The sequence below is a fragment of the Neodiprion lecontei genome, chromosome 2 (assembly GCF_021901455.1).
Source record: "Neodiprion lecontei isolate iyNeoLeco1 chromosome 2, iyNeoLeco1.1, whole genome shotgun sequence".
Lineage (NCBI taxonomy): Eukaryota > Metazoa > Arthropoda > Insecta > Hymenoptera > Diprionidae > Neodiprion > Neodiprion lecontei.
The window spans coordinates 37,215,463-37,328,191 of NC_060261.1; the positions used below are offsets into that span (position 1 = coordinate 37,215,463).

A 112,729-nucleotide genomic window follows, 5' to 3' on the forward strand; every position below is an offset into this window, starting at 1 on the left:
AAAGTGCTGGAATCAATTCTTTCAGGTACTACTCCAACGTAATTTTGCGAGAAAAAGCGATTGGGTGCAGTCCCAATACGCTGCGATCGACGCATCAAAAGTTACAGCCAAAAAACGAGAACCAGTGTTTTCGACATTTTTCAGCAGGTGCTTTTTCCTTCGCGATTACTGTCCTGTTGATCCTACGCTCTTTTCGCTGCGTTTTCTGAGCTCCTGGGGGCCCAATTAGTCAGGAAAGGGTCATTCAAATCGAATCTGAGACCAAAAATTTTCGGCTCCAAAAATGAAGAAAAAAGTACGGCTAACCCCTGTTACGTGCAGTCGGTGATCTGAAGGATCTCGTTCCACGTGACTTCAAAAGAATATATATATATTCTTTTCCCGAGCGGTTAGAAATAGATTACCTAGGGCTTCGTTTGTATAAAGTGTCAACACACCTGCTGTGATGAAATTCTAGTATTCTGGGTGACAGGATCTCGGTGGTATGGACAGGACGAATAGGTGGGAAACGTATTGTCCACAATGGTTTGTATTTTGTATTCTCAATTATATTAAGTACAGTATTGCAAATGACAAAGAGAGATTAAGAACGAGTAGTGTAATCAATTAAACTATTAAAATGTGAAAGAGCGAATGACTAGTATGACTAAGTACTACGTTACGGTTGAGAAAAAGGTGAGTCAAGGAGCGGGCCACCTTGGTTAGCGCGAGGGTGACTCTTAGGACGCACCACCGATTTACCGAGTTGTTCCGTCAGGAATTCCTGAGTCTCCACGTTGCCTTTTCTGGATGATGGAAGGTCCTTTCCAATGGCCGGTCCGATCGATGGGGTGCACCACTCACTCATCTCCAGGCTGAGATCTCAATGATCTCACACTCCTCAATTACGACTGACTTGATGGTGTCGATGGATTTACCGATTACAGCTCGATTTCGTCGGTGGTGGGGCGTTATTCTGCAGAGTAGCCATCGCGCCACCTTCCGGTGTCGGTGCACTTCCTGACTCATCTGGTTGTGTGCAGGGCAGCGATTCTCGAAGGAATGCGCTGAGCAAGCAGCTTGACGCCTAGCGCGTGTCGCGAAAGTCAAAAGGGCCTTTCGTAACACCCCTTTCTATTCAACCTTCCGATTGGCTCCAGACAACTGCAAATAGCGGTTTTCCCATTTCAAACCTGCGGGTTCCTGGGAACATTAATAAATATCGAATATTAATAAATATTTTCAGTATGAGAACACATCAAAATCTTTGTGTGAGGATTAATATAATATTTTCATCGACACATTGTAGCAAGAAGCTTCTGAGAAAATTATAATAAATTATTGGAATTTTATTAGCGCATTGATAGCCACTGAAATTGGGGCTCCGCGAAAAATGAATAGAAATAATTTAGAGAAAAAAGTTTAGTCGAAAATTCCGGTCAGGTAAAGAGAAATTTTAATTGTTGGGAAAACGCAACATGTTTAACGTTTTCGACGTTTCGGCCGGGCCCTGCCGACCATCCTCAAGAAATTTTGACGACCTGTTCCTGCTTAGATGTTCTTAGTTCAGCATTTTGGACAGAAGTGACCGTTGTGTTTTCCCAACAATTAAAATTTCTCTTTACCTGGACGGAATTTTCGACTAAACTTTTTTCTTCAATCAACCTCCTGGTCATGAATACTTCACAAAGGAAATAATTTATTGTAATCGTGACAAGTTAGAAAAATTGAAGATAAGATATAAGAACAATTGCCATTAAATATTATAAAAATGTTAGACTCACCGTGCACAAGTCCTCGGTCTCCTCGTCCACCTCCTCGTCGACCTCGATCACCTGCAACCACCCGTAACCACAGCCAACCACCTCCAACCACCGCCAACTACCTCCAACGACCACCGCTAACCACCTCGGGTTATACCCCGAATCCTAATAAATATTTCCAGTAAAAATTAGAACACACCAACAAAATTGTGTAAGGATTAATTTAATTTTTTTATTGACACATTTTACCAAGAAGATTATGAAAAAATTATAAAGAATTATAGAAATTTTATCAGCGCATTGATAGCTGCTGAATTGGGGCTTCCGCGAAAAATGAATTGATATAATTTATTGTAAACATGATAAGCTTCAAAGATTTTAGGTAAAATATGATTGCAATTGCCATTAAATATTATAAAAATGTTGTACTCACTGTGTACAAATCCTCGGTCTCCTCGGCCTCCTCCTCGTCCACCTCGATCACCCGCAACCACCCCTAACCGCCTCCAACCACCGCCAACGATCTCCAACGACCACCGCTAACCACCTCGGATTATACCTCGAATACTAATAAATATTTTTAGTATTAGAACACATCAAGAATATTGTGTAAGGATTAATATAATATTTTATTGACACGTTTTACCAAGCGGATAACGAGAAAATACGAGAAGTCAAGTTTTACCAGGTAGTGAACCTTCAGTGCATAAACTACGGAGCGCTTGTCCTGGAAGTTGAGTTTCAGCACGTAGCTGACCTGGAGCATATAAACTACGGAGCGCTTGTCCTGGAACTCGAGTTGGACCATGAAGCGGACCCGGAGTGCGGGACCCACGGAAGTAGAGAACTCGGTACTCGAAATCTGCGGAGCGCGATTCTCATTCGTCTTCTCTACTGCGCGGTTGTTCCCAGACTGAGGAATTCGGCGAGCTGATTTTCGTGTACATAGATCGATGACGTCAGGAGAAAAAAAATTTTGGGTGACGTCACTTATTGAACATTCGAAGATCCGCACATCGAAACTTTGGTTTCGAACTTTAATACTATGTATGATGTATGATGATGTATGATGATATGATATGATGTATAATGAGTTTAGTTTTTCAGTCAAGAGATACCTACGCACTTTATCTTTTCTGCCGAATCCAGACTCAAGCGACTAGGCCCTTCGATGGTCAGCCGTTGACTAAAGATATATTCTTCATTTCGGGTCAGCTAATAACGCTGCCGTTCTGCGACAGTTAGATGATAAAAATCTTTGGTCCTACCTTTCAAATGTGTGTTGAAATACATTCGAAGTTTTAAGAAGCTTCGTTGCATCTCTCCCCATAAAAAAAAAAAAAAATCGCCGACAATCACCCTTTTAGGTCTTTAAATCACGACATTGCGTTAAATACTGTCTCATATACGGAGCATCCCATTCCATCTCAATCAAACTTAGCGCATCCGTGATGTATTACAGTTACTTCGAATTTTTTTCCATTTGAACACCTTTCGAAAAATAATTCTGCCTCTCTACTCAACGTAGATACTTCACTTGCGACTAGCTAAAACAGCGTTTCGATTCCATGCCTACGAAAATTCAAGATCGAGAGAGCAAATGAAAAGTTGTTGGAATAATTATGAATAATAATGTTATAGAATACATGGTAGAGCAGGGGGACGAAGATGACGAAGGTGTTCGGAGGTGGTCGGAGGTGGTTGAAGGTGTTCGGAAATGGTAGGAGGTGGTAGGCTCTGGTAGGAGGCGGTAGGGGGTCGTAGAAGGTGGTCGGAGGTGGTCGGAGATGGTAGAAGGGTGTAGGAAGTGTTTGGAGGCGTTTGGAAGATATTGGCGGTGGTTAAGGAGGACGAGGACGACTCGGACTTCGAGGGGTGCGGGGGAGGAGGAGGTTGACGGCGGTTGGCGGTGCTCGGAGGTTGTTGCGGCAGTTGGCGGTGGACGTGGTTAGGCGTCTTCTCACGGGGATGATCGAGCTGATCGACATTTCTAACTGAGTCGCAGTTGACAAGTAGTCTTACGTACTCACTTTGTACCGACTCAATCTCAAGCTTCCATATCGACACTACTTAGGCTACGAATGTCGGTGCGAGCCCGTTAGGTGGAGTCGATTGAGCAGAAACCTCCTACGCCCCCAGGCCCACCTGGGCCCGCTTGTCCGCCGAAACCTGGTCACAAAAATTGACCCAGGGGTATCCATCTTTATGTTCTTCAGTCAACGCCTTAAACGAATCGTTGAATTAACTCCAATTTTCCAGTCGACGCTCAAATCTACAAAGATAAAATATGATAGGCCACGAAAATTCTTCACATGTTGGGCACGTCTTGTTTACTATTAACCGAATATTATTATGTTTCAGAACGCATAGTTCCGTGATATTTTTACTTTTTGTATCACTGAAGTTGTAACTAGATACTTCTGCAGCGTTAGGCTGGTAGTCTTGCGAGATTGGTTGGGAGGGGCGACCATTTAGATTTCAGCCAATTACAAGAGCTGGAAAAAGTTTTCAAACAAGTGGCGTCCGTAGCCGTTGAAATTCTTCGAGATCTGCTGGCCGTATGTATGGTTCATATAAAGAGAGCATTCGTAGTATCGCTATCCGTCAAAAGATAGTTTTGATCGTTGTGATTGGAAACTTCACATCATTCAAGCTTTGATCATCAGAGAAACAGGCAAAATATTGAGACAGAAGAAGTGAGTATCGCTAATTTAGGTATTTCCATTTATAATGTACTCGATGTGTGAACCTTTTCCACTTATTCTGGCACTGGTGTAATGATCGGGGTTCGTGTTTCGAGGTCTTTAAAATTCTATTTATAAACGTATAACTTTATCATTGAGGTCAAAATCATGATGAAGAACACTTTGTAGTATTTTAAATACCGAATCAGATTTTGTAACCAGCTACGTTTCATCTCATCGCGATAATCATGCTATTTACATAAACACGATTTGACTTCTCTGACTCTTCGCATTGTGTTACAATTTAATTGGGACACGACTAGAATTTATTGAGCATAGTTTTTTGCCAAGTCTCTAATTTAGTTCACTTTGACAAATGCCATTCAGTAAATATGATTAAGTTTAGCCATCTTCCAGATAAAATTTATCCTCCAAATAAACTACTTATTTGCTAATAAAATACCGAATGAAACACTTAACCGAAGGGGAAATTTTACTTCGAGGCAGAACAATCAACCCTGAGTACAAAAGCCAGATATTCATAAAGATTTCATGGAAATTGTGTTATAAACGCGTTTAATTACAAAATTGAAAAGGAGTAAAAAATTATTTTGGTTTTAGGAATCATCAATCTCTGTGGAAGATTTATTTCAAAGATTGCTTTGAAGAGAAGCATTCTATGGACGGCGTGTGGCATCTAAATGCTCCGCAGTGGACGGACTTTGCATCCAGTCCACAACCACTGGACGATGGTTATTTTGACCTGGAGCATGAGGAGCTAGAGCCTCAGCCAGTGGTAAAACAGTTCTCATGCACAGCTCCTAGTGCTGAACTGGAAGAGACAAAAGGAGATACAAAAGCTATAAAACGTATGTTGAAGGTTCCAGAATCAAATGACTCTTTGATACAAGACATAGAAGTAGCAAAGTTGACTCCTGTTAAAGTTGTACCCAAGTTGAGAAGTAAAAAAAATGCAACAATCAAAGAAACTACATATGATAATGTATTGACTGAAGCTATGGCCAGCCTTCAACTTTCGGCTAGAAAGAATGCAAGAAGGTCTCATACTATTAGAAGTACACCATCAAAATTGACATCAACACCAATGACCACAGAATTGAAACCTCTGATCAAGTATAAAGCTATTCGTTCGACTCCAAGCAATCCGATTCCTGCGTGGATTAGAAGAGTACAACCATCCGAGAAGTTGAGAAAATGTGAGAAAAATATTGCAGTACCAACCATTGAACCATGTCCAACAATCGAGCATGTAAAAACACTGGATAATCTATCCGTGCAGGATTCACAGCAGACAGAAAATGCCATAATTGATAACAATGTTTTCGTTGTGCAATCTGAAAAAAAGCCAGCTGATATAGATGATCCCTTAAATATGAAACATATTCCTGCGGACAGCAAGCCGAAAGCTACTGAAGAGGTGCCAAATACTGCTGAAGAGCCAAAAGATGTTGCAGATTTTCCTATAAATGATAAAGTAAAAGTAATCAAAGATCCTGCTATTGGTGACAAGAAAAATGCTATTAAATTACTTCCTACTGAATTTGAGTCTCAAGCTGCCAACAACTTGCTGGTCAATGATGCCACTCTTGAAAATGCTCTGCCTGTTCCAGGTTGTAGTAAACGTGCTTCTAATATCTCGCAGCAATCTTGTTTCTCAAACAAGGGGCATCCGGCAAGATTTTCTACATGTCAACTTCGTAGGCAAAGTTTGATAAAATACAGAAGGAGGTCTAATAAATATGTGAGCATGGCTGAGGCAATATCCAAATTTCAAACTGGGACACCAAAAAGATTCAGATCAATAAGTTCAAAGAATGCAAAACTTGGACCCGTGCAGAAGGTACGACAGGTTAGTGTGTCTGCAACAGTACCAATTTCACCTGCTCTACGATGTAAATCAAGAACAAGACCTACAACCATCTTGAGTCACGAGGAACGTGAGCAGCAGGAGTTACAAGAGCTGCGAAAATATTCTGCTCGTGGAAATATGGCTAGAGCTAATTCTCTAAAAAGTCTGGCACAAAATCCTGCACCTAGAACTGTTATTAGGAATAGATCAGTGAGTTCTGCTCACCCTCCTGCTTCAACATCAACAAAAATATGTAAGTCAAACATGGAGGATAAAGTAAATCGAGAGGCAGTAAGAATAAAAGTAACTGTACCTACAGTTGTTTCTACCAAGGAAGGAGTAGCAGTTCAAGATGCTGAGATCTCGAACTTTGGAGTGCCAGATATAACAAGTGCTAAATCAACTACAACCAAGGTGATGCCATTCAGTTTTGAAATGCGAAACAAAGAGCTCCAAAAGAAAAAAGAAAAAAAGATTAAAGAACTGATGAATGAGGAACAGAATAAAACAAAAGGAACCTTTCATGCGCGGCCTGTTCCCATTTTCAAGAAGCCTATGCTCGCTGTTCCTAAAGAAACGAATACTGCTAAGCATAGTACTAAACCTTGTCCCTTCAGTTTTGAAAACAGAGATAAGAACTTGCTGAAAAAAAAGGAAAACTACATAAAGACTATTTTGGAAGAAGACAAGAAAGCTAGAATCTTTCAGGCCAAGCCAATTCCAGAATTTAAACCTGTTTTGGTGCGTGGAATATCAAAAGAGAATATAAGTTCAGGGAATAAAGCTTCAAACTCTGCTCCTTCACTTCCTCAAAAAACTCGCATTTCCACACTACCAATCTCAAAAACTGGTTCAAGAAATTGTTTGCTTACTAAGAACAATTGTTCCAATCAAGAAAATCAAAATCCATCTGTGAATTCTAATGCCCAATCTTCACAGAACTATAAATCGAAGGAAGATAAAAGCAAATATGAGCCAAAGCCTATAAAAGTATTATCTGATCATGAGTTTCAATTAAACACCGACAAAAGGGCAAAAGAGCGGAAAGAGTTTGATGAAAGGATCAAGCAAAAAGAACAGGAAATAGAAAAGCTAAAGAAAGAAGCGGAAGCGGAAAAACTAAAACGAACTGAGAGTGAAATAGCAGAACTCAGAAAAATGGCTGAGATTCAAGCAAGACCAATGCCAATTTACAAACCTCCAGTTGTCATTCGTTCCGAGAAACCACTCACCGAACCTCAAAGCCCTGGCTGGGCTTCAAAACCAAAGCGTTAACAGAGATGACTAATTTCGATTATTACGAATGATGGTATGAATAAACTAGTTTCGAAACGTGATTGCTGTATTAAATATTATTAATTTCCAAACTATTGTATCATTTGACATTATTGATGATTGTTATCTTTCAAGATTAGAATAAGCATATTATTGGATGATGCAAACTAACAAGTGATATCGATTCTGAGCATAAAAATATATTCAAAGGAATGATAAAAATGCTGTCTTAAAAACCACATAAATAATTATTTTCTTCTTAAAACTCAACTTTACCTTTATGAAATTGCACTTTCCACAGTACTGTGAACTATGTCTCATAGACTTCCGAAAATACGTAGAGAGCATGTTAGGGTGTAAGTAAGTCGGCTTGTACATCTTGTGTTGCCTTACGTTACCTGGATTCTTGTCTTTAAAATACCCTCAAGACAACATAGAATGTTTTTCTTTGTCATGATCGATGTGAGGATGTTTAAACATAGCGCGAAATTTAGATATATCTGGAAATAGATTTGCATAGAGTTAAAAATGAGTGAAAATCAGTAATCTGTGAAATAAGACACCTCAAAATTTGTCTAAATATTAATATTGGATTTATGTATATCCAAATAGCACTCTTTTAGTTGAGATATAGAATCACATGACATCCTGCGGATAACTTCAATTTGTGAATAGATATAAAAAATATTGCAAACAAAAATATATTATCAAACTGTATTATAGCAATAATTTCGCTTACTTTTTGTTTCAATTCGGACGTTATCAACGGAGCAGCTTATTGTAACTAATGCCTATTAAAACACATCAAGATTAACTTTCTTCCGGTACAATAACATTGATTTTTGATAATAGATTTTTATAATGTAAGTATACGATAACCCTGAAGATTCACGAGTATTCACACACTATACTTCCTATCTTTTTGCATTATGTTGTAAAACTATCACCTAGAAAAGATTTTTTGCAGTTAAAGCATAATAGCAATCTTGTCAAGATAGCCTGATATCGTATTGTTCATCCTGTGCTAGTTTTGCTTAGTTGTGCAGTACTCGCTTTGTGTAATAAGTTTTAATATAGGATTTCTTGTAGCACGACCTTACAATCATTTCAAATAAAACTTCATCAGTGAAAACAATCTGACATTGATAAATATTTTCTTTGACTTGAATTCATTTTTAAACCAACAATTAGAGACAAGTTTCTGTAATATATACGTGAATAATTTTCATAATTATAAGTTGCCGTATAAATGCGAATAATTTTGTTACCGACTTATAGTTTAATACTTTCGGCAAGAAAAACTACGATCGCTATTTTTAACAACTTGCATATTCTATTTTATTACCCAGACTCTTGCACAAAACCTTAATTTATGGGGGTTGTATATCTTGGAAGTATATTTTCTGTGAGATTTTCAAAATTTTATGCAGTTAATTCTAAGAGTGGATTTTCAATTGACGGAAAAGAATGATGGGTGAAGCTGGCATTACATGTAACAAACACTGTAATATAGATTAATCACTGTTGAATAAATAGTTTGATACTTCATTCTGAATTTGCCCCATATTTAAGACATAAAGCCATCTACATTTGTTTTTCGATGTAATACCACCTTGAGAAAGAGGTAGTTAAAAAAACAAAACCACTAATAATCGTTAAAATACGATGTCTTATATAAGTTAATAATTACAAAATATTAAATTAAACAATTCTTGTGTTTATATTAGCAGGAGCGTAGTATGACATTCGCAAGGTTGGTGCAGATAACAAGAACCAAACAGCCAACCTTTGTTAGGGGAAAATAAAGCGTGATACTTTCATGAACCAGACCTGAATATTAATCAAATATGGCCATTGATTAAGATAAATTAGAGACAGATTCCAATGACTAATAGCCTTGGTAGTATTTCTTCTAAGTAGAATCGTCTTGTAATCATATTGCTTTAAAGCATTTAAAAATTGATTCTTTTTTCCCTTTTTCCAATCAAAGTCGAATCGTTCTGTAATCATATTGCTTTGGAGCATTTAAAAATTGATTCTTTTTTCCCTTTCTCCGATCAATCTGTTAAATATTTAGGCAATGTTAATTTTTATTATGACTCAGAAGACATCTTTTTTCATGTCTGAGAATTCAACGACATATGTTCTATGGAGAATAGATATATAATAATTGAACCCAAACTAACGGTAACATTAACGTGCGGGTCCAAGCAGATTTTCTTATCAAAGTTCTTTCAGAAGTGCAGATTTGGCGTTCTTAAGTTTATCTAGCCTACGTTGTAAATGAGAATTTGCGGTTTCAAGCTCCTCTACTCGGCCCTGTGATTCTCGTACCTAGAACAAATATTGTATAGACATTATTCACTCCTCGTAATTAATTTTCCAGTCCATCAATGTAATTGGCCCGATAGAATTCATTATAATTCAACATGAAGAGGAAAAGGTGTTGGAATCCGAGGTAACATTATATTCAAATTAGGTGCCATTATTCGCTTCAAAATTAGTGGTTCGAAATCGAACTTCAGGTTTGGCTTTCAACTTTCACGTAAAAAACAAGTTGAAAAAAAAATTAAAGTAGTAGGTTATAAGGAATGGTGATGAAATAAAAGGGAACAGCTGGGACGCGCTCACCCATTTCTTTACTGGCAGTGACATTCGTCAAAATAATCAGATATCATCTGTAAAATGAAATGGCGTGTTTCAAAGCATTGCAGGAAGAAGTTAAAACATTCTACTGACAGCTGGATATTTTAGTAATATTGTATCACTTGATTACCTCTCGTTGTAGCTTTCGCTTTTCAACCTTTAATTCATCTTCTGCCTTTTCGGAAGCTTCTGCTGCAGATTTATATCGAATAACTTGACTCTCTAGCCTGGCGACTGTCGCTTGCAGTGTGGACATATCCTGTTCGGCTTTTTGCAGTTTGAATTTGTAATCTGATAAGTGCTTGTTTGCCTCTCGTTGAATGTCTTCAGAGTCTGATAAGTTTCCTAATTAACGGAACCAGGGCAAAATTAATTCATTGAATATTTCTCGAAATATGTTTTATCTGGCGTACCACTACACAATCGAATTTGTTTCAAGATTAATAATTCATGGAATCTTACCCAACATCGAACCTGGTAACCTCTCTGATCGAACACGATTCTTTGCATCTTCCAATTCCAGCCTTAAATGTCGAATTTCATCTTGCAATTCTTTCTTCTCAGATGCAAATCTTCTCAGTCGGACATCTGGTAAATTGAGAAAAGCATTGCAAATTGAATTTCAGCGAGTCCAACATGATAGATATTTATTACACCAACACAAACAAAAAAGTTGTATGTATCACTATTTCATACCCAGTGATCCTTCTCCAGCATTTTGCAACAAATCCGCACTCTCTGTACTGACTAGTACTCTTTTTCTTGGATGTGGACCATTTTCTGGTATGTCAGCATCACTCTCCTCCCCCTCGTCTTCTACTATAACAAGACCATTTTCCTAGAACATGAAACATCCTATAAATTCTGTTCGGTTTTTTTTCTTTTTGATGAGACAAGAATTTGGTTTGATTATGAGATTGTCAAAATAATAGGATCCGTACCTGGATAAGTGTGTCTCGTTCCAGTAGTTGCACCCTGCAAACATCCAAATCTTCTTTCAGGCGTTGACTTACACGCTTCAATTGTTCAGCTTCTCGATTTTTTTCTCTTAGCTCTCGGCGCAATTGAGCAGTTGTCTCCTCTAATTCTTCAAGTTTGTCTTTCAATAAATCTACTTGATACGAATAAGTTGACTTCTCATTATCCAATTGTGCATTAGTTATCATAGCTTTGCGGAATTTTTCCTCGAATTCCTTAAGTTCTAACTGAAATAAGTTTAAGGATTTAAGTACTTTGCAAATCTCAGCAGTTTTGTTTCAAAGCATATCTTGACCTTGGAAGGCATTTAAGAAATTCAGCAACCATTGTAAACCGACTAAAGTTTTAATGATATAATGCGTTTTTGAAGACTCGATTCATAACATATAAATGGCTGAAAAATTTATAATACTATTCCAACTGCCGTGTAAAGAATATTACGCATAGATGGGAATTATTCATAATTATCAATGCCACATAATAATAAGTTAACTTTCCTATCATTAAAAAAAATTTCTACTGAATATTCAGTGGTTAACCGATGAATACCTTTCTGTTCGGATTCTTATATGAAAATTCGTAAAATTGTTTGAAATATGTCAAAATCGTATAATTACCCTAAGATCTCTACTAAGGCCGGCATCTTCCAAGGAATCTTCGGACGACCTTCGACTTGACTGAAAGTTATTGGAATTTGTGAGAAGGCGAGATGTTCTCACAGGATCTGGTGTCACCCTCATCGTTCGGTTAGCATCAGCTGAAATTAGGTCTTTAAAAACTACCTGTACTTTTTTCTTTCGACAAATTAAGTTTATTCATTAAAAATGCGTATGTTTATTATTATTCACAGTATGAAATTTTCTTTGGTAATCAAGAATGTAAAATATGGCACTTGCTTACCAGTACACATATCGTAGACTCTATCTGCGTTCTCCTCAGCTTCTTTTTGCTGTCTCTCCAATTCTCGCATTCGGATCTCTCTAGCCTCTGCTCTAGCTTGTCTCCGAGCTGCTAATCGAGCTTCTGCCTAAAAGATTGTGTGAAATATATTCATGATATTAAAATATTTAATCGGATACAACTGTGTTACTATTCAGATTTAACAGCTTTCACTGAAAAAGATATAATGTAAATATTGTGTGCAGCGATTGGATGGTATTTGAAGTTATTTTGCTAATGATTTCCCTGCATAAATCAACATACTTCGTCAGCATCCTTGACTAGGTCTTCGATATCATACACATCATCAGAATCCTCAATCTCTTGTTGATGTTTAAAAAAAATGTTGACATCATTTTCAGTTCTTTTATCAAGTTCAGCAGGATCCATTTTTATTATAACACTACTTAGCACTCTTAAGATAATTAGCGTGAAATCTATGAGATAACAGTTCTCCGTAGGATTATGAGTCTTAATCTGTGATGCATTCCTCACAAATGTACAGCTAAAGTTTTTTAAACGTTTAGTTGGAGCAGTAAAATGCTGCTTCTTGTTACACAAATACCAAACATCTCTCTACTGTACTGTACTGTACTGTGAACACAGTTTATTCTGTTAATAATTGTGTATATTATAGAACCACATCTACAGCCTTCAATTTTCAAGGTTAAATAGATTATTGAATTTTACGATTTTAGGTAAGTACTCATAACACTTCAACATACAAATGTGGTACTAATATTCGATTACACCTGATTAAATATTTGAATTTTGTTTTTCGGCAGTTGAAACACCGCCTACACATGCTGAACGTTCAATCCTATAGTGCCAGAGCCTAACTCACAATCAGCTGAAGACCAATTGTTTTCTCTAACTGCTTGACATTTATCTGGGTCTGTATATTCATAAAATTTTTGTTATGAAAAGGTTAGTGTTTCAGTTTTTGCAGTTAAATGACTGAATTTTATAATTAAAATTGATCAACACTAAAAAAAATCTATTTCCCAAGATAGAAAATTTACCACTATCGGGTTAAACTTAGTTTGTAAAATTTCATAACTTTACAGAAAACAAAACATATAACTATTTTTAGATGCAACTAAATGGAATGTTAAATAAGCTCAGTACGTAAAGAAAAACGGTAAATGATTGTGTTTTATGCAAAGCACACCACTAACTGGACATTCTTGCCGAGCACTCAAGTTCCTCCCCACCAATACTATATTACATACTGAGTATCACTCTTATCTGAGTTACACACAACTCTGTTTCCCCTTCCGTAAACTTAAATTTGCACAACCACCTTGTATGATTCACTTTGTCAAGATAAAATTTTTCCTTTATGTAAACGAACAATATTACTACTTACTACTCAATGCATACATATATTTTTTGTATAACAGACAGCTTCTAATTCATTAATCAATAACATTGGGCATTGACAATTTAGTTATTGAATAAGTAATTGATTTCACGTTTTCAAACTTATGATGAAAAATAATTAATAAACAGCGAGTTGAGAATAAAATTTTCCAACTCTTTATCTTTGAATATGAAATTAATTTCAAGGTTTTTCGAGATATGGTAAAGGTAAATCTATCGCCAGTAATTCATGTAAGAATTTTTTCCGCCTTTTTCCTAATGGTGTTGATGTAGTTATTTATTCTTCATGGTGAATAATCTAAGAATACTGATACGTGTATGGTTTTGGAATTAGCTTATCCAGACGCAGATCTTGTTCCACTTGAAATTCTAGCCAGATTTGAATTTATTGCGAACCATCGATGAATACCAAGCAATTGCAAATTTATCAAGGTGACGTAGTTTCGTATTTGAAAAACAATTTCTTTGTAAAAGAAGGGATCCAAAAAACTGATAAACAAGCTTAGCATGAATGAGCATGAAAAATGATGCCGTACCTCTTTTGCAATTTGATCAAGAGCTTGATCCTCGGCCGAATGCCTCGTGGTAGTTCGTCTCCGTCCTGCCACCAGTGGCTCCATTCTTTAGTATCAATGTAGTTTATTTTTGTTTTGGTTTACAGCCGATGATAAACGTATACACTTTTCTTTTATACAGGTAGACACGTTCCGTCACCTCACAAGGGTACTCCACTACGCTAGGAACATACACAAAACACAATCTAAGCCTGGGAAACTTATCCAGCATCAGCAAAACATTTATTATTACACGTATAATAATTAATATATTATTTGTATTTTTCAGGTTTAACTCCATTAAACTGCTCAATGAGAACTAAAAGAGAAAACAAGAATTACGTGTCTTAATCCTTTCTGAAATCACGTCAATAACAACATGAAAGGATAAAAAAAAAAAAGTATCGGAAAAAAAAATTTAAAGAACTGTTATAAGCGAGTCTCGCGACTTGTTAAAGTGAGTACGTATGTACGTATTTGCAAATTCATGACGTAGAAATTGAGGATTGGTGGGTGTAAGGAGGAAATATTTAGAAGCTGAAATTGAGACATGATGGTTGAAAAGGTGGGGTTTGTAATAACGTGGATTATTTGACAGTAATACGGAATTTTCGTTTAAATTTATAAAAGAAAAATATATACAGGAATAAGGTCTAAAACGATTAATAGGTTGCATTCCTTAGAGTCTCCCCACCCACACAGAACGGACAGGTATGCGTAACACGTCCACAAGCACTGTACATATAAAACAGTTTCAACGGATATAAATGGATTTCTATATAGTCCAATCAACTTACGAATGAGATATTATCCGTTCATCCGGCAGGCGGATGCATCGTTTTTTGTTTTTGTTTTGTTTATTTTTTTTTTGTACCAAAAACTCTTGACGTAAAAATAAATCTGGAAACTATAAATACAATCAATGGAAGTTGGATGACTTCTTCTCGATGACCATCTGTAGCTTCCGAACGATATTCCAATTTCGTTTAGCGATATTAAACCAATTTTCAAACACCGGGGTACAACAAGGTACCGCAATATTCACTATCTATCATCTAGGTCCCTCGGTTGATGATATAACTATGCGTTAATCGGGGCGAAAATTTCAGATCAAAATACATTTTCCGAGTACGTACATTGCTGAGTACCCGCACACAGTACCGAAAAACACACCTCACCTACGCGACCGCCTCTCCCTCGGCCATCCTGCTGCTGACATCTGGACGATCTATCGCGCAACACAATTCGCCGATCCATTCCTTGACTCGAACCGTGAAAGATGTAAGATTTAAAATTCTCACTGCTGCCGTTCATTTTTCTAAGATACGTTTTGAACGTAAAATTAAATTTCAACGAATAGAATATTTTTCAAACATAATTTATAGGGTATTGAATCAGGTGACCGTTTTACACGTAAATATAAAATTTTCGAAATTTTATTGTTCTCTATCAACTCTGTATACTCTTAGCATTATTACCAATGGTAAAACTGTCACAAATGTGAAGCTATTTTCTTACAGCTAAACTTAACATTGAATTAATTGCAGAATATATTCCAATGAAATTTATCGGGCTACAGTAACAAACTCAAGATTTATCAAGATATTTTACAGAGAAAACTTCATGTGTTCGGTACATTGCAGTCGAGATTTGTTACACGGTGCTTGAAATAAATATAATTTAAAACATGTAGTTCTCAGAGAGTCTGTGGTAATCGAAGCTGCTACTACTACTCTGCTTTCGATTTGACGTCTTCCTTGTAATGCAGGAAAACAAAGGAGAATAAAAATACGCCTCCCATCATAGAGAATGCGCTTACATAATAGGGGAATGCACTAGGTATGAATCGCTCATACTGCGTATGTTGTAGGGGGCGGACAGAGACCTGTGTTGTACTGTACAGGTGAGTAATCCCAATGCGGTTATAATCGACTTTGAACTGATAGACTCCATAGACGTCTGGAATCTTGAATCTCGCTTCGTAACGGCCATTATCCAGTTTCTGCAATTTTGTACGAACGAAAGGATCTATCCTGACAAATTCCAACTGTAAATCATCAGCTTCATACGGAATCCATTTGTCCCCAGCTAGTTGTTCTATTGTAATGGCATACACGACGTCGTCCATCACAGTGTAAGCTGCAGGTGGTTCTTTCTCACCTGACTTCTTATGACTTACAGAAGAGGCACGAATCACACCGCTGTCTTTAAACACCCATTTAGACATAGCTTTAGCAACTGCTTCATTTCCAGATTTCTCGTACTTCTGACCTCCTGAACAGAATAATGAACTTATAGAATCGTAATTAAAGCCATTAATACTTTATTAAATGTAGCAACTGTTTGGAATTATTCGATATTTGTTTATTGTATAATAACATTAAATATTCTTGAGTCTCTCATCAAATGAAACAAATGCATAAGTCATATGAAAAACTCAACCATATAACGGTAAAATTCAAGACAACGCATGTTTCTATTGCCAATTAAAATATCGAGCAGAATGAAGCAATATTACACTGGCTGCCACTAGAACATGTAATATAACCTACCTTGAGCTTTTTGAACAGAGCTAGTGAAGGCTTCGTCACTAAAGAAGAAAAGTGATCCAGAGAATAACACTCTAGCATTATTTCGTGCCTGGAGAGCAGCAATTAAGAGAGTATTTTTTCCAACAGCATGAGGATATTCTTTGACCGGTTGATCTGGGTTGTACGAATAAGCGGAACTAGACGCAGTCAGCAACTGGAGGACTAGCGGGTTTTCAGTATCAGCAACAAGTCCGGTTCCTTGGTAAAGTAGGGGAGGAATGTTTTTGTCTCCGATGATCACTGGAGCATTAATTAGGTTTTCTGTTTCCGCTACAATAGTTGTGTGCTGACCCAAATCAGATACATCATAGTTCATGTGGTCTATGACAGCAGCCCCCTCCTCATCTACTTCAAATCCGCATTCCGAGGCTAATTCGCGGAGTACATCTCCTGACTGAGAAGAACCAGCGACTAGGACATTTCCTCCTCCATCAATGAACTCGGTCACAGCGTCAACACTGAGAGCTCCACCAAATTCTTCGACCGATGGTGCAAATATTATCAAATGCGAGTATAAATATTCACCATATTTTGATAAAACGAGGTTCGCATCATCGGCTAACTTGAATGTCAGTGTATAACCTCGTTCTGCAAAATAGAAAAATTTTATTACTTTAGTTTATTACGAACGGACATAATTTTTGAAAGATGTATTGAGTGATTAAAGTTGGTGTGTTAATTTTAAATAGGGTTATTGATTGGGCGAAATGAGCTGTATGGTGATTAGAGTGAGTGTGCAAGTAAAGGTTTATTACAGACCTTGCAGGGATTTGAAGAACATTGAATGTGTCTCTCGGATGGCTAGATTATCCAGCAAGACTAATGTCTCGCCACCGGCATTCGCCGATGCCAAAAAGCAGAGAAAACCCAAAAACACACTGGTCAAAGACATTTTCAACATTTCGACCGCTGACTTTGTTGCCACGAAGCTCGACTGCTGTGAAACGGAAATGAGCTGTAGTGAATATACAGCCAACAACACAGTCAAAAATAACTATAGCATCGCAAAAAAGTTGAACTTGTAATGACTCGCTTTTTATTTGTCCGTTTAATTTTCAATGATGTTGATGAAATTGTTGACTAAATGCAGAGCTTTCGTTATTATACAGACACGGTAAATTATCAAGACGTTACATGCAATTCGTAAGTGAAGTTTTATTGGACACCCTGTAGAACACGGTTGTCGATTAGCGAAATAACGACTAGCAGAAGACAGTCAAGTCGCGCTAAAGAAAGCTGGGGAAGTAAAGTCCCAAGATCCGTAAGATTCACAATTCGCGAAGAGGGTTGGAAATTGTTATTAGCCACCAACTTGCGGCGAGATGTGGGCCCGTGCCCGTGTCATAATTTACGCGTTATATTTCTTAGTTATTCAGGTGAAGTTGATAAATTCTCGCACATCCTGGCGACTGAACGCGGATAAGGTTGTTAAGGCAGTGTCGGAAATTTCATCTCATGAAGATGAAGACCCAATTTTTTATATCTTGGCGAGTACCATTAACCTGGGCAATGGTCAAGGGTGGAGCAAAACAGACTCCAAAAATGAAAACCAAAAGTTGGATTTATTTTGCAACGACTGCAAAAACTTTATTAGCGGGAGCTATGACCGGTAATTTATTAAAAATTCATTTATTATTACAACTTAGCGTAGCCAAGGATGCAACCCGAACAACCTTCTGCAATATTATGCTGTTGCTCTCAAACGTCTATGCAGCGCTGTGCTTTAGCAAATCAATATGATTGTTTATAAATTTATTACTTCACTAAATTTCCGATGAAACAATGGTAATTTCAATATCACTCACTCTGTACAGCAAAACAAAGTCACACTTGTTTCCGCATTTTTTTTACAGCTATATCCCAAGGCACGTTAATATATATTGTTTATTTTCAATTTTTTACTTTGACCTTCTATTCTATGAATCCTCATTTTATGATTTATTTTTGGATATTCCGAGCATGTCCAACAATGTTATTGTCATTAAAATAAAAAGTATGAATTAGTATATAAAACAATCGATGTATGTACGTACATACTATGTAAGTTGATGCATTTTCAATGTGAATATTTCGTTAGTTTAGTATTGCTATTTTATTATTCTTTGTAAGTTTTCTTGACATTATTTCCCTATAACATATATTTTTGTCGACTTATTCCCGATGATCGTAATTTGATATGCATTAACTATTTTTGGCTAATAAGCTGCGATGTAATACCCAATGTAGTGTTTTGTTTCACCCGTAGTTAGTGTTTGCGTGTGGGTTGACGTTCTTTCAGCTCTAAGAAAGCCTTAAATTTGGTCCCCTTGGCAGACGGCTATCGTCATTTGCTTTGATGGACACACCGAACGTGACGGAAACTTTTCCCTCTTCATCTCAAACGTCAACAGAAAAATTTAATTGCAATTTGGTCCAGCGATGCGAAGAGGGAATTCTTGACTGTGGAAAGCCAGTTAATTTTACATATTACGACAACTTAGTTGGGGTCATTAATAGAAATAAACATCCCCTTGTACCAGAACCTAATGTCGCACTTATGTTTAAAAAAAGAGGTGCTAAAGTCACGGACATCGACATTGATTTGTTGGAAAAACGTTTGAAGAAGGCAAAAAGAGAGGTATGACTGGTCTTGATTCGGTTCATGTAAATACTAGAATGATAAGTAGTGTCATGTGCTTTTTATTTCTTCTTTCTAATTTATTTTCTTATTTTAGAAACCAAAGTCCGTTCAACTGTATAATCAAATTGGTAATTTTTGGCGCATAAAAGGAAATGCACAGCGTTCCATAGAATGCTTTAGAAGAGCATTGGCTGTTTCCCCGCACAATGCAGAGGTATTGTTAAATTTAGCAAGAGTTTTACTGGCTCTACAATATTTGGATGATGCCACTTACTTGGCTAGGCGGTCGTTGGAGCTGCAGCCACCAGATCGCAATGCGTGGGAACAGTATCTCACTTTAGGACAAATATTTAAGGTAAAAATTGAAATTTTAAAATGAAAAAGATGTGATTACATCTGAAAAATTGTGTCTAGGCTTACGGTCACTTCCAAGAGGCAGCTGTACATTTGCGACATGCTTTAGAGCTGAAACCAGATCTTATGGATGCAGCTGACGCTCTAAAAGAGGTCGAATCACTTCCAGCCGCGAGTGTGCATGCCTACACGCTATTGATTATTGTGTGCCTGGTGAGTGAACAATATTAATTATGAATTTGAAACGCATAATTGATAATATTCAGCTTCTTCGCTATCGTTTTTTCGGGTTCAAACAGTGATAAGATTGATTAACTTTCAGGTTTTAGGAGTTCTTTTGGTAGTTCTGAGCAGCGTGGAATGTGACGAGGATTCCAGTCTAGCATCAGAGCAACCCCAGAGGTCGGCGCGTCATTTTAATCGTGCACTAGCTATGCGGAGCTTGCGACTTGGTGTATCTAGAAATAAACGTTGCGGATAAGTTTCAAAGTGTTGTGACTATTATGGTAGAATACATGTTGCCAACCATAATAAGTGATGTAATTTAACTCCCTATTGAGTGGTATTTTAACACTATTTGTATCAATCACTGCAATATCGTACTAACTATGCATTTTATTATATCGACAGACATAAATATATATTATGTAATAGAATATAACAATATACGATTCTGCTATCAGTGCTTCACGCCGTAAATTGGACCCCAACACATAACTTGTCGGTACACATAAGTATAACAATAGACCATCTTGCGACGCACAGACTGTATAGTTGACATTTTTTTTCTCTTTTGAAGTAAATATATTGTATACTATGGAATGGAACTTATCAATTTTTCTTCTTATTTCTGTTTCATATAACATGGCCCTATATGCTATATTCCAAGATATTATAATTATCTTTATTTTTTAAGAATATTTATGTATTACACGCGCATGTTGTACGAAAAAAGAGATTACCTAACTGATAATATATTCATGCATATTGTGTCACAGGACAAACGTATTGCATGCTCGTTAATATCGCCCAAAGAAAAGTAATCGAATCGCTTTTGCCAATTTAAAATTCGTCTTCTTTTCGGGTGTTTGACAATTTCTATTTTTTTTCTGAAATAATTGGTTCCACTTATATATTAATGGAAAATGGATAATCGTTACATATTATGTACAGAAATTGCTTACATGCAATTCAGTTCACGAATAATCGAGTTTTAACACATTGGATATAATTTTTTTTAGAGGGTATGAAAAACTGGTGGTAGCTGTGTAATGTATTTCGATGAATATGTTAAGTTTCAATGCATTGCTTGTACAACTTGCTACTAATTTCATAAGTATAAACCTAAATATTTTGAATGCTAAACAGTTTAGTTTTTTTTTCTTCAAGTTTTCGTTTTCAAGTCTGTTACTTAATTGAGAATGATAACGAACTATATAACTCTATAGTTATTCAATCACAAACTTAACTTATAGTTTTCAGTAACACCTAATCTTTGTAAGTCAAAAAATGTATAACTTAAAATTTATACTTGTCTTATTTCAAGCATGCCGCTGCTATCAATTGCAACTTCATATAATGTTTCAATCATCCGGTATTTTACCCCTTTAAATACTATAGCAACACAATTAAGTTATCTTGTTGTATATACGCATACCTACACACACACCTCATATGAATACACATATGTATACCTTTTCTATTCATTGTGATTTATGTAGGTATGGGTATTGCACACATTCATCTATGTTAACAGGATTTTTTCAACTGTTTTAGTATATACAAACATCAAAAGCTAGCAACAATTCAGGCCTTGTTTGTAACAGGATAAATTCGCAAAATGCGTTTAAAAATCCTTCCTACCGAGTGATTCCGAATTTGTGCATCGAGATGTTTTGCCAGTCGTTTGCCGTGAGGATCACGCGATTTTCTACTCTTTTGAAAAAACTCACAGCTACATATTAGACACAGAGACATCCTTCACCTGATGATTATAAAATATAAGTCACAAACAATACTTAGATAATAGATACAAAAAAATATATGATTCTAGGCTACATTAAAGACCAAATCACTATCGAGAACACATACTAGAAATCACCCTAAATACTGATATCAATTGGGTGGCACAAACCATCTATAGCGCAAAGTCAATAAATTTCTTTACTTTTTCAATGATTAATGCGTTACTTTTTAATTCGAGTCCTTATATAATTCCAACAGTAGTCAAATTAGAAACTGAAATCAATCATGGAATCGATACCTGATGGACACAGAATTTCATACATAGAAATATGATAAAAGCAAAACCGAATACTGTGTATTGTCTGAAATCGAACTCATTGCCATGTAAAAACCAGTAACTATAGAAATATGCGTTAGATATCTCCGAATATGTTACATTGTAAACATTTCATTATTGAACTAGGCAATGTGATAAACAATAAGTATAGATATCCTAATCTATATCATATCTGAACCTCAAACTCTTACATCTTGATTAGAATTGTACCCAGCTGGCATTCGTTGCGGTTGCAACGGACCCAGAAGCCGGTGGTTGTTGAGTTGCACTTGCAAATTCTCCCCATTCAGAACCAGTCTGAGCAGGTTGATTTGGCTGCGTTTGGAACGATCTGTGAGCTGGTGAAGAGGTTGGGGTTCTCGCTGGAGGTGGCGCTATTTTTACGCCACCAGGGGGTGGAGGTAAACCAAGCGCTGCGTTTCCACGAGACTTGGATTTTGAGGAAACCTCGCTGCCATCTTTTTTCTTCAAGAGAAAGTGAAATTTTTTGTAAGGTGAAAACTTAGTGAATTAATAAAATAATAACAATAACATACAGTAATTTTCATGTTGATTTTTATCGTCTCTCCCTCTTTGAACCTAAGATCCAACTCCTGCTTTGGAACATCTTTTTCCTTTTCAATCTGATCTCGGTTCTTCAGCCACTTGAAGTGATCTTGAAGAGCAACATTTAGATCAAAACTGTCCGATCTGTCTAGGAATCCAACTCCAATGAACGCGGATCTTCCGTTGTCGTCTTGTATTCTTAGTACAAAATATCTCGAAGAATCTGTAACTGGTTCAACCGCAATACCAGGATACGTATCGATTGGACATTTAGCAAACAGCTCTCCAGAAACTTTGTCTTCGAGTTTAATGGTAACGGCATCACCTTGCGATACCAGTCGCATTCGTCCTGTCCACGACGGCTCCTCAAGATTCCAATCAGCTGCTCTATTTGTAAATAATAAGGATTGTAATCAGAATGTTGTAAAATAAACTTTGATTTAGATGCGAATGAATAAATAAATATACTTTATATTTAGCAAATTTGCGAATTTTTATTAAATTTTGACGTATTAATAGAGATTGTGTTAGGCTGAACTTTCTTCCTACAAATAAGGGAAATGACAGACAGTAAAAAATTATTGCGTCAAATAGGTCAATTGCAATAGAAATTGGGTGTTAAAAATTTTGTCAATAAAAGCTGGTCTTACCGATAACCCCTATTCGTTGACCTTGGTGGAATTTTAAAGACGAATACTTCAGATTTAACAAGCAAAATACTCTCGTACGTTTCCATCACGAGCGAAATGTTTCAATAGTCAGGTTTCACCTAAATTTCAATCCAGACTTGACACGAGTACGTTTTGACAACTCGGTTACACACTGACAAATCTCCGGCGTGATGCGATTAACTTTATCTCGAGTCACGCCTCCTCCGCCCACGCACCTTCCGTTGTGTGTTTGGCTCGTTTGGTTATAGCTGTAGCGTTCCGTTATAATTCCGTTGGACAACATAGACAGGAGATTGAAGATAATCAATGAGGCGTATGAGCTGTTTTCTGCTGTTTCGAAATTATACGTATATCGGAAAGAAAATGATTTTTATCCATTATTAGTATGAAATTGTCGAGAAACCGTAAATTTCGATACACTAAAAGTAAAAGGATCAATAAGCCTTCTATATTTAGATAATTTTTGTTTCACTTGAGGTCGCAACATAAATCTCGCTCACTGGGTAAATTCCAAAAATTCTTTTATATCTACTTATTACTAGTGCTAAATAACAAAGGTGACATACGTACGAATATAATAATATAATACTAAAGTCTGATTGTTTACATCATTTACATATAATATGGTTAGTGCCAGTAGCTTGGTGCGGCAAACTTTTCAGCTAAACTCACATGATATCATTCTAGGAACTTTTGTCTGACCATGCGCAGGAAGTTTAGTTACCTGGAATCAGAGTCAAATTGTGGTTAAATTCAATTTAACTATCCTCGACAAATAGCATGGCCCAAGTAAGGTTAAGTTTTAACGAACAAATAACAGTGTGAGCCAACAGAATGGAAGGCACGGAAATGGTATGTGATACTAGTGTGGAGAAGATTGAATCGGCGGCTGATTTGAGCACCGAAATATCGAATTCTGATAAAGTTGACGCCGACGACAAAGTCGCGCTAAATTTATTGAGCAAGAGTCAATTGAAAAAGATTAAAAAGAAGGAGAAATGGCTTGAAAGAAAAGTTGAAAAAAGGTGCAGTAATTTGTGGAACATCGGTGACATCAGTACTAAATACTATATTAATTGCCAACTTACACTTTCTCTACATATTCAGGCAGAATGAACGAGCCAAGGCGAAGAAGAGGCGTGCGATTGCACGGGCCAATAATATAGATTTGGGCCCATCGCGTAAAGCATTGAAGAAGTCTACGATGGCTGACAGCAGTTGCAAACTTACAGTGACTATAGACTTGTCATTTGATGAATTAATGATAGACAAAGATATTGCCAAACTTATTAAACAAATATTAAGGTGCTATACACTAAACAGGCGAGCGTCAGCTCCGATGCAATTTTCATTGACTAGTTTCAATGGGAAATCAAAACAAGAAATGGCCAAACATAATGGATACGAACATTGGGATGTGAGCGAGATGAGATATTTCCTTAATAAAAATAATATTCACACTAACATTAACCAATTGTCTTCAACTATTGCAGGTTCAATTTTACTCCGAGTCATATTTGAACAAGTATCCAAAAGACAAGATAATTTACCTCACTAGTGAATCAGAAAATGTTATTGAATGCTTGGACTTTGACTGCATCTATGTTATTGGTGGCCTTGTAGACCATAACTCTCAAAAGGTGCTGTTCAGATCTTCAAATTTGACATATCAAATTGACATAACAATTTAGGGAATAAATTTATTTTGGATATGAGGATTAATTAATACAGAGCACCGAATAAAAGTATTAACTCTTTTGTTGCGATAAATATGTGGTAAATCTTGTGTCACTTTTGTTGCTTTTCTGAGAGTCATAGAGATATTACAAACTTTGCAATTGATAATTTTTTTTCTTATTATGACTTTACCACATATTTCAAATACTCCATGCAGGGATATTGTTACAACCTTGCTGTAAAAAAGGGAATAAGACACGGGCAGCTGCCATTAGCAAAATTCTTACAAATGAAAGCTAGAAAAGTTTTAACTGTTGATCATGGTAAGTGTGATGGATGATTATTTAAGTCAAATTATTAGGTTTCTATTTGGCCAGTGCGCATTACTAACAAATGATTATTATTTTCAGTTTTTGAAATACTGCTCAGAGTCACTGAAGGTAAAACTTGGCAGGAAGCGTTTTTGCAAGTATTACCGGAGCGAAAAAATGCCCAACCTGTATCAAAGGGTTCAAGTGATGCTTTAGAAATTATGAAAGATATCATTAAAAGTGACTTAGAAGAGAGCAGTGATCGCTATACAAGTGAACAACTCAAAGATTCTGCGTGACAAACGTTCATCGAAAGCTAAATGAAAACTTAAATCTGAGAGATGCAATACTTATGAAATATCACTGAGTTTAAAAATAAAACACCGTTGGAAATACTGCATATGATACAAATTAAATGCATCATGATGACTCTAGTCCGAGGATGACAGCAAGAAAACAAATAAATTATTCAAGGTATGCAATTTAAGATTCTTTACTTGAAATGTGATTGAGGCAGTTAGTTTGTAGATGAATTTTTCCTGATTATCACATATGGCAAGTAACGGTTTTGGAATATAATACTATTAAGATATGTATTTATTATTTCAAAATTACGAGAATCATACATAAAGCAAATTCGTTTTGTTTAGTGTAGTTATGATTCACTGCTTATCATAATAAGTACATATGTGGGTAAATAAATAAATTTCGGCTATTTATGTACTAATTGTACAGACTCAACCGAACAAAATTGTTCAATAAGATCATTACTTGTTTTGTTCAGCCTGTACTATTGTAAACATTCTTTTCTCGCGTTTATTGATTTTTTTTTCATGAAGTCATAAGATGATAAAACCACTTATGATATCACGATTCTCAATACCATCCATTTACGAAAACCTAATAGGTTTTGTCAGAGAAAACTTAGTTCAACTGTAATATTTGAGTGTGGATAATTTATGCACGCTACAGAGGTTCTCAAAAATATGATACGTAAGTATGTATGGCTCTTGTACACAAGTTTTTCTTCTCGAATTAATTACTATTTAAACCGGTCACTATTACAATAGACGCCGTCTGTGAATTGATATCAATAACCTGTTTCAGTTTTGAAATATATTTCTATTCGGTCACAGTTGTCGAAAAATTTAGTTGAGTCTCATTAAGATGTCTGCAGTTGACCTGCTGTACTCCAAAATTTCAGAAATAGTCTATCTTTCCTTGTTTTTGATCCACTTCTATTCTCACAATTTTGTTCAAGTTGAGTGGTTGACATAAATTATTAGATAAAATAATTGCGATTTCTTGCATCACAAAACCCATGTCCACATCTATACTTTAAGAATAAAATTGCCATTGATGTACATTATAATCAAGATCTGAAAATATCTGTAATATCATATAATAATTAAGGAATCCAATTCATTGCTAAATTTTATTGCAAATTTTCGAAACAAGCATGACACATATCTGAGTCTTGCCTGTTATATTTGTAATAATAATTATATCAAAATTATTATATCCACCTGTTAAAATCTACCTTCTTGTGTCTAAGAATAATCACACCACTTTGATATTACCAAGAACCAGTTAACCGTATCCCAACCAATATCTGTAATCACGTCTTTTACATTGAACAAAGTAATTCAAGAATTATATACCCGTATATTTGGTTATAATATTCATTATTTTGAATTCAAAATTAATCTTTTTTTACGTACTGTGTATTATAAATTGAAGTAAAATCCAGCATTCATCATTTTTACTTACTGTGTATCGTATATTCAAGTAAAAGCCAACATTCATCATTTTCACAGCCAAATCAGGTAAATGGTGTGATTGATTCAGATGCGAGATATTATCAATTGTTATATATTACACAAAATTTATGTCAAACCTCTAAACGTTCTTGACATTTACAACTTCACGAGTGTCAATTATTTCAAATTCGCTGTCGCTGTCGTCGCTATGTTGAGAAATTTTCTGTGGCTGAAGTTCGGCTTCTTCCTCAGATGATGATCCTCTTTCAAAATGACCACTTTGGAACTTAATGCCATCAACTTCAACATCGTCGGTACTTAATTCCAATTCGGACAGTTCCAAACCGTCCGTGCTACCGTCTTCATGGGAAGGCATTCTTAGACCAACCAATTCTTTGTCATTAAGAGGATCTGTGAGTGAAATTACTATATAAGATACTAGAAAACTATCTCGGAGTTAAAGTATCAGTAATGTGAAAAAATGACTTCAACCCTCAGCAGTGTTGCTATTGTTACAAATCAAAGTGTGAAAACTGTACCAATTTGATTTTCCACTGACAAACTAGTCGGTGTAAGACTTTGATCCCCACTTTCTCCTGCTCGCTTTAACACTTGTAAGTTATCTTCTGTAACCGCAGGTAGAAACTCTTCTATTTCGCTATCCCATTCTGTAAGAATAATTCTTCAGATTAATGCTTGGTAAATACAGAGTTAGTTCTTCAAAAATTTTAACACTCTATCCAAAACAGCTGCAATTTATCTTGATCAAGTCTCACTTGTCATTCACCTTTAGACGTCATAACTTTGCACGGTATATGCAAAAGAATCCCAGGTCCTACTAAGATACTCATTAAAATTGTGTAAGCTAAAAGTGTCCCAGAAATTGCTCGTCCTGTCAGCCAGAGACCCAACGAAACTGCACAAGTAGAAGCGCAGAACTGAAGGGAAAAGGAAAGGCCATAATAGAAAATACTTATTTTTATATCATTCAACAGCTATAGATAAGATTAAAATAAATTTGGCACATGAATTGAAGGAACGCGATTAAACTCAAATAAGTAAAAATAATGATGTAATATTTATTAAATGAAAACATCCTACCACTCCTGGCTGTTGTTTGCGCAATTGCTTGAGGTTGTCAACACCAGACTTTAGCTGACGAACTATTTTGTTCAGCTGCTCTGACTTGACATGTGGGCTGTAAACACATGATTTGTTATCTGGGTTATTTATCATTATCGAATAACCAAAAATTTTACATTGAAGAAAATCTCTTACCGATGAATCCATGCAAATGTGAAATGTCAAAAGCAATAACTTACGTCGCTACAGTTGGTGATTTATTATCCTTTTGGGCCTGTGTCTCAAGGGTGCTGTAGCAGAGGACCACGACTAGCGCAGCACTGCTGGCTGCCGCAAAACCGCGAACCTCCAATACGACAATTCCCCTGAAAAAATTGAGATAAATAAATGTATAACTGTTCGTAGTTATGCTAAAATATCGAAGATCATAGTTTTTTGATTGTTATGTTCGGTAACAGGTAAAAATTTGTAATTAGACTTATAATGAGTCAAAGGTTCAATAAAATGTTCTATCAATTGAAAAAAACAAGTTTGTGTATCACCACTACAGATAAGATCTGATTTATCTTCCAGCGTCACTTCCTGAATACTGGTCGCACAGAATTGAGTACGATCATGTGTTCATATCAGTAAAAAAAAAACAGATTATACATATTCAAGGCTGAATAATACATTGCAATAGTATCTCATTAAAGTTTATATACAAATTCACACTGTCTTCCGATAGCTTGTTGTGAATATCTACGCTGTGAACAGCTGATAATTAATACATTACATTCTACGGAGTTAGACTGTATAGGTAAAGTTCATTTGCTCATATGTACACATACGACGTTGAAACAAATTTACGGCAATAGCTATGTTTCACCATCAAATTTCAATACCTCTACTTTACCATGTTACAAAATCAATTTTTAGTTAAGAAGAAAGACGCCAGCAGACCGAGAGTTATAATTTATTTTCATATGAGAAAAATAAATTTTTTACTCTTACAATATTCGATTCATTAACTTGTATGATTTTATATGATTCTGCAAATTTTAAATTCTCATTGTTATCGCTAGAAACATTTTTAGAGGTATAAACAGAAAATGTTGAAAAAGGTGGCACGACGTGTTAGCTTCTTTTGTGATCATATAAATTGCAAATCAATTTTTATGAGAGTATGGTAAATTTAGTATGCGATAAAAAGAAAAAGAGAAAAAATATTCAGCCAACGGGTAATATCGTGCAACTTACCAGAACAATAAATTGAAGACAATGACGACAGAGATACTATTCACTGAATTCTCCCAGAGCAAAATGCTTTCCAGAATTGTTAAAAATCTGTTGGACGTATTAAAGTTGTACTTAACGTCTCCGGGACGATTATTTTCGGACGTACTTTCGTCGTATTTTTCGGGGACATTTTCCTTCTCCCGAAGCCTCCAACGAAAATAATACGCGATGTTAGTTAATTTCTCCATGACTTGATGAAAAAAAAACCTCCTAAATGATTTATCAGTTATTGTTTTTAACCAGCATGGCACTGTTAAAAACTCGTCTCCGTATTATTTTTAGCGCGTGACAACGAAATTTTGCGACAGTCAGGCACACACCCCCACTTTGTTGTGTTCTACCTTTGATCTATTCGGTAGAAATTTTCTCCGTCTTTTATTCTATTTTATTCCTAACACACGAGAGTTTGTCCCCGTCGACAACCGCAACAGTAAGATCTCCGATAATCGCTGCGCAATAGAAGCTCACATCAAGCCCTAAACGCGTAATAGTATCTTCGCAATCCTTAGGACTGCGTAGGTCTCAACTACGTTTTCGCACTAATGGTTCGTGAAAATTGCGATGTTTGCCTACAGCGAAGCTGATGTTGGGAACCATGTGGTTCACCCCCACCACCTCGCAACGTTCAACCGTCCTTCTCCGACCTGGATATTCCCCATGCTGTTCTCTCCGTCCGGTGCATTCGCGTACCTTCCTTTCTCTGCTGGAGCGCTTTAAATATATCTATCCTTTTTAAATTACGTAAACCGTATTTATCACATTTCTTCTCTTTGTTCCCAACTATGTACATTTACATCCAAATCTCAACCCGATCCAGGCCAAATAACGGAGCTTCTATACCGTACGAATCAATACGGTACATCGATTATAAATTTTAATTTTATTCACAGTTTTCAATTGACGTTTTACCAAAATTTGTTAAGTCATTAGCGTTATTCTGCACATTTGTGCGTACCTATACGTACATATTGGGAACGTAAGTTGCCTGTCCCTTCCGCTCATGCGTCCCGCGCGCATTAACCCATGATTCTTTTATCAATACGATACCTCGACATTCCATCGACTATCGACCTAAAACTAGGCATCTGAACTATCGATATCTAGCTGCGTGTGAGAGCGTTATGTTCGGTTTTGTAACGAAGCGGCATAACCTCCAAAACTGAACGAGACACATAACCTGTGATTTTCTATGTTGTTCGGTAAAAATGGTTAGCGAAATATTTAAAAACGTCTTTGTATATTATCTACAGTTGAGGGGTTGTAATATTGGTCTTATTTCTTCTCTTTTACAGTTATTCTACTCGTTTTTCAAATCTTTGGTCGGGAAGGACGTCGTAGTGGAGTTGAAAAATGACCTGAGGTAACGTAAATATGCAACAATAAATCGTAAACATTCTCCGCATAATCTGCCGTGGTTAAATATACTTCCATTCAGTATTCGAGATTCGGAAGATACGGAGAAATTCAACAACGTCAATGGTCCACATACATGTACTTGAATAAATATGAATACAAATTCCGGGTTTGCAGATAGTCAGTGTTCTCAGTTTGTTGTCACTCGGTTTTCAAACTTGTCATTTGAGCTTTATTCGTTTTATTTGAGTTGTGAGAGTTATTTCTATTGTTGTTATCATACGATATGTTTGAAAGCTCCAATTACAATTTTCAAATGTTACAAGTTTTTTTTCTGTATCCATTCTAAGTTAACAAGCAATCCTGTTCACTTTTCTGACCGATTGTAACTCAGTCCATTTTTTCATTTCTGTCTGCAATCTAAATATTGATCAAACTTGCATTATGTATTATTCTTAGTCAGCTTTTGCAAATACCAATTACTCACCGTTGTTATTATTATATTTTCAGTATTTGTGGTACCTTACACTCTGTGGACCAGTATCTGAACATCAAGCTCACAGACATCAGTGTGACGGATCCAGATAAATATCCTCACATGGTTTGTAAAGTTACCACATGTTGATCAGTAATGCATGTTATAAGAAACTATAATCCGGCGAAGCCAGTACACAATAACACGTATTAAACATTTACTTGAATTATTCTATGTCTGGAGATATCCTACTTTCCTTAATTTTGTGATTCGGCAGTACAGAATTACTTGATCCAATTTTTGGTCGTCTGTTACAGTTGTCAGTGAAAAACTGTTTCATTCGTGGTTCTGTAGTGAGGTACGTTCAACTTCCTGGAGACGAGGTTGATACACAGCTTTTGCAAGATGCTGCACGGAAAGAGGCAGCTGTACAAACCCGATAACAAATCAGTACCAGTAATGCTTACATGTATGTTACGATTTACAATAAGACGTATTATAGACAGTTATGTTCAGTACGGTTTGATTGATAAAGTTTAATTTATTTAAATTTAATTTACGAAACGGGTGTTTATTCACGTTTGTAACAAATCACTGAATCTGTTGTCAACGGTTTGGCGAAAGTTCAAAGCAACATGATTGTAAGAAACTACAAATAAAACCTATTTTGTACAAATAGCAGATGGCAATTTTTTTGCGAATTTTTGGGTCTTGAATAACATGAGAAATTGAACGATTATTTTGTGTAATTATTTATCCCATACGTGCTTGAGGTACAGTGTTATGTCATTTTATTCGGGATTTGTTGCCAAGAGAATTTTTGAATTTACGTATCTATTGCTAATCAGGTCGGGTTGAAAATAATTATTTTTTATATCATTACTTCTGTCCAAAACCAAATAGAATCCTCCCATATTACAGTTTTTCGGTAACGATATTTGGTTTAGCAACTTTTTATTATTATAATATATTAAAGTACACTTATTATTAAACGTAAATACAAATATTCTTCTACATCTCTTTTATTTGGTATCAATCTTCATATTTAAAACTGAAAATCGATGTTTCAACGAAGTATATATATACGGTAAAACTAAAGCAACGGATTATTCTTTGGATTTAGCTATATACGATGAAATAAATATACGTAACTGGGTGATTAATTTTTTTTTTTTCAATAAATTAAAATATATATAAGTAATCATAGTATTGGTTGATCAAAATAATCGGTATCTGAGAAGGAAGTAAGTTTAAAAATCAACAACTCGAACGACAGCAATAATAGTTTACCAATTCTACGGGTCATCGAAGAAAACCTGACTAGAACAATATTACACAGCAGGTCGTTGAATCTCTACTCGTAAAAGGTACATCTACATACATGCGCGTACTTTGTTCGTTTCGTTTGAAAAATAATCTTCGAGTGAAATTCATTACGCGTAAGTTTCAGTTTAAGCTTGATCAAGCCCCAGGCTCCAAGGCTCAAACCCCTACGCATGTTCGCCGCTAAAATAACTGCTTTGCATCATGAAGAGTTTGTCTATCGGATTATGCATCGCGGCGTGTAGGCTCTGGGAAAGTGTCGGCGCTTCGTGCGGGGGAGGTCCGTGATGGGAATGAGGCCCACCAGGATGACTCCCATCCGGGCCCCCGTTATCCCCATCCCCGATATCGAACCCGGCCTCGGTACCGTCCAGAGAAAGGTCACTGCTGCAGAAACTCTCGCCGGAATGTCCCGCGTATGTGTCTGAAACGCAGATGAGGAAAATATGCAAAATCGAAAACATCAGAGTATCTTGGTTGGTATTTAAAATCAGTCAACTGTAAGACAAGGTTCGATTTATTCTTAGGTACTTCGCAGTGCGCTCATCCTCAGTGAATTAACCCACAAAAAATAAACTGAGCCAACGATGCAAAGTGTATATCGAATAAAATAGTCTTCTCGAAGAAGGAAATGGGGAAGGAATTGAGAGCGAAGTTCGAGGATCGCGAGCTTCTGCACTAACGATGAGTGACATTTCCAGTCGTGTTTACTGCACGGTGCAATTTTTTATCGTTATCAGAAAAAATATATTTCAGAGTCAAAGATAAAAATGAGTTTTATAGCTGTAATCTGTAAATCTAGTATGGTATATACATATATGCATGTGTTAATATTCTCTTTGATCATGGTCCTTGTAACTATTGCGATAAATTGATGTTGTTGCAACAATAAATTGTTGTCAAGGCCTTGTTTAGCTGAAAAATGAAGGGAAATAAACAAACAGATTCAATGTTGGAATAGTCAGAAAATGTAGTACTGGCAATTACAATCCGCGCTCTCAATAGTAATACCAGTACTAACAACAGTAATTTCCGCAGTATCGAAACTGTTTCTGTGACGATATGTTTCCTGGTAGAATTTTCCATTGACTGCAAAAAATGAAGTTATTCTCGGCGCATGGACATTTCACACGTGAACGAAAGCTCGTGTCGGATCTGGTTGGGCAAAATTTGGGAAACGAAGGCGGCGGCGACGGTGAAGCGTCAACAACTTACCGTCGGGTGAGTAAGGGTTGTTGGGGTTGAGCGGCTGCGTGGCCGAAGGGAAGCTGGAAGAATCCCCGTCGCGCATGCTCAGCGCGTTCAAGTAATGACCTGTGAACGAGACGGCATAGAAGAAAGGTGACAAACCCACACTGCGGAAGAGAGAGAGAGTGAGAGAGAGAGAGAGAGAGAGAGAGAGATAGAGAGAGACTCGGTGCCACGGAGCCCCTCCTTATATTCTTTAACTTATAAAACTGACGGGGTAAAAGACCTCCCTTATGCCTCTGGGCGACACAAGACTTCGCGGGGTCGTCTTCCCAGGAATTTAACGCCCGTCACCCGGTGACACATGCCTCGCAATATCCGTTCCGCAGTTAGGCGGGGGCTCTGCTCTTTAAGATTTACGTTTTCGCATGTCGACTGACAGACTGAGAAACATGAAAGGAAGAAAGAAAGTGGAGAGGAGCAAATAACGCGAGCATTTATTCTCGATCGCTGTTGGCGAAGTTTGCGACGTAGGTTCACATAAGTAGTCAATCGTGATCGGAGAGGGGATCGTGAGGCTCGGTATTAATTACAGAGAGTTCCGCGCAAAGTTTAAAACTCACTGTGATCGCTGTGAGGACTTTCCCCGGCGCGTTCCTCCTTCGGTTCCTTTTCGGCGCCAGGTTCCGCCTTCGCTTTTCTCTGAAGTTTCTTCATCTTCGCCCTCTGATTTTGGAACCAGACTTGCACGACCCGAACACTGAGACCAGTGTCTTTGGCGAGAGCCTCGCGCACTTTTCTGCAAGGCTTAGGCGACACTTCGAAGGACGCTTTGAACTGGCGTCTCTGAGCGGAAGTCAGAATAGTGCGGGGCCTTTTGGGGCCGCGACGCCCGTCCGGAGGTCGACTTTCGTCCAGGAGGTCGTCGTCTGGAAACATTCGACGCCAAGTAGTACTTTTAGTTGCATCGTTATGCTCACGCGCTCATGATTGCAGGGGTAAAATATTTCCAAACGCATACCTTGAGGACTGTGAACGTAACGCTCGTGCTCGAAGTCTCTTCTACATATGGGTTGCCCCTGTCTCAGGATGAAATGAGCCCCTCGAGGAAGGCTCTGTCCGCACATGCAGCAGGCGAAACATTCGACGTGAAAGAAGAGGCCGGCCACCCGCATCACGAGATCCGAACATCGAATCTTTTCCATGCATCGGCTGCACTTCACCGCGAATATGCGCTCGTAGTCCACCCTGCAGTAGAGCTTGTGATCCCGGGTGAAACAGGTGTGAACCAAGGGAGACGCGCATGCAGCGCAAGAGAGGCAATCCTCGTGGTAACTTTTCTCTCCTACTCGCATTACGTATCTGTCCGCAATGCCTCGACCGCAAGCTGCGCAAATCGCCTCTAGGAGTCCCGCCTCCGTCTTCACCGACACCGTTGGCTCTTTAACAATAACAATTGTACAATGAGCAGGGTTGTTGTGATGCTGAAAAACTGGAACAAGTCCCGGTGTTTGGTTAAAAATATAAATATCGGAATTAGTTATTGACATTCGAAGAAAAATAATTGTCCAACTATTGCGTTATATGATTAAAATTAGCAGATCATTATTAAACTCGATGTGATAACAATCACCGGAAAGTTCGGAAAATTACTTATAAACCAATTCAAATTTGTAGGGAAAAAGTAACGTATACTTATTCCACGACATCTGGAAAATTCGGAGATATTAGAAAATAAACGAATACTACGTTAGATATATACTATCACTGTGGTTCCATAATAATCAACCTTGACTCTGTTTACATCTATACAATTTAAGATCAAACTATTTTCCCTGTATTGTTTGCGAACGTTGCGTACAAACAAATGACCAGTTTCACTGATCATCATTAAACGGTATATTTTGCTGAGTAAATAATATCGGTTGACCTGTAGTTCGTCGTTGGTTATAGTGATTCTCATGTGATTTTATTAAAATTCTTTTGATTATTTTTACGTCAGCGAGAGCACCGGACGATTTAAAAATTAAAAGCTCATCGGATGGCTCGGCGGGAGTCTGGTGCAGCTACTGCGAGAGCTGATCGACATCTGTTGCAGCGCCCGGAGTTGAACCACGGGGAGGAATTCAAGTATTTGACGAGAGATACGTCATTCAAACGCCACTTCGAGTGCCAATAAAGGCACTCTGCACATACGCGTAGCTTTGTGCAAATACATACCCGCGTATTATATTCTATATCCACGTCCTAAGCACGTATAGTACAAGCTATGACCTGCGGTGTTATTGCGTTTGCTCCGCGCTTTCGTGCTTCTTCTGGATCCGCGCGGAACACATCGATATAATATCACGGACGGATTAGTCAGGAACGTAAATTGGCTGTCGCATTAGCCGAGAAGTCAGTCTGAACGCATCGAATTTAGGAAAGTGCAATTCGTTCGATACTGTAACGAAACGCGACCGGATCATTTCTCGCGTGTTTAAACCAACTCGATCGCTGAACACTGATATTTACACTTCACTCGAAGCTTTTTAGACTGTGCAAACGAGTGATTGCAGGTGGTATAACGCAACACGGGATGGGTCGATTCGTGTAATGGATCAGACTTTTTTTTAACGTTCTCACCAGAGTTATTGTTGTTCATTCCTGGAGGGAAAGACATTGTTGGTGTCGGTAGCAATGGTTGGCCCGGTTCTCCAGGGTGGTTGTTTGGCCCTGGGGCCGACGGGTAGAATTCCAGCATGTTCGTAAGCCTTAAGGATATCGTGGCTGAAGAATTTCGTCGCAACACTCGCAACCAGTCCCAGCCGCGGCTGACCAAGACGAGAATCTACTACTCGAACGGCGCAGATACCGCGGTCAGGATTGATCCTCAATTGGGTGCAGTGAGATTATTACAGCGGCGTATAAAAATCTCGATAAGAAAAGAAAGACACGTCCACACACATAACATTCACTGTAATAAAATTCAGTCCTTCGATGCCTCGCGTGCACAAATCTTTCATCCACTTGTCTGTAATATACATAAACTTGTGCACTTTCACAGTCCGTGATTAATTGTAAGTAGATTTGTTATTCTTCCTCAGAATCGCAACTTCTTGAGCTTCTCGCGAAGTTTTTTTTTTTGTTTCGATCTCTTCGCACGTGGCTCTAGACACCAGCGTGAAGTTTCGAGTCCCGTGTCTCGATAACTCTTAGAGAAAAATTCGTGCAGTTGTGAAAGGGTTTTCATCCGATGTTGCCAATCGATCCTCCGATGCCAAGGACACGTTGATCCGCAAACAGTGACCGTCGTCGTCGTCGTCGACGTCGTCGTTGTCCAGCTGGTGTCTTCCTCGTCGTGCACCGTCGGCGTGGCGACTTCGCTGCGCGATGACAATTTTTTGACAGACGGGAGCATGTGCGTCCTGCGTCTGCCGGACAGGAAAATCATCCCCAACCCCCGAGCGGCGCCAAGCTGGGCGTAGCCTGAGCAAAAGCTCAAAGGCTTTACGCCGATTGGTCGTAGCCAGGGACTGCCTCCTCGTTTGCTCAGGCGGGGGTGGACGCCGGTGGTTCTCAAACCGGCACTTTCACCTCGGATCAATATATTCAACGGGCCACGAGTACGAGGCATAATGAATACGATTCGCGAATGGTTTAGTGCCTGCAAACTCGGTATTGGAACTCTCCAAGGCTCGTATAGATTACTGTCACGTACGTCAACGAATTTCTCTCTTGAAGCGAGCTTTTCCCTTTGTCAGTTCGGAAAATGCAATTTCTATTTAGTCGCAAAGGAGAGGAAAAAAATAAAAATAAAAACAAATTGTTCGTTTAATGTGACGAGTAGAAATTATATATAAATTATACTTGTCGAAGGGATTGCGATACTTTGTCATAAGATTGCAGAGCTCGTAATTTACTCAGGATCGAAGTGTACTCTAAATAATTCCGTAAGTGTGCTTTCCGTATGATCTTTGAAAATTATGCGAATATTTTTTGCAGAGTAAAATAATTTGAGTGTCCGTCTATCTCGTTGCTTCTTGATCATAGAAATCACATGAAACACATTCGAAGTTCCGTTTATGAAAAAACTGATCCTGTAGTTTTTTCCTCTGTCCAATCGTAAGTCGGATGTTTTTGAAATGTATGATATAATGTGTGGGTTTTACGGGTCAAGCTTGCGATTTTTGAATGGAATATTCTCAAAATTACCACTTACTGTATCATTATCCCACGATTCAGCGATCAGATTTTTTCAAGTTTTATTTATCCAAACGGCGTACAGAAAAAAAGTCACCATTTATCAAGACAGGGTCGAAGATTTCAGAGACACATGATGCTGAAACTTGAACGCAATCTCGCACTTAGTATTCAGTAAAAGTTCTTTTATCATTGAGGTCAATTTCAATGTGATAAAAAATGATATCACGTGTTATACAACTCTTTGGGTTTCTTGATCGTTGATTAATACACGTTGGGTGAGATTCGCCCTAAATATGCCCGAGGGATCGCATCGAATTAACGAGCTAGACTAAGCAGGCGTAGCATGTCAGTCCTGCATAGTTGGAGCCCCTCTGCCGTCGGTGCATAGAGACAAGCACGTGTTCCCCCTGAATACCTTACTTGCGCAAGAAAGAGAGAGCGGGGGCTGCAACCCCCTGCGAGCCAAACCCTGCTGTAGGTCATTGCCAAAGTTTCATGCCCAACTAGCCGTGTCATTGAGGGAACGAGCCGAGGGCGAATATGGTTTTGTTTGGTAAACAACGGAGACGAAGGATTCGCACAATAAGGGCATAACCGATTTTGCATTCTATGATTTTCAAAGTTACGTATACCAAAGCTCATCTCGTGTCTGCTATATATGTCGTATTCGGTGAATTATTCAGCTTGAAATGGAAAGCTTGCAGTTTGTTTCATTCTTTATTTTTACCCCCTGAAATCGTGTGCTTCAACCTATGGTAGCTGAAAAAAAGCAAAGCCTTCATCATTTTTCAACTTGCAATTTAATTAGACTGAATTTGAATAGTTGTATGAAATTTTCAAGATTAGTCAGCTCGTTCAATTTTTCATCTTAGATTAAATTCCGTAGAAGAGATGAAAAAATCGACATTATCCGTAATTATTTTTATTCTACAATTTTTCGGTATTCAATCAATCAAATTTCCGTAAAAGCTAAGGCTTACGCTGATTTTTAACTCTTTTTAACAAATTTTCCTTCCCTCTTACTTGTGTTCAAACCATACACCATGCAGTCGTGTAATAATACGAAGCTGTATCGTAAAACGAAAAAATATCGCACTGTCTACAAGTTCCGTAGTTTTGTTTTCGATGATAAATAATGTCAGAACGAAAAAAAATCAGCAGACTCGTCGCGTTTGAAGTTGCAGGTGGATAATTTTTCGCCAGCTCAATCCGCTGATAATATGAAATCCGGTAACTCAGTGGCGGCCCAAGAACCGGGCAATTAGTAAATTATCGGATTACACAGGGAAAAGAAAAAGGCCTGCACCCCAGTTCGGCCACCCTTAAATACGGGGACGCGTAAACACCGGCTTTCATACATTATACAAGCGACGAGCGCGACCGATGGACGGACGGCCGAATGGGCGAATGGTCGGATGGATAAAATATGGTCGGATGCTGCAGGTGCTCGCGTGGGGTGCAGCAGCCTCGTGAATGACGCCTTACCCGAGACGTGACGCTGATTTCGTCCGTGTAATTATGTCTCGTATATCGAACAACGTGCGGCAACCCCCGGTTACACCCTTTGGTCACGCTTCGAGGGGAATGTCCTGCGGGATGCGTGACGTCGAAGGCCGAATCCCGCGTCGAGACTGCAGGAGCACCTGATTTCACTCATTGTCGGATAGGAAAAACTCGAACGAAAGTTTTGTCCATAGCAAACACAGGCCTTGCGTATAAGGTATTCGGAGCAGAGGGGATCACGCTCGCTGCGCGTCGCCTCGATGGATGTGAATTTGATACGTCGATCACGCCCCGTGTGGGTTCCACGGCCTCTGCTTTATTACATCATGCAGGCAATCGGTATACACAAAGTTGCGGAAAACGCGACGGAGCGCAACCAATGGATAGGTTTTCGGAGGAAGCTGGATATCGAGGAAAACAGGCATGATTTCTTGCTTCCTGCATTCCCGACAAAGGGGCGAAAAATACATGACAAAAGACGGTCGATTTGCATCTTGTATTGGAATCCGAGGTGGATGAACGCAGAAAGGAGTGTAGGTGGAGTTGGGATTATTCGAATTTCCAGGTGTAGCTTCTGGTTCAAAAACTCATTTCATAGCTCATTTAGGGTGCCGAGTGCCCACGGTGCAAGCCACCAAACCACCGATGTTTTCAGGGTAATTATCAGATTTTTCAAATCAGCATTCGATCCTCAATCAAAAAGCAGCTTTAGACTTGCCATGAGTCAGTCCTTGAACTTCCCGTTCTTACACTACAGGTTCCAAGTTTATAGAGAAAAAAAAGAATTATATCCCATTCGAATTTCGAACTATAAATTTAGATTCCTGATTAATGCTTTTAAAGGACCTGGACCTGGACAACCAGAACTACGGAGCGCTTGTCCTGGAGGTCGAGATCCACCAGGTGGAGAATCTGGACAGCCAGAACTACGGAAAATTAGTCCTGAAGATCAAAAGTCACTAGGTAGTGTACCTGGAGCGCAGAAACTACGGAGCGCTTGTCCTGGGAGTCGACTTTCACCCGGTACCGTATCTGCAGCGCAGAAACTACGGAACGCTTGATCCGGAAGTCGAGTTCCACCAGGTGGAGGACCTGGACAGCCGGAACTACGGAAAATTAGTCCTGAAGGTCAAAATTTACTAGGTAGCGTACCTAGAGCGCAGAAACTACGGAGCGCTTGTTCTGGAGGTCGAGTTTCACCAGGTAGCGTGCCTGGAGCGCAGAACTACGGAGCGCTTGTTCTGGAGGTCGAGTTTCACCAGGTGGAGGACCTGGACAGCCAGAACTACGGAAAATTAGTCCTGAAGGTCAAAATTCACTAGTTAGCGTACTTGCAGCGCAGAAACTACGGAACGCTTGTTCCGGAAGTCGAGTTCCACCAGGTGGAGGACCTGGACAGCCGGAACTACGGAAAATTAGTCCTGAAGGTCAAAATTTACTAGGTAGCGTACCTAGAGCGCAGAAACTACGGAGCGCTTGTTCTGGAAGTCGAGTTTCACCAGGTAGCGTACCTGGAGCGCAGAACTACGGAGCGCTTGTTCTGGAGGTCGAGTTTCACCAGGTGGAGGACCTGGACAGCCAGAACTACGTAAAATTAGTCCTGAAGGTCAAAATTCACTAGGTAGCGTACCTAGAGCGCAGAAACTACGGAGCGCTTGTTCTGGAGGTCGAGTTTCACCAGGTAGCGTACCTGGAGCGCAGAAACTACGGAGCGCTTGTTCTGGAGGTTGAGTTTCACCAGGTAGAGGACCTAGAACGCGGGAACCAGGAGCTAGAGAACCGGGTACTCGAAATTTGCGGAGCGCGACTCTCATACGTCCGCTCTACTGCGCGGTTGTTTCCAGACTGCGAAATTCGGCTAGCTGATTTTCGGCTATATAGATCGATGACGTAAACAGAAAAAAAATTTTGGGTGACGTCACCTTCTGAATATCCGAACATTGTGATTCGGGAGTCTTGAAATAAGAGAAATTTCAATATGTAGTACATCATCTCCGGTTACAAAGTACGCATCATGCACCTTATACTAAATGTAAGTCGCAAGCACTGACATAAGCCCGTACATGTTATCATTGCGTGCCACGGTGGATTCATTCAACTTAAACCTATCGCATAATTGAACGCTCAGAAGTTAACAAGACGTAAAAATTCCTGCCGATCTACAGAGCGGAAGTTTTCCCCGTAGTTCGTTCCGTTCGCCGATCTTCCTCAGAGTTGCGAAGCGCCTATACCTACGTATATCGCGTCTTACGCAGGGAGCTTTCGATGGCGTTTAAACGCGCCTACGGGTTCAGCGTCAGGACGACGGTGTTTGAGGGAAAAAGAGGGCGCCGATTCGGCCCCAATGGAGGTACGATCCTGGCTGGAATTCCACGACCCAGGGGGCGGTTCCACCCCGATGCTCGACGCAGCGCTGCATTCCCGACAAAGTAGTCATCACGCATTCCTGGGGCGCAATCGACGTCCTCTTTCGCGCAACCCCGCGCCTCCTCGTCCTCGTTATCCTAGTCTTTATACGCGGCGAAAGGGCGAGGAGAGCGAACTGGCTCGTAGTCGCGATTCCTGAGAGCCTCTCCGTGCAGGTTCGAGGAGAGAGAGAACGTGTTATTGCCTTTTACGCTCGTCCCCGTTGCACCATCACAAAGGAAACGGCGCGAAACGGCCGAACGGTGACAACGGTGACAACGGAGGAAAGAGATATTATATTCAAGAAACGCGAAACTTATTGGCAGTTCATTGTTCCGCCGAACCGAGGAACACTCTGGCGGAAATATTTCCTCCTCAGACATCGACGACCACCACGTACCTTATAGTCGAGGAAAATTCAGAATGTCGTAAATTCTCTTCGCCACTTTTCACCCCTTCTTTCCCAACCTCTAGCCACGATCCTAAGGTTCTTCGATCTTCACTCTCTCTTGAAATTTTCCGACCAGAATTTTCACCTCTGTGGGCAGACCGTAGAAACGCGATTAAGGGCATGTCTCAACGGACTATGGTTTTTCAAAAACGCGGTATGGTTGTGGATGAAGGAAATTATTGGGCGATCGACATCCCAACATGGGCGATATGCCAATTAAAGAATCAAACTTGATCGAATTTGTTATTGTTTCGGCAAAGTATCGAATAGTTAAATGTGTGTCTCACGACACTCAAAATCGTCCTCATGCATGGACGTACACTCGCCGCTTGCCCGTGTCGCGACTCAAAACCTATCAGCTGTATCTCATGTATTGTCTGCTGTCTCAAAATCATGTATGTGTGTAATCTATGTGTTCTCTCGCTCTGTAAATCATCACTCTCTGTAACGTTCTCTTGCGATACGGTCTGTATCGCCGCATCAGAATCAATAAAATAGTCCGTTACTGTTAATCATCATATCTCTCCATCTCAACATCATTTCGTTTCATTTACACTCGTCCTCAATCACTAGTTCGCGGATCCTACGTCGATGATCCATATCCTTTTGCCTTCTCTCTAAACAGTTATATACATACGATAATTGAGATGAGGAAGATGTGTTGGCTTCATAATACAAAGTACCCAAAGTTCGATTTATTTGTAAAAATCGTATAAATTACGCACTGCATTACTGTTTCTGCCTTTGATGGTCAATTAAACTGCTTCAGTCCCTACTCAATTATAAGGTTACTAGGCTAATTGAGTTACGGATTGTACAGTAGACATTGCTTCGTATAATCGTAATTATTTTGATCGACCGACTCGATTCGTAATGAGTGGACTGAGAAGCTTTTACTCCCACCTACTCGAATCTCGACAAAAAAAAAACAAAAAAAAAATAAACACCAAGGAATCAATTGCTAAATGCAGATCAGGATTTCATTCGGAGATTCGATATTATTTTCCTTCAGCTGCAGTGCGTGTGCATGTTGAGTTCAACTGGATGAGTTAAAATTTAATAATCTGTTCATGTAATTTGAGTAATGATCGTATTAATTACTTATCGTAAATGAGAATTATGATCAATCATCGCTAATTGTCTACGATTCATTGAAATATACAGAACCAAGAGTTGGGGCGGGCAGTATATTTGTTTTATCCGAAACATCGGAAAGAAACAAAAACTAATAAAAGGTCATGAGGTTTGATCCTGATATCCCAATAATTGCATTCTCAGCAAAAGTATGAATGTCAGTCGAGTGATAACGTGGTTTTGCAAGAACTTGCAAGCACAGATACGCGAAAAAATAATCTGCAATGACGATGAGCAGAATTTTAAACTGCACTTAACCAAATCCTCGGTCATTTGTTGTTGGACCTTGTTTTCGCTCAATTCGATTCTCACCGGCGGGATATCAGCTTGACAATATGTGAAACATCGATAAGGGAGTACAGACTGTAGGCTTTGCGCACTGGCCATGGGGCATCCGCGTATATGGAGCGGTGGATACGCGCTGGTGTCGCCTTCGGATCAACGGTGAATTCAGCAGACTTCAAAGAGCGATTTTCCACCCGCTTAAACTCGGCGGCACGTGTCGTCGCGTGGCATCACTTGATTGTTCGCGGCAACTTCGGCCATAGACTTCGTGTTGCCCCGCCACGCGGAGGTGGGAATGGAAATTGAAACACGACGTCCCGAACGCTGACCCCCTTCACCGTAGGTGGAGTTCATCCTGATCTACGCGAAACGATCGACGTCCCTCTAAATGATGCTCCCCAGGAGGCCGATCTTACTCCACAGATTACGCCCTCCAATGATCTTATCAGGGGTAAAATTATGTCACGTATTATGCGCGACGTTGCAGGATAATTTCAAACTTTATAGCCTGGAGCGCTTTGACCCACTTGGACTAACTTTCCTCAACTTGTTTCGAAAGTTTTATCACAAGTTTTTTTTTTCCTACGAGTATTGGTGTTTCCGATCGGTGAGAAAAAGGGCGATCATATTGCGAAAATATTCCGAAAAGTCGAGCAGTCATGTTCTGCTGGCCCTTGTCACATACGTGCGGATCCTTCCGCCGCGCAGTTTCGGTCCGTGTTTCTAATATTTACCGGAGCGTCGATCATCCGGCGAGAATGGAGGTTGAAGATTCGGTCCACACCCCCGGGGTACAATAAACCAGGAGCGTGCTCTTCGGCAAACGCCTTCAGGGTATCGGGAACGCTGGGGAACGGTGAACGGCGAAGGACTGGTGGTTGATTCTTCACGCAGCTCAAGGATTCGGGAATTTCGTAGGTGAGCTTTTCGTCCGATAATTCCAAGTTTTCGGAGCTTCTAAGACAACTCACCAGACGCATCGATCTACACGGTTGTAGAATAACGCGATTCACAGCTCTGTTTACTCTGCGAGGCGTTCCCAGGCTTTTCCTTTCGTATTGCAGCGAGGTTCGCGGCTTTGTTTCGTTGACGCCGATTCTCAGTATCCGGAAATTCAGTCGTTTGGTAAATATTGTACCGCGGACCATGGCCTGCCACCAGTGCCAACTCGTCGGCGTAGGCATCAGCCACTCCAGTCACACAAACGCTGCTCGGACCCACCACCACTACCACCACTACGATCGTCGTAGGGTGCAGGGTGCAGGGCTGCTAGCATATTGACAGAGGCCACGTGGCGCCTGCGGAGGCCCGACGTCGGCGCGAATCCCGCCTGGGAAAACTGCGAATCGAGCTGCAACATACGTTGGCAACAAAAGCCCGAACGGCATCCATGATGCAGTATCTCGGTACCGGCGTTTAGGTGGTCGATCAAAGGGAACGAACGATTTCGGACCGTCGCCGAATGAGCATCCAGTATTTTGTTTAACTCTGGGCACGTTTCTGTGCAGTCGTCATTGGGACCCGATAAGTTTCTGAACGGTCCTTTTGGTCTTTCGTGCCTCGAGGCTTGCCTAACAGCCGTGAAAGATAAGCATGGTTGTAGTATATATGGCAGTAGATTGGACTTTGGACGTTTGCGAACAGCGCGTAACGGGAAAACCACAGCCGGAAATCAGTTGCACAGTTTTTCAGGTTCTAGAATCGGTAATGTTTTCAAAGCTTTAATTGTTCGAAACGATCAAAATCTCTGAACGATACATTGGAACTCATGGGTACTACGACTTTGAAATTTCGTGTTTCTTCAGGAGAGATCCTCCGTTTCTAGTCTTTTGAACCAAAACTTTGAGAGGTGGGCAGGTATGAGGTTTGCACAAACATAATTAATGCGCGTTCTAGTAGCTTTCATGCTTTCCTTGGCACACGACTAGAGGCAGTCACGCCTTCCCTTGCCCGCATAAATAATTAAGGGCTATTTAGGCCCGATCTCGGGTTATAAATGCGTGGCAGTCGGTGCTTCGCAGGGCCCTGCCAGTTAGAGAATTCGCTTGCGCGAATATACCGGTGGGAACTTCTATTATGTCCAAGTCCGTATCGGAGTGACTGAACGAGGAATGAAAATGGGCGTTGTCCGCGTGCTGCAGTTTCACTTCATGGAATATACGCCCGCCTGCCTTCGGTCGTTTGACATAATGGAGCAGCCATGCTTGCGCGCACCGCACGAATGTCATATAAGTTATATCTTTATTTGTTTGAGGCCGGATTTGGCCGCGTGTCGTGGTCTGCGGTCTCCCGCACAACCCGGCTTCCTGTATATCGCTATTACTGATTTTAATACCATTAGAGTCGCCGGTTAACGAGGCCCCGAATTAAACGTGCTCATTGCTAGTCAGGATCGAATCCCTGAATGACGGTATAAATGTTTTTTAATGCAAATATGTACAACACAGGGTCGAAGTTTGCGAATCACTCCCCGCGTATATTATACGTATTAAACGATCGAGCTGTATTCCATTTGCTTTAACTCGCGAAAATTTTCGCTATTGCGAACAACCATGACTCTCCAAGTTGTCTTACACGTTCCAGCTGCTGCTCCTCGTAGGTACTATAAAATTTTTCGAAGTATTAGCGAATCTTTTTTCAACGCTCTTTGCGTGACTTCCAAGGTTGTTTACCACCTTGATCCTGGCAATTAAGTAAAGCCGATAGTATTTATGAACTAAAGTTTATAAATATCTCGGACGGGGATTTTGATTGTCTGGGGACGCGTGCCTCGGTGTGTACCCCATGCAGCGGGAGGAATCGGTCGGCCCAGAAGGATGCGGAGGTCGCGTGCTGGTCGCGTGTCGGAGATTACTAATTGTGACCCGCCCCGGTACCGATCATAATATCCAGAACCCACTGGCTACTGCATATACGTAGATAGATACAGTTAATATCTTGCTCGGCAAACATCACCAGATTCGCAGCTTACCCCGTATGAATAAGTTACGTTCTACGTAGGCGGATAGGGCGCTGCAATGCTGCACCACCTATTTGATTTTCACACATTTTCTCCGAGGACCACTGAATATTAATCAAATCCTGCATCTCTGTAATGCTTCAGTGGGGGTCGATTGTTTGTGGGCTGTATCCTCTGAAAATGTGATTACAGTGAACTTCAACCACGCGCAATCATTTTCTAACCAAGAACTACGTCTGTACACAGTTAGAAAATGAAAAATACCCTGAGGGGTTAGACTTGGTTTTTATCGGATCTCTGGGTTCAAAAATTTTTCGTCTCAAAACCGATTTGTATGAGCCTTTTTTCATTAATTGGACTTTCAGAAAGTGAGAATAAGATCATCAAGAACATTGTGTAATCAATGGTTGAAAAAATCAATTGAGCTATCTTATTTTTTAGATTGTAATTTTTCAAAAAAGTGTAGCAATGACTTGGAACTGGTGGCATTTTATTTTCTCTGGAAAAATACGCTTATACATTCAACATTTATGTCATGCGGATTATTCATAAAATTGTGAAATGAGAAATATTGCGTTAATTCCTTGCAAATGTTGTATTTGAGCGCGCTTTCCAAACTCTCTTTTGAGCACGCGTGATATACAGTATTTAGTTGTTTGCAAACCAGCCGGATGGGAAATTCGTGCAATAAATGAAACGAAGCTCGAAGAATTGTTTTTTGGTCGAGAATTCCGCGGGAATATTGTAGCGCGATATACCGTTACCGATATATCCATACTTTTCGATATTTATTCGCGTTGAAAAGGGGGAGCAGCGAAAGCTCTCAACGGGGCTCCACCGCTAATTGGAAACATATTTTTTCTATTTCCTGGTAAAACTTCCCCCCTTCGGTCCCCGTTGTCGAAGCCGAAGTCGTATCATAACGGCCTCCCCATAAACACCCACCCCTTAATCGTATTTCGATCCGCGAAATGGTCCGCAATATCGGAGGCCAACGCGCCCGAGTTGTAAATATGAAGAAAAATAAATAAAAATGATAAACCTGAACTGCGTACCGCACCCTTAAAATTTGTACTTTTGTGCTTGCGGGTGGTCGGCGTCCGCTTTATATATTTTACCCCACGTGTCGTTGTGGATCCTTTCTTTCATGCACCGTACACGCGATTACAACAACCTTTGCTTAGCCGGCTTTTGCATTTTCAAATGAACGAACGAAAAGGCTCACCTTTTGTTTCACGTTCAGAGGCCGTCCATTCGCTTGCCTAATTGACCGCTTTACATGTGCTTAGTAATAAGGGGAGATTTCGCCTACGTATCACGCGCGGTTAATAAGCGCTCTGTTTCCAAGTTTAGTCCGGCTAAAATAATGAAAATTACAATCGCGTCTTTTGCGAGGGAAGAAGATCGCACGTCTTATCCTCGATTTGGTCAATTGTGTATGGGAAACGTGTTTTTGGACAGAGTTTCGGTGCGAAGTACAACCGCACCTGACTAATTAGCTGCCCGATGTTACGATATCTGGAAAGTGACGAATACTGACACTTTACGCGGAGATAAGGGAATAGCGTAAATACAGGCTTAGGTTCTCAGGGAATGAAATAAAACAATATCACTCGTTATCACCTCCGACTCCAGCATATGTTCCTAGGGGCCAATATCGTTCAAGATTAATAAAACATTAATGAAAAATTTCAAGAGGCTGCTGTACAAGCTAGGCAACAGCTACGCAAATATACAAATAGATTTGTACTATCAAATTGTGATAACGTGTGAGAATTGAAACGTGGAACTGAGACCATGGAATTACGATTCTTCGAACAAGCGCGTTCAATGCGAAAAATGAAATATAAAAATCAGAAAATGAAGCGGTATTATATATTATAATTATAAAAGCGTTACCGGTGCGCCAGCTTTTTTCACCGATAATTATTTCACGACTCATTGCCGGTATTATTATTTGTTGATTGTATTATAATTGTATTTTTGATTATTGTTTGGATACACGTTGCATCGGTTAGGTTTCTCAATTATCACCATACCAGCAAAATTTTTTCTTTCAACCGAACAACCGCGGTACTAATTTTCAATAAATTACTGCGAAGTCATCGACCTCCGCTGTTATATAGACGCTGAATTCTCTCCACAGATATTCTTACTTGCAATTTCCATGAAAAGTTGATTAAGCCAGTTCGGTGATATCGATTTAATTACTCCTCTTCGAAGAATAATATAAAAATTTTGCAAATACATTTATCGTACGCTAATAACAGACCTGGCAATAAGAAGCCCCGCACCTGGCACAAAGATTTTTGAATTCATGTTTTTCATACCCACATTTAATTAACAACAAACAACTTTCCTAAAGTAAAGAAAGTTCAAATCTACTATTGAAAATATTGCCGAATACAATTTTAATTAAGACAAAAAAAATATTTCCAAAATTTTCTCCTAATCTTTCCAACCAGCATGTCTCCTTTTTAATCAATTCTCACACGTGGATCGTATAATAAGTATCGCCAGTGTACTCTTGCAGTCTACGAATCTCGCACTTTTGTAACGCGAAGAAGTCCTCACTTACACACGTTCGGTAACTCCCAGCCTGTATGGTATATACCCTCTTCGTATATACGAACATAAATACATACATACACGCAGTACACGCACGCGACGTTTAATACCAGAGCTTGACTGCTTCGCTCTGCAGGGGTAGGTATATTGGCACCCTCCGCTAAGCCCATGTTGATCCCTGCGCCGCGATGGGGTCTATATATGCGCAGAGACGATCTTGGGCTTGTCTCTTTTTGGAAGGGGTATATAATGCAGCTTTTTCGACCGTAGTGAATTTAACCCGAAAAAAGCTATGTGTCGTTGAAAGAATTAATGCTGGAAAAAAGACGGCGATATTATTTGTCGCCTTTATCTTTCCCTTTGCATCAATGAGCTCGATACCCGGTTGATATCTCGATGTAAAACTGTCGGCTTAATTAAATCTTTAATAATCGGCGTAAATCTTCTGCACTGGATAATCTCATTTTTAGCAATGCAAATATCTATACCGCGATGATTATATACAGGGACAATCTCTCTTTATTTCAGACTCGCGGAATTAACCACCGCGGACTAATTGCTCGCTGCAGTAGAAGTTACGCGGATCTCTGAGTCGAAGTCTATAAACCGTGAACTTAATTCTGGGCACAATTTTCCCGTGCGAATAACTGCATACCTCATCAAGATGTGACCAAATTCGCAACATCGTTCATTAATTTTCGGATCGTGCGTGAATAAAATCGGCGTCGAAGGTTGTTGCAGAGCTTGCAGGTCGAGCCCGGCAGCACAAACCGTCGAATGAAAGCTCTGGCATGGGGTGAGTTTTCGAGATACTATATAGATATCGGCGATAGTTGATGAACTAAACTCCCCTCGTCAGCCATCTTGGAAGGTAAGTTTTCGCCTCCGCGCGATCTATCCTTGTGCAGAGGCCTCCTCGCCTCGCCTCGCTGTAGCACCGCGGGAGCACGAGGCCCTCATACTACGGAAAAGCCCCTCTTCTACCCCCCGGCTATTGACGGGAGTTTTAATAAAACTTCCCCCACCATGACGACCGTCCGTCGCCAAGAGGGAGCGACGGGGATGGGCCTCCGAAGATATTGGCCGAAGCAAAGATCCTGGGGGTGAAAGGCACCGCGTGGCCGGAGCATGAAAGGATTCTATCAGAGGCGGTCGGTCCGGAGTCGAGATTCGGACGAGGCAAATCGCCCTGCCTTCATCTCGTATCCCGGAAGGCAGATCTATCCTCGGGACGCGGAGGTCTCGAAATTTCCTTCGTCCGACGAAGCTCAGAGCTTTTAATGAAAAACCTGCGGGCATCTTCGTCGATTCGTCCATATGAATTATCAATAATCTCAAATCAGGGTAAGTTGGACATTAATGAAACGGTATCGGGGTCTGCAGTGGTGTGAAGTTGGCTGGACAGTCCGTTAATCTTTATATTACGACCATGAGATTCTTGAGGTGAAACTGTACCGTCATCGAGTTACTTGCAGATTGTTCCTCACTGTGGAAAAAAGTATAAAAATGAATAGAAGTTAAGATCCACTCGTGCCCATCTGCGGGCACCCGTTCAGATTTATTTTTCTATCTCTTTTTTTTTTTTATTGTTCTTTCAATCCTTATCCTCTCTGTCTCCCTACGAGCAATATCCAACGATCCGAGAAAACAAATAACAGCAATAGACGGATTAAAACGGTTTGTGGTCAAATATAGAGGCGGCCGCAATCGACAATCGAATGCTAGAAATGGCAGATCACTCGTGTATGCAAACACTTTGTGTTCGGGACCACTTCAGAACCCATCGCACTCTGCCCTTCACCGCTCCGTCCTCTTCCCGTAGGGTGGCTAGGTAGGATAGGTACTCGTTGTCTGTAAGGGATCAACCACGCGTCTAATTCCTGCCTTCGGTAGCTCTACACAATGTTCCCGTGCGGTGGTGATGCGCCTCAGCGGATGATCTTAAATCGTGAGGTGCGTTTTACCATGAATGAGGAATGGGTTGGGACCCCCAAAGCTCCTTCTTCTATCAAAACTCACATCTTCCAGTGTTCAAAAGATCTTGATGTACGAGGCTGGGTTTTCCCCAACCACAGTTTCATTTATAAGTAATATGCGGTAAGATTACGCGATAGAAATTTGAAGAAGATGCTGAAGATGCAGAACGATGTCACGACTGATCGGCGACATAGAAACGAAACAAGTTTTCCTGTTCATCAGAGATTCACAAGACACACGTTTCTTTCCTCTTCAGAAAGTCGCTCGAATTGCGTTACTTTTATTTATTCCTTGCATACCTACTACACGAAACTCTCACCTTAAAGTGTATGAGAAATTCCGTGTAGGCTTTTTTGTTCTTCTTCGTCTCAGCTGAACCGAAGCAGCATCAGGTTCTTGGCAGTCGTCCAGGATCCCCGTAGCTGATTAAGCTTGTAAACTTTTTATTGCCGTTGTACAAATTTATTCCCGCCTGTATACGATATGAGTAAAGAATAAAATTGCGTTGGAAGATGATGAAAAACAATTTTGCAATCAACTTTGTCATACACTGCAGGTGAATAAAATTCCAAACATTTTTTCATTTCATCCACGTATTAACGTACTTCAATCGAAAGTCCTCTCGCACTGTCTCCGAGTCTCTTTGTCTTCTCTTTAGCTATTCCGCTTCCCTCAGACCCAGTTGTATAAAAACTGACCCCAAGTCCCGGTCCCGAGTTTCTCGAACCCTTATTATAAATATCCCGCGGAATCTTATGCGGATTCTTGGATTCTCGGCTATTTCACCCTGCAACCTCCCGGACCGCACGGAAATCCCGCACCTACGCGTGTCCGTATCTTTACACACAGGCGCAGATAGTTCCTACGCTCTTCTCCCAGCATCGCTCGGTCTGGGTATATTGCCTGCAGAGGTGGCCTCGCAATATCGGCTGAGCGAGGGTAGGCCGACACAATGGGTGATGCCAGCCAGGATCGCGAGTCAGAATCGTCCTTCGGGGAGGCCTGCTGTCTCCGGTACATGCTCGGTATACGTTAACCCATGTGCTCCGAGTACATGGGCGCATTCCGCACATAGGCGTCCATCTATATATCTATAGATAGCGGTGCAAAATGTATCCCAGCGCCATGTGTGGGGGTGGAAACTGCACCAATACCGGGTTTACGAGTTGGATGTATAACCTGGAGCTCGATGCAGTCGGGATTTGAATGATCTGCTTGCACTGTCGGCAAGAAATTCGACCCGTAACGACCGCTCGTTCCCGTTGTTTGTCTCCGGGGGTGAAGTCGATCATTGTCGCCTTGTCCCTTTATCGTCGATTCGAACAACAAGATTGGCGGCTACGCGTTGACCGTACGAGCTTGTGTTATTCGGGGCATCGAGTTTTGAGTTTGAAGGCTTAGGTTCGGGACTATCGGCGAGGGGGAGGAGATATGGGGGTGTTGCCGGAGAAAGGAAACGTTTATCTAAAAACAATATCCCCCATTGTTCTCGACTTCGCTATTAAATGTCTCACAAAGCTTCAAAGTTTAAAACCGATGGAGCCTTTCGCTATACCGGAATATCGGTTTTGACTGCTGCTTTAATGGTCTTGGTCACAGGTGGAATTATAGTATAGACTTTACGGTTAACGGTTTTTTTTATTCAAATTCAACATTGCATCCGAATAATTATGCAGGATCGGCAATTGGCGAGATTCGTCATTTTTTGCATTATATAAAGGTAAACGAATTGCGCGTCATATATTCAAGTTGGTATAACATTGGACGGCGATATTGCTGCTCGGGATAATTTTAATATTTAACTTGAAAAATTTATTCAGTGTAAATAACTCTGGTAATGGCATATTAAGTATTTGGATTTGAAAGTAACGTTTTACAGATTCAAAAGAGATTACAACTCTTGCCCGAGGCACCGTTGATATAAATTTGCATAAAGGAAGGGTGTAGCCGAAATATTCGCGATTCTTTAAATCTTGGAGAATAATTTAACTTTTTCAACGTTTAAATACTAATTCGATGCAATATAAGTTATTATTAAATATAAATTTTATAGCTGTAGAATACCTTGACAAGTAACCAATGCCAAACAATACTAGTTCACTTCCGTAGCTACTGCACTAACTATGACGGAAGAGAAAGTAACAAAATCCAATCAACATTTCTAAAAAACGTCAGCGATCTGAATTCGCGTTCATATCAAGCGATGAAACGAAACCCACGTTATTACAACGATTTGCGTATTTGCAATACAAGCGTTCGTTGATATTCAATATCTGCATACATAATGTTCACAAAAAATGAAAATAAAAAAATCCCGAGTAAGGGACGAAGCTCCAAAGCGTCAGAGTATTCGAAAAAATGGTTGAAAACTTATATTTCGCATCGAAACTACTTAAAGATACGAAAGCAAAGGCGAGTTTCACGCTCGATAAGTTATCATAACTGCGACGATATCCGTGGAGGATCGCGAGGCGAGTATCAGGCTTCTTCATCGGCGGTTTGAGAACCCCTCGATAAGTCGGCAGGGCGCCTGTCCGCGAATCGAGGGTGGCTTTGGAGGCGGAGCCGAGCCGCGTCTCGCATGGCTCCGTCGGCGACCTCTCCTCCTGGAACAATAACCCAGGGCCAAGCCTAGCTCGCCTCTGCCCTGCCGCGGTGTCCGCGACTTCAGGATAGTGGAGAAATCCCATAACCCAACCAGTTCTAAGCCTTCTTATACCGAAAATAGCCCTCGGCCTTACCTGTGGCCTGCAATATTCCGATCTACACGCGCCTCGTACCCGCGGTTATACCCCCGAACAGTTTTTACCCGCGAATCTAGTCACGTCGTCTCAGAGTCGCGGCTCCACTTCGCGCCTCCAGGACGACAGCAATTTTGTGGAATCATAAGGAATCCTCGCCTGTCCGATTGGTTCGCCGTCTGTGATCGCCGCTTTGGATAAACTGTCGCAAGGTAATTGACCGCACGATTAGTTTTACTTCTCAATTTTATGCATGGTACGATAATCCTGTCGTAACAATTTGCGTATGGTGAAATAAGGGAGAGGCAAGAAGGTCCAAGTTTAGCCGTTCGATTCGAGACAGATTTCAAAGACGGTAATTCGTGCAGGGACGTCCCTTCCTCGGGAAGGATGGTCGGGCGACTGATGAAAGGCGTCGAAACAGAAAAGTGTAATTCGTGTTTCAATCACCGATACGTCATCAGTCCATAAATTTCTGGTCCCCTGAGGCCTCCGAGTTTCCACCACAAGAAGGGAGTAAGCAGAGAGCGGGTTGCGGGTCCACCCTCCACCCCGACTCGTGTCCCGTTTCCTTCCAGCCTTCACGACCTGCCGACGGACGCTGTTGTAACAACTGCGGCGTCTTCCTAGGTCGCCTGCATTCCCCAGGTCTTGGTTTTCAAAAATAGTCACATCGTTTTACACAAATTCATTCGTTAGCACGAACCCGCGTTTCCCTCCGTGTCTGACGACCAGCTTTCCTTCCTGATCGAACTTTTTCCAATTTTGTTCTCATTTGTTACACGTTTCGTTTCTCTATTGCCGTCGGAAGCTTGATGTGAATTGTTTCTTTCTAATATCGTATTAGGAATTTTCTTGATACCGGTACCTGAATTGAATTGCTGGAATATGTGAGAGATATGTAAAGAAATTACTCTACTTGTACAAAATTGTTGAACGGTGTACATAATTTTTTTGTAAAATGGAATGCAAGTGGAAATTTGTAAACTTGGATTAGAATGCCGGAATGTTGCACTGAAATTTTCAAAAAGTTACGCGTATATACTTTTGTTATTCTCTGTTCATATGACGCATGAAAGAATTCAAGTGACAGAAGAACGTAAGATTTTTTCGGTGCGATTCTATTTTTCAAACCTGCATGATTATTAAATATTTACTGCTGTAGTCATGTACACTATTTTAAAATAACACTTAAGTGTCATTTCAATCAAGCACCACACCGCCATGTTTTCGTTAGAGGATATTTTCCAATACACTTTTCAAGTATTTATTAAATTTCCCTGACATTTGTCGTGAGCTGCTCTGAAAAAAGAACATCTTTGACGAATTTGAGGTATTTTATTTGAATTATTTTTCGAAATTTTTGTTCGTTGATTCGATACTTCTGAAAATTTCATAATTATAATTTCTCTACTTTTGTTTTTTCTCGTTTTTATAACACTATCGTATATCTGGTTCTTAGCTAAAGGGTTTCCCTCTCGGTGAAGTAAATAAACAATAACACGGTATCGCCGTTATTCATCAAAATTTTTTCCATGCAATTAAGTAAGATAAGACAATACTGCCCATAAAAAAGTTCCAAGTAAAAATTAACAAATGATCAAAACACCTGTTGGAAATTTTCAATGCAGTGTCAATCAATAGAAGGATAAATCTTAGATCATTCAGAGTTATCGATGACCGGATTAGAAATCAAAATAGTTTAAGAGAAAAACACCGATTCGTAATGGAAAATTGTATAACATTGTAAAATGGTACAATTCCGATCAACAGTGAAGTAAAACACACGAAATGAATAATGATGTCGGATGACCGAAGTCAACGAAAAGAATCATCTCACGTAGAAAGTGTTTCACACTTAGCATACTTAGTTTATATCATCAGACAATTTTCACCTCACACCGTACAACAAGTGTGAGTGAAAACGGCGCGTCATAGAGTTACTCCGCACATTACATACCTGACGCACCATGAGCCCCGAGGTCACCCGCGTAATCGGGATTGAGATCAACCTGTTACGCTGAGGGAGGATCGATAACCGGGTGATTTAAGAGCGGAGATATCGTAGGCATAGGTGCGGGCGAGTAGAATAGGCGACACCGACACCGACGGCGAGGGCGAGCGACACCCCGTCCGGGTGTAAAATCCGGTCCGATCTCGATTTCATAATCGGTCCATGTAATCGGCTTTGAATGCCACCCAAACAAGATCAGCCCTCGGCAGCGCCGGGATCAGGGTGCGGAACAATTAATCTAGGCGACGACTTCGCGTCCTCCGTTCCCCGGGCCCTTCCTGGGGGTTCGCCTCGCGGCACTCGGGGTTGTTGGGGTCGTCAGGGCGATCGGGGAGGTCGGGCAGCTGCCGGCGGACACCGGCTGCTGGCACAATAACGCTTCTATGCACCGACCAGGGGAGCTTTGCCTCCAAGATGACGACCCACGGTCTTCGCTCTCCTCGCGGTGAGGCGTCAGCTTGTCGCGATCATGAGGGAGAACGGGGGAGAGCACGTCCAAATGGAACATCCCGTTTTTACACTGTTCCCCAGATCCGACTGCCCGAAATTCACCGGAATTGTTTTCATTCTTATGTATATACAGAAGTCTCTAGTGTTTTAGTTACATGAGCATATTTCAAGCAACAGTTTAGACACTTTTCAAAATTCGACACCGGTTATACCCAGGAATGATGTTTACCCTTTTGCATCGGTAAAAGATATTGTTATTATCGGTGCGACGTGTTGAGCATCGCTTCATTAAAAAGTTTATAACTTTTACGACAAGCATGGTTGATCAAACTGGACCAGATCTTAGCTGAAAGATCACAAACGAATTGGCACAATCGAAAAGTGAGCCTTGACCGAACTACGATCATTTGAGTAAGATTGCAAAATTGGATTTTACAGGACGCGGTTGAGCGGGGGTTGGTTCGAAGGGCATAAGGAAGTGGATGGCCCTGCTTGATCCCGCGGGTCTAGGTATGGGAGCGATGGCGATTTGCGCGGCCTGCGGTCGTGGGATTGCTGACAGGTACGTGATGAGAGTAATCGAGAGGAGTTACCACGAGGACTGCCTTTCCTGCGCAGCCTGCGCCTCGCCCTTGGCTCACTCCTGCTTCACCCGCGACCACAAGCTCTACTGCAGGGCGGATTACGACAGGTACAACATATGGATAGCAATGTTCGTCGACGTTGAAGAGAGTAAGGTGGCGTTAAATTTCGTACAGGCATTACGATTTTTCGGACAAGGGATAAAAAGAGGGAGGGAGAGACTGGGGAGATGAGCGGGGAAAGATGCGAATCATGAAGTGCGTGCGGAGATTTTCTCGCGCTGTGCGTGTATAGAAATCGCATTGGCAGGAAATCCGGAAAATCGTTTTCCGATACCGACAAATTCTCATGGTATCGTTTCTCTGGAATACGGGCTTCTCGCCACCGCACTACCGCCGCAACTCTCCACGGGAGTTGGAACGCGCGGAAGCCTAATGTCCAATAAATTGATATAAATACGACACCCCTTATAAGGGGTTTCACCGTCGGCAGGATATTGGGGTGGGGAATATATTAATACATTACTCTAGGGCTCGAAGCACGTGCGACTCCCGCTTCTCTTCTCCTCCTCTCTCTCTCTCTTTCTCTGTCTCCTCTTGGCATTTTCGAGCAGCTAGAAAGGGAGCCTTGCCCACCCATCGACTCACCCTTATACTATCGGACGTCTCAAAGCTCGGGATTCATCCGAAAATATGCTTTATCAATATAGCCACGATCCCTTGAAATAAAAACAAAAAAGATTACTCGATCGGCCGACGGCATGAATTTGAATAATCTGGACCAATTTATTTAAAATCAAACTTGAAACTAAACGTTCTGAGATTCCTGTACGAAATATCTTTAACCTTACGATTTTGTGAAAAAATTCTAGTAATATGCTCATGGAATTTTTTTCTCCTCCAGTTTTCAATTTCTTTTACAGGGATTTTGATCTTCTGAATTCATTTTCTCGTAACGTTATTCTTTGCTTCCATGTACCCGGACTACGTTAAAACGTGCTGAATTAAAAATAAAATATGATGATTAGCTTGCCGGAACTTTTGTTTTCAGAGAACTATAAGTTTTTCTTAAATTCCGTCGTAATTTTGCGCAAAGTTCTGAACCAAATGGACCCGGCAATTATTATTATTCGTTTTGACGACGAATAGTACAGGGAATAAAAATCGCAAGGTGGGTAAAGAAGATTTCTTGCCGATAGATCAACCTTCAGAACACCCCGTACGGGCGACCGCGCGTACAGGGGTTCAGGGGGTGGTTTTTGCCGAGGAGCGTAGACCGCTACCCTGCAATATATTTCGGGCATATTTTCGGTGGTATGCGCCCAGGCGAGCCCCCCCTCTGGGTCGACACGTGCATCTTGCTTATTAGACGGGGGTAGACGGCCCCCTTTGTTTGACCGACACCCCAGTTTAGTCGGTCGACGTGTCATCGATACAAAGTCCTTTATATTGAATCCGACAAACGGGGAGCTGAGCTGTACTTTTGACTGACAAACATCGCGTCGGTGTGAGTGCGCATTTCTCCGTTTTCATGTACCATGCGGACAGAGACGACGCCACGAAGCGTTTATCTCTCTCTATGATATAACAACATCGGTGGTGGATGAGAGGGCTACAGGTGTCCGGCGTTATCGCCGATTCAGATAACCCGATAGCACCGAGTCGAATAAAAGTAGCATTCCTCTTATCGTTCGTATTACACCGTGTTTGTCTGGTATTTAAGCTTGCTTCGGCACCCTTATCTCTGTCCCTCTATGGTCTCGCGACATCTATAAACCACCGATAAAAAAACACGCAGTTCATTGGCTCCAGCGTGAACTGCGAATTGAAAATCGTCAGCCAACTCCTGTCGCAAGTTCCTTCGGTTATTTAAGCCTACCAGCCTCGATATCACGAGATTCAGCTCATGAGGCGATCGAAGCTTTCGTGTAACAAGGATGTTTCAATTCCGACAGAATTTATGGTCACAAATGTCTGGGTTGTGGTCTCACAGTGGCTGCCGAAGAATTGGTCATGAGGGCTGGCGAGGAGGGCGCCTTTCACCTAAGATGTTTCGTCTGCGTTGTCTGCGGCTCCCGCCTTCAAAAAGGCGACCAATTTGTCCTGAAACAAGGCCAGTTATTCTGTAGAGCTGACTACGAAAAGGAAGTTGAGATGATGCAGGGTTACACGCAGCGTAAGTTTTTATACTGATCGTTCAAGCATGCAGCATATCTTTCTAGTATGTATGGATATTGGAATCTAGAAAAAGAGTCTAAGCTTTCGAGCCTGAATTTTCAGTCGGGGATTTCGGCTCTGACGAACTTGCGACGATCGCCAAATCCCAGGATGGAAGACGAGGACCGAAAAGACCACGCACTATCCTCACCACGCAGCAGAGAAGAGCGTTCAAGGCCTCCTTCGAAGTCAGTCCGAAGCCCTGTCGCAAGGTGCGCGAAAACCTTGCCAAGGAAACTGGGCTCAGCGTGAGAATAGTCCAGGTGAGGAATCGATGCCATTGATGACGGTTTGTTTCCTCAATTATTTCCATGATTGAGGTATCAGCATGCATGTGTTACGAATACGAATACACAGGCGAGCAGTAACGGATTCAATCAATTAACGCATGGTCAAGGTATGGTTCCAAAATCAGAGGGCAAAGATCAAAAAGATCCAGAAGAAGCAGAGACAGGAGGGTAAGACGGACAAGGAAATGGATGCGGCTAACAAGAAGATATCGAAAGAAGAAGAGCACAGTAAGTTCTTGCTCCGTGAAATCTTTGCCTAAATTAAACTTCAACAAACTCACATATTTACATCGTCACTTCAGACAGCTGCAGCGACGTGGAGACCGGCACAGCCGAGTACCTTAGATCCGCCGAGGATCACTTTTTGCCCGTCAAAGAAGAAGTTGACCCCGACGACGTCTTCTTCAACCAGCAACATCACTCCGAGTATCCAGGTGAGGATTCTTCTCTGCAGTAAAAGGTATCCAATTAAGCCTAGACGTTTCAATATTTCCGTAACGGTAAACGATGAATGCCTGAGAAGAGTGTCACAGAATTTTTTTCACTGTCACCTGGGATGCGAACCGAAGTATTTTATTCGGTGGATTCTGCCTTCTGATACGATGATCCGGTTTTTCAGGGGGGGATGAGAAGATCAACCACCTGAGGCTCATGCCGTACCCAACGCTGCCTCCGTATCATCCTAGCGGAGCACCTGAACGAAGTTTGTCATATTCATCACCGCTGCAAGGTGGTCCAGGTATCGGTCTCAATCCCATCGACAGGCTGTACTCGATGCACACGAGCTACTTTTGCGAAGAAGATAACGGTATTACGGAATGAACGTGAGTTGGTTGCAGTGAACTGACGAACGATCGTACATTACGGTTTCGTAACTATAAATGGAAAACATGACAAATTTTGATTATACGCTTTGTATGGAGTATTACATTATATATGTAGAAATATATTTTATTGTTTTTCGTCACGACTTTAAACTCTTTTACCCGCTGAAAATATGCGTCCCTTATCAACTAAGTCGGTGTTGGTAGCAGCAAATTTCGAAGCTGCATTTATACCTTGCAATCGTTAAGTTTTATGTAGCTCGTTTCGTTATGAGAATGAAAAAATGTCGTCTCAATTCAGAATAAATCGATTCATTGAAATTTTCTAACAATAAAATGTATAAAAGTGATCAAAGTGTAGAGGATTAAGACATTTCAAGAGGGTTAAATTCTTACAAAGGCGAATAGCACTTGCATCGTAATTTTTTCGCGCCTGTACATTGAACTTTATCTTGAAACAATTAGCTCTTTCGATACATACTTGTAACCATCAACAAAATATTATACCAAAATTAATATTCAGCACTTACGATCATGGTGATATTAAAAATTGGCTATTTTTAAGCAGCATGTAACTAATCGATGGTAGTGTCTGACGGTATATTGAATTTACTACTGGAACTGAGTTATCGTCAGCTGTTTTAAGCACGCGACTGGTTGAACCCCAATTGTCGGTAAGTTAGGCTTAGGGGTAGTTTTATGGAATGTCGATAAAGGGCAAAGCGGAAGATTCAGGCCATTCGAAGGTATATTTTGCTATTTATTTACTGCTGGCAGTTTGATATGTACTGAACGAGATCTTCAATAAGCAACGCAGCTGATTGGCATTTATCGACAATAGTACTCTACATTAACTAGTTTCTAAATTGCCAAATTAACTTTTTTTCGCATTTTTACGAAAACGGATTGTCGCTTGAAAATTTTTATGTTTTAAATGGCAATGATATCTTAAAGTTTCATTATACTTCCGTTACTGCAATAGCATGTATAGAACTTCGCCTTGATAATTAGTTAGGCATGAAAGCAAATTATAATGATAATCGTATTTCAAAAGTTTTACGGTAAATCGAATTATTTACTTCTCACGAACTTGTTGATTAATTTAGAAACTTGCAATTTATAAGCACCGTATTACGTATCGTGAGAGTTTCTCACGTTTAATCTCTACCCTTTTTGGCACAGTGAACAGCGAGTAGGGGTTGCAAAATTACTTGGAGATTCTATGAATTTGAACGAAAAAATACAGCGTTTGAAATTTGTGCAGAAGACGCGAAGAAACAAACAAGTAATAAATTGTGTTTGCATTAGAAGATATTTTAAAGTGGCGAATATTTGACACTGAAAACAGCTTTTTATTTATACAACAATACATCGATATATAAACTAAAATTTTGTTCCGAGATGAATTACGTTACATACGTAATGATGTATATATAAATTAGTATTTTTTATACGATTTATAAATTTTTTTTTTTGGTACTTTCGGAGTTTCATCGCTTCGTCAATTCTCTTAGTTATTTACCTAAATTTAAATTGTAGTGATAAAAACTGCATTCATTAACCAGTCCGCCGAGCAGGTAAAGCTTTCCCTGCACTTTTTGTAGACCGTTTAAGTGCATACTCGATTCTTCATAAGTTTTAAAATTTACGAGTAAACAAATTTCAGCCTATCTACTATCCGCCACACCATATCGTAGTGTATAAAATACACTGTACCGGCAATCAGTTTCACCTAAATCTCAGCTCCCTCACCCTCCATAAAATCGATTCATATAACATTATTATACCCTAAGTATCGTGAATTCTCTACACGATACCAAGTTTCATCGTCATTTCCAAGTAGAAAACAATTAAGGCATTCATTCGTAACAGTACGGAATGTACGGCATTTGTAACACTTTAGCAAACAGTCATTACGATTTAACGAGTTCAGAAGTGCACCATGTACTTTGTACATGAGTGTTACGTATCTATATCTCAATCTAATAAGTATAATGTAAAAATTGACCTACATTATTAAATATAGTTTGAATAAATGTTCGAAAACAAAATAGTTTTCTTTTTCCTTTTTCAATCTTTTCATGTATAAAAATCACGACTGGCACTTGAGTTGCACAAGCAAATTCGAAAGGGATAAATGCAGTTGGTCTATATAGTGAATGAATTGAAATATGGCAATACATCAAACAAGTATACTAAAATTATCTGTTATCGATATCACAACATTCAATTCGCGTCTGTGTTACGCACGGACTATATTCTTTGCGCCCCTGAAATTGAATTCGTAATTAAGCACCGTAAATACTGTTTCTTGTTAGCGCATATCAAAGTAGGCGAATTTATATACCCACACATCAAAACCCTCAAAGGGTGACAAGGTTTGACCTCCGGAAAATACTCTACGGTAACGATCCTCTGTTAAAGCTCACGGCACTTCGGAGTTTTCTGTTATTCCTTGGAAAATTCCATTTGTTGTTCATCTTCAGTACAAGTCTCAATTCACCAGGAGACACACCCTCGTCCACGTCGTCAGCCTCGGTTTTTATCTCCATTTTCTGAAGTGGAATAACAAGGGATGGTGCAAAATATTGTTCTGGGTTCAGCTACATTCATATTTTTCACCCTGAGATTTTAGAGCTGTAATCATTGACTATGAAATCGGAGATCGCGATGATTACCTGTACTATCAGACGCAATAGCTGGTGTTGCGATTCCAACGACACAGTGATTTCTTTGAGTCGCCGTTTTTGTTTTTCCAATTCCTGAGTTACGTAATCTTCATTATTTTCTAGCACCATGTCTGTACCTAAGCGAAATAAAGCATAAAATAACTGCAATTGGCTTTTCCTTTTTCTCATTGCCCTTAGAATTGGTTATCCCGTAATCGAAATGCAAGTGTACATTTATCGAGTATACAAGTCTTATGACGTGGCAGACAATTAGATAATCTTTTACATCCATATGATACCATTTATATAATGTGACACAACATTGTTAAACGTGACAAATTGTGTTGATTGTGTAAAAGTGCAAAAGTTTCCAAAATAAATATACAGTATCCAAATACTAATTGTGCACATGCGTTACCGTGAGCTCGGTTGGCAGCTGGAAATCCTGGTTGATTTTCTACCGCTACTCTGCGCGCATCGTCTGTAACACAGCCTCCTTCTGCTTAAGACACTATTACCAAACGGTGGAAAAAACTGACCACTGCAGTGTATTATTTTTTTTTTCGATATCTCGATGCTCTTGTACTAATGACCGTATTTCATCACAACGACTTTCGAAAATATTATTATATCCAAACTATGTTTATGGAGCTTATAAGTGAAATATGAATGCAAGAATTTCTACGTGTCAAATGGCAGTACTAAGCATTCAATAACGATCAGTTTGTACTTTGAGAAGAATTATCAAGCTTGACAACAATGTATCATAATTTTGTGAATCTACATTAACAACCATTCATGCAGCGTAGAGCATTCCAAGTGGAAGCAAACAGAGATGAAAAAATTTATTAAGATTTTGTAAAACAGTTATTGCATGAAAAATTCCATTTTGACGCAAGGCAGTCGCAGAAAGATTGATCGGTTATACGGTTCTTTATTTTAACAATTTTGAACGAAACTTTGTAGAATTCGAACACGATCGCTTTTGCGTGCCCTCCGTAAAAAATGTGGAACCTTGTGTTTTGCATTTTTACCCACCGTCATCTGAAAATGGATTACAGAACCATTTCTTCAGCACGAAGTCAAGAAAACCAAGCTTGCATTTCATTTCGTTTGGGTAGACTTTCAGTTCTTTTTTGTCAACTTTTCTCAGTAACATTTGGGGTAGTTTCCTCTCGAGTTCGGTGTGCAAGACAACCTAAAGATGCGAAGACAGGAATTCAATCGAAGCCGCGGCTCCAGTCGCTGTTGATACTTGTGGATCAAAATACTTAAGTGTTGATTCTCATGAGTAATCAAATACAGAAGGGATGCGTACCTGCATGGCCAATCTCTTCAATTGAGCATTCCTGCGGACGGATTCTATATCACCAATTGCTAGACCGTTGAGCAAGTTCATGAGTAAGATCGGCATAAGAACCATGAATAGACCGAGTATGATGAAGGCTGGTAGTGGAAAGGGTAGACCTTTAGTATCCTCAGGACGGCACTTGGTGCAGCGATGGTAATAAGGCTCGACGTAGGTTCCGTGAAAGTCTATTTCCCCCAGCATCATGGCGAACGTTGTCATAAGTGACATCGGTACGCTATTGAACGAGATGTGGTTGCCCTGGATTAAAGCGCCAAGATTTTTTATGGTTCAACAATATCGGCGAAAATATTGGACATTATTTAAGTCATTTGATACTCACCTTCGACAGGAGAATGTAGAAGGAGAGACCGAACGCGATAATGAGGATGGAAAATACGAGAAACACTTTGATCAACGTCTGCAGTATTTCGAGGAACATGACGACGTATATCCCGACCTGATCGAATCTGGAAAACAGGGTTTGAAAACGAGGAATTAGATCTCTCATCGACATTGTTTTATCACTAAAAATTTTTCTCACCTTTGCAACAGTAATAGCAAATTAAACCAGCTAAGAAAAACGGTGATCGATGCGCAAGAAAACTGTATCTCGTCGAGTCTACCGATGAAAATTGGCACGACCATTATACTAGAAGATATGTATAAGAGCCAAGAGACCAGATTCGTCGGGTCAAGTAGATACTTCCACCTTTGCTGGTATAGCTGAAGTAATTCGCGGAAAACGCTCAATGTTACGTAAATCATCGTCACCGTTGCGCTGACTGACATTGCTGTGGTTGTTTTGAAGTCATCGGTTGTCGAGAGACGCTGTCGAATCTGCGGAGAGGTTTGAAATTTTTATCTATTCTTTTTAATGGCGGAAGACGAACGGCTGCAATTGCTGCAACGAGTTTCTTTGACCTTACTTCTTCGTTCATGGTTACGTTAGATCCGTTCATATTGTTCATGTCGATTAGCATCCTGTTCCCACTAGTCATGTTCATCAGCTGCGACGAGAAGAGAGTGACGAAGGTGAGAAAAATCGTGTAGAAGAGAAGGTTGGCTATGTGAAAATATTTCCCGTAAGAATTCCATTTCATTTGTAGGTATTTTTGGCTGAGGGGATGTGCCAGAAGCTCCACTCTGCCGTGAATTACCATGGCCTGAAATATCCACAAATAGTTGGTAGCTTACAGGAACCGGTACGCGTTAAACGACGACCCAATATTCTGTACACTATGTCAATTTACTTTAGATGTTAGGATGACAATTTGGAGTGAGACTTACATTGAGAGCCGGGAGGGGAACAGGTGCGGCTGCTACTAAAGTTTCACCAAATTTATCATCCTGGGTCGGGCACTCGAGGCAGGCGAAGGAATATTTGATCTGTAAAGAAAGAGTGAAGAAACATTTACTGAAAACCTGAATCCAACTAACAATGAGATTGTTGGAAAAGTAATTATCAGCACTGGTGCAGCTATGAATATTATTTCATATAAAAATTGAATCTCACGAACGTAAAAGCATTTCGAGTCCTTTTTGCAGTTCGCTTTCGTAATACACTTGTCCTGAACGGCTTCGAACACCCGTGGCATGGATGCGATCAGGGCGAGAGTCACGCAGGGATGCTTGTCCGACTTCATAGCCATGATTTTTTGGGCCCTAAACGCGTAAGCACGAATGTCACAGATTTAAGTAATCAGTAAGCAGTCCGTGAGAGAATTTTCAAGATTCGGAACTCACCTCTCCTCGTGAGTAACCATTGCCAACGCCGCTTCAGGGAATTTGTAATATATGGCATAATCGATCGCACTCATATCCATAAAATTGTAGAGCAGCTTGCATCCCATTGATAGTAACAGGGATATGGCGTTGGGTTTGTTCTCCATAGTAGCCAGGTGCAATGCCGTGTTGCCATCCTTGTCTATTTGGTCCAGCAGTTGCGAGTGGACGCTGTGGAGAAGCTCCATGGTCTGAGTGTAGCCGCTCATTGCTGCTAGGTGTAGAGGATTCCGCCCGTTGTGATCTCGATGAAGAAGAGCACCTCTGTCCAAAAGTAGCTGAACAACTCGCATATGTCCTAAGAGGAGGAGTCGGTCTTTAGCGAGAGCTAATGTATCTTCTAAGATCATACACCGTCAGATACGCGGGGTTTGGTATAATGTTATTCGTTGATTCATGGTGATGAAAAATGTAGCGAAATTGTCAAACTGCAGGTTAAATACTTGATGAACTTATTGAAAAAAGGGGGATTCGATCGATTCCTCACTAATTGTAAGAGTGTATTCTCGATTTTGAGTACGGCGAACCCTTCGGCGAAGCATAGAACTTCCGAAAGAGACAACCTCACAACATACCTTGCTGAGAGGCGATGTGCAGTGGCGTCAAGCCTTCCCCGTCGCTTTCGTTTATTATGAATGTTCCCTTCTCCGAGTCGAGAAGCTGCCGCGCGGTGTTGTACCTCCCGTACCTTAATACAGAGGCAGGTTAATTACTCGTCAGTTGTTTTATTATTCACATCAAAGTCTCGCGAAGCAGCGATCAGTTACCTACCTTGCTGCAAAATGAAGAGGACTTTCTTTGTTGTTGTTCTTCAGATTGATGCAAGCTCCAAGACGTATGAGGTTCTCCAGACTCCGTATGTGACCCTCGCGACTGGCGTAGTGGAGAGGTGAGCATCCGGTGTCGTCTTTTTCGTTCAACAACTGGAGCAGGCTCACGTTGGACTGCGAAGTGATGGATTAGCTCCCGCGATTATTTCGACGATGACGAAGGGATTGGATAACTGGAACAACTTAGGTACCTTGCTTACTTCTTCCGCGAACTCCTCCAGCCTTCCGCCGTTCATGACGACCAGGTGCAAAACGTTCCTGTGGTTAACGTCCTTCAGGTATATGTCCGCGCCGAGCCGAATCAGGCTGTGAACCGTTCTCCAAGCGCCCCTAGCAGAAGCCAAGAGCAACGGAGACCGTTTTTCCTTGTCCAGTGCGTTTATGTCGGCTCCTACGCTCGTGGGAATGAGAAACAAAGCACGGGTTAAGTCGGAGTCGAAATTCGCGCCAGATTCTCCACAACGTCAGTAATCCTTACCCTCGAGGATCAGGTACTCAGCTATCTCCGGATGGTCGAACATCGCGGCGCAGTGGAGAGGCGTCATTTTCTGTACGTCGCATGACGTCAAACATGCGTATTTCTCCGATGGCTGAAGGGCAAACATAAGTTTCACAATATCGATGGCACCCTGAGCGCAGGCCAGATGCACGGGGGTAGAATAGTCTTGCTGTTGGGTTGATATTTTCGCTCCTGATTTCAAACAAAGTTCGACAGCCTGAAAACGGCAAATAGGAAGTGATGGACAGACGTGAAGATTGTACACATTGTAATTGTTGAAGATGTGGAATCAGTGTTTCATTCACCTTGATGTCTCCGCCGTGAACAGCCGAGTGCAGGGGTGCGTTGCCTTCGGCGTCGTGGAAGCAGATCATGTCTTCTCGCGTGCAGCCCTTGGACTCACCCCATTGCAAAAACACCTCCATTGTTCTTGACGACGCGTTCTTTGCAGCCTCGTGAATCGGGTAGTATCCGTTGTTGCAGGGCTTTCTTGGCGAAGCTTGGAAATCCGTGATCTGTGGCGAACGATGATAAATTTTATACTAGTAGAAAAAGATTGGCCGTTGATTAGAGGGTTCGATCGAAATCCTCGTCGACGGCGTAAGCACGGAATGAACCGGTTGTGTGGTCGCTTGTTGTCACCAAATCATGTCGTTTTAATTTTGGTATAGTTTGATTACTGCGCTCCGGTGGCTTAGCGTCAGTATCAGCCAATCTTCACTGTTAGATTTATGGGAAATTCTGTGGCATTTACGTAAAGTTTGATTAAGTTTATCGTTTCAAAATATATACATGCGCAGCAAGTTTTTCTTGCGCGCACCCGGTTACGTGCCTAATCATTATTCAGCGTATTTGTGTTTGATCAAGGTGAGGGTTGTTTGGGGTTGCTTTTTATTTGCATTATTTTCAATTTACTAGGAAATTCACACGTGTTCGAGCAAATTGATTTCTATATTTATTGCTAATATCAAAGCTTAACTTATAAGGTTTCCGTACGAGAAATGCGAATGCTGCCAGTTTGGCATTCGTTAGAATTGCATATAAAAATATACATATATGTTGTGTTTTCATTCACACTATCTCGTAACAAGAACCACAGAACTCAGATATTTTTGATTCGAATCTCCAAGTTTAATTGTTTCTGTATTCTTGCATCAAGGAAAGGAATATTGAATTATAACAATTTCCCAAGAGTCAAGGACACTCACGATAAAAAAGAATTATGACATTTAAATGCAGTACACACAAAAACTTGGCGCAGAATACTTTCGTCATGAATGCGCCAAGGTGGAATAAAGGCAGCGAGCTGCTGTGAAAAAAAAAACATGGTTGCTCCCGTAAATTTAGTGAATTATAAAAAAAATTTAAATCCAATCACTCATGCGGTAAGAAAGTTCAATATTTGTTCTTTGTCAGAGTTAGGAGTTTACTCGTGTCTTTTTAACTGATTTGCATGATCGATCCCTAGTGGGTGAATTGCAATTATTAAAATTTACTTCACTCACCAATATCCTGGCGCATTCGTCATGGTCATAGATGGCAGCGAGATGCAACGCCGTCCTCCCATGTTCGCCACCCTGTTGTACGTCGATTTTGTCTCGGTACTTTAACATCGTACTAAGTACATCCACTTTGTTCAATTCAGTCGCCATGTGAATCGGGGCCTGCTTCTTCTCGTTCAGAATTGAAGTATCGACGTTGCTACAATTAAGGCGTAGGCAGTAGCAGCAAGTGCAGGATCATACTTTGATTAATCATTAATGAACGGCGAGACGATGGTGCCTTTCAAATTAAGGGTTTATTCAATTAATAGTACGGTACAGACGAATTTGAGCTTAATGCCTATTAAGCATTCCCGGTCGACTGGCAACAAATTGACTCGACCAGTTCCGTAGAAAACTTTTCAATGAATGTGACCGCGGATTGAATAAATGTTTGAATTTTGTCGGAGGATTATTTTTCAAACTACCGGGTACTCCAACTCGAACCCATTAAAAGATAGAAACTTTCAATTCAAATTAACTAGTTACCAATAAATGGGCTTTTGAACGGAAATCACATTTGTTTAATTGTTGGTAACATGGTAAAGCTTATATTATGGCAATGAAATTCTTATCTGGGTGGAAGTTCACCTAAGTAATGATTGTCGGGCTCGGTTACAGGACGCGGTGCTTGGGAATAACTTCATCCATCTGAAGGAACTGCAGGTAAACTTATCGATGGGAGATTCCGGTTGGCAAAGATATTAGTTTTGAATTGACTTACTTGAGGAGGAGGAAGTCGATAGCTTCAAGACAAACGTTTTCAATGGCTACGTGAAGTGGGGTATTTCCGACATTATCTTGTAAGTTCATATCTGGAACAGATTACCCATATTGAGTTCATTCAGTCTGAAAAGAAGATAACGCGATCGCTTCATATTTCGCCGTAAGATCGAGACGTTATATTCGAAAAATGAGACTTAACGTAACCCCCATGACAATTATAGGACGTCGTTGTTTTCGTATTTTCCATCGGTCGTAACGATTTTTCTTTCATCGCGACAAAGGGTAAGACTTTTTCTGTAAACGTGATAAGAGACAAGTAAAAAGAACAGTGACTGAATTTTAGATGGTTCTCTTCAAAGAGAAACTTTTTTCAATGTTCGATCGAGTGGATTATTTTTACCAATTCTTTGAAAAAGTACGGCTTTACAGGCGTATAAAGTACTTGGAAATATCATTATCGGAGGAGAGATATTCCAAAGAATTTCTGGGGTTCAATAATCGGCTTTACAACGACGATCGTATAGCAAAACGAACGACATTTCATTCACTGATGTTTTTATCGATTCTAGACATTTCCAAAGTCAAGGCCACCCTTTCGTCACATTTCCCGCGGTTGTATGTATAACCACGAACATTTTCGAGAAGCTACCTGGAATCGATGGAAGCAGGAGAAACTTTAACGCGGGAAGATTGCTTTTAACCCTAATTGGTCGCACCTCAGTAGAATCGCATAACGGTCACACTGGGTGAAATTCACCCCAGCTGCAAAAAAATTGATATCCCGCTTCGGGAATGAGTTTTAAAAGTCTAAAAAATAATATCTATGTATTGTTTAAGGGTTGCAGAAAAAGTTTTCTTAGTTTTCCTAATCAAAATTGAATATTTAAATATTGTAAAACATTGGCAAAGTTAAGTTTCGAGTAAAAAATTCGAGTAAAAAAAACTATGAAAGTCTATTTCTGAACTCTATGAGGAGTTTGAAAAATATTTGGGGTGAAATTTATCCAGAGTGACCAATTAGGGTTAAACAGACGTTCAGGTCATCTTTCACGAACGACTAGGGAAGCGGAACTCTACGGTCAATGGAATTACGATGTCGCGATCAGAACCGACCCCTCACTGCCACTTTCGCATACGGCTAACTACATCGTCGAAGTGTTGAAATTACAGTCAAGGACTCGTTTGATGGCGAACTAGTTACGGTAGTTACATCATGCGGTTTCACTGCTTCCAGTTTTCCGCCCGAATGCGTGAGAACCAGTAGTGTAAACAAGCTGCAGCACTCTAAGGGAATGAGATTAAAGACCGTCGAAGAAGAGCTGGAGGAAAAAAGGAAGAAGCAAACTCTGTAGCGCGGCAGGATAGCACATAGATTAATATCTCCTGGGCATCCTAATTACTTTGGTCCTGCACGTGAGTGTAGCTCAGTTGCTCCATTGACTGTTCATTTTAACGAAGAGTTACACCCGTTCAAGTTTTTTCACAGTTATCTCATACTCTTGGCTGCCCGCCAGTCCGCGTAACGATCCGACCACCGCGATCTTAAAGCTGGTACACTCCTTTGCGCAGACGAAGAACTGTGCCAAATCAACATGGAGAATCGTAAAACTGAGATGCATGAATCGATACGCTTTCATTAGAGTCAGCAAGGGACAAGTGGAGGAAGGTCAAGAACTCGAGCTTTCAATTTCTCTATTCTGGAAGACCTACCCCTACTTTTAAGATGAAGTGGCAGAACCGTCCGAATTGAAGAATTGGAGAAGAGGAAAATCTGATTAAAAGCCACCCGCAATGTCATTTGCTGCAATGTTAGTGGACACGAATGAAACAAAAGTTCTATTAGGTATGTATAGATGAAACTGAGAAAATGCGAATAACGCAAATTAAGGTATCAGTAATTCTAGAAAAGGTTTTAGAGTTACAGCGTGTTCAAAATTTGCTGGGATGTGGTCAGTGGGTAAAATCCGCCGAAAACATTAGAAAAACATCAAAAACATTAGCCTTAAACTATTTCGACAATTTTTTTCAAATTCATTTCGTATTGCAGGGATATTGATTCGCTTACACCGTTAGTGGATATTTTATCTTGTTAATTATTATATTTTTTTTATCCAGGCGGCTGATTTATCTTTATGGTTGGCGTTCGCCCTTTTCACTCTGCATTTCAATGTCTACTTACTTCCGCCGTTGGTGTGAATAAACTGGAGAATGTTGACTCTGTTTCTGGCCGCGGCTTGATGCACCGCGGCCCTACCTCGGCCATCCTGGATGTTCAGACGACCAGGTTCGTTCCGGTAAAGCCGTGTGAATTCCTCGAGACTTCCGCTCTCGGCTGCCTGGAATAGCAAAGCAGACGAACGATGAGATTAGCGCAACCGTTCGTTATGCCAGTCAGTATAGCGACTCTCGTTGTCAGTCTTACAAGTCTCGCAGGGATTAAAGGCAAGAACGAAAGTGGATGTCAAGGGTTAGAGGGTGAATAATGGGGTGGCTTAAATATGTATCGCATCAGCGCCAAAAGAGATAAGGCACGGAGGATTAGTTCAAGCCGATAACTATGCAGCAAGATGCTTCAGACATTCTTTCTCTTCTTGTCAATTATCACAGTTTACATATTTCGGTGGACGGAAATGGGTAAATTGTTCTGTGTATACTTGCTGCGTTTTGGTATGAAGACTTAGCACAAAATTCCAGTCACAATTGGAAATGGTAAAGACATTAAACTTCGCAATGCTTTAGTTGGAATACGGAATGAGAATGAAAAATTTCTAACCACCTATGTAGGGTTGGACCGAGAAGATTCTGTTCTAGTTTTTTAAGCTCGGTTACAAATTTGGGGTACTGGAGGTCACCATCGAGCAGATGTTCACGCGAACCGCATGAGGATTATTGAATAATCGGCTTTACAGTTTTTCACAGACTTGCAATATTGCAGTTTGATGTTTGCAATTTACTCTACGTCGAGTACTTGGTAAGCTGCGGGTTTTTTACGCTACCTATGGAAATTAACAGTTTGAATCAAGCTCTCATTGCAACGATTAGTTTTTTGTCTTACAAGAAAAAAGGAATAAGAAAAACTATTTCACCCGTTTTGCAGGATTGTGCTAAGTGGGTTAAGAATGTGATGGCCATAAAACCATGTATAATAAGATACTGTTTTAATATACCCTGCAACTTGAGACAAAATTAGGTTGTCAATAAAATGTGATAGGTTAGGTAATTATAATAAGACTAGCCTGTTATCGATTGTGAACTTCGTTGAATTTCTTTGACGATATTTGGCCGTTTCCAAGTTTTAGACATTTTCTCCATAATAATTGAATTGCGAATACATATATATCAATGCTTAACGTAATCATCCGAACAAAGTTGTAAGGACCATGTACGTTTCTTTATTCTCAGCAATTATTGATCAATCAATAAAATCTAAGTGAATCACGAGATGGTAGAAGTAAAATCGTGCAAGATCCACGTACCCGTACATTTTTGCCTTGAATTATAACCCCATAGATATAATCCAAAAAGTAAAAATTTTTTACGCGTTTAATTCACGATCCTTAAACGCAGGGCCAAATAAGTGTTGCATTAATACTGTAACTTAATGTAACCAAAAAATAAACTTTCTGTGAAAGCAGTTGAGAATAGACGCGTTAGAAAGATTTTTCCATAATTTTGTCGTTCTTTAAATCTACATTTAAATATTAGCCTGTCTATTGAAAAATTTTCAATACTCTCGCAGGTCAAATTGTGGAACTGTGAGAAAAATCGTGATTTATATTGCAAAATTGAGGTAGCGAATTCCAACGTAATTTCGCCATGCGGATGGAAGGGGCGGGATCATTTGACTAATGTTTGAAGCGAGAGAAGATGATGTGAAATACAAGTACCTTTATCAATTCGTCAGGAGACAATTTCCTCAAGGATTTAAAACCGATAAAGACGGTTCTCCATCGGCGAGCCATCTTCTGCCAGTTTCCACGTTTATTTACGGCTGTCATACACTGTTGAAAATGTTTTTTTCGTAAACTTTCTGGTCATGATTCGAAACTCCATTCCCATGTACAAAATAGTAAATTCACCATACGGATATAGTACATTTACCACTCGAGTTCATTGAATTTCATGTGCAATTAACAGTAAGAACAGATACGAAAGAATATACATTTACTACACAAGTTTGGTGCGTTTCATAAATTATAGTCAAGCAAAAGCATTTTCTATCAAAGCTTAGTTTATGAAAAAGAAATTCCCAAATCGAAAAATAACTATGATGCTGCGAAAATAAAAACAGTATTGTTTAATTCCTTTTACTGTGCAAAAGGCGTTTGTGTAGCGAATGTATCATGAATTGACAAACATTTTTAACAGTGTAATACATCCTGGAATCGGGCACTATAGCCGAAATGTTCATTTGTTATCGCTATATTTCAACGTTTCAAATAACTTCAGATTATAATTGTATTTTATTTAGTTCACAGTCAGAACTAATGATTAATTAACGGATCAAAATAAATTATCAGAGTCTTCATCCAATTTTGATGAATCGCGAGTACGCCCAAAAATGCTTTCTATCGATTTTTCTATATATTTTCTGTTTTTTTTTGATGTTTTATTTACAGTAAACAGTTCATATCAACTAATTTAGCGCACTTGACGAATGTCTTCTTTTTTCAAAATTATTTTACCATTAATACCGAATCCTTGGAAGCAAACAACTTATAGTATTTAAAATTTGACTGTTCAAACAAAGTATCACTAGTAACAGATATTGAGAGCACAAGTTGATATCACTGATCGTCAGTGATTTATTCTATTAGACTGGCCTTCAGGTTTTTACCGCGATGCTGGTACCTAAGCGTTTTCACAATCACTTCGTAGGAAGGAAATGTTTTTCAAACAATCGATGCTCACTTATATTGGCACTTTATTAAAAATTGCCGAATGATATTCGGTTGCTCGAAATTAGTGAGTGGTAAAAAATTGTCGAACGATTGGGCGGGAGATCGTATTCGAACGAATCAACTACTCGGCCGAAGCTTGCAGGACGCATGACATATCGCTACGGAGTGTTAAGGCAGTTCTGGAGAGAAAGCTGGGACGCCGAACGTCGCCGCGTTGCTTTCGGCTGCGCGTGAAAATTTTCAAGGACAGGTAACCGCCCGGAAAGTGGAAAAGCGCGTGGGTTCGAACACCTCGAAATAAATGATGCCTCTGGCGAAATTATAAGGAAACTCATTCGCGTGTAGGCAGGTACTACAAAAAATTAAAACAACCCTTTGAAATACCAATTAAAATTTCATATGCAAAAATACAATGATAATTTTATACCACAACGAATGCCAAGCTCATATTGCAAGCTCGAAAAATCAACTCTCCACTGTTTCATCTATGTTATACACTAACGATCAGTAAAAGCTGCTGATATTCCTCGGTGAACTCGGTTGAACAACTGACAATGAGCACTAACACCGTCCTCGACTTTGGTTCTGTTTTCTTGGTCTTCAAAATGTTCGCTAATTATAATCGAGTTACGTAATGCCTGCTATGTTAGAGGTGCAGTTCACGTGTTTGGATTATGGAGCAGGGATGAGTAAACTTTTAAGTAATCCCCAAGTTCAACCAGGTATACTTCTCGCGGGCAGATACTCCAGGATCCACGACGGCCAAACAGTGTTGAGTTTTTGGGTAAAAGCTTGAGTACATGTACACTCTACAGTTTAACCTGCGTGTCGAACGTGCACAGTTGCGCAATTGGTGATTCCAATTTTCAAGGGTTTGAGATTTGATCGATACACTAATTCCACCGGCTCCGCAGTCGCGTAATTAACATGGGACTTTCATCGGCGAGGTTCGTTCGATTACAGAGTTTGGTAACCACCAGGCAAAGACCCAAGGGGTCGTTCTTCGCTAGAAGACGACTCGCAATCAAGAACCTTCTGCAAAATTGTTTATCAAGAATTGCGCAATAGATCCTGGCACGGTTTCTCTTCGGTCATAATCAAGTCCGCATCTAGTTTGCACGTTAAAATCAAGTTAGCAACATTAATATAATTACTTACCACGTCGATACTAAATCACACTCTGCGTTCATAAATGCAAATTACCAAGAAACTACAATATGCTTCTCAAGTTCAGTAGTACAATGAAGATATAAGATACCCCGTAAATTTGTGCGCTTCAGAAGCTCATGCGGTCTGATCGATATTTGTTTTCTTCTTTATCTACCAATTTAATGTATAGAAACATGTAATCCACTTTCCGAAACGTACCCTTGTCTAGAGTTTGGGGAAGGGATAATATTTTTTCTCATACCTATATTAACGATAACTGTACATTACTCTTACGCTGTATCAACAATATCCACGTTTGCGCACAAACTACATGCTATGTTGCTTTATATGTATAGAATGGTAAATGAGTTTAAGTTTGGTCGTGAGTGCAGCCGAGCCAGCAGCGCCAGTCGCATTATTATAGTTGAGTGCTGCACAATCGAATGGCTAAGTACACTTTTCTAAATAGGATCCCTCCAAAAAGCACCTTTGATGATTCACAATAAAGGCGTGATTGAAATTTAACCCTTTGCTTCCATATCTCTCTGGAATCACACTGGTGCCATACTGGGGTCAGATAGACCCTAAACTTATCAAACTTAAAATGATCAAGTATGAATAACAAAATATGAATAACAAAATAATTCATACATTGATGATAATCTGGCAAAAAAAAAAATTAATTTACATTAGGTATATGAAACCACGAATAGGATTTAAGTAAATATTTGCCAACCTTATCGGCTTGCATTGTGCAGCACAAAAGTTTACAACCCATATAATGATAAATGAATAACACGGCTAGATGTCATACTTGCTTGTCAATCGGTAAGCCAGGTCGAGGTACACATGTGTGTCTGAAAGCTGATTTGAGGGGAAATTACATACGATTGTACGATATCTCGTCGATATTATATACTGTCTTCCAAGCATCACTCTCATCACCGAGTTAGATTTCACAACCGTGCCAAACGACAGTCAGGCAGTGAAATACATTCGCCACATGATATGCGTATCTGATTACGGTATCATCAATATCATACCAGTGTGGTCATATTCTGTACATTTAACACGTTGTTCTAAACTAATGTCTATGACGTTAAACACTTCATCAAAACTATAGTCCGAGGAAGTTGTCGAATTTACCACACTTTGAAGAATTAGAATATTTTTATTACTGCTCTCTGAATATATTCACAACTAAGTACGAAGGTTAAGTCGATGTGATAAAACTACTTTTTGAACGGCATGCAGCTTTTATTCTGTTACGTGTATCAGCATAGTTTTCGTTCGAATTGTTCGTATCTTACCTCTTATCGTCGTCGCATTGCATATCATTTCGTGACTGACGAAATGAAAATGTATCCCACGAAACATGCCGTTCTGCGTCATTCAAATTTGCTCACGTCAAGCTCAAAATTATCGACATGCGATCAGACTCGTTAGTAGAATAGTTTTTTGATGAGTATCTGACAGGAAATTCTACTTTCGTGTAAAATATAGCTTGTGAATTTGTCACGCGTTCGTTTTAGAGCACGTTCAAAATGCTTCCTTATTCATTATCCCGACTATTTCAACAACTATGCTCTCATAACCCTAAGCGAAGGTAACTTCGCAACTGATCTTTTGCTCATTGCACAAAAGGGAAATATATCCACTGCCTATATCAAGTCACATTACACATTTCAATTATCACTAGTCAAGGCATTCGAGTTTGAGTTATAAGCAATAGGTATGTGGCAGATGCAAAGAGCAATGTAATCATTGTAGACCCCGCGAATAATTAGCGATATTTTTTTAATGTATTTCCGTTGTTGAAATTTCGAAGCGACGAGCAGCAAAGTGGCTTTTAATCTTACAGCCAAGTGCCATATGCTGTCTTTTAGCCGTTACCAGGTGATACGGATAATGGTGAAAAGAATCGGCGATTATTTCATGTATACATGCACTCATGTGGCGGGAGATCATCGAAGGTATTTTACTCGCCATAACATTGTACCGGCATGCGTGAGCTTCGATGTTACGCGACAGCCAAACACGCATACACACCACTCATGTCACGACGTACGATTTAGAGCGCATCCGTTCACCCTTTGATCAGCTTCGGTCGGGTGAATGAAAAGCTTTGGCGTATTGCTTTAGGTGTATGATCTGTTGGCACTGACTGGTGGAAATGTAAAAAACAGTGAAAGAAAGAAAATATTGCTGGATCACCGGCACTAAGGAAACTGTAAAAAATCAGTGCGCGTTGCAATCGGGAAATATGTTTAGATTCCCTGCATCCCCATAGCTAACTGAAATCCTCCGCAGGGTCTTTGACTGGGACTCAACGAATGTTCGCGGAGAAAAGACTGCTGATAAAGTATGAGCAGCGGACTTACCCTTAGAATACGATAGGGGCTGTGGCTGAGGAGACAGACTTCGGCCAATTTTTCTACTTGTGGTTCCTCGCGAGATTTTCCCCGTGAAATCCGGTTGCCAGACTTCGGTATCATCGTTTGTAGTTCTGCTTTCTGTGTTGTATTTTTTTCCCCGTTTCCGATCCCACGTTTTTTCATCCAGCGCTGCGAAAAGCAAAGGGGGATTAAAAGTGAAAAACAATACGTGTGTGAGCGTTTCGGAACTGAAGCTAACATTGTTATTTTTCCATAAAATAAAATCGGACCGTGCTGAGATTTTATACCGCTTTGAATCAAAATAGAAATTAATCATCTCGTTTTACAAATACCAGCTTATGATGTTACAATTGCAGGGGACTTCAATGGAATTTGTTCAATTGAATTAAATTTGATTGACACTAGAGCTCACACCTGTTTATTTGTCAGGGATTCTCGATATTTCATTTGACTGATTAATTAATTAGCTGCCTATTCTCATTCGCCAAGTGAGAGGAACGCTCGTGAAATCAGCGTTCCTTGTATTAGACCTTTTCGTTTGTTCACTGGTACCACTCAATTTCCTAATTTCTGGTAGTATACCACTGAATTATCTGTTTATTTTGTTTTCAAATAAAATCATTGCCTTATAGACCTTAGCGAACTTGTCTTTTCACCACCAGGACAATTTGTTTTATTACAAGAATCGTATAAAAAAATTTCCCCCCTACAGCATGAAAATCATCATTTGGGGCCGCTCCTAATTGTTGAAAGTGACTTTGGATCAGAAGAGAAGTATTACGGTACAAGCATTGGACCGATCTTGATTCAGAATACACGCAACAGAAGAATAATGACGTTCAAAGAGAATCTAATTAAAAGAATAATTAAATATAAAAATGTGTCAAAGTAAGAGAAAAAAAGAAGAAAAAAAGGAAAGATACATTTTCAATATCTTACCGCGCTAAGACGAAGATTTTCTTGGATATGATTATCGCGGAGTCACTAATCAACGATGTAAAATTGCACGTGGAACGAGAGATAAAGCGAGACGAAATGTGGACGAGGGTGCGTTAGAATAGGACGACTGATTCAGCTGGGGGTGCTCACCCTACTGAAAGCCTTAGTGCGAGCAACTGTCGTCTGTGGCGCTAACACGGACTACACGGTCCTTTAACGCTTGAAAAATTTCAAGAGTGTATACAGTATTTTGTTTGCTCGTTTGTTTGGCAAAGATAGCGACCATAATATTGTCCTAGTGTTATGATAACAATCGAATTAGGTACTATACGCACGACTTGATATTCGCATTTTTCATTTCATTTATTTCTTTTCGCTCCATTTCATTAATTATTTTTTCCTTAGGATGGGATGTGGTCTCTATCAACCATGTTTCGTCGCTCTAATGGATGGAAATTTATGTCAAGCTCTCTGGCGATAAAACCGTTTTTATATTTCAACTTATTTCATTTACTTCGTAGCCGCTGACCCTTGTTACATCTGATAAATAACAGTTCGCGGAACGGAAATAACCACGTCTGATTGCATAAAACTTTAAACTGTTTGCAACGGATAATCATCTCATTTTCTGCAACTTTGTAATCGCTTAATTATTTAGATGATTTAGATGCAAAGGAACCCATGGTGACAAAATTAGATACACCGTTTGCTTTGGCAATGAAAAATCTTTTTTCGCGAAATCATCATTCTATTATCTATAGAGTTGAAAAAATTTGCCCGATAGATAATGTTTGTTATTAGCACCAAAGCAGTCCGTGGTAACAGTTTTATAATTTTCTGTTATTTTTAATCCGGTCACACGGTTGATTTAGAATTTTTCTACTTGTCTAACGCTACCTGCGGCTATTTACCCTTGATCAATATGGCGATTCTGAATCTAGGATCGCAATTGAGATCGATCTCACCTGTTTCAATATAATTAACGGGGTCAGCAAGACCAAAAGCTGCAAGGTAGTTAGAGTATGTAATCGAATTGCAGCCGCAAAGATTTAACATCAACCCAAGTTACACGTTGATTATAAGAATCGCGAGTGTACCATCGCAATTTGATCTTGACAACAAGAAGATCGATAGTCAAGATGAAGGCGAGGAGCGTTTTATACGTGACTCTTCTGCTACTTGATAATTCTTCTGCTGTTCATTCCTGCGCTGTGTATTATCGTATTACACGTTCAATTTGTTCGTTCAAACGAAAAACACTCGATTGAGAATACAGTTCTCATTCAATTTACGCCGAAGACTTCGCTTTAGATTGTTAATTAAAAACGAAACTGGGTGGCACTCGCCCATGATTTTTATGTTGTACCAATTACTCAGTCATAAAATACGTCAAGAACAGAAATAATCCGATCACTTACTCATTTACAAAATTACCATTACGACGTTCTCGTACCGCTTTCCAACAACCATGCGATTATATTCGAACAACTAATATATTGTGCAAATACCTGTCTCGGATGTCTTTCAGCAATGCCTTTCAAAACGAGCACTGATCGGTCGTAAAAACGAATAATGCTTGGTTTTCTGCCTGCCAGTTCGTGGGCGATAAAATTACCACTTGAATATTTAGTAAACAATAGGGTTCTCGCGATAGACATATATTCTTGGCCAAAAACGACAAGTCCCCTTATTAACGAAGGTACATACAACGTATCTGTACCCGGATCTAGTGAACGCGTTTGAAAAATACATAATAGGTGCAAGTTATTTTCCATGGGGAATAGAATTGCTCTGCGTTCTATTCCCTCGTCCTGAAATTTACATATTTTTGGCGACACTCCAATGTCTCCGCAGGATGATTCTCGAGTGCGACGCGGTTGCGGAATCCTTACTCTGATAAAAAGGGTCATAAATCCAACAGATATTTCGAACCTACTCGCGATATTACCTCAGATGTGCCTCCGCGCCGCTGGGACAGTCGGAAAATATCTTGCGCGAGCGATATATCAAAATGATTTGGCTACTGTTTTCGTGTAAAAATATCGTCGGACCGTTTTATCGTAACGCACTACTTCCTGTACCGCAGTGATGTATTTATCGATAAATCGTTAATTACAAATAGAAATACCCGAAATGACAATTTTTCATTATTTCGAACACCTTCTTATACGCGTCTTGAAGTTTGATTCTCTTCCCTGTTAATCTAATTTCAAGAAACCAGTGTTTTTTTCATAACGCGTTTTAGATGGTTGACGTTTCGTGGCATATCATTTTGGTCTCGAGGGTTTCAGTCTCGCCAGACGACAGTTTACGCTTATCTCACAGGTCAAGAGGCTACGTAAAGTCTCAAAATTTGAACGTACCTCCCAAGTAGAGAGAGTGCTCTCGTGCCTGCCAACATCGATGACAACGGGCCCGGGAGGGTCGTCGTTTCCAAAATGAACGAGATCATTTCCGGTTGTCGGAGGTTCACTGTTACTGTTATTGTTGATAGTATTCTCCTCGCTCGAAGCCCCTGCGCCTTTGAAGGCCCGAACGTTTTGCAAAAAGTACAACGGGTTCGGCATTTCGGTAATTAAACGATATCTGGAACGGCAAATTAATTGCTCAGCGAGATCCTAATCGACTTTGGTTTTGAGTTTACACAGTAAAAAGTTTCGATGCAATATTGGTTGCTACGTGATGTACAGTTTTGTACTGGCTTTTACAGTTTGTTAATGTTATTTTTGGTAGAATACAAATTTTTCAGGCATAAAATCGAGGTGATTCAGGCGGAAGAACAGTATAACACTATATTGAATTGACGTTTTATCGAATTAAGATTTAAAGAAATGTTGAATTTGAATTTGTTACGTATCGAATAGGATGAACTATTGCATGAACAAAATTCGAATGATGGTGGATTTAGAGAAAAATTTTTTGTCACTTAGCAATGCGGGTGAGGCTAATACGAAAGTTGTTCGGTGCTCTTTTTTTTACTACTTTCCCAAACTTCTCATTTCGCGATTTGCGTAATCCATTTTAACTCCACTTGAATGGATATACGTTCATGTATGGAATATTTCAGCTCAATTCGACCATGCCTCACTTGAAGTTTCACCGACTTTCTTGATTTGTTTCAGACAAACAGTTTCTTGGAGAACTGGATCAAAAATGAAGACTTTCACGTCCTTTTCAAATACGTTGTTTTACAAATACTTATTGAAATATCAAGTGACTTCGTATTTAAGTAATTCTCGGCTGAATAATTCTCGATAATTTCTACTGCGAATTTTTATAATCGCATAGTCTGGGATTCAGAGAGAAGAAATTATTCCCGAAAAATATATCAAAATAGAAAGTATAATCAATTGAGGTAAGTTTGTAATAATTTATTATTTTGAACACTGCTTAGAAGAAAAAAACAAATAAACAGTATGTAAGCGTTCAAGTTTAAAATTTTTTTACCCAGTATGCAACTGGAAAAAGGTTCTCCGCCTGTACCTTATACTGAACTACAAGTCAAATGGAACAGAAAAATTAGAATTTGGGTAAAATTGATCCTATCAAAAAGTCACATCTCTTCTAAAATTCATGATTTGACCGGCTGCGTTGAGTTTTTGCTAAAATTTCGACAGCTCCTAATAAGAAAGACGTTATATCTTCTGTATATAGACATAAGAGATATGTTTTTTTGGATCGTGACGATGTGAGATACCTGTTTCTTATCATAGTAAGTCATCGATTCCAGAAACCAAGCGACGCGGCTAATTGATCGCGGGTCAACTTACGTGGAAGTCTTCCACGAGCAGTAAAAACAAATATACTGATATCAACGATACCGGGAAAAACGAAAATTTACCTTGTTGAAAATTAGTCTGAAAATTACAAATCTAAACAGTCTGAATTCCGTTCAGATGAAAGCAACTGGACATATTTCGAAAATGATCAGGCAATTAATTCGCTACGATTGCCAACAGTATTCTACCGACCAACGTCGAACATGTCGAATAATAAATATCGTCGAAGAGGGATGAGTTCTTTAACATGTTGCAGGAACGTATCGCGTGATGGATTTTGTAAAGTAGTGAATAAATAATGCGACTTTGTTTAACACGCGTCATCGGGAACCTAAGTAAACGTATACTTTCACTGAAATAATGATGGTTTAGATAAGTTTTCTGATGTACGTGATCCGGGTTCTCAGTGTCCCAAGGGGGTGCGAAATTCAAGCTGAGACAACCGCGTGCGTCGGAATACGCAGCGCGCATACTCCTCTGCACCCAGCCGTCATTTCCTGTCGGTGATGTCTAGCGGTCACAGGAATCAGATAACGGATTGAAATAGAAGCGTTGAGCCCCGACAGGTATACAATATAAAATTAGCAAACACAGATAGAAATCTGTTTACTTGGTCATATCGACAGGAACTCACAACGCGGTAAAACTCTTGCGATCCCCGGAGTTAACGATATTATTCTTATAGATATAATTTCTTCACCAAACGCAGAACTGCACCGCACTAAATTTTACAAAGGCACGATTTCAGCCTAAAGATCTGATACGAGTCACGGCACACGCGACTAAGAACGTGCAACGCCGATCAAACCATCCTCCAGAGATTGGCTTCCGTATTTCGGCCCTCGCAACTCGACTATGCCGACTGATGATTATACGGGCGAAACGTTATACAACGCGTGAATAAAATCGATGAAGGAATTTGGCAGAAGGTGTGATTCGCACGAACGATCCTCAGACACCCCTGAAAATTTTTCGAATCACTGATACCGCTCCGTCTCAAACGTCACGCGACGAAAGCTGCCCTCCTCGAACGTACGTGCGAACAGCCCGGCCACTCCCGTTCGCCAATTGACACAAGCGAAGTAGAGCGACGATTCGCGAATCCGCGTGTTATACCAACTGGTACGCGTACGGGACATGAATACGCACGCCTGATGCCGCGCCGCGAGTGAAAACCGCTCTGGGTATCGGGCCGTTAATTACGTCAGCGTTCGGAACGGCGGCTCGACGAGGCGGACGCAATCGAATTGCAAAAAATTTCTGGCACCGAAACGCACCGCGAAGCACGAGCACAGCTGGGAAAAGGGTGCGGAAGGGCGAGGGGATAACCAACCTCAATCAAGACACATCCTTCGTGCTTTCAAGTCGCACCCACGTTGAGTTACTCACTCACTCGCTGACTCGAGATTGCTTCGAGCTACGGGGTTTCCGGCGCGGGGCTTCTTCGTCTTGAAAAATAAACTCCTCTGTTCGACGTGTAGCTACGTATTTTGCGACTAACTCACTTCTACGCGGGAGCAGCTATCGCATTTTCCACATCTGCCCTCCTCGCGTCGCGATTTCGTTTTCGAACAATCGCGTGCCTGTTTTTCTAACAAGGAAAAAAACTTTCCGGTCTCGTACTCACGATCAGCCCGCAACGGGTTCGGGGAGTGTCCTTTCCTACGTGTTTTTTTTTTTTTTACAATTCTCTTGCACTGCGGATGGAAATTCCGGAAGCAGCAGCGGTTGAATGGTATTTATTTAATGTTCTTTGGAATTGTTAACATCGACAGCGATGAAGTGGACCTTTTATCTTCCCTGATCTATACATATACACATGATTTGTACAATATGAAAAACATAATCGAACGATATCAGTGGTTGAGATCGGTGTTCGGCTATCCACCTGGAGAAATATAGCTGCCTGCAATGTTGAATCGAAAGCGAGCCAGCAGTGAAGATAAGAGGAACGCGTTGGTAAAGTGACAGGATGAATAATGATCGTAATTTTTTCGCGCATAGACGAATACTTACTGCTGTTATATTTTACAAACTGACCACGAGGGGTTTGAAATGCGAAAACAATTAATAAACAGCGCAGTAAGAATTCTATGCCTACAACATCATAAAAAATGTTTGAAATAATTATTCGTCAACGACGACTCATCGCCGAGATGAAAGTTGTGAGACCTAATAGAAATCGATTTTCCGCAGCATTCTATTCGTACGCAGATGCCCAGAATTTTCCGTCAACTTATTCTACCTTCGTTTCTACGTGTCCCTTTTTCGCGAAGAGTAAAAGGTACCCTCCTAATGCACGAGAAGTGTCACTTTTACGTCGCAGAACTTTACGCCCCTCTTTTTGGCCTCCGCACGCGGTTGGTAATGTATTTGTCCAAGGCGCGGCGGTACTTGAGTAAACAGCATACGTGTTCAATGCTATTTTTCATTTTGCACTCTAGAGTGCTACAAAAGAGAATAGGTAGTTAGCGAAAAAGCAGCGTTAGCCACGTGCAAAACCCCGCAGGATTCAAACAGCAGCGGAGCAAATTCTTTCAGGTAAATTGTTTCGGTTATATTGGCCAGGCTTTCATCGCGAGGTTACAAAGGGTTGCCGGGTAATATTACCTAGTTCAGAAAGAACGGGAGAAAAAGGCTGGGGCTTACTTTCAGGTCAACTTGCAAATCTAATTCTCGACCAAACCTGCCCTCGGCCGTGGCTCAAATTGCGGCTGGATTTAACACACCCACGCCTCGGAATCTTCTGCTTTTCGACGATATCAAGGCGGTGCTTATCCGATTAATGAACGTTGTATATTGCGCTACGGTCAGCACGGACACCCCCGAGATATATTAGAAAAGCTGCGAAATACACGCCTGCGTTTCCAGTTGGATTATCTGACTCTATTTTTTACTGTCCTTCATCACCTATCCCCTCCTTCTATTCCTATATTCCTTTTTCAACATGCGACACTACCTCGGGGTTTTTTGCCGTTCTTTGAAAGATAGCTATCGACACCGCAAGGGGTATGTGGTACATTTTTATTTTATTCATTTATTTCTAGGCCTTGCGGTATTTATGCACGCGTACTTTAGACTAATTAATGAACTCTGATGCATGGAAATGTACAGCTGTAACGTACAGTGAACGTGAAAACTAGGCGTGGTTTGGAATTGCATAAATGCACCCGTGAAACTGAAATATTATATGATTTCCGCACGATTATATAACCATTGTAAAGCAAGATAGTGTAAAAAAAGAATCTGTATTATTTTCAAGTCCTCCTCTGCGCTGAGTGAATTATCATAAAATAGATACTCTTCGTAAACGAAAAATTATTCTGAGCTCACGAGTTGTCATCCCTCACGGACTTTGCAGAGATGTATCGTACGTACAAGCGTGACGTTAAATAAGTCTCTAAAACTTATCAAACTCAAACCGTATAAAGAGGTTTCCTCTGTTTGCTTACAAGTGTGAAGTTATATACGCGGTCTGATCCGCCAGAGATAATTGACCACGATTATGTGAGCCAATAACGAATCACAAAGACATCGGATTATTGGTTATAGTTGCTCAACCAGTTCTTTGTTTCCGAGCGGCTTACCTTTCGGCGATTACGCATGACGAAATTGAATTTACGCACTCCTTTTTCCACTCGGAGCCGCAAGTCTCTATTCAAAAGAGACACGCATGCGCTCTTTATTTCCGAGTTATAACACAACTAGTGCGAGCGTGAAACGTGTCGGGCTTCACGTGTGCTCCCCGCACACTGGATCAGGAGCCGATGATGTGAAAGAAGCTTCATCACCGCACATGTCACCCACACGTTGTATGCTACTCGACTTTTTCCCTCCACATTCGATCTTTCAATATTACGTTATACTCAACGTGGATAAATGAACTTTTACCAGACTTTTCAACGCGGTGTTCACACGTCAATTCATTGGGCCTGCCACGGGTACATTTTGCCGTTAAATAATTCATTGTCTGTCGTGATATTGAATTTTTTTTTTTTTTGTATCACTGTTTTTCGTCAAAATTGTCGACTCAAATACCGATAAAAAAAAAAAAAAAAACTATCGAAATACATTCTGCAGAGACTGCAGAATATATCACATACTTTTCTCTCATCCAAATCGGTTGCTTAATCAGGGACAAAATTTATTAACTATTGAACACCGAAGTGTATAATTTCAGAGTTGAACGCGTAAATACATACCCTTTTTATCAGCACGTGAAATCGTCTTTCTAAATTTTCTGCAGACGAATTTTCTACAGCCACAGAAAAAAGAATCGTAAATGCTCCTTGACCTCGGTATTAGGTATACGTATATAAATCTTATCTTTACCACTCCGTCAACCACACACTCGTGTGTTATTGAAATGAGGTTTGTTGATCGGACATTCTTGCAGGATACCGCCGACAGGGTTATTTGCACAGTATGAAGTAAGCCTCTTGAGTTGCGTTGATGGGCGTTGCGCACGGTAAACTGACCCTCAGGGCGCCTGGCAACTTCTTCTGCGATCCTTGCCTCCTTCCAATCGAAGGAGACGCAGTGATCTGGCCAACCGACGGAAGCTAGGCTCTGTTCTTTCTCTTTTGGGGTTTTCATTTGAATGCGAGAGGACAGAAGATAATACAAGTTGGTGAAAAAATTGCAGCAAATGGTTACCTTGATTGATTAATTTTCTGAACTAAAATTTAAGAGACATATTACTTACTGTAATTGTACGTTTCACCGTGATAAGTAAAATTTCCTTGATTTGTTCTTCGATAAAGATGGTCGACATAAAAATCCGTGCAATATTGCGAGTAATAAGCTGCTTATTCAGTTTTTATAAATATAGAATTTTTTTAAATGATGCGTTATTTTCATTCTTCGAAAATTCATTACAAAAATGATGGAAAAAATCAACGTCACTAATGCGTGCTGAAGGCCAGGCAACATGTCGATTGATTCGACTCTCAGGCTCCCAGAATCCGTTTGACAAAATATCCAGGAAACGCGTAAATTCCACAGCCAATGAGTACTGTCAGCAACATCATGCAGAGGGCAAAAATAATCTTCCACTTGTAGTATCGGCATACTATGAAACGGCACGCTTTCCAGGGATTGCGAAACCAGGAGAACGAAGTATCGGGTCGGCTGTCGGATAGAGAAAAAAATTAACCATGTAATTAATGAAGTACTGCGTTAAAACGCCGCGGTTTTTGTTTGCACTGGTATATAAGTCATAACGTCCTAGCTCATCTTCTTCACTTATGATTTGCGCACAATTATTCCTAACTTCTTGACGAATTCTGACAAAGGGCTCCCTCTCTCCATTAGTACAAACGGGAACAAAGCTAACTCCAACAAAAGTTTGCCAATTGATTATATCTACACAAAGGGAAGCCAATAAACAGACGTCGGTAGAATGGGTGAAACTCAAAGTAGAGTCAAGAGATGAGTGAGATGAGTTGGGGTCGAAGCTGAGGTCGTTGGTTAGTGGTATCTTGTCGCAAGGACGATGAACTGATCAATACCGTGTTGGACAAACTCGGGGGTAACACGTATTTACCAGTAATTACAGGTATTTACGGTTGAAACTCGCTGCGTAAGAATTTCTTCTTCTTAAAAATTATAAAAATGTATTATGCATTGATGACATGTTTACCAATTAGTTTTTTAGAGAAAGTTATTTTTCTGTGTATCTAAAACTTCCTAACTTGAAAGTTCTATTGGCTTTCTGAGTCGTGTATAAAAATTTGATCGAATATTCCATATTTATAGACTATTATACAAGTTCTATATCCGTTGCGGAATCAAGGATCACAGGAATTCTATTGCTGAATAATCACGACTTAGCAATTTCCGCTGTATTCGATATCACGGTATTCCATTTCTTGCGGTTTTCCAATTTGGTTGTAGTTCGCGTGGCTTCTTCGATATTCACTCAGAGGTTTTAATCAACATCGTTGTTTTTCAATCCAATTCTAGAGATATGATTACGAAGAAATCCTCATCACCCTCTTTGGCGAGAACATTTCTTTTATATTTATTCAGAAGAAGTCAAAAAGATTCCGGCGATTTCATCTGAATTGAGTGAACGCATACATCTATATCACACTTTATATATTATACATGCGGAAAGTTTTGAAGGTGGCGTTGAAATATTCGGTCCAAACGAACAGTTCATAATAAATTAACCTTTGGACCGTTTCAAATTCTTAGTACTTTTTTTTCTTAAGGCTAATTTATTACCGAGTTACGAGTGGTTTTACGGTCAACTGTACACGCGTGGCGTTGGCTTTCTTAACGCTTCTTGGGTTATCCAATCAGAATAATGAGAAATTCGAGTGAGTTGGAATCAAATCAATTCTTTACTCGCACCAGACCATCTTGCGATTGCGTGATACCAAGTACGGTTAAAGAATGTTTCTACATTAACGAAAGACTCACTTTGGCGGTGCCATTGGCTCTGGAGGATGTCTGCCGAGTCCAACGGGATTCTCGTCAGCTTCTTCGATTGGGACTAAAATCAGCTCCATTTCGACCTTTCCCTAGAATCGGAGAGAACAAAGCGCGTCATATTTGTTAGAAGGTATATACGTAAGAAGTAATATACGTTGGGAAAATTTCCGTCTGATTTATAAAATATCCGGTGACAATGGATTCGAGTGTAATTGATTTACACGCCATTTTTGGAAAATCGAACGTGATTTAATTTATTTTTTCTTCATTTAATGGTAAGACTGCGTTACTTTCTCCAGAATTGATTAATTCGTAAATTGAAGCACACGATTACGTTCGAGCAGATAAGAAAATTGCACTACCTGTGTTTGCTTAAAGGAAGAATCAGAACTCGTAGCTTCAGGCTATTCTAGCCTTTGCTAATCACGCGCGTAATTTGTCTTGTCTTTTCCACGTCGAATACTATCCAATAGCTATCTTTTTAATTCCCTTACCGCTTGTACGTGTTTTTCATTTTCCAATCGAACGAATGGCCACCACGCTTTAATTCGCATTGCTTTGAAGAGGTTTATTGTTGGTGCATCAGGTTCCATCAGCTTTAACGTACAGTTCTTCGAGTTCGTACTTCCCTTCGGTATCTTGGGCAGATCAATGGTCAACGAGCCTGGAATTCAAATCCTTGATAAAAAAAAAAAACGCATATCAAACCTGTGATGGAATCGAAAAAACGATATACCGAGGAAGTCATCCGGTGAAAAATGGTCATTGTCCCAGACTTGGAGGTTCAGTCTGCAGGGAAATCTCTGCGCTGTTGCGTCCTTCGCGAATACCGAGAGCTTCTTTTTGACGAGCATCATCTGTTCCGCCTTTAGATATGTCAGCCGGAAAACGAACCTCCAATTGAAGTTCCCTTCTCCGGTCAGCGAGTTGTAATGGACGTCGGTTTTCTGATGATCGTCGTAGGTCAGCCACCTGGTAAACAGAAAAGAGTCGCCTCGTCACCGGCCTTAATACCTTTCGAACCGATCTCACCAAAATACGAACGATAATGAAAAGCACCCCTTGACGTAGATATCTGAGCATTTTTCACCAGTAAGAAACTGATTGTCGACCAGCGGAATGTCCTCGGTATTCCACACGATGACACGGAGTTCGTAATCCTCTGGTGGCTTCGGTTTAATGTCAATAGCTGGCCTCGGAGGGAGGTCACTTACGCCGAACATGTCGATCCAGAGCTCCAGTTTACCCTGCGGATAAGTGCGGACGTACCACCGCTTTGATAAAGTCACCATGTAATTTTGCAATTAGTGATACTCTCGAACCTGCTCCAGACCCGGCATCGAACTGTTGAACAGGGGACGTTGCTCCACGTGCTCGGGAACCAGGGTCGTACCGCATATTGGAAACTCGTGCCAGTGGTGAAGTACGTTCAAGGCCATACACTCCTTCGAATCTGCATACGAATATGAAAAGTTTTATATTTCGCGAAACTTTTGTGTTCGATGTTGGAATTCGACTTCTCAAAGCCTCTTATATAAGTATACGAATAGCTTGCCTAGGTTTGCGTTCCCCTCGATTTTACAGGTGAACGGAAATCTTTGGCATCCGATTTTCACTTCTGTTTCAAGAAACTCGGGATAGGGGAGGTTGTTCTTTGTGCAGAGGTAGTTGAGAATGTCAATCGGGCTTTCCCGATCCCGCCACGCGTTGTATCCATCCACAGTATAGACCCGAGATATTCCGCAGTGTGGTCGGTGCCTGCTATAGTATCGATTTTCGATGTCGATTTTCGTCTCACCGATCAAGTCATCGGAGGAAGTCGCGTCGTAGTCCCAGACTTGGATAGTCAACAGATAGTCCTTTGGAAACATCGCGTCAATTTCGAAAACTCTGCGTTCGAAAGCCACGGTGCAATATTAAGGATTTTTGTCGGGCGCTAGAGTTTCGCTTTTGGTGTGAAAGACCATTTATCGAAGGTTCATACTTTCCAAATATTGGATTTAGCTCATTGGCAATGTACATCTTTTTCTCATCGAATATTGTCTTTCCCAGTTGTACGCGAAGGTAAGGGTCAGATTTTCCGGTCAAAGGATCTCTCGGATGAAGATTGATACCTTGAATAAATTGAGAGACTAAAAATAGTGCTATTCTCGTTTCGCCTTGGGTATAAAAAAGCTGAGTAACTTTATCACTTTGCATTTTACGATCACTGCCACACGAGATCATAAAGATATTTTTTTTTTTTGCTACTATCCTTCGCTATGCAGCCAGCATACCTACCTCGTATTACGTATATTCTAACCAGGACTTTCAAAGGCTCCGGTGAGGGATAATCATCGCAAATCCCTAACGCTGCATCGTTTCCGATGCGCGTTCTGCACGCAGTTCCCGAGGGATGAGGCCAGCGGTAAATCGCAATATGCCCCTATCGATAAGAAACTAAGTTTCCTCTCTTTTTAATATTAGATGAGATGTTGACAAAGGACTTTGCTAAGGCGGTGACATGGTTCACTTACACGTACATGTTATATTCACCTTGAAAATCCCAACTTTATTTTTGTCATCTTCGACAACGTTGCCAGTAACCTTCCCCTTCAACAATTGGAACGCAGTGAATCTGTCCTCGAAGCTCTCAAATTCCGGAACCATTTCCAGCTCTGTGGTATAAATCTATTTGACTGGTTAAATTCCACCGCTAATATTTCTTGATCATACTTCGTCATACCTTGAACGTGGCTATTGGCTTTTTGTCGTAGAGGTACTTGGCCGTTTGTCCCATTTCGGCATTTCTTTCCTCCTAAATTTCGAGCACGTATTATTCAACGTTCGATCGCGTAATGGTAATTCAGTGTAAATTATACCTGTACGGATGCGTAGTACTTGCTCCACCAGTCATAGGACTCATCCTCGTCTGTACCGTAAACGATATCATCCTTTGAATGCTTTTTTCGTTTCCACTTAAAAATGTTTTTCATTCCTCCCACAAAGGCTGCAAAGCGAGATGTTCCCTGCTTGCTCGTCATCTGCTTGTAACTGATCAATCTTTCAGTCTCAGGTGGGTCAGGATCGAAGTCATTCGAAAGCGGCACTGTATAGACAGAAGAAAAACGAAGGATGTCATCAACTGCATCTTTTCGAAACATGTGTGTCGATTCTATTCTTCGCGTGTCAGTTCATTCTTACATATATTTTTTTCTACAGCACTATTCGTACGATGTGACTCGTCGTTGTCGATGATTTTTTCGAAATACTCATCTTCAGAGACGAGTTGTCCGATGAACCCGTAGATGGTTGGGATTATAGTGACTCCTAGGTACGTTAAGCATCCAAAACTGCGTAAATCGTATGCTTTGATGGTCAGAGAAGGATAGTAGATGTCCTGCTCTGGGAGATCCTATGAAATTCATCGAGAAAAAAGTCTCAATTGGAAAGTTACCCACCTCAGCACTTAAGGAATTTGTTTCTCACAATGTCAATCATCATGTGTGATTCTTCGAAATTACTGAAACTTTTACAGTTCCTCATGATCTCGGATTTGACGAGATGTCCGTTGCACTCCACCGATATTATCGGATTGTTTGCTGTTATGTAGTGGACCTTCTTCAGGGCTCTGACTCCCCAAAAAATTACCTCCAAACGGTGGCTGGACATGACCGGCCTGATATCGTCCGGTAAATTGTAGATCCTGCTATCAGTAGACTCGTTTATCGGTACATCTGCAATATCATCTTCACCTGTCTACATATATTTACTAAGTCACTGTTCCGTCAAGGAGGTGACGTCACGGTCACGAAATGGGTTTTCCTTCTCAAGAATGCAGATTTACGTTTTGTCTTTCACCTCTATAAGTTCAAAAGCTGCCAAAGCAGCTCCGTTCTCTCCTTTTTGGTTGTGAAATAAGAACCACTTGAGCTGAGGTGGAAATTCGGGTGGCGAATATGTTTCCGTGTTCAATTTTACGACGGGAGTAGCGATGCATCTGCCATTGAATTCAAGACTTCCCTGTGCAGATTACAGCAAGAAATTCGACAAATGATGACTCCATTCAACGAACGTAAAACTAACATTTCATGGTCTACCAGAGACTCACGCATAAGTCCTCGTCAAACGCTTCCATTATCACTTTAGGTGGGTACATTTTGATATGTTCCCGGACTCCATAAACGATGATTGGTTTGAATATCAGCGTTTGATCCCAGAGTGGAGCCAGAGTTTCACGTATCACCTGAAAAAAAATTCCCGGGTAAAGACCGTTGTGCCATTAATTTAAGTTACTCACTCTCGTCGCCAACGTGTGTCCGTTAAATATGACTCGGATCAAAGGATCTGAGAGGCCCGAGGAATCCATCCCAGGGTCGAATCTTCCTTGAAATATATGAGCCCGGAGTTGGAATGTCTAGAAAGTTCGAGCACTCAGTGTCAGAGGAAAGACCCCGGATTTTTATACTCTGAAGACAGCTTGTTACGGATAAATGATAATTCTCACTGCAGATTTGGTGAATTCCAACGTGGAAGGAAAGGCGTCCAACTCGGCGTCGTGGTCCACTTCATAACCCGGTGGAATCATACTCCAGCAGGCATTGACGTGTTTCGTAGTTCCGAGCCATGTGAATATTTCAGCACTACAGGCACTCCGGTCCATGGCTCGGGTGTCGTCGAGGGGGTCCTTGAAGAAAAGACTGATGCGTTCCCCGGAGTACTTTCCGCGAAATTCTTCATTCTCTTGATACGTTAAAAGAAACGCAGGTAATTTCGTGTAAGCGACTCTCTTGGACCCGGTGATCATCCAGATATACACGTCAGGAAGAGCGTCTTGAGGCTGAAAATACAAATGGCACTCTATGCTCTCCTCGAATTCTCGCAAGAGAAATGTTGGATCTTTACCGACTTACATCTTCCATAATATCTTCCAGAGAGCGCAAATACTTGTGCGCATGAATCATTGCGATCCTGACGTAGTTGTTGTCCGGTAGAGTACCGTTGATCTTTATGGCCTGCAGGATGTCCTCAACGGCCATATGACAAACGTTGAATCTATGTTTGTCCAGTTTTGTTGTCCCCCCAATTTCATCGAGCTTACAGCCATCCAGCATCTTCAGATACCTCTTGCAACGATGGCACAGCTCGTTTATCATGTCATTGTAGTATTTATACGTTATTGACTGTTGAACGATCATCAACTTCTCCATGCTTCCCAGTTTCTTTCTCTAGTTTCAATAAGCTTATTACTTTTTTAATTGTAAAATATCAATTTTTTTTCGTATCGTCATCTTACAAGGAAGCGAGCAATCGAAGCCAGCCCGTTTCTGTTGAAGATTCTCCACTCTAGGTTGGGCCACCAGGACTTAACGTACATGCACGGTTTTTTTTCCGCATACGGTAAGTAGTCGTACTTCCGGTCCATGGTAGCTGTAGTTGTTGGTACCGTTGTGCTCTCAAAGTCTGGGCTTTTTTCTGCAGTCACTCTTTCTACGATGCGTTAGCAAACGGCACGATATGATTGGAAGTGAATTTGATACTTTATCGTTATCTTACCGAGTAGCCCGTCACCGCTGCTCTCGACGCATTGGCTGTAAGAAAGCATCTTGTTACCAGCGTTGCCAAGACTTATTTCAAAGCTGATCTTCTTTCCCGAGTATTTTCCACGGTCTATCATCGAGACGTCGAAAACGATGCCCACCAGAAGATACTCCTCAGTCTCCCAAAAGCTCCTCTGCCATTCGGAGAAATGATTTTTGCAATCAACCGTAAGCTGGATTTACTTTGTCAATGAATTCTGCACGAAATCAAACCTCTATGACCGGTATACAAGGCTCGATTTCAACAAAAGGGGTCGAAGGGGCCTCGGGGTCGTCGATTTCAGTTTTCAGAGCGAGCAATACACGGCCTCTGTGCGCCGGCAGGGTAGCGACGCATTTTCCGATACAGTTGCATTCCCGAGTGCTTCCGCTTCCGTAGAAATGGACAAAGGTCGGTCCGAACGTGGGTAAAAATGCTGTGTAAAATTCACGAAATCAGGTTTACAGAAAGGGTCGATCGTTCCGAAGACCTTGATCAATCTCACCGTATTCGCCGAAGCTTGAGATTTTCTTGAGGTTCAAAATGTGATACGCCACGACGCTCTTTCTGCACCCGCTGCAGCCCTTATCTTTTATTGCTATCCTGACTCGGTGACACAGCGGAGGAAACATCTCCCTAAATATTATTCGCTCGTTGAATTGCGGTGCGAAACTGTTATGTTCAGTGCTCGTTCTGCCCTGTAGAAAATTGGCATAACGGCATTGATTTTTATAGGTCATGATCTCGTGAGATAGTACAAGTTTGATCACTTGCCATCTCTTTCACGGAACACTATGCGCGAACACGTACAAACAATTTTGTCAACGTCGTCCCGCAAGCGAGACCAATTTGTGGAGCTATTTTTCAGCTCACCTTTTTCAAGAATTTTCTGGGTGTACTTATAAGGAAACGGTGGCAATTTATTTGCAAGCATCAACTGCTTGAATCGATCGTCCCGGTACTATTTTTTGCTAGGATGTATGGAAAGGTCACCGACGCGTTGGGACAGTTTTTCGTTAATTTGATACCGCGTAATGAAAACAGTCACGATACGGAGATCGTGATTGACCAAGATATGGCCTCGCTCCCTCGCGGGATATTGTCATTACGTGACTACCGTTGATGCTGATGAAATAATTTTTTATGCATAATGTGCGGTAATTTATCATATTAGAGGGTTGATGAGAAATGAGATAAGGCCGCAAGCGAGACGTTACGAAACATTCGGTAATCATAGACGAAGGTATCGATCGACAAACGGTTGTGTGTAACCAGTTTCCACGCGGTTAGCGATCCGTCTCGTGTAAATTATTTTCATACCTATCAGCAGGAGTCGACGAGGTTAATCTTACGATCGCTATTGTACAAGGGATTCAAAGCTGCCCGGAGGTCCAATCATTTTATCGATGATTGGATGGATCGAAGAAGGAAACGCAATACCTTACTTGAGGAAAACGATATCTGGATGTAGGGATTGATATTCTCCGAGTGATTTTGACAGCGGAGAAACCCGTCCATCCCGGGAAGGCCGTCGGCACGATATACCGAGAAGACAAATCGAGCTCGGCGTCTGTTCCCTACCCCCTCAATTGGCAGAAGTAAATTGCTGCGAACAGACGAGTAGATTTCGATGACGTCTCAGAGAGGGACGTGATCCGTCTACACGGAGCGTGGCCTTTTGTACAAATCATCTATTCTCTATTTGAATAAGTAATCTCTTGTCCCCGAAAAGGAACCAGAGTTCAATCAATAATTCAAGGCACCGTCACTTATCGGCGTCACGGTTAAACTGGTTTTCCTTTTGACCTTGCCAATATTGCGTTAGCATCCTAATTTTCTCAGCAGATCTAGATCATTGAGGCATTTGTGAGCTGAGAAAATTTTACTCACAGTACTTCTACGACAAAAAATCAAGCATACCCTTCGATGTCTTCTTCTCCGTCTGTCTCCGGATGAGATTTGAACATCTGGCCCTTCGCGTTTACGGTAATGTTGCATTTGATGTAGCCTTTAGGTCCGGATGCCATGTCCTTGGGATTCACCAGCATGGCCCATTTGTGGTAGTATTGATGGTCTATAAAAGAGGAGGTAGAGATATTAATTACTGCATATTTACTGATCTGGGAATTAGATCGATAGAATTTTACGGAAAACATTATTCTCATATTACCGACGCGTCTTGCTCATTTCGTAAAATTATTCTCAAACCTACCGGGCTGATCCCAAACAGTAGCGACTTCGAACATGATTGTCGCGTGGAATTTCAAGTGCCTCAAACAATTCTGCATGTATACCGATATCGTGATTTTTTTACGGAGAAGCGTTTCGAGGTCGCAGGCAAAGTCGAAGACAAAGTACTGAAACAGATTGTATACATGTAAGTATCCTGAAAAATTGTCCACTGAGCTACAAGTCGATGAATGATTACCGCTGGCTTTAAATAGCATAAAACTGGAAATATTTTGCTGCTTTAAAGAAAAAGGTCTTTTTAAGAAATTCTTTCCTACCTCATTGTAGTACGGAGTATCCGTTCTATTGCATACGCGCGTCTTCTTCTTGTGGTGACCAACCTTAACAACAACAAGAGGATTGCCATTTTGCGGCAAGTATTTACCCTCCAATATCGTCACGCAGACTTCAAATTCGCCATATTTTGGCCGGCAACATTTGCAAGCCATTTTAATCGGGTACCGTCAAAATTTGAAATTGAAAAGCTCGATGATACTTAATTCTGTCACTTCCACGTGCCCGGAAGACAACGATTTGACTAATTGATCGATTACCGCTCACGGTAAAACAATCGGTGCCGGTCTGTTTCGAATTTCGAATGTTTTCACGTAGCGACAATCTCGAACGACTATCGACAATCGATGTTTGACCAAGTGATGTACGCATTGCCAACAGTCTTATCCTCGTTTTGCGTATCGTGCAGGCGGGTTATTGGCCGTCGACGTTCGCGCCAGTGAAACGCGTTATCGACTGGCTCATCTCAACTGTAGGTAACGTTCCAGTCTCTAACCGTTTCGCCGGGAGAAGCTTGTGGCTGAAACCTTCGGATATCGCTACATTGACCGAAATGACCCTTTCCTTAGTGCGAAACGATGAGGAATGGACGAAATAATCAACGACTCGATCTATATTTCTAGAATAATTTCGTGCTGATGATTGTGTGTTGGAGAAAAAATGTTATACCGTATTTCACGTTTAACTTGGATGATGGCCTTTTAATTATTTTATCCTCTTTTCTCAATTTCTGCACCACGCGACAGGGGGGGTTCCCTCTGGTCGTAAGGCATAAACAGGAAATGGTTAATTCACCTGACGTCAATTACTCCCGTCGACGTTACCCTAGGTATAATAACATCCTAAGCGATCAACTCAATTAGCTAGACCAGCGAGCGAAAAATATATGCACAAATCAGGCGTCGAAGTTTGTTAACCCTTGCGAGGTGTAAAAAAAAAAAAAAAAAACTGAACAACAAAATCCGCGAACGGCGAGAAGCCGCAAACATGCAGGAGGAGATCCTCCCTTCTGACTACCGAACTAATTTGCCACTTGGTAAATTGGCCTCCATGGCTACAGCGAAATCCCGCTCACGTCGGGAGTCGATAGATGGAAAAGAAGTGATCGGTGTGTTAGCGGGGCCCAACGAGTTCCCCGGTAGTTCCGAGGGCCTCGAGTCGCAAGCCGAGGGCCAAAGTAACGCCATCGAGTTCGCAAATTGAATTTATTTCCCCAATTTGTTGAGACATCCGCAGGACCAACGGCAGCAGCTCGACATCAGCAGCAGCAGCAGCAGCTGCGCCCGCGCTGACTTCGCTTTGCCACCGATCGATTTCGAAGGTATTTCTAAATTGGTCCCTGGCACTTCGGTCCACGTTTCTCGGCCCCAGGAGAACCGAAAGAGGAGGATCCAAAACAACCGCCACCGGATCTAGATTCTGGGTATACAGAATTTTGGTCAACGCGCGGTGGGAACTTCGTCGACAAACTTTAAGATCCTCGCTATTTTAATAGGCCGTTTCTTTCCGATGAACTGGCGTGAGTTATGACCGGGTCTTCTATGATTTACCGGATCTACGTCACTCCTCGCGTTCTCCTGCCGAAATACCGATTCAGCTGTCAAGTTGCCACTCCACGCGGATATCTTGAAGAAAAAAGGAGATGTTCTTATCAGACTTGGACAGTTTGGAAATAATGTGACTAAAATCGAACTACCTTGCGTTTTTCTTTTCGAAATACCGTATTGGCTGATTCGAGAGGCATCGATGATGTCCGAGTTACGTTGCCGCCGAAATATTTTCCCAATATCATTCGAAACGTTTATTTTTGTAGCGTGGCTCTCCAGACGATTGATCGATGCCGTGCGTGTGGATAGGGATCAAAGGACTTCCGATACTCACCATTCAGGTCCACCGCACCTAATTAGGGAATTCTACATCCAAGAATACGCTGTAGATCAGCCTGTAGAGTTAAGCTGTTTCTGTACGGAAATATAGGAAGCAAGAAGTCTCGCATTGTCAAATTATCGATTTCATTTCAATGCCGAAGGAATTTCGCGTATAACTGACAATTAAGCATAGTATGACTAATCGTTTTATAACAGGCGCAATAAATAATTTTAAAGTATTCGGACCCGATGAAATTATCCAAAAAGATGTAATATCAGTGATCCGGAAAAAAGTTGCGTATCGTCGTTGCCTGTGTGACATCGGCTTAAAGAAGAGTCCCTGCGGCAAGGTGGCGAAGTTCGATAAGGTCGGGGATGTCGGCAGTGATGCTGCTAGGGCTGGTTTAAAAGTAGCGCGAGACTACCGGCGCATTCTTTGTTCGCTAACGACATCTTTTTTATTTCGATACGCCAGCTTTTCTTCGGTTTTTTACGTCACACAAATTGGTTTCTCGGAGGCGATTGTCTCCGTAGATTAGAGCGCCTTGGTATATCTCCGAGATGTGAGGACTGTTTGACCGCCACGCGGGGCAGTTTAGATATGCTTCTTCGTCCCCCTCGAGCTCTGCTACTGCTTTCATCTCCCGAAGATTTGGGGAGGGGGGGGGGGGGGGGGGGAGAGATTCCCGGGGGAGAACCCGGGCTACTCGAGATCACTTTTCAATTGACGATAACGATCCACGCCAGGAGCCCACCGGTCGACTTCGAAGGCTCAACCCATCCTGACCGAACCCGACTCAAGGTTCGCCCTCCTTACCTGTAAGAAGAAGAGAGAAAGAAGATGGAGAGACTGATTGGGCCAGGTAGTCGACCCATTCTCGCTGAATGAATGAAGTTGCTTCACGTAAGATCTTTCTCATATATAGTGAGCATTATTGTCTAGTTCGGAAAAATTTCTCCTTCAATATGTTCAGAGGGGGTGCAAAGCAAAAAACAATACTAACTACAATTTTTACATCGATCCGAAAGGGTGCGATAACCGAGGGTTGTTGGAAGGTTTATAGAAATGTTTTTGTAGTTCGAGGTTGACTGGTCGACTATTGTAATACTCGCGCATTGACGGAGTCAAAATATGAACGTACGTTACGAAGGGTGAACTGACCTGCAAGCAAGTGTCAGTTTGAACAAGGGTTTCACGAGAGTTCTAGAGGCAGGGGGGAAACTGACAGCCACAAATGTCAGCTTCACATGTCAATCGTCCCAGGTAGTGAGCAAACAAAAACATACTTTCGATGTCACGCGTCTCTGACGCAGGTATCTGTGGTGCGAATCAGCCCTCGGGATGGAGGAGTGAAACAGGGTTACAAACAGACGTAGACAATCCAAATATACCAGATATTCTACCTTCATTTATGTTTCAGCGGTTAGCACTCCGTTAAATTTTTTAGACTTCTCGACCTAGTAAAAGGATAGACTTGAGGGGATTTTGAACAGTATGTTTTCTCAACGCGTCGATCTCCTGCTAATTGTAGAACATCGAAGACATATATTCTATCGGGGTTTCATAAAGGCGTTATCACTTATCATATCTGTCTTTCTAGAGTGAGCAAGGGACAGACAAGGGATGTGAGAATAGCCGCCTGTCACCTCTTAAACGCGTCAATGTCATTGTTGGTTCGTCGTGCACGTAGGTTTGACTGTGTGGAGTGCTTTCGTCACTTTCGTGTAGCGGCAGGAACCCCTCGAAGTTGTTTGGTTTCTGACGTGGTTCTTGTCCAGCGAATTGCCGTGGAGAGGAAACTAATTATCGGGATTTTAATAGTCGCGTTTGTATTTAAATCGCGGTTGAAATTAGCAACTGAAAACATTCGGCAAAGCATCCCGCTCAGTCGGCACAAATGGCGAAGTAAATGATCCTATATTAATCGATCGGACTTTGAAGAATACACGGCAAGGAAGCGGCTCGAATCATCCAAGGCTTGAGGTAATGCGCCGATTAATTAAAAGCCGGAATGGCGCTACCGACCTTAGCGGCGGCCGCATTCTTCGAGCATCTTGAATGACCTGTGCACCCTTTTTTAGCCAAAGGTTTCGCATTTTTTTTCTTCACTCGCTTTTTTTTCCATCCTTTTAATCAATTTTTATCCTTTTTGCAAACTCGACTGTATACGCCTCGGGATTATCGTTGATGCGGGGTCGAGCTATTAATGAAGCGATAGAATTTTATGGCGGACGTTACTTACGTGACAGATATAAATTACACCTAGTAATGTCGGGGTATTAATATGGAACTAGACGCCGATCGCGGCGAGGTCTAATGGCCCGAGGAGATCAGCATTACCACTGCAAATTCCGGCAGCGCTGAAAGAGAAACCGATATTCATAAACCACACAGACAGCATGCTCTCAAGTTTCCTGCCAAACTGCTCAAGAATGGATATTCATTTGTAGAGAAACAACCGTTCTAGGTCGTTAACGCAATATCCTCAGAAATTTTGCGGCAGGTACTTTGACGGCCACAAGCTTTGATTCGGTTTGTAGCTTTTCATTGTATTTTCCTATTCCGAATCGAAACTGATACGGCATCTAGTTTGAAACCGATCACAACGCTTTGGGGTTCCGTACATTTTTTCTGTTATCCTCTCAAGTTCTTTAATCAAGGGAACAACTCTTAGCCGGAGGTAAGTTCGAAACCTTGCACCCTGCTGTTAGTACTAGAGTGAACAGTTCGATCTTGCCTACCGAGTCGGAGTGAGCGGTTAGCCCGGGCAAAATGTTGTTTTTTTTTTTTTTTTTTGTACTCCAGTCGTTCCCAGTGGCGGCTGGCCATGGCTGCAGGGGGGCGAAGAGGATCGGGGGAGGAGGTAATATAGACGAAGTTGATTATTTTCGGGCTGTATCTTTCCCGAAGTTGAGAATGATAATCGGTTATACAAGAGGCGATCGTAAACCGCTCATTAATTTCGATATTTTACGAGAACCGAGCCGAGCCGTAATCGGTATACACGCCTTATAACCGCGAAGTGCGGCGAGGCGGGTGAAGTGGCGGAGGTAAGCGTGGCTGGACCATAAAAGGTGGAACGTATCTATAAGGCCCGACCGCGCATTCGTACCGCGGCCGAGAGCTACGGTGGGGCTAAACGCTCTCGCGAGATTTCCATAGAAATGGATGCCATTGCAGACATCAAACGCTCGGACGCCGTGCCACGGACCCGATACCCAGGTAAGTCCCATAAATCCTCCGGTTTAGAGCTCGCGTTCATCCACGCCTTACGACACCTACGTGTCTCCGATATATTTTCAGTGCGGCAGAATTACGATAACGGGATTGTCGGCGAGAGACGCTCCACACAAACAAGTATTATAGAGAAAACATTAACCACCGGGGCAAACGAGTCTTGTTTCACGATTTTTTCTCAGTGTTAAAAAGAAGAAAAGAATACCACGTACCCATCTACGCATGTAAAGTAAGTGCGTATTGAAATGGAATTGAAATTTGGCCCCATCGAAAGTTTGAATCATTTTCAAATTCGATTCGAATTTCAATCCAACTGAATCAATTCACAATCTGATCTCATGATATCTACTTGAAAAGAATCGTCGAGGTGTGGGAATTCTTTGAGATCCACAATGGCCCTGGTTCTGCTTTTATTTTCGCACTTGAATTTTGGCGGATCAAGGATTCATCCAGGTTTCCTTATTCTTCACCAGGTGCACACAAGCGCGTGTCTTGCGGGGCCCTGATGCGCAAAGCGTTGAATGGATGATCGACGAAGCGCGCGTTGGCTTGTGGATGCAACAGCCGGTGATCGCGGCGTTTTCCAAAGAGTTCGGAAAGACAATTTGTGCGCAACGGGGGGCAGGGGGTGCCCGAAACTTCTAAATAACGACGCAGAATGGGCCCTGCAGGTTCGGGCCCTACTCGCGTGACCTGGTAATAGCTTTACAGGCGCGTTATTTTGTGGTTTATGGCCAAATATAAGGCTCCGTGAAAGCCGTGGAAAACTTAATGTGTATGTATATATATATATATATATATATAATATATAGTATACGTTCTTATCCATAGATACAGGATCACATAAGCCCGGCCTCGAAATGTAAAAAGTATTGGAAACTTGTTTCACTATACGGTAAGGATCTGAGGCGCTGCAGCTTGTTTTCGTGTTATATATAGGTATAAAAGCCGATGAGAAAAATGTTGTTCCTGCTCTGCCGTGCAGGTTGATACGAGTAACGCGTTGCGGCGTTAGAATCCGCGGATTGTCGCATTCGATTTCGAGTTTCGGTATGAAAGCTCAGGCGTGGTGGGAATCGATCGATGACCGATGAATCGTGGGTACGTACGTAGCTCGAGTTTTTTCGTCCAGTCTCTCTTATGATCTTTTTTTCCCGAACGGTACTTGGCTTTTTGCTTCCCGCGCCGCGGCAGCAGCAGCAGAAACGTTATAAAGAGGCGGCGAGCGAGAAACACAGATATCAATGCGGCATGCGTCGTTAACGCAGCCTTCTGCTAAATGTCACGTTTCGCATTGTGCCTCTGGTATACAACCGTCGAGGGATCGACTAGAATAGCCTTCAAAGGGGGTTTCATGGAGTCAAATCTATAGCCAGTGGTTCGCTGCTGGCCACGTGCTTCTACAAGTGTTAAATTGCCATCATTTGTCGCCACGAAAATGTTTGTCATAGCTTCAACACGTCTCGTTTCCTCCCCTTGGCTGCACGACTCACTGCACGAGTTTCGCCCTCCCGCTGCGCAAAAGCGTAAAAATTTTTCCGATATTACGCGATAACTTTTCGAACGTTTCCTCGCAGAATATCGAAGGGGATCGAGCGGAAGAAGCAGAGATTCAACGACGTTTCCTGATTTCTTGGAGGTCCTCTCCCTTCGTAATAGCAAAAAAGGTCCCTCGCTCCGTGAAACAATACATAGGTGTATCCGGAATAAAAAAATGATTCACCTACCCAAATCGCATCGCGATTTTTCCCACGTCACCGAGCGTCGTTTCTACAATAATACCTACCGGCGACTCTTGAGCCGGCGGGCTTTTCATACCTAGAACTGCGGCGCATTGTCTCAAAGCATATAATGCTGATTGTGAATTGGTTCCGGCGACAAGTGTGTGAAACCAGTCCTGGTCTGGGGGTCCTCGATGACGGGGCGAGGGGGCGGAAAATACACAAACAAGAGCGGATTGTAATAATAGCGGCGCGGGCGGCGAGGGTTGCGGGGGTGTTGTACAAATACGCGTATCGCCGTCCAGCGGGTATCCTCGTTGTTTCTTCCAACCCCTGGAGCACCGCCGATGATTCTCCGGTCTCGGGCACGTGGCCGTATCAGTCCCTTTCAAGCCCCCCTGAAAGCTCTTCGGGTGCGTGCTGCACAGGGGTGTAACGAGGCCCCCCGCGGACCCTGAAGGGTAGATGCGTGACGTGACCGTAGCCGATCGGGGGTTAACTTAACAGCTTACCCCGCGCTGCAACGGCAGCCCCGCTTGTAATGGATTTTTTTACAAGCGTTCATATTTCACTCGAACTCCGATTCCTTGCCCGTCAACTCGGTCGTCCATTCACCAACATTCCCTTCTTTTGACTAGAGCTTATTCAGCGTTGTCTTGGTGTGGACATTTCATCCTACCCTGAATACCATGAAACAGACTAACCAGTCAATAAAACGGCAGTTGGTTTTTATTTGTTGTTGGATTTTTGTAAAACTGTACGAGGAAGATGAAAAGTTTGCATTCACCTGCATATTTCTTCGAGCGAACAATGCATCTTGCATGGTAATTCTGGAAAATATCCTTGCTTCGAGGAATGCAATGACAGATGAGACGTTTGGTGAGTTAACTCTGACATCGGCGTCTCCGGATGAGTCGGTTCGTTACCTCGCGATATTTCGCTGAATAAAAGAAAGGAAGTTGGCGTCAGGATCAGGGCGCGTATATAGCGTCTCAAGAAAGACAGCGAAGTATCGGAATCGGCATTGTTTAGAAAATTGCGAAAGAGGAAAGAAAGACAACAATGGGAAAAAAGAAATTGGCTCGTCCTGGCTCTGACTCTGTACCACTGAAAAGAATGAGAAAAGAGAAAAGAAAGGAAAAGAAAACACAGAAAAAGAATCGTTGCTTTGCCGCTTTTCTCCGAGAAACTACAGTCTCGGATGGGAATTTGAAACGTTGAATAGACGATGACTTCGAGTATCTGAAGAGGTCCTTCGTTCGCCGGGGCGTCGAGACGTCGGGACGAGACTGGGACAAGCCTTCAACCGCGAATCATACCCGACAACTAAATTATAGGGGACCTCTTCAAATACAGATTCGCACCGCGGTCAAGCCTTGGTTCCCTCATATAAAACGGGACTGGCTTTCTCGATCGCGTCGAAAGAGTCCAACGTCGCGTTCGGGAATTAATTAAGGATTAACCGGACTCACAGGAGTTTTAATGCTTTAGTCAGTTAGCGGAAGAACCGATAGAACAGAGGCTGCATTTACGCGAATTCGACTAATCGTAGCGCAGGAATTTGGAGGACTTTCGCCCCGTCGGCGAAAGGGGTCGAAACAATGGTTTTTCGGGGCGCGAAAGGCTTTTATCGCAAAGAGAACGCCCTCTCCTCAGAAATCGTGGGAGGATGCCCGCGTGGGAACGGCGCGTCGTCTTCTCGGGTCCACCTCGCTCGCTGATGCTTGCTGAGTCATACAGACTCACCCGAGTCCTTGGGAGAGCCGAGATCCCAAGGACCCGAGTCCGAGACTTGATTTGAGTCATTAGACAGAGCCGCGTTCACCAAAGTACCGCGGGTGCAGCCAGCGAGACTGCAGTGTCGAATTCAGGCTGGGAAATCATCGAAAGAAGCCCGCCACGGTATGAATACCGATTTCTTTTCTCGAGGTTTCTCGATTTCTCATTTAGACTTTTTATACTGCTAGGTATTTTATTATCAGATATATTTCGATCTGAGGCGTTATCTCGGCTGGTGGAGTTTAAATTTTTGGATTTTTTCTTTGTATTTTATCGTACGGTTGGGGTTTTATTTTACGTTCTTTTTGCAGCTTTTCATTATTTGAATACTTCAATACGGCTATAAAATAGAATACATTTTTTTGTTTTTTACTATTATTCATAGCGCATCGGCGCAAGGAATATAAATGTGCTTATGACATCATGGTTTTCACCTTTTCAACCTTCGGCTTTATTAGTGACTACAAACCATGAAGAAATGAACCGGTTCTATTGTACGGTAACAAACCCAGTTGCAATCAACGATTATTTAACAGTCTTTGAGCTGTCGTAGTCTACCGATCGGTCAGTTTCGGACTTTGTCGAAATCTTGATCCGCGCATCGAGTGCAGCCAAAGTGTTTTATTTACTTTCATCAAAAGAAGGAGGACGTCTCTTTCCTCTTACCGTCTTTAAAAACGATTCTGGTACAAAAGAACTGCGAAAAAAAGGAGCCAACAAAAATATATACCTAGATCAGCTTCACCTTCTATACTTGAAGCGGTTATCGTAATAAATTTTTGAACGGAACCACGCAACCTGTAAATCAGCTGTTTGAAAAATCTGCGGCATAGCTGCGCGTCCAGCGTGATGCTATGACAAATGATCGGTGTCAGCGAAGCGTGGTGCGAAAATATAAAAGTGAAATCTTCGCTTGAAATTAGTATCGGAGATTGCGCGAAGGCTGTTGCATAAGGTCCCGAGTTTGACAAGACGCCTCCAGGACGTCCTACAAAGTCTACCTCTCGACAGGACGACCGGGACACCGCAGGTATCAGGGTACGCCGATCGCGGCGCCGGTTGAGCGCTCCGGTTCGACGTTGTCCGTCCGTCTCGCGGGCGATGTCCGGCTAACAGGGCGACCTGTGGCCCCTCGAGTGTGGTCGACCGCGGGCGGTCCCGGGGGACCCGGGGGTCCCGGTCACGCGCCGATCGGCCCTTGCCGCGCGCCGATCGCCGCCCGGACACGCCTGCGCCGCAGTCCGTCATCCCATCATCCGAGCATCCGACCTGGACACGACACCGGGAGAGGACGCCGCGAGCGATGCGGTACCGTAACCCATTTACAAGCTATTTACTCGGAAATTCAACTCTCTCGCTCGCTGAGGACGAGCCACCCATGGCGGGATATCTCCGTGTCGTTTTATGGAAGGTATATATCGACGTCCAGCCGGGAACACGCGGTGCTGATCGACGACGATTAATCATCGACCGCGAGGTCGAACGGAGGCGCGGCTTCCTGGACGAGGATACCGTTCCTGGCTCTGTCGTCTCTTCCGCAATTCCTCGGCGCCGTAGTCGACGAAACTGACCCACCAGCTAGCTCCAGCCTGTGCAATTCGGAACCCCGCGGAGGTCGGTTTTTGCCGCCTTTGCTGCGGAATCGGGAAACGCTCGGCGGGGGGAGTATTTGCCAATTAAAAGCCCTGAAACGGTCGCCCCGGTAACCTGATTTCTTTGGCGCGAGCGGAATCCGATCCCAGCGAGATCCGCGGCCCTTCGTTCAGCTCCGGCCGCAAGAAGGCAGGCGGGCAGGCGAGCTGGCAGGCGGCGACGCCCTCTCCAACGGAGCCGAGGAGCCGGTGGACTAAAAAAAGGTCAAACTCGTTTTCGATTTCGTCGCTAATTAGACTCGTTAACCGCGGCGGCGTGGAAGGCCGGCGTGGCCATAACCGGGCAACCGGCGGAGACCGACGCCGGCAAGCCGGAACGCGAACCGACGCTTCGAGCTAGTTTGTCCCCGTCGTCCAGTCCTCCAGGGTGCGTTTCTCGCTCGCGGTCTCCGTCGTCGTTTTCGTGCCCGCGATACCGTGTCGTCGGCGCCGTTTCGACAAAGTGGAACAAAAATCGCGGCGAACCGCGCGTGACGCGAACGGAAGTTGACGCCGATCAGGGATAAAGGTGACTCGGCATTTGCCGCGGCTGAAAAGCGTCACGGGTACGCGTCTCCGCACCACGGAGCGGGAGGGTCGCGATCGGAAAACGAGAGTCATCTCTTCGGGGTAGAAAACGCCTCTTCATACCTGTCGAGATTGAGACGCACCGCGGTGTGGGACAGATCGCTGATACGAGATGACAAAATGAACACCGATGCCCGGGAGCCGCGAGACAAGGATCATTTTTCAACGCACGCGGAACGGCCTCCTCCTCGCCCCTCGAACATTACACGACTCGGACATGTGGGTGAAACACACGTGCCTGTATACCAGACGCGAGAAGGACGCTCGTTGCAGGTGAAGAAATTAATATTCCCGGCTGTGCCGCGATAGCATAATTTCCGCAGCCCGAGACTCGAGAGTCGCGAGAGCTGAGCGAATGCTCGGACGGTCGGAGTCTAAAACACTGTGGGCGGCCATGTTGGATCGTGATATGGACTCGCGCAATTAAGCTCGGGTAGGCCACCCGGGCGAGCTCGTGCGATAAGGTGAGTCCGCCGGACCTCCTCATGCTCATCCTCGTCCTCGTCCTCGTCCTCGTCCTCGTCCTCCGGGCCCGCTTCGCCCGACTCGACTCGATCTCATCCTCGCGGGGTTCGACTTGACCCCGAACCCTCCTCGCTCTCGACTTTGCCCCTCACGTTGGGTCACGATTAAATACTGATTCATCTACAGCCTGGACCAGCCTAACCGTCGTCTTCCAACTCTTCTTCTTATTTGTTATACGGCAAACCCGGCCGGTCGGCGCCCCGCGATTCACCCGACTCAACCTGGCCTTGCCAAGGCAATCTTTATCGGCTCATTGTCTGCGGCTGCTCGGACCGATCTTCGTTAAAAAACCGTTTCGGTTAGCGCCGAATGATCATTTTCTTTTCTTTTTTTCTTTATTACCGATCAAACTGACCAGAAAATTGGGAAGATCGTAGACCCGTTGACGGGAATTGCACATCCGAGTAGGTACGATAAAGACCGCGGTAGCCGAGGTAAATAATCGGCGGATAAAGAAGGAGGAATTTAATGGCATTTCCAAGTTGTTTGACCATAGCCCAACAAGTGAGCAAGGTATTATATACCCTCACCTGTTGTCGCTGTTCGATCAGATAACCTCCCGAGGTATGCAAATCCTAAGCGAACTAATGAAGATTAAGAATGTTCGATTAACAAAAAAAAATAAAAGTAAAAAATAAACAGGGTCTCGTCCGCTTGGCTCCCACTCGTTCCTTCTTGGACATCTTCCTAACGACTATCGATGCCTAGAATTCTTGCAAAACTTATACGCGATATATTCTCCCACCATTGTTACCGGCTCACGAACACGAGTGTCAAGACGCTCGGACCTCCTAGAGAGAAGTTCGGATCTCATACTAACTGCTGAATAAATCAACCCTCGAGTCATTGCGCGCGGGAAAGAATTCTACGGTAGCCGAGCGATCCTATCGGCCACCTTCTGGGGCGACGATTCCCTCGGGGACTCGGGTCATCCCGGGCACGCTGGGTCCAGACCCCGGTCTTAATTATGAAATTTCTTTCGTCGCCGAAATCCGACCGGCGGACGTTTCACCGGCGTTTCGTTATTCTCGTTCACTCCCGTCTGACTTTGTTTTTTTTTTTTTTTCTTTTGGCTTTTTTTTTTAATACTTCAATCTGCGTAAGAATCCTTCGATTCCGGTCCACCCGTCCCAATTACACATAGAATTCGTCCCTAGTGTGGGAACGACGGGCAATTTCGATCGAATTAAGCAAAGTTTCGCTAAGTTGAGAATATCCGGTTTGCTATCTCGACGGCACGATAACGACGTCCTGTCGCGATCGGGGCTTTTGGTCGCAATTCAACGGTGAAGACACAATCCTCCGTAGAGTGGCAATAGATCTCGCCGAGTCGGGTAGGGCCCTCCTGAATCCGATAAGATATGGGGATATATACACAAATATATATATACGGATGCGGCGCAGCATCATTATCCGAGTTATTTATTGCTCCGCGTCTTCATGCAAAATTGTCCTTTCCGATCTCCCATGCAGCGTTTGTATAACCGGGCGCTAAGGAAGGAACTACAAAGCGGTTGCTTCGGTACTTGAAGATTTTCGCGCGATATTGCAGGCGTGAGTTGAAATTGAGAAAGTAAATTAAATTTGAAAAAGATGAATTTTTTTTGCACTCTCACAATTTACGACTCGCGCTTTCCGTCCTCGAAGCACCCGATCAAGCGGGCGCGTCATGGACACAACATTGAAAACCGGCCGCGATTGTCGGCGATTGTTCTTTACCATTGAGGTCAACGAAACCGTGCAGCGTGTATAATTCGCTATTAAAGAACCGTTTAGAGACCGAGATATAAATAAGACTCCTCGACGCTGCGCAGTCTCGATCAATTACTCCGATATTTATTGGTCAGGGGGAAAAAACCGATTTTGTAATAGCCGCAAGAGCCGATCGGTTGTTCTTCTCGTTCGTTCTTCACCGCTCGGCTAGTCTCCACGTCACGTCGTTACCGCCGAACTTCGTGTCATATTTATTTATCGATCGATTTAGTCGTTGGCTCTTCGGCTAATTCCTATACATAATACATCTAATTAGGTGACACTTTAGTGTGACGATGTAAATGAACACACGAGCTTGAATTGTTTTTTATTTTTATTTTTTTGTCTACGAACTCTGGGATTACCCAATCTATTTATCTATATGTATATTGTAATAGCGAAAGAAGCTCCGTAAAAGCGAACCGCAAGCTCCGCTGAAACTAAAGCTTTGAATTCAGAGTAAAATTTCATCTCCAAGTAAATCTCGATTTATGGCGGAGTCTATAAGGTACAAGTCAGAGCTTTCGATCTTGGCAAGAACTGCGGGACTGTAAGCTTGCTCCGGCAGTGAGGAAATGTGTGCAGCGAGTTACGGATATCGCCAGCGGGCTCAAAGCCAGCCGCTGCAAACACCCCCACACGAGAGAGATCCGCGGCTCTCTCGCGACTCTCTCCCTCCTTCTCTCATCCTCTCTTCCTCTCTTCCGCCCCTCCGCTTCGCCTTGTCTCGTCTCCTTCGGCCGCAGGGCTTCCAGCCTCACTCACTTGCTCCTCGGCTCTCTCTCCACGCGAGGCGATAAATCACAGCCCCATAAACAACCAATATCTCTCTTCGAATGTTTACTGAGCGCGCTTTAAATGCTTGTTAAAACAAACCTACGCCTGCGCACGCAAGCCAGCCCTCGGCTCGCCCCCTTCTTCTTCCGTTCGCGTTATCCTCCTTTTTTCACCTCGGTTCATACGCGGCTTGCAGGCTGACGTGCGGGCGAAACGCGCCCGCCTGCCACCCTCGAACCCCGGATCCTTTAGTCGCCGCAAATTACCTGCAGGACGTCGGGCTCTCCTCTCCGTACAGCTCTACGGCGACGTTTTTCACCACCGACAAAATTACCGAGTCAGATCTTTTAACGCCTCGAGGTTGGAGGAAAAATTATTACATTTTCTCCTTTTTTTTCCTCCTTCGTCGCTCAAGCCCGAGCTCCAGAATATTCCATTCTTCGTATCTCCAGAGCGGAGGAGAGAAAGAGATGGGAGCGGGGGAGGGGAAAGGAAAAATTTAGAAAAAGACAGAGGCTGAATATACGAAGAACCGATAACAGGGTCTCATCTCGGAACTCATTACCTCCGGAGGAATCATTGATCGGTTTTAATGCATCGATTACTATTCATAACGCGGGGATCATCGATGGTCTGCAGCAGGTAATATTCATATCCTGCACGCTCGTCCCGTAAAAGCTGTGAGAGGATCCTCGGCTCGGTTACGTCCGTTGGTCCGTCCGAGAAGATATAGGGAAAGGCGTGGAGTAGGCGGGCTCCGTAGCTCATCACCAGATTGAGTTATAGCGTCCTAAACTAAAGGGAGGCTAACTAAAACGGCTCGCGGGTGTGAGAGAGAGCTAGCCGGCGGGGGGAAGGGCCGAGGGAGAGAGCGAAGAAGGAAAAGGAGCCAGAGAGCGAGAGAGCGAGAAGCGTCGACGATGAGATAGGTAATGGATAGCTCTGAATCAATTACTTCGGGATTTTTAAACGGTTCGTATAGTCGATACCGCGTTAAGAGGGGTTAACCGTTTTGATTTATAGTAAAAATAATTTCAAATCTTAAATTCGAGCTTTCTTTCTCTGTTGTAGCCTAACCCGTCGACGATTCGGAGTTTCGATTCCTGCTCATTTCCTTTCGGCTTATTTTTCCGTATCGGTGTCTTTTTAACTTTCGTAATTCGATGATAATTATTCATTTATACTTATTTTACATATTTTTTAAGTATACAGCGTTAGATCGTGGAGAAAGACAAGATTTACCACCCTGAAAAAAACAATAGCGGCAATCAACGTACTAAGACAAATTTCATATCCATGGGTGAAAATTTTACAAATGTAGGTATAATTAATGTTTTTATGCTAACCGAATCGGTCAGTAATAGCTGTCTTAAATTGGCAAACTAGAAAATTCATAAATCTCATTTCCACGCGATTTCGTACAATAAATCGAAAATTAAAACGCGAGGTTTTCATTTATTCCGCATCAAAAATTCCAAAAAAATGAGTATCCGATAAACGAGTAAACAGGCTTGATATTCATTGAACACCACTATAATCGGCGATTTCACATAAACGCGGAAGTCAAAGCGTAGAAAATA

At 41.4% G+C, this 112,729-nt stretch overlaps 12 protein-coding genes and 1 long non-coding RNA gene across 23 annotated transcripts; 5 read left to right on the plus strand and 8 right to left on the minus strand.

Moving 5' to 3' along the window:
• Positions 1-563: 563 nt before the first annotated feature.
• Positions 564-2,239, minus strand: LOC124292784. The gene is made up of 3 exons (XR_006902702.1): positions 2,176-2,239; positions 1,764-1,907; positions 564-1,182 (listed from the first exon to the last, which is right to left on the minus strand). It is a non-coding gene; the product is annotated as an uncharacterized LOC124292784 (long non-coding RNA).
• Positions 2,240-4,214: 1,975 nt separating this feature from the next.
• LOC107228246 (targeting protein for Xklp2 homolog) lies at positions 4,215-9,119 on the plus strand. The gene is made up of 2 exons (XM_015669636.2): positions 4,215-4,438; positions 5,048-9,119. The coding sequence occupies exon 2, from the start codon at positions 5,106-5,108 to the stop codon at positions 7,569-7,571; it is 2,466 nt and encodes an 821-aa protein (XP_015525122.1). The 5' UTR covers positions 4,215-4,438; positions 5,048-5,105; the 3' UTR covers positions 7,572-9,119.
• A 101-nt stretch (positions 9,120-9,220) lies between these two features.
• Positions 9,221-15,246, minus strand: LOC107228248 (leucine-rich repeat flightless-interacting protein 2). 7 transcript variants are annotated; one of them, XM_046732513.1, is made up of 9 exons: positions 14,869-15,246; positions 14,054-14,248; positions 12,096-12,222; positions 11,813-11,964; positions 11,159-11,422; positions 10,914-11,055; positions 10,680-10,805; positions 10,348-10,562; positions 9,221-9,905 (listed from the first exon to the last, which is right to left on the minus strand). In XM_046732513.1, exons 2-9 carry the CDS (start codon positions 14,135-14,137, stop codon positions 9,795-9,797), a joined length of 1,221 nt encoding a protein of 406 aa, XP_046588469.1. In that variant the 5' UTR covers positions 14,138-14,248; positions 14,869-15,246; the 3' UTR covers positions 9,221-9,794. The 7 variants fall into 7 exon arrangements, with proteins under 7 accessions (XP_046588469.1, XP_015525123.2, XP_015525125.2 ...); XM_015669637.2 differs by having other exon boundaries at positions 14,054-14,253; XM_015669639.2 differs by having other exon boundaries at positions 11,813-11,952; positions 14,054-14,253; positions 14,869-15,244.
• A 245-nt stretch (positions 15,247-15,491) lies between these two features.
• Positions 15,492-17,599, minus strand: LOC107216472 (dolichyl-diphosphooligosaccharide--protein glycosyltransferase 48 kDa subunit). Its single transcript, XM_015653668.2, has 3 exons — positions 17,422-17,599; positions 16,624-17,250; positions 15,492-16,345 (listed from the first exon to the last, which is right to left on the minus strand). The coding sequence occupies exons 1-3, from the start codon at positions 17,561-17,563 to the stop codon at positions 15,801-15,803; spliced, it is 1,314 nt and encodes a 437-aa protein (XP_015509154.1). The 5' UTR covers positions 17,564-17,599; the 3' UTR covers positions 15,492-15,800.
• A 93-nt stretch (positions 17,600-17,692) lies between these two features.
• On the plus strand, positions 17,693-21,569 carry LOC107216474. Its single transcript, XM_015653670.2, has 5 exons — positions 17,693-18,271; positions 18,976-19,279; positions 19,377-19,637; positions 19,697-19,849; positions 19,959-21,569. The coding sequence occupies exons 1-5, from the start codon at positions 17,985-17,987 to the stop codon at positions 20,115-20,117; spliced, it is 1,164 nt and encodes a 387-aa protein (XP_015509156.1). The 5' UTR covers positions 17,693-17,984; the 3' UTR covers positions 20,118-21,569.
• LOC107216463 (NECAP-like protein CG9132) lies at positions 20,232-23,820 on the minus strand. 2 transcript variants are annotated; one of them, XM_046732518.1, is made up of 4 exons: positions 23,726-23,820; positions 23,135-23,388; positions 22,475-22,871; positions 20,232-22,403 (listed from the first exon to the last, which is right to left on the minus strand). In XM_046732518.1, exons 2-4 carry the CDS (start codon positions 23,218-23,220, stop codon positions 22,137-22,139), a joined length of 750 nt encoding a protein of 249 aa, XP_046588474.1. In that variant the 5' UTR covers positions 23,221-23,388; positions 23,726-23,820; the 3' UTR covers positions 20,232-22,136. The 2 variants fall into 2 exon arrangements, with proteins under 2 accessions (XP_046588474.1, XP_046588475.1); XM_046732519.1 differs by lacking the exon at positions 23,726-23,820 and having other exon boundaries at positions 20,232-21,620; positions 22,130-22,403; positions 23,135-23,396.
• On the plus strand, positions 23,547-26,276 carry LOC107216462 (tRNA methyltransferase 10 homolog A). Its single transcript, XM_015653654.2, has 6 exons — positions 23,547-23,658; positions 23,843-24,180; positions 24,263-24,572; positions 24,649-24,795; positions 25,050-25,155; positions 25,243-26,276. The coding sequence occupies exons 2-6, from the start codon at positions 23,990-23,992 to the stop codon at positions 25,440-25,442; spliced, it is 954 nt and encodes a 317-aa protein (XP_015509140.1). The 5' UTR covers positions 23,547-23,658; positions 23,843-23,989; the 3' UTR covers positions 25,443-26,276.
• Positions 26,277-26,999: 723 nt separating this feature from the next.
• Positions 27,000-30,327, minus strand: LOC107216467 (reticulophagy regulator 3). 2 transcript variants are annotated; one of them, XM_046732517.1, is made up of 6 exons: positions 30,230-30,327; positions 28,226-28,351; positions 28,005-28,101; positions 27,691-27,841; positions 27,443-27,571; positions 27,000-27,314 (listed from the first exon to the last, which is right to left on the minus strand). In XM_046732517.1, exons 1-6 carry the CDS (start codon positions 30,322-30,324, stop codon positions 27,043-27,045), a joined length of 870 nt encoding a protein of 289 aa, XP_046588473.1. In that variant the 5' UTR covers positions 30,325-30,327; the 3' UTR covers positions 27,000-27,042. The 2 variants fall into 2 exon arrangements, with proteins under 2 accessions (XP_046588473.1, XP_015509145.1); XM_015653659.2 differs by lacking the exon at positions 30,230-30,327 and adding an exon at positions 29,226-29,803.
• On the plus strand, positions 30,221-31,770 carry LOC107216465 (U6 snRNA-associated Sm-like protein LSm2). The gene is made up of 4 exons (XM_015653658.2): positions 30,221-30,472; positions 30,557-30,624; positions 31,128-31,218; positions 31,410-31,770. Exons 1-4 carry the CDS (start codon positions 30,470-30,472, stop codon positions 31,533-31,535), a joined length of 288 nt encoding a protein of 95 aa, XP_015509144.1. The 5' UTR covers positions 30,221-30,469; the 3' UTR covers positions 31,536-31,770.
• Positions 31,771-32,040: 270 nt separating this feature from the next.
• On the minus strand, positions 32,041-36,962 carry LOC107228233 (LIM homeobox transcription factor 1-beta-like). Of its 2 annotated transcripts, XM_015669619.2 has the most exons (5): positions 36,229-36,962; positions 34,625-35,044; positions 34,227-34,532; positions 33,631-33,729; positions 32,041-32,839 (listed from the first exon to the last, which is right to left on the minus strand). In XM_015669619.2, the coding sequence occupies exons 1-5, from the start codon at positions 36,344-36,346 to the stop codon at positions 32,583-32,585; spliced, it is 1,200 nt and encodes a 399-aa protein (XP_015525105.1). In that variant the 5' UTR covers positions 36,347-36,962; the 3' UTR covers positions 32,041-32,582. The 2 variants fall into 2 exon arrangements, with proteins under 2 accessions (XP_015525105.1, XP_046588472.1); XM_046732516.1 differs by lacking the exon at positions 33,631-33,729.
• A 16,733-nt stretch (positions 36,963-53,695) lies between these two features.
• Positions 53,696-60,280, plus strand: LOC107228234 (LIM homeobox transcription factor 1-alpha). Of its 2 annotated transcripts, none has more exons than XM_015669620.2 (7): positions 53,696-54,024; positions 56,715-56,967; positions 58,813-59,033; positions 59,138-59,337; positions 59,472-59,592; positions 59,667-59,798; positions 59,984-60,280. In XM_015669620.2, exons 2-7 carry the CDS (start codon positions 56,759-56,761, stop codon positions 60,184-60,186), a joined length of 1,086 nt encoding a protein of 361 aa, XP_015525106.2. In that variant the 5' UTR covers positions 53,696-54,024; positions 56,715-56,758; the 3' UTR covers positions 60,187-60,280. The 2 variants fall into 2 exon arrangements, with proteins under 2 accessions (XP_015525106.2, XP_046586421.1); XM_046730465.1 differs by having other exon boundaries at positions 58,851-59,033.
• A 1,239-nt stretch (positions 60,281-61,519) lies between these two features.
• Positions 61,520-83,606, minus strand: LOC107228235 (transient receptor potential cation channel subfamily A member 1). Its single transcript, XM_046731586.1, has 22 exons — positions 83,361-83,606; positions 81,335-81,557; positions 78,018-78,200; positions 71,766-71,922; positions 69,585-69,675; positions 68,825-69,020; positions 67,625-67,834; positions 67,299-67,536; positions 67,012-67,211; positions 66,762-66,934; positions 66,566-66,678; positions 65,952-66,288; positions 65,726-65,870; positions 65,496-65,594; positions 65,135-65,371; positions 64,750-65,045; positions 64,549-64,675; positions 64,176-64,466; positions 63,896-64,055; positions 63,276-63,338; positions 62,867-62,994; positions 61,520-62,743 (listed from the first exon to the last, which is right to left on the minus strand). Exons 1-22 carry the CDS (start codon positions 83,366-83,368, stop codon positions 62,588-62,590), a joined length of 3,831 nt encoding a protein of 1,276 aa, XP_046587542.1. The 5' UTR covers positions 83,369-83,606; the 3' UTR covers positions 61,520-62,587.
• Positions 83,607-87,248: 3,642 nt separating this feature from the next.
• Positions 87,249-97,425, minus strand: LOC107228236 (otoferlin). Its single transcript, XM_015669622.2, has 28 exons — positions 97,255-97,425; positions 96,960-97,104; positions 96,668-96,821; positions 96,188-96,353; positions 95,253-95,445; positions 94,981-95,183; positions 94,724-94,901; positions 94,464-94,657; positions 94,081-94,395; positions 93,675-94,007; positions 93,468-93,584; positions 93,279-93,413; positions 93,029-93,190; positions 92,657-92,926; positions 92,402-92,582; positions 92,050-92,276; positions 91,914-91,985; positions 91,724-91,858; positions 91,469-91,613; positions 91,173-91,302; positions 90,744-91,078; positions 90,511-90,641; positions 90,248-90,435; positions 89,925-90,160; positions 89,683-89,852; positions 89,177-89,277; positions 87,456-87,880; positions 87,249-87,330 (listed from the first exon to the last, which is right to left on the minus strand). The coding sequence occupies exons 1-27, from the start codon at positions 97,423-97,425 to the stop codon at positions 87,700-87,702; spliced, it is 4,968 nt and encodes a 1,655-aa protein (XP_015525108.1). The 3' UTR covers positions 87,249-87,330; positions 87,456-87,699.
• Positions 97,426-112,729: the final 15,304 nt, after the last annotated feature.

Bases quoted from the DNA above. Each gene is read 5' to 3' on its own strand.
- LOC107228246 (XM_015669636.2), top strand. From the start codon at position 5,106: ATGGACGGCGTGTGGCATCTAAATGCTCCGCAGTGGACGGACTTTGCA.
- LOC107228248 (XM_015653652.2), bottom strand. From the start codon at position 12,524: ATGGATCCTGCTGAACTTGATAAAAGAACTGAAAATGATGTCAACATT. The intron at 11,965-12,095 runs GTAAGCAAGTGC...TAGTTTTTAAAG, and splicing joins AGTCTACGATATGTGTACTG to ACCTAATTTCAGCTGATGCT. The intron at 10,806-10,913 runs GTATGAAATAGT...TCAATTTACCAG, and splicing joins TGCTGGAGAAGGATCACTGG to ATGTCCGACTGAGAAGATTT.
- LOC107216472 (XM_015653668.2), bottom strand. From the start codon at position 17,563: ATGTTGAAAATGTCTTTGACCAGTGTGTTTTTGGGTTTTCTCTGCTTT. The intron at 17,251-17,421 runs GTCTGTAATAAA...TCTATTTTGCAG, and splicing joins GTTCTTCAAATCCCTGCAAG to AACGAGGTTATACACTGACA. The intron at 16,346-16,623 runs GTAGGTTATATT...TATTCTGTTCAG, and splicing joins CTCTGTTCAAAAAGCTCAAG to GAGGTCAGAAGTACGAGAAA.
- LOC107216474 (XM_015653670.2), top strand. From the start codon at position 17,985: ATGTGGGCCCGTGCCCGTGTCATAATTTACGCGTTATATTTCTTAGTT. The intron at 18,272-18,975 runs GTAATTTATTAA...TCCCCTTGGCAG, and splicing joins ATTAGCGGGAGCTATGACCG to ACGGCTATCGTCATTTGCTT. The intron at 19,638-19,696 runs GTAAAAATTGAA...AATTGTGTCTAG, and splicing joins CTTTAGGACAAATATTTAAG to GCTTACGGTCACTTCCAAGA.
- LOC107216463 (XM_046732518.1), bottom strand. From the start codon at position 23,220: ATGGAAACGTACGAGAGTATTTTGCTTGTTAAATCTGAAGTATTCGTC. The intron at 22,872-23,134 runs GTAAGACCAGCT...ATTTACAAATAG, and splicing joins TCAACGAATAGGGGTTATCG to AGCAGCTGATTGGAATCTTG. The intron at 22,404-22,474 runs GTATGTTATTGT...TTTCTCTTGAAG, and splicing joins AAATCAACATGAAAATTACT to AAAAAAGATGGCAGCGAGGT.
- LOC107216462 (XM_015653654.2), top strand. From the start codon at position 23,990: ATGGAAGGCACGGAAATGGTATGTGATACTAGTGTGGAGAAGATTGAA. The intron at 24,181-24,262 runs GTGCAGTAATTT...CTACATATTCAG, and splicing joins GAAAGAAAAGTTGAAAAAAG to GCAGAATGAACGAGCCAAGG. The intron at 24,573-24,648 runs GTGAGCGAGATG...CAACTATTGCAG, and splicing joins ATGGATACGAACATTGGGAT to GTTCAATTTTACTCCGAGTC.
- LOC107216467 (XM_015653659.2), bottom strand. From the start codon at position 29,452: ATGGAGAAATTAACTAACATCGCGTATTATTTTCGTTGGAGGCTTCGG. The intron at 27,842-28,004 runs GTAGGATGTTTT...TTTTCCCTTCAG, and splicing joins GCAAACAACAGCCAGGAGTG to TTCTGCGCTTCTACTTGTGC. The intron at 27,572-27,690 runs GTGAATGACAAG...TTATTCTTACAG, and splicing joins CAAAGTTATGACGTCTAAAG to AATGGGATAGCGAAATAGAA.
- LOC107216465 (XM_015653658.2), top strand. The intron at 30,625-31,127 runs GTAACGTAAATA...TTATATTTTCAG, and splicing joins GAGTTGAAAAATGACCTGAG to TATTTGTGGTACCTTACACT. The intron at 31,219-31,409 runs GTTTGTAAAGTT...CGTCTGTTACAG, and splicing joins CAGATAAATATCCTCACATG to TTGTCAGTGAAAAACTGTTT.
- LOC107228233 (XM_015669619.2), bottom strand. From the start codon at position 36,346: ATGCTGGAATTCTACCCGTCGGCCCCAGGGCCAAACAACCACCCTGGA. The intron at 34,533-34,624 runs GTATGCGTTTGG...GAATGTTTCCAG, and splicing joins TTACGTTCACAGTCCTCAAG to ACGACGACCTCCTGGACGAA. The intron at 33,730-34,226 runs GTGAGTTTTAAA...TCTCGTTCACAG, and splicing joins AAGTCCTCACAGCGATCACA to GTCATTACTTGAACGCGCTG.
- LOC107228234 (XM_015669620.2), top strand. From the start codon at position 56,759: ATGGCCCTGCTTGATCCCGCGGGTCTAGGTATGGGAGCGATGGCGATT. The intron at 56,968-58,812 runs GTACAACATATG...CAATTCCGACAG, and splicing joins TGCAGGGCGGATTACGACAG to AATTTATGGTCACAAATGTC. The intron at 59,593-59,666 runs GTAAGTTCTTGC...TCGTCACTTCAG, and splicing joins ATCGAAAGAAGAAGAGCACA to ACAGCTGCAGCGACGTGGAG.
- LOC107228235 (XM_046731586.1), bottom strand. The intron at 65,871-65,951 runs GTGAGTTCCGAA...TTACGCGTTTAG, and splicing joins ATGGTTACTCACGAGGAGAG to GGCCCAAAAAATCATGGCTA. The intron at 65,046-65,134 runs GTAAGGTCAAAG...ACCTCTCCGCAG, and splicing joins ACGTAACCATGAACGAAGAA to ATTCGACAGCGTCTCTCGAC.
- LOC107228236 (XM_015669622.2), bottom strand. From the start codon at position 97,425: ATGGCTTGCAAATGTTGCCGGCCAAAATATGGCGAATTTGAAGTCTGC. The intron at 95,184-95,252 runs GTGAGATTGATC...AATTTTACACAG, and splicing joins CTCAAGCTTCGGCGAATACG to CATTTTTACCCACGTTCGGA. The intron at 91,303-91,468 runs GTAGGTATGCTG...AATTTATTCAAG, and splicing joins TAGAATATACGTAATACGAG to GTATCAATCTTCATCCGAGA.